Source organism: Carcharhinus amblyrhynchos, chromosome 26 (assembly GCF_965287045.1).
Source record: "Carcharhinus amblyrhynchos chromosome 26, sCarAmb.v2.hapA, whole genome shotgun sequence".
Taxonomy (NCBI): Eukaryota; Metazoa; Chordata; class Chondrichthyes; order Carcharhiniformes; family Carcharhinidae; genus Carcharhinus; species Carcharhinus amblyrhynchos.
Genome location: NC_137349.1, coordinates 4440956 through 4585134, shown reverse-complemented (window position 1 = coordinate 4585134; position 144179 = coordinate 4440956). Strand labels below are relative to the sequence as shown.

At 41.9% G+C, this 144179-nt stretch overlaps 3 protein-coding genes and 2 non-coding genes across 7 annotated transcripts in view; 3 read left to right on the top strand and 2 right to left on the bottom strand.

Annotated features, from left to right (window-relative positions):
* LOC145358596 (PWWP domain-containing DNA repair factor 3A) overlaps positions 1-64764 on the top strand; it is a 71577-nt gene extending 6813 nt beyond the window's left edge. Inside the window, exons 2-14 of one of the 3 annotated variants that reach the window (XM_080212786.1) lie at positions 7314-7415; positions 33386-33474; positions 34486-34556; positions 38019-39233; positions 45011-45157; positions 49121-49191; positions 50681-50766; positions 53609-53669; positions 55626-55701; positions 57832-57882; positions 58911-59359; positions 61383-61471; positions 63334-64764. In XM_080212786.1, the coding sequence (XP_080068912.1) occupies positions 7356-7415; positions 33386-33474; positions 34486-34556; positions 38019-39233; positions 45011-45157; positions 49121-49191; positions 50681-50766; positions 53609-53669; positions 55626-55701; positions 57832-57882; positions 58911-59359; positions 61383-61471; positions 63334-63418 (2550 nt within the window). In that variant the 5' untranslated portion in view covers positions 7314-7355 and the 3' untranslated portion in view covers positions 63419-64764. Of the gene's footprint in view, positions 1-7313; positions 7416-33385; positions 33475-34485; positions 34557-38018; positions 39234-45010; positions 45158-49120; positions 49192-50680; positions 50767-53608; positions 53670-55625; positions 55702-57831; positions 57883-58910; positions 59360-61382; positions 61472-63333 lie in introns of those variants that run through there. The other 2 variants (XM_080212785.1, XM_080212784.1) reach the window with 2 other exon arrangements.
* Positions 64765-82222: 17458 nt separating this feature from the next.
* Positions 82223-82295, bottom strand: trnaf-gaa (transfer RNA phenylalanine (anticodon GAA)). Its single transcript has one exon. It is a non-coding gene; the product is annotated as a tRNA-Phe (tRNA).
* A 140-nt stretch (positions 82296-82435) lies between these two features.
* On the top strand, positions 82436-100237 carry ndufs7 (NADH:ubiquinone oxidoreductase core subunit S7). Its single transcript, XM_080212634.1, has 8 exons — positions 82436-82823; positions 88519-88555; positions 92903-92971; positions 95964-96081; positions 96400-96579; positions 97262-97308; positions 97398-97486; positions 100005-100237. The coding sequence occupies exons 1-8, from the start codon at positions 82808-82810 to the stop codon at positions 100100-100102; spliced, it is 654 nt and encodes a 217-aa protein (XP_080068760.1). The 5' UTR covers positions 82436-82807; the 3' UTR covers positions 100103-100237.
* On the top strand, positions 82516-82589 carry trnan-guu (transfer RNA asparagine (anticodon GUU)). Its single transcript has one exon. It is a non-coding gene; the product is annotated as a tRNA-Asn (tRNA).
* A 1073-nt stretch (positions 100238-101310) lies between the features above and the next one.
* On the bottom strand, positions 101311-120422 carry gamt (guanidinoacetate N-methyltransferase). The gene is made up of 6 exons (XM_080212632.1): positions 120162-120422; positions 116095-116240; positions 114162-114225; positions 106926-106993; positions 105527-105637; positions 101311-102135 (listed from the first exon to the last, which is right to left on the bottom strand). Exons 1-6 carry the CDS (start codon positions 120340-120342, stop codon positions 101995-101997), a joined length of 711 nt encoding a protein of 236 aa, XP_080068758.1. The 5' UTR covers positions 120343-120422; the 3' UTR covers positions 101311-101994.
* Between the last annotated feature and the right edge of the window lie 23757 nt (positions 120423-144179).

The following is a 144179-nucleotide window of genomic DNA, read 5'->3' as shown; positions in this document are numbered from 1 at the left end:
AAAATCCTATTGCAGAGTATGGTGGATGGTGATAGCCTGTTTCCTCGGATGGAGAAAGCTAGCACGAGGGGGCATGGCTTTAAATTAAGGGGGGGTAGTTATAGGACGGATGTCAGGGGCAGGTTCTTTACCCAGAGGGTGGTGAGGGACTGGAATGCCCTGCCTGCTGCAGTTGTAAATGCGCCTAGTTTGGGGGCGTTTAAGAGATTGGTGGATAGGTTTATGGACGAAAAGGGATTGGTTTAGATTAGTGGGTCAATGTTTTTTTTAGAAAATAAGACTGGTCGGCGCAACATTGTGGGCCGAAGGGCCTGTTCCGCGCTGTAATGTTCTATGTTCTATGTTCTATGCCAACTAATGTGAAGCTCGCTTAGTTTTTCCAATGTAAGAACTAGGAGCAGAAGTAGGCCCCTCAAGACTGCTCCACCACTCAATAAGATCATGGCTGATCTTTTTGTGGACTCAGCTCCAGATACCCACCCGCTCACCATAAGCCTAAATTCCTTTACTGTTCAAAAATTTATCTATCCTTGCCTTTAGAAACATTCAAATGAGGTAGCCTCAACCGCTTCACTAGGCAAGATTCACAACTTTGGGTGAAGAAGTTCCTCCTCAATTCAGTGCTAATTCTGCTCCCCCTTATTTTGAGGCTGTGCCCCCTAACTCTGGATTTCACCTGCCAGTGTATACAACTTTCCTGCTTCTATCTTATCTATTCCCTTCATAATCTTATGTTTCTACAACATCTCCCCTCATTCTTCTGAATTCTGATGAGGGTAGCCCCAGTCTACTCAGTCCCTCCTCATAAGCCAATCCTCTCAACTCTGGAATCAGCCTGGTGAGTCTCCACTGTACCACATCCAGTGCCAATAAATGCTTTCTTAAGTAAGGAGACCAAAACTGTACGTAGTATTCTAAGTGTGGCCTCACCAGCACCTTATACAGCTACAACATAACCTTGCTGTTTTAAATTCCATCCCTCTAGCAATGAAGGACAAAATTCCATTTGCCTCCTTAAGTACTTGCAAACCAACTTTTTGTAATTGTTGCACAAGGACACCCAGGTCCCTCTGCACAGCAGCATACTGCAATTTTTTACCATTTAAATAATAGTCCATTTTGCTGTTATCTCTATCAAAATGGATGATCTTGCATTTACCAACATTGTACTCCATCTGTCAGAGCCTTGCCCACTTACTTAGACTATCTGTGTCCCTTTGCAGATTTTCATTGTCCTCTGCACACTTTGCTCTGCCACTCATCTTAGTGTCATCTGCAAATTTTGACGCACTACACTTGGTCCCCAATTCCAAATCATCTTCGTAAATCGTGAACAATTGCGGTCTCTACACTAATCCTTGAGGTACACCTACTCGTTGATCGCCAACCAAAAAAACACCCATTTACCCCCACTCTTTGCTTTCTGTTAGTTAACCAATCCTCAATCCATGCTAGTACATTACCCATAACACCATTATCTTGTGCAGCAGCCTTTGATTTGGCACCTTGCCAGGTGCCTTCTGGAAATCCAGAAACACCACATCCACAGGTTCCCCATTGTTCAATGCGCATGTAATGTTCTCAAAGAATTCCATCAAATTAGTCAAACATTATCTCCCATGCTGTGTCTTCCCAGTGGGACAATTTATATTCAGAGTCTCGCTATTTCTTCCTTGATAGATTCAAGCATTTTACTTACTACAGAAGTTAAGCTTACCAACCTATAGTTATCCGCCTTTTTTAAACAGTGGCATCACATTTGCTGTTCTCCAATTTGCGGGAGCCATCTCAAAGTCCCGCAAATTTTGGTAAATTACCACCAGTGAATTTGGTATTTTCCCCTGTCATCTTGTCTAGACATGTATCTCACTTAAACTGTTAGGCTGTATATATGGAACTATAGTGGTATAGATGTAACAATACTAGAAGATTTAATGGTGGTTTTATGTCCAGCATTTTTTTTAATTCATTCGTAGGATTTGGGCATGACCAGCAAAGCCAGCATTTTTGCCCACTCAAATTTTTCCTGATGAGGTTACAAGTCTTTCTTGAATGCTGCAGTCCCTACATTGCATATACTCCAGTGCTAATGAGGAATGAGATTTGAGTTTGATTCAGTGATGATGATAGATTGCCGACATATGTCCATGTCAGGACAATGAATGACTTAAGGGGGAACTAGGAAGTGGTGGTTTTCGTGAGGCTGTTAATTTTTTCCATCTAAGAGGTAAGTGTTGCTGGTTTGGGAGGTGCTGATGAAGAAGCCTTGGCAAGTTGCTGGGGTGTGTCTTGCAGATTGTGACTGCAGTATGTTTCAGGTCATCGGGGTATCAATCAAGTTGCTGCATGTTTTGGATGGTGTCAGGCTTCTTGAGTGTTGTTGGAGCTGCATTCATCCAGAAATTGGAGGGTATATCATCACATTTCTTTCTTGTGCTTTGTATACAGTGGACAGTCTTTTGGGAGTCAGAAGATTAATTACTCACTGCTGAATTCCCAATCTTGGACCTATTCTTCTGGCCATGATAGTTATGTTAAATTCCTGCCCATACTACTTAATTTCTGGTAAATGATGAATCCAGGATGTTCATAGGACATTGAACAGTGGTAATGCCATTAAACATCAAGCAGAGGTTACTGAACACTTGGCTATGTGTGGCATGAATATTATTTGCCACCTTTCAGTCCAAGCCTGAATGATGTCCAGGTCTTGTTGAATATGTATGTAGACTTTATTTTCTTAGAAATTTCGAACACCCTCACTTCTGAGCTTAAGATAAGAGAAAGTCATTGAAGCAGCTCCTACAACATTTCCTGGGATGCGTTGATTGAGCTCCAACTACCAAGATGCCAAACAGCAGAAAGTTCCCACCCTGATCCCTGTTGACTTAAGTTTTACTAGGGCTCCTTGATGGTCACATCCACTTGACAATAGCATTAAACTTTTTTTGTCCATATTTGGACAAGGTTTTGATGTAGCTCAGAACTGAATAATCTGGCAAGATCTAAACTGGGCATTAGTGTGCAGGTTATGATGGGTGAATACAGCCTGGTAGCTCTATCATTTTGGTGGCACTGCTGCCTTAGCGCTAGGGACCCAGGATCGATTCCCAGTTTGGGTCACTGTCTGTGTGGAGTTTGCACATTCTCCCCATGTCTGTGTGGGTTTCCTCCAAGTGCTCTGGTTTCTCCCAAAGTCCAAAGATCTGCGTGTTAGGTGGATTGGCCATGCTAAATTCTCCCTTCACGTCGGGGGACTAGCTTGGCTAAATACATGGGGTTATGGGGACAGGAACAGGGCCTGGGTGGGATTGTGGTTGGTGCAGGATCTATGGGCCAAATTGCTTGCTTCTGCACTGTAAGATCCTATGATTGCAAATAGACTAAAGGAGCCACATTTGACAGGACTGGATTTGTCCTAATCATACATAGTAACACAAAATGTTAAGGAACTGTCTCCAAGAAAGCTGCAGGTGCGTAAACCTGTTTTTACAAGATTTAGTTGCTGATTTTTTTTTTAATGTGGTTTCTCACTTTTGAACCCCTACCACAGCATGACTGCATCCACTAAACTGAGCTTACAGCTATATTAGTCTGCTTGTTTTTATTAATTTAGCAAACATGAATATTCTTTCATTTGAATTTTTTGCTCAGATCTTTACTCTCTTTCACTTTCTTCCCTTGGCCCCTCAATTATGCCATTCTGTATGCCTGAATCTGGCGGGCAATCCAAATGGAACCAAACCCAGTATAGTCCTCATCTGTGTCAATGCACATACTTTAGTCAAAAGCCTTTAGGGACTGGGTTCTGGTGGAATGTATATATTTGGGCAAAATCACCAACAATCTGTTATTTGTTTACTTAAGCATGTGATAAATGTCATTTAGTCCTGTCAATCACTGTACATTGAGTACTAATTAGCAGTTCAGCCATTCAGAACCCAATATTTTAGATTTTGTAAAGTCCAATTGCAGCCTTTCTAAATTTCAAGTGAATCAGAAGAAACCTTCAGCATGGATGTGTAACTTTCTGAATTTCTGATTCTTTTTCATTTTCCAATTATTGTGGATCATAAAACTGGATATGGAGATGATCTATGGTACAGTATACTAGCAGTAGTCTACCTTCGAGAGCGTGGCTTAAAGGGGAATATTTGTAAACTAAAATGGTATCTTCTCATTGGTGGGGAGGAGTAAAATGCTGGGTATGCAAGTTAGTCAACATGTGCAGAAGTCAAGGTCAGGTTATGATGTCAGGTTTGTGCACAGTACTGAATCTATTTCCATGCACTCTACAGAATCTGAACAATGACTTCCAGTTAGTCTTGCATTGTTTTGAAAAGTTTTTCTTTATTTACTTCATTAAAACCATGTGGGCGTAAAGAATTGGAAACCAAAGAACACAAATTTAAGGTATTTGTTAAAGAAATTCAGTGGGCAAATTAGATTTTTTTTTTAACTATAATTTGAAATGCACTACCTGGTAGAGTGGTAGAATGATACTTTTCAAAAATTAGATATGTACCTAAGAAATGACAGGGTTATGAGAAAGTAGTAGATGAATGGAATAGCTAATGGAACAGCTCCTTGGTACAGACGTAATGGATATAGGGAACAAGTAGGGAGATGGATTTGAGACAGGGAGAGATCAGCCATGATCTGATTGAATGGTGGAGCAAGCTTGAAGGGCTGAATTTGCCTACTTCTCCTAATTCCTATGATGGATAGAATGGTTTTTTCTGTACTATGTGGTTCGATAATTCCTTACCCTATCACCTTGGGAGATAACAGACCATTTGAGACCATATTTACTATTGTGTAAGTGATGCTGTACCCCCAATCAAATAAATCTCTAATCACTACGCTCCTGCACTTTTTCAGTGACATTTTCTACAGGCTGTGGCCTTCTCCCAGGACTGCCTACCCTGAGGTTGTTGCAATTAGATTAATTATTGGAAAACTTTTTAATGTGGATAATTCCCTCAAGGATCCTTGCATTGAAATTGTCTTCCCACCTTCCAATTTGCATCAGCCACAGGATGGATGCACCACTGTTCCTAAAACTTTCTGTCCATCAAATAAAATTGAAATCTGTACCGAAACTAATGATAATTCTAATGTTAACATACGACTTGAACACCCAAAACTTAATTTATTGCTCTTGAATTATTATCCCCTGTAGTGGAAAAAACACTGATTCATCAATTTAATCTACAAGGGGTTGTTGGCAGATTGGAATAAGAATTGTTGGTACATGAATTTATAATACACTCAATGCAGCAGTTTTTTCAGCAATGTATATGTCTCGTTTTACAAGTATCTCTATTACAATCATTATTGCTAGAGTTTTTTGAACTTTTTTTGAAAATCTGTATCATGATAGTTACTTGATTTATTGGAAAGCTCGTGTTTTGTACTGTTTTACCTTGATTTGAATTTAATGGAAAACTAAATATATCATTTCAATTGTATTGAGCCTGTTGCTTGTAGTTTCTGATAAAGATAATGGGCCTAGGTTATTGTGTCAAGTGTGATTCATGACTATTTCTGAATTTTTAATTTGTTTGCTTTAGACTTCATTACTTTTGTTGTACTCTTGCTGTTTCAAACCAAACTTTGAATATAGGACAATGACAAGTGAAATCTTAAGTTACCATTCCTTTTATTTGGCTGAAATGCAATTGTGTATTGTTCAGGAATCCATAGATGTAGATAGGCATAGAATAAAGATATTTGAATTATCCATTCTAATGTAATGTCAATTATAGACTTATTTCATAGAATCCCTACAGTACAGAAGGGGGCCATTTGGCCCATCAAGTCTGCACTGACAACAATCCCACCCACTCCCTATCCCCGTAATCCCCCACTAACCCCTCTAACCTACACATCCTGGGACACTAAGGGGCAATTTACCATGGCTAGTCTACCTAACCTGCACATCTTTGGAGTGTTTTTGCAAAAGAATGGTGTAAAATTTTTACTGTCAAATTTCACTGTTTACAGAATATTCTTCATGCCAGTGTCTCGGATCACAATCCTTTTATATTTGTATAAATACATACAATATATATTTTCTTAGATTGCTGTGAACCAAAATTTTGCTTACTGCCTGTTACTAAACAAGAATGAGGGGCATAAATAGGATAGATGGTAAATAACTTTTTCCTTTTGGAGGTGTCAATAACCAGGAAGCACAGATTTACGGTAAAGGGCAGGAGATTGAGGGGATTTGAGGAATAACTCTTTCACCCAGAGGGTGGTGAGAATCTGGAGCTCAATAAAGAACAAAATCAGCCCGGGAAACAGGCCCTTCGGCCCAACGAGCCCACGCCGCCATCTCAACACCACCAGTCCCCCACGACCCCTGTCTAATGTTTTATGGCCATCCAGATTGAGGAAACTGATTTGGGGACAATTTATTCCTGCCAGTCAGCCTAACAGCACATCTTTGGGGTGTGGGAGGAAACCGGAGCACCCGGAGAAAACCCACGCAAGCATGGGGAGAATGCGCAAACTCCCACAGACACCGGCCCAAATCCATGTGTCTGCACAGCAATCAGCGATAGTCACTGAGCTGTTGTCTTGCCCAGTATCTTGTCCAGTTTAGGCACACACTAACGACATGAAGCACTAGGCCAATCCTGAACAACCAGGAGCAGCCCCAGTACGACCCATCGCGTGTATGCCCCTCGTTGGACACGAGGTGGACCGACTTAAAACCTGTGAATGGAAAGAGAAAAACATTATTATCATACCATACCCATTTACATTACCAGGGACACCCCAATGCTAATGACCCTTATTTAAAACAATCTCCTATATCCACCCATCTCCAACCCAGTCATGTGCCTGTCTAAGTTACTCTTAAATGACTCTAGCGTGTTTGCCTCCTCCACCTTACTTGGCAGAGCATTCCATACCCCCACTACCCGCTGTGTGAAAAACCTCCCTCTGATATCTGTGTTGTACTTCTCCCCCCCTCACCTTAAGTCCATGGCCCCTTGTCCTACGTGTCTCTATCATAGGAAATAGCTTACCTCTGTTTATTCTATCTATACCCTTCATAATCTTATATACCTCTATTAGATCCCCCCTCAGTCGGTATCTGAAAGGGTGATAGAGGCAGGAACCCAAGAAGCATTTAGATGAACACTGAAGTGCTGTAGCGTTCAAGGCTGCAGACCAAGTGGTGGAAAATGGGATTAGAATCGATAGGTGCTTGTACAGACATGATGGCCAGAGGGCTTCTTTTTGTGTTGTAGAATTCTGACTCTATAACCATTTCAATTAAGATTTTCTCTTCTTTTCAGTATATAGATGTTTTGCTGCCTGAGCGTGCACTGCCATAAGCAATGACTGACTTGGATAAATTTATCTTTTGCAATTGGCAAGGGAGGCTGTGGCCTGCAAAAGTAAGTTAACTTGTTCATTTGTCTGTTTCTTAATTTTGTATCTATTTCCTTTACCTGATAACCATGTCATCAGGTTCGTTTCACGTGTGTTCTTTTTGCGTGTGTTTTTTTAATTGAATGTTGACCATATTTAAGCCATATTCTTTGGTTCAATGTCACTTAGCCTAGCTTCATTAAACCCATTTAAACCATTTTTACCAATTTTTTGCCAACTTGTAATTGCATAGTTATCACTCTTGTCTGATACTATCAGCAATTTGTACTCTTAGATTAAACTTGTTTGCTACTAACCATAAACTTCAGATGGTCTATTTTGCTATTAAAGGATTTAGATCTTTTAGTAAGACTCATTTTTAAGCATTCATGATCATTTGTGAATTTTGAAAAATCATGATAAACATGGAAACAATCTCCCTGCTTCGATCTTATCTGTCCCCTTCATAATCTTGTGTTCCTATAAGTTATAGAATTCTTCTGAATTCCAGTGAGCATAGTTCCCAGGTGGCACAGCAGTTAGCACTGTTGCCTTACAGAGCCAGGGACTCGGGTTCAATTCTGGCCCCAGGTGGCTGTCTGTGTGGAGTTTGCACGTTCTCCCCATTACTGCTTGGGTTTTCTCTGGGTGCTCAAGTTTCCTCCCGCAGTCCAAACAAGTGCAGGTTAGGTTGATTGACTATGTTAAATTGCCCCTTAGTGTTTCTAGGTGTGTGGGTTAGGGGGATTACAGGGATAAGGTCTGGGTGGGATTGTTGTTGGTGCAGGCTCAATGGGCCGAATGGCCTCCTTCTGCGCTGCAGATTCTGAGGTAATTTTGATAAATCACATTGAAGGGTGCAGGCTCAGTTCAGGCCACCTTCAAGGTTAAAAATAATAGGAGAGCTGGTGAGACTAGTGACGATAATGCTTAATTTGGGCATTCAAAACCATTAGAATGTAATAACTGTGTAATAGGTTGTGAGGTTAAGACTAATAATACCGTGATATATGAGAACTATTGACAAGAGGTAAAACTAATGTTTCCAAAAGCCTGATAAAACCAAAAGATCTATTATGTTGTAGCTAATAAAATATTATACGAGTGATGCTATTGAAATGTGATATTTTACTGCATTTGGCATTGTGTAATTTTCATAGTTAATCAGATGCTAATTGGGTTATGATAACCTTGAACACAGATGTTTCCTCTCAATCTCAATGTCACTCTGCCCCATTGATCAAGTATTGCAAACTTTGTAACTTTTATACTTGTAATCTGTACTTGATCTTGAAATTTAACATTTAGTGAAGATATCTCATTAAATGCATATGCAAAACTGGAGCTCCTTCTCCAAAAATGTCATTCAATGACCCTCTGCTTGTTGATATTTCTATCATTCGTTGATTTACCTTTAATCTGTCACTCAAGGTTTTTATATTTATTTTCAATCTCAGTCTATCATTATAGATTCTACTTTTCCAATGTCATCTTGCATTAGCTTCAACTAGCCCATACTACTGTCTGACACTGTCCTATTAAACTTCACTCATCCGTCAACCTAATTCTGCTAATCTCTCTTGGCTTTCTTCAGATTCCTCACTCATCTTGACTCTACCAGTTTTTGCCTTTGTAATTTCCTCCAACTCTATGTTCTCCTCCTATTCTGCATTCCCTCTTATTCCATCCATTGTTCCAATTTTGGCTGCTTTTGCATTTTACACAACTCCATCATTAGTTGCAATGCCTTCAACCATCTTGCCTCTGCACTCTAGGTCTTCACACTCATTTTATCACTGCTAAATATTTTTCTCTTAAAATCAGCCTCTTCTGCTTAAGCGTTCCATGCCTCTCCTTTTCTTGGCGAAACTGTGATAGACATTGGAATTAATGGAGTTATGTAAATAGATGTACACTGTTATTGTTATAGCATTTCATTTCCCACCCGCCATTCATGTCCTTGCCTGTGTCATTTTGATAATGTGTTCCCCTTTTCTTTCCACCCAACCCTTACAATCATTCCATGTCCACAGTTATTTCCTTTATTCTCAAGCATTTTATAAGTTTTCTATGATTATGTTAGTTATGAGCACAGTGCCATTCTTGTACAAAAAGCAGATTGCTGATTCAAGGCATGGCAAGTAGTTTGATATTGTTGCCTTGTAACACTAAAAGAAGAGATTAGCATGGGCAGATGTGCCAACAAAAAATGCTTTTTTAAATGATTGTAGAAAAAATTTCTTATGAAAGACGATTCAAACCTTAAATATTAATGGAAATGTGTTCTATAGCGTAAGCACTCGACAGGCAAATGAGTGTTTAAAGCTGTAAAAGCATAAAGCTAAAAGTTAATTGGAAAAAGTCATTTCCGTTTGATGCTTTTCTCCATTTGTCCTCCTGTTCTCTTTTTTTCTACTATAGGAGTTGACTAAAGTAGATTTAATTTTGAAGGCAGATACTGTGAACATTGGAAATTTTCAATTAAGAGCAGAAAATGCTGGAAACGTTCAGCAGATCAGATAGCAGCTTTGTAGAGTAAAATGATCTTTCATCAGAATTGGATGAACAGACTTAATTCTACCCATATATTTTACAACTGAGGTGAGTTTGTTCATTAGCCAAAATAAAGATGAGCTCAAAATCAAACTAAATAGGCATCCTTTTAGAGACCTTTTTGTGTTTTTTCTTCAACCCCACTCGTTTGCAGTTTGAATGAAAGGAGATCGTTCCCCTAATAAGTTCCCATTGTGTTTTCTCCTTGTGTTAGTTTCCTTCACACACTTTCAGATGTCAAGAAGTTTCTCGGGTGTGTAAATTCTTTGCTAGTAATGGATCGATTCAAGTTGGATGCATGTACAGTTGTAAATGTAGAACATGTACAATTCTAGCTTAGGAAACAATTCTATATGTTTGCACATCTCCCAGAATATAAGTTTCATTGTTTTGTGATTTATTAAATTTAATATTTGTGGACTTTACAGTCAAGCATTTAGATTGCTGTGTAGTCCATCCTTTGTAATTCATTTCCTAAATGCTCTGGTAAAATAGAAACCAAGGATTAGAAATTGATTTGTATTGTGCAGATTTTTCAGAAATAAAATGATAGCAAAGCATGTCAGTTTATCAGTGAAACACCCTCTGCAAAATTTGCTCAGGTGATGGCCTTGCAGGTAAATTTGTGGACCTCTTTGTATAAAGCGACAACCCAACGTCAGCACTAAGCCTCGTCACTACGTAAATTAGGTGCATAATGCCGGTTAAAGAGCCCCATCCAGATTCTTAGTCAATCACAAGTCAAAAAGGGCTGTGCAGTAGGGGGCTACCTAGGGAATGGATGCTATTTTATTTTTGTGAAAATGCTCCTGTGGAACCAAAAGAAGCAGGCATGCACAGTCCCCTCCTGGGATTTACTGAGACTCTCTGCCAGTAAATCAAATAGCCTGACACTGATTTCTTTACTCTGGTGAGCTTCCTCTGCAGCTGCCTGAACTGATGCAATTTTCACTGATTCTTGGGCCTCCAAGTTCATGCCCACAGAAGTTGTACAGTATCAAGTACGTGCCTGAGAGCAAGATCAAAATTATTCCTGTAATCTTCTCCCCCTCAATAGTTCTTTTTCCTGAATATATTGACATCTTTCTAGGCATCAATTCATGAAAAATAACAGCTGTGAATCATAGTTGACCATTAAACATCCCAATCCTATTCATGGCCAATGAGTAAACTCTACTTTCAGGATAGGTGGTAATTGGAAAATCCTACCAATTTTGTGAAGAAAATAAACAATCAAAAATATATGCTTAACTGACTTTTGGCTGATCTCAATGCAGTGGTTCCATGTTGCAATAATTTTGTTCATTTTGTCTTCCTAAGTGTTACTGTATGGAGAAATTTCTAAAAATGAAAGGGATAAGGAGGAAAACAAGATCAGGATATTGAATTTGATGATCAATCATGATGATGGAATGGTGGAGCAGGTTCAAAGAGCTGAATGACCTACCCCTGCCTCTATTTTCCATGTTTCATTCCCAAAATATCGTAGATTTCAGTAGACTGCTCTTCTCAAGATGCAAATACAATAAGTCCTGGCTCTTGCAGCTTTTCATTGTTTCCTTCTGATCCCTGCTCTCATGGTTCTTAAGCCTTGATGGCTGTACATTCTGGAGGAATTTGATTACCATGTCTGCTGTAATCATTGTGTTGTAGAACAGGTAGTTTCATTTATTTGATGTCTCACCTCAAAGTTTGAAGACTAACAATGTAAAGGCTAATAAGAGATGGGGTCTTTCATGCTCCATGATGGGGACATGTTGGTTTGACCTTGCATCTGTATGCGTGCACACATGTTAGTTGTCATATTGAAGTCTATTAGAAATGCAGCCAGACATGAAGACACTGCACATTGTCACCACATCCTCATAATATCTTTTACATTAGGAAGGAAGTAACTGGTGACCAATATGCTTATTGCATGTCAACATCCTCATCCGAAGACTTTGCATGTGGCAATTACTCTCCTTGTCATACAAAACCTCCCCACCTGGCTATACATTAATTCACTTACCCTGCTCCAACTTACTGCCAAACTAAATCTTGGCTTCTCCCCTTGCTTTCAACTTAAAGTGCCTTTAATATTTTTCCCTCTTCTGCTTCTTACTCTTTTTAGTATTCTGTAGTATATTTCAACATTAGAGCAGTAAGTATATCCATCTTTATTAATGAGATACTGTTTGTAATTTTTTTTATGACCTGCATGTGTGAAAATGATCTGTTGTATATCGTTGGTCATGGTAACTGAGGTAGTAGTCTTAAATATCACTATTTGGTTTTAGTTCTCCACAGGTTATGCTTTGCCAAATGCTAAGTGATTGTTAGGTGACTTTGCCATCTATGTGGCTTGCCTGTCTTACATTTGTCATGTGACACTGGTGGATGTTCTAATTTTGAAGTTTCTATATTCTATATATTAAGATGTTGAGAGGTATAGATAGGGTGGATTCTCGGAGGCTATTTCCCAGGGCTGAAATGGTCGCTACAAGAGGACACAGGTTTAAGGTACTGAGGAGTAGGAACAGAGGAGATGTTAAGGGTAAGTTTTTCACTCAGAGGGTGGTGAGTGAGTGGAATCGGCTGCTGTCGGTGGTGGTGGAGGTGAACTCATTGGGGTCTTTTAAGAGACTTCTGGATGAGTACATGGGATTTAATGAGATTGAGGGATGTCGATAGGCCTGGTAGGTGGGGATATGATTGGCACAACTTGTGGGCTAAAGGGCCTGTTTGTGCTAGTATTCTATGTTCTAAGATTGGGCTTATTGGTGCATATTTCAGTTTCAGTTTAGCTCAAGCACCGCAAAATGTTTTTGTGTTTTAAAGCCTGGACAAAACTAAAAGTGTGTATGTGTGTGTGTGTTATCCCATGTGTATCCCACCCCAGTTCTGTTTTTGTTGTCAAAATCAATAACCTGCATAGCACCTGTAACACAAAACATCTCCAGAGATGTCACACGTGTATAATGTGTTAAAAATGACAGCAAGCTGCAGATCAGCAAAAGCTTGGTCAAAGTGGCAGATTTTAAGGAGCATCTTAAGGGAGAAAAGTGAAGCAAGGAGGTTTAGGGAGGGGATTTTGGAGCTTACAACCTAGGTAGCTGACAGCATGACCATCCGTGATAGTGATTTAAAATTGGGATGGTCAAGATACCAGAATTGAAGGGTTTTGGAGCTAGAGGAGATTATAAAGGTATGTGGAGATCTGAAAATATGAATATTGAGATTGTGCAGTGCAAGCAGTGTTGATGGGTGATCTAGATTTGGAGCGTGTTAAGATGTGGGTATCAAAGTTTTGGCTGAGTTCCAAATTTGTAGAAGGGGAGCCTGGGAGGCTGATTAGGAGCACATTGGAATTGCCATGCATTGAAGTAACAAAAATATGAATGAGGATTTTAGCAGCAGGTGAGTTAAGATAGGGATGGTGTCAGGTGATTCATGGAGGTGGAAATAGGCAGTCTTAAAAGCATAGATATGTATTCGAAAGCTCATCTCGGGGTCAGATATGATATGAAGGTTAGGGTTCAGCTTCAGACAAATCTCAGAGAGAGAGGATTGATGTGGGTGGCTAAGAGAATCAATTTTGTAACACATGCCCATGATGATGGCTCTGGTTTCCTCCAATATTTAATTGGAGGAAATTTCTGCTCATTAATACTGGATGTTATATACGCAGTCTGATTATTTCAATATGGTGGAATCGCCAAAAGAAACGGTAGCATGGTAGAGTTAACTCTTATTTAAAAAGTGCTGAAAACATACATGTAAAAACTGGATGTCACTGAGGGGCTTCATGTAAATGAGAAATAAAAGGGGACCAAGATAGATCTTCGGGTGACGGCAGAGGTACCTACAGGAGCAGGAAGAGAAGCCATTGCAGCTGGCTCATTGGCTATGAACTGATGGATAATACAACCAGGGAAGTGCAATCCCACCCAGCTGGATAACAGTAGTGAGGCACTGGAGGAGGATGTTGTGATCAACATGTCACAGGCTGCAGGGAGGTTTAGAAGGATGAGGAGGAATAGTTCTGCTTTGTCACAGCTGTAAGGATACTATTAGTGATTTTGCTAAGAGCTGTTTCAGTACAGTGGTCAAGTCAGAAACCTAATGGGAGGAATGTAAATATGGAATTTCTAGGAGAAATGACCAAGAAATTGGAAGGTGACAACACGTTCAAAGACATTGGAGGTGATTAGGGTAGTTTACAAAGATTAGGAGAAACGTTTTTTTAAGAAGTATTGACAGATTTGAATATTGGAGTATAGGACCCAAGGAGAGAAAGCTGTTTCAAAAAAAAATCAGCCAGCGTGGAGTCAAAAGTTTGTACGTGTGGGACAGAGGGGAAGTGTGTGGCTCCTCCCAACCCCCACCACCTAATTTACCATTCAGCTGCAGACAATGTTAAATCAAAAGAAAAGACCCTAAAGAGTGAATGACGTTAAGCAATGATTTGTCGCACCTTGAAAAATGGTTACATGAGATTTTGCATTACATCTTTACCTGACCTTTCCTATATTTGCTGTTCAATTTATTGATTGACTCAAATTGATTTTTAATTGAGTCATTTTGTTTTGGTCTTTGGTTTTGTACATTTGGAGAACAAAACCATTTACCCAACAACATTTAATGGGTAATTAGCAATGTCACTGGCAATACCAGCCCTAAGTGTCAAACTGTTTACTAACAATGAATGGTTCCTCTTGAGTTGAGCTCCCAAATCTGATTATCCTATTTTGTAGTGGGTTCTTTTATTTCCTGAAGACTGCAATAACTTCTCTGTGGCCAATGGGTCACACGTAATCCAAAAAAAGTGCCAACAGTATTTGGGTCCATCACCTTAAAACCTAAAACAATTCATTTTTTATGGAAGCTTTTTATTGTATTGTTTTATAATTTCAGTTACCGGCATTTGATGCTTTTTAAAATCCTTTTGTTTTAAAGAACATTGCCTTAAACTTTCTTTTTGTATTTTTAACATTCTGGTGCTAAAGGATTACATTCTTGATGCGGAAGTTAAATACATGAAAGGTAAGATTCATATTGTAGAACGTGTAATTGCTGCTTTCAACGTTTGTGCAATTCGTTAACCTTGCACTTCTAACAAATAATCCACAAATGCAAAGATTATTTCTTGTTCGTAATGTTCTTTGTAATGTAACACTTCCTACATTACAAAATGGGCCAGAGATAAACAGCTTTGCAGTAGCAAGCAGTTAGCCACTGGGAGAACCTTTGATATAACTCAGACGCAATTGCTTTTGTAACCCAATAAAGCTTTTATTCTCTACTGAAGAATTTTCTCAATTAAGTATTATTTTTGTACCTAATTAGAAACATTCTTATTTTTTCAGATATAGGTCATTAATTTTTAGTATCTCTTTTCCTTTTTATATGAACATTAGAATTAGGAGTATTGGGTGTCTTGAGTCTGCTGCTGTACCATTCAATAATCTGATTGTAACCTCAGCACCACAAACCTGCCGACCTCCAGTATACTTTGATTCCCTCATTAGTCAACAATTTATCTACCACTACCAAAAATATTTAATGACTCTGGGGAACACAATGCCACAGACCCGTAATCATCAGAAGAAGAAAAATTCCCCTTTTTTGTCTTTAATAGAAGACTCCTTATTTTTAAACATTACCCCCTAATTTGGTCTCTCCCACAAGGGGAAAGCATCATTTTAGTGTGTCCACTCTGTCAAACTCCCTCAATCTCATATTTTTCAGTGAGATTACTCCTAGGGTGGTGAATCTCTGGAATTCTCTGCCCGTTGAAGTGGTGGAGGCTGCCTCGCTAAATATTTTTAAGAAGCGGGTTGATGGGTTTTTGATAAGAGAGGGGATTAAGGGTTATGGGGAGAGGGCGGGAAAGTGGAACTGAGCCACGACAGATCAGCCATGATCTTATTGAATGGCGGGGCAGGCTCGAAGGGCCAGATGGCCTACTCCTGCTCCTATTTCTTATGTTCTTATGTTCTTATGTTCTCCTTCTAAATTCCAATGATACAGCCCAGTGTATCCAATATTTCCACATAGTATAACCCCCCCGCCCCCCTTATCCCAGTAATCAGTCAAATGAACCTTCTCCAAATTGCTTCTATACAGTTATTCCCTTCCTTAAATAAGACCAAAATTATGCACAGGTCTCCAGATGTACTCTTTCCAGTGCCCTGTACAGCTGCAGCAAATAATTCCTACTTTCATATCTATGACAGCATTCCATTTGCCTTCCTAATTACTTGCTGTACCCACAAACAAACTTCTTGTGATTTGTGCACTAAGACACTGATCCCTCAGAGTTCTGCAGTTACTCTCCATTTAGATAATGTATAATATCTTCCTGTCAAAGTGGACAAGACCACATTTTTACACATTGTATTCCATCTGCCAGATTTTTTTGTCCACACGCAACACATTTTGCAGACGCCTTGTGTGCTCTTTGCAGCTTTCCAACCTCTCTTTGTGTCATTAGGAAAAATAGGAATTGTACATTTGGTCCCTTCATCCAAATCATTGATATAGATTGTAAGTAGTTGATGCCCCAGCACTGATCCTGTGGCTCTCCACGTGTTGCATCTTGCCAATCTGACTCATTTGTGCTTACTGTTCCCTGCTAGCTAACCAATCCCCTATCCATGTTAATATCCTCTCCACCCATGCCATAATGTATAATAATTTGATGTCACCATGTCAAATGCCTTCTGGAAATCTACTTACACCACATCTACATTTCCCTCTATTCATATTACTAGTTACTTTCTCAAACAACTGTAGTAAATCAGCCCAACCTTTCCCAAAACTATGTTGACTCTTATCTTCTTCTTTCCTCTTAATCTTCCCACGTAGTAAATGCCTGATTTTTAATGCTCACTTCCCATGGCTTCATAATTACATGAGGAACTTGCTTCAGGACAAATCAGCATCCATCTTGCGCAGCTTGACTTCATATTCCTCAGATTTTCTATTTTCGCTGTATATGGAATGAACAAATCATTCTAAAGGCATTGACATAAATAACCTCATCACAATTGGGGAGAGGGAGGGATTAAACCCTTATTTTTATTTAAAAAAAAGGGCTTGTGCCCCCAGTCCACCACGCATTGTAATTACTATTTTTCCTGCAATGGCTAACAAGGTGTGCAAGTGTGTCCCTTTTGGAGAGTTGGGATATTGCATTTCATATTAAACCATGTTTTCATGGTCCATTGAGAGTTAATTTAACTTAAACTGTTCCCAGGCAGGTTTCCCAGTGTTTGGGAAACCCAGCATCGAGATGGAGGAGGGAACTGCCAGATCCAAAAGTATGTGCTTATTATTGGTCGGGCAAAGAAAACCATTTCCCCCAACCCCTTGAGAAGACGTTTGCTTCCCGCCTGCCAGTTGCAGCCTCTTTTGTTCATTCAGGCACACCTGACCGACCCCATCAACATCATCTGCAATCTGCCTCACAATCATGGTTGCCAGGGAATGTCCCAAAGGTCCCTGCTGCAGCCAGCTCATCAATTTAGCCAGGTGCTAAAAATGAAGTCCTGCAATTGTATTCAGCAGGACTGGCCTCACCAGTTTTCGACAGTGCCTCTTTTCCTCTCCCCAAATATTGGGATTATTGTGGCATTGAAAGCAGTCCCTCTCAGCTAAAAGATTGAGGTGTTGTTTTCAACAACGACAGGGGAAAAGGGTAGTACCACTTTCAATAATTGTAATGGAAGAGATGAACTTGAAATCAACAGAATCAAGATTCTACCTCAAGATAGCAATAAGGTGGGGGAGGGAATAAAGGCTAAGAGGAGCATTTGTAGATAATAAGTCTCTGTTTGAGCACTGTTCTCTTGGCAATCTTTAGATTGCCAGGAGAACTTCTTAGATGTGTGAATCGAGTGCCAGTGTAGTATTTTCCTCAGTAATGTGAGTTATTACTACATAATCTTCAACATAATATATTCTCACAGAAATTAGAATAGGTTTGTGGGAATGTCATTGAGAGATTTTGTCAAATAAAGTAGCAAATGGAACTTAAATTCCAATGGAGAAAGATTCAACATAACTTTTATAATCCAATATGAATCTGTTCCTTTGAGAGCCTTCACTTGGTTTGTGCTGCAGGGTATATTGTCAGTGAACCTTTAGAGCATGCATGGCTTCTGTATGTGCATTTATGAAAAGGTCACATTTGGCAATTTCACCGTTCTCGCTGTAGATTTTGTTCTATCAAGCTGCAAGTGAGGGGTGAAGAGACCTGTACAAGCCAGTGATTTGGATATTGTGTTCAGGCTTGTAAAGGGGCTAAGAAGTCAATCTGGCTGCAATCTAAGTAAAATAACAGACCCGATATCAAGTGCTGTCAACAGTAGTTGTTTTGCCATTGTTTGCACGTTAACTTCTTGGGGGCAAAAAAAAAATTCCTGAGATTCCAGAGGAACCAAAATTAGAAAGTAGAATAACATTATGCTATGGCATTGTGTTAACACCCTAGACTGTGGTTACATATTGGCATTACTTCACTTGAGCAGTGATAACATTGTGCTTTGAGTTAATCCTCTGTTTTGTACTTTGCAAAAATTCATAGTTTCATGTTGTTATAGTGCATCTGCTACTGTTTGCATTTCCTTTTTCATTTGTTCTCTTTTTTTGAGATTTTTCTCGAATATGCAAGTATGTAATTCTACATTGAGATTCTGTGTAAATTGCATAAAACTGTTAGAAATTATTCATCTAACAAGGGTGTGTTGTATTGGACAAAACTGACAACTGCTGGTAAATATTTAATATAGTAATTTGTAATTGTTTTAAAAGCCATTTTTATACTGTGCTCATTTTGTTTTTAATTCAGTAAAAATTTTTATGGCTAACATTTTTATTATGACTTGTCATTATATTTGTGACCCAATGCCCAATTTTTTAGAAATTATTTATTAGTCACAAGGCTTACAGTAACACTGCAATGAAGTTACTGTGAAATTTCCCTAGTTGCCACAGTCCAACGCCTGTTTGGGTCAATTTACCTGACCAGAGTGTGAGAGGAAACCCACACAGACATGGGGAGAATGTGTGAACTCCACACAGGCAGTGACCCAAGCTGGGATTTGAACCTGGGTCCCTGGCACTGAAGTAGCAGTGTCACCCCTGTCACTGTGCCACTATAGCTGTCGCTGCATTAAATTCCTATTATCCTGAATGTTAAGTGAACTGTGCTGATAGGTGTGTTTGGAGGCTGTCGTGATATCAGAATTAAGTTTAGCCTTCTGCAATTGAAAATTCTACCAACATTTGCTATCTACGTTTTCATATGGCCAAGGTCCATTTAAGTAAGGGAGTCTATGAAACTAGGCCTTACCAAGTATTTAGCAGGTCAGTTGTTGAGGAATAGAAAAATAATAAATGATAATAGAACTTGAAACCAATTTGGTAGAGGAGGGGGAACTATGGTTAAAAATCAGAGGACAACCAAGGTCCGTAGAGAATTTGTAATCTTCTAAGGATCAGATGAGAGAGAACTTCAGGAGAAACAGTGCTGGATCCAGTTCCAGAATGACATGGGTAACGCTACAGTGGAAGCGTTATCCCATGAGCGGAGAGAGAAACAGATTTAGCATTTCAGGTTGATAACCTTTTGTTCTGACATTGCGTGAAGAAAGGCCACTAACCTGGTATAGCATCCCTGTTTTTCTTTGCACCAGTTACCTGACCTGAGTATTTCTCGCATGTTCTGTTTTTATTTCAGATTTTCAGAATTTGCAATATTTTGCTTTTGTGTTAAGTTTAGAGCAGTTACAGAAAAGGACATAGAGAAGTCAACGATGAAGATGCTCAGGTGGAAGAGAGCTAATTTCAGTCAGCTGAAAAAGAATCTGATCCCCAGATGGCTTGGAAATGAAGATTGACAGATAAAACATTACATGAGCAATAGTTAGCCTACAAAAATGAGATACTTATAGTACAGACTAGATACATTCCTCTGAGGGGACAAGAAAGGGCACTCAAGCTATGGCCCAAATCTTCTAGTCATGATATGGAGATGCTGGCGTTGGACTGGGGTAAACGCAGTAAGAAGTCTCACAACACCAGGCTAAAGTCCAATAGGTTTATTTGGTAGTAAATGCCACTAGCATTTGCGGCTCTGCCCCTTCGTCAAGTGAGTGGGGAGTTCTGATCACAAACAGGGCATATAAAGACACACACTCAGTTCACAGAATACTGATTAGAATGCGATTGAGCTAATCAAGTCTTAAAGGTGCAGACAATGTGAGTGGAGATAACATTAAGCATAGGTTCAAGAGATGTGTATTGTCTCCAGATAGGACAGTAAGTGAGATATTGCAAGTCATGGGGGTTACAAATAGTGTATCATGAATCCAAGATCCCGGTGGAGGCCGTCCTCATGTGTGCAGAACTTGGCTGTCAGTCTCTGCTCAGCGACTCTGCGCTGTCTTGTGTCGTGAAGGCTGCCATGGAGAACGCTTACCCGAAGATCAGAGGCCAAATGCCCGTGACTGCTGAAATGTTCGCCAACAGGAAGAAAACAGTCCGTGACCATGCAAACACTATGACAACGGATGAATGAACATCGCTCGACAATCACCAGGCAAGATTGTTCTCTTCCTGATTGACCCCTTCTGTGCTGAGAAAATGTGTGTGGGGATGTAGATGGATAGGTAAGCAGGGGCATGGTCTGATTGCCAGCTGGAAAAATACTTGTGCAAAATTCTACAACTTTTGAGGGGCTGAAGGGTGGGCTAGTAAATTTGTCGATAACACCAAGATTGGTGGAGTAGTGGATGAGGTGGAGGGCTCTTGTAGGCTGCAAAGAGACATTGGTAGGATGCAGAGCTGGGCAGAAAAGTGGCAGATGGAATTTAACCCTGGTAAGTGTGAGGTGATTCATTTTGGTAGGACAAACTGGAATGTGGATTACAGAGTCAATGGCAAGGTCCTGAGGAATGTGGAGGAGCAGAGAGATCTTGGGGTTCATATCCACAGATCTCTGAAGGTTGCCACTCAAGCTGTGAGAAGGCTTGTAGTGTGTTAGTGTTTTTTAATAGGGGGTTTGAGTTTAAGAGCTGTGGGGTTATGCTGCAACTATACCTGACCTTGGTGAGACCACATTTGGAATATTGTGTGTAGTTCTGGTCACCTCACTACAAGGAGGATGTGGAAGCATTGGAGAGAGTGCAGAGGAGATTTACCAGGATGCTGCCTGGTTTGGAGGGTAGGTCTTATGAGGAAAGGTTGAGGGAGCTGGGGCTTTTCTCTTTGGAGCGGAGGATGAGAGGCGAATTAATAGAGGTTTATAAGATGATGAGAGGGATAGATAGAGTGGACGTGCAGAGACTATTTCCTCGGGTGGATGTAGCTGTTACTAGGGAGCATAACTATAAGGTTCATGGTGGGAGATATAGGAGGGATGTCCAAGGTAGGTTCTTTTACTCAGCGTGGTTGGGGTGTGGAATGCACTGCCTGCTGTGATAGTGGAGTAGGACACTTTAGGAACTTTCAAATGGTTATTGGATAGGCACATGGAGCACACCAGAATGATGGGGAGTGGGATAGCTTGATCTTGGGTTTGGACATAGCTCAGCACAGCATTGAGGGCCAAAGGGCCTGTACTGTATTGTATTATTCTATCTATGTTCTAAATATGAGATCTTGGAAAGTGAGTATTTCCCAAAGCTGTGTTTTCATTTCACTGGAACAATACCTTAGTTGCAAATAGCATAGAACATTACAGCTCAGTACAGGCCGTTTGGCCCTCTGTTGCACCGACCAGTAGAACGAATCTAATGACCCTCTAACCCAAACTATTCCAATGTTTTCCATATGCCTATCCACTGACCATTTGAACACCCTTATAGTTGGCACGCCCACAACTGCTGCAGGCAGGGCATTCCACGCCCTGACTACCATCTGAGTAAAGAACCTACCTCTGACATCCGTCCTATAATTACCACCCCTTAATTTATGTCCCCCCGTATTAGCCATCACCATCTGAGGAAAAAGGCTCTCACTGTCCACACTATTTAACCCTCTGATCATCTTGTATGCCTCAATTAGGTCACCTCTTAACCTTCTTCTCTCTAACGAAAATAACCAAGTCCCTCAGCCTTTCCTTATGAGACCTTCCCACCATACCAGGCAACATCCTGGTAAACCACCTCTGCAGCCTTTCCAATGCTTCCACATCTTGTAATGCAGTGACCAGAACTGTACGCAATACTCCAAGTGCAGCCGCACCAGAGTTTTGTACAGTTGCAACATGATCTCACGGCTCCGAAATTCAATTCCTCTACCAATAAAAGCTAACACACCGTACACCTTCTTAACAACCTTATCAACCTGGGTGCCAACTTTCAGGGATCTATGCACATGTACACCGAGATCTCTCTGCTCATCGACACCCATATCAAATATTTTGTCGTAGGCAGCTTCTAACCTCAAAAATTTAAAGGGTCTGACTGAAACATTTAGTTTGTATTAGTAAAATGGATTGGTAGAATATACTTTGGTTTTAATGAATACCTCAGGAAAAAAACGAAGAGTTTTTGTACTTCTGCATGTGTGACAAAAATTCTAACTATAGTTTAAAGAAATCTGGCACAGCAAGTGTTAATGTGGGACCAGGAAACTATACTGCCCACTGTGTGATGCAAAGGGATACATGACCAGAGATGAGAGTCAGTTGTGGACTGGAATGAGACCTGTGTAGAAGCAAACATAAAGTTAGCTCATAACTTGGGTTGTAGCCTGCATGTACCAATAAATACAATGTTCAACCATACAAAACCCAGGACCTCTGAGATCTATTGAACATACAACCTGGTGGCAGTGAATGGAAAACCCAGGACTTCAGAGCAGAAATTTGAAAGTTGGCAAATTGAGTGAGCAACAGTCTGACTTGACTGAAAGCACCTGAAGGTACAGAGGAAGATCCCCTGAAAGAAACTCCATTGCAGAATTGGCAGTAAAAAGACAAATGAAAAAACTCCAATATGCAGCTGAGGACTCTACAAGATCTCCTGGAGATCTACTGTGAATGCCTACAGAGTGCAGAGTCAAGGTATCTAGAGGGGGGAACAGAATTTTTTGATTTGATTTATTATTGTCACATGTACTGGGATACATGAAAAGTATTGTTTCTTGCATGCTATACAGACAAAGTGTACCATTCATAGAGAAGGAAAGGAGACAGTGCAGAATGTAGTGTTACAATCATAGCTAGGGTGCAGAGAAAGATCAACTTAATGCACAGTAGGTCCATTCAGAAGTCTGATAGCAGCAGGGAAGAAACTGTTCTTGAGTCAGTTGGTATGTGACCTCAAATTTTTGTATCTTTTTTCCAAAGGAAGAAGTTAGAAGAGAGTATGTTTGGATGCATGGCATCCTTATTACGCTGACTGCTTTGCCAAGGCAGTGGGAAGTATAGACCGAGTCAATGGATAGGAGGCTTTTTTGCGTGATGGACCGGGCTACATTCACGATCTTTTGTAGCTTCTTGTGGTCTTGGGCAGAGCAGGAGCCATACCAGTCTGAGATATAACCAGAAAGAATGCTTTCAATGGTGCATCTGTAAAAATTGAGTCATAGCTAACATACTAACTTTTTTAGTCTTGTAAGAAAGTAGAGGCATAGGTAAGCTTTCTTAACTATGGTGTCAGCATGGGATGGGGGGGAACCAGGACAGGTTGTTAGTGATCTGGACACCTAAAAATTTGAAACTTTCGACCATTTTCTATTTTGTCCCCATTGATTAAAAACAGGGGCATGTTCTCCAAGCTTCCTGAAGTCGATGACAATCTCCTTCATTTTGTAGGCATTGAGGGAGAGATTATTGTCGTCGCACTAGTTCACCAGATTCTCTGTCTTATTCCTGTACTCTGTCTCATCATTGTTTGAGATCCAACCCACTACAGTAGTGTCGTCAGCAAACTTGAAAATCAAGTTGGAGGGGAATTTGGCCACACAATCATAGGTGTATAAGTAGGGGACTGAAAACACAGCCTTGTGGGGCACCAGTGTTGAGGATGATCATGGAGGAGGTGTTGCCTATCCTTACTGAATGTGGTCTGTGAGTTAAGAAGTTCAGGATCCAGTCGCAGAGGGAGGAACCAAGGCCCAGGCCACAGTGCTTGGAGATGAGTTTCATATGAATAATGGTGTTCTCAAACAGGACCTGTTTTTAAAACAAAAACTTCAGTGCTGTTTTTCTTTTAAAGTTAGAGCAGCCTGTTTCTGTAGGTAACACGGCCAATCCAGATTCAGAATCCACGAGGTGGCTGAACGTCGTAATGTTTAAAAACCTCAGCCAAATCTGAGGATTGATTGTAAAAACCCAGAAAATTCTCCAAGGATGTCCCAAATCCATTAATTTAGCAAATCACTGCAATAAACAAACACCAAAGGGAACCCGTCAAAATGTTACAAGTGCAGGAAGACTTTTTTTGGAACAAGCAGTTACTGTAGTGCCATCCTTAAAACCTGCACAAGATTTAAAGCTGTACTCACCTCAACTTTAAAGCATCAACATTACCAAATCTAGAACTGATCCAGAGGCCAGACTGAACACAAAAGCGGGGACGTTGGTGGAAAAGCTTCTTCAGACACACAATAGTTTTCGGATTAGATAAAATGTCAGAAGTTGAACAAATATTCACACCACTTTATTCCATAGATGTGATGGCCGATATTGTGAGGCAAGGAATAAACAAATCCTCAGATAAACTTTGAGGTTGTAAAGTCATTCAATAACATTTTAATCTAAGAGGCAACAGAATTTTAGATTCAACGAATGTGGCCAGGAGAACGTTAATATTTTTATGAATGATTGATTGGCTAGAGACTGTGACTATGGTGACCTCAAGTCAGAATATGTAAGGGATAGAATTGTTCTCCGGCTGATGGTGCCTCTGCAGACCGACAACAGTCAAAGGAAGATCCTGCTCTAGAAAAGGCCATCCAAATAGTCTGAAAACCACCAACAGTACCAACCTATTTTACAGGGCTAAAGTAAACCATGGTCCAATGCAATTCTAACTGTCCAACTAGTAAAGCAATACTCGGGTAAAAAGACTCCAAGCCAAGGAAGGTAATTCTGAAACCAACCATAAGAAGGTGAGCAACCATGTGAGCACTGTAGAGTCAAATGATATCCCAGGCAACAGCAATGTCCAATGATCTCCAGTGCACTAGTTCATTTGCCTAAAACACTTTAGAAATCTATGCAAAGCTAAGACACCCAAGATAATCCATGAAATTTGAGGTATCTTGATAAGAAAAAGTCCAGCCATCCTCCTTGGGTGAGGTGAAAGATCCTGAATTATTTTTTGGAATGAGGATATCTCAGTAAATGGTCACCTCACCAACTTTTGGACATCGGAGCCAGTGTTACTCTCCTTTTGGGCAAGGAACCATGGCTGGTGACACACTGCCTGATGCCACCCACAGCACAACTGAATGGGGCAGGTGGCATCAAGCTTCCAATTAAAGGTAAAAGGGTACAAAAATAAAGGAATACGGGAGACATTATTTGTCATCCACATTCAGTTATTTTCTGTTTTACACTGAAAAGATTGGGTTGACCTCTTTCAAAATATTGGCTCGGTCAACTGGCAATGGTCTGGTTGTAAATTTAAAGGTTCCCAAACTCTTCCCTGGGCTGGGGTAACTGCAGGCGGCTTGTAATATTTTATTGAGAGAGGATGCAAAAGTCCTTGTATTTGTTCTACCACAGAAAATACCACACCCATTCACAGTACAGTAACAACTGGACAAGGTGACCAAAATGGGGGTCCTCTCCCCCAGGTAGTTCCTTTTCTAATCATTCCAGTGAGTGGGATGTTCCAGTCCTGCCAATGATGGAGGTTACAAACAAAGGGGAAGCAACCATTGACGGCATCAGGACCAGAAGATCTTGCCATCAGCTAATGATGTGCTGCCTCTGCTGTCACAAGACACACTGCAAGACATCTCTCGAGTCAAACCTCCCACTATACACTTGAGCAAATCAGAAAGACAACGAAATGGCAAAAACACTACGGCCAGAATTTTATGACCCCATCACAGTAGGGGCAGAGCCACAAAATGCAGCAAGCCATTCAAAAGTCTATTGACTTACATGAGACCAGCATGATCTCGCCAGTTGGAGAGGCCATGAAATTCCATCCTACAGCTCAAAATCAAAATCCGCTAAAAGTTTGTACTTATCAGCTGAACCTACCATTCCTAACTGTCACCAGAACGAGATCTGTCAGAATTGTCAAGCCTTCAGAACGTCTGAATTTATAAACTTAGAGACTTGATGGGTGGAACTAGGAATATAAATACATTGAGTAAAGACTTGAGGTGTAGTATAACGGCTATCTGGCATAGTACAGGTTAATGTGGGACTGGGAAACAATATTGCCTGTAGCATGACGTAAAGAGCTTCATGCTAGAGTTATTTGTAGACTGAACAGAGACCTGCGTAGAAGCAAGCATATAGTCGGCTCAGTGTATGGGGAATACACACGACAAACAGACATGGTTACCAATCATCAATAAACACTTAATATCCAACTGTACAAGACTCGGAAACTCATGAGATCAACCAAAGTGGAGTTGTATGTAGGCTAGACGTGGTAGGGATGGCAAATTTCCTTCCCTAAGGGCATTAGTGAACAAGAAGGGTTTTTACACCAGTTGCTGTGATTGGATTTGCACCTGCATCCCCAAAATGTTAGCCTGCTTCTGAATTTTAGGTCCAGTGACATTACTGCCGTGCTGCCACCTCCCACTAAGATGCAGAGCAAATTAATCTACTCTGCTCAATGACATTTTTGGCCCTAATCTCTCATGAAGCATCCTGGCTGTGATTCTCCCATCCTGCTGCGCTAATTATTTGTCCAAGGGGCAAAGTTCTAATGCGTCTTGGCATTGCCTATCAGGGGTCTATGGAGGGTGGGATTTGCTGGGTGCCTGGTGGGGTGATTGATGGGGCTGGAGGGTCCTGCTGCCACCCTGCAGTCAGGATCGGTGGAGGAAGGAGGGAGACCAGTGATTGGGGCAGGCTGGATAATGGTTGGGGGGCTCAGAGCCAGCAATGCAGAAGTCGCAGGGCTGGTCAGCACTCAGGAGGCTGGCAGTGCAGAGGCCTCTGCGCATGTGGAAATCCTGGCGCTGACAGATTGGCACATGCACAGTGGCCCACTCAGCACTGTTACCAGCCTGTTCAATGGGAATAAGCGCTGCCCCCAGCTTTATAATGATATACACACTAGTGACCTCTGCAGTGCACAGTGTGGGAGATTCTTCTCAGAACTTCCACTGTTTTAAAAAAAAAGCATGAATTACTCCAGTTTTCATGAAAATTTGACACTTCTTGAATTTTTTTGGGAGAATTCCAGCCCCTGTTTTGCACCAATATATTTTCTCAACACTGAAACCAAATATCCACAGCCCTATCTGAAAATTAGTGTTCCAAATTAACATCAGTTCACTTCTGTAGGTCAAAGCTCACCAAGAACTAGGTCGAGACCCCCAAAGCTCAGCTTGTAGATAATGCTTATTGCATCAAACAGGACTCTTTTAATCTATCAATTTTTCTGAAATTGAACATAGAACACTACAGCACAAACAGGCCCTTCAGCCCACAAGTTGTACCGATCACATCTATACCTATTAAGCCATAGACCTATCTATAAACCCCAATCCCATTAGATCCCATATACTCATCCAGAAGTCTTTTAAAAGACCCCAGCGAGTTCGCCTCCACCACCACCGATGGCAGCCGATTCCACTCACTCACCACCCTCTGAGTGAAAAACTTACCCCTAAAATCTCCTCCGTACTTCCTTCCCTGCACCTTAAATCTGTGTCCTCTCATAGCGACCATTTCAGCCCAGGGCAATAGCCTCTGAGAATCCACCCTATCTGTTCCTCTCAACATCTTATAAACCTCAATCAGGTCGCCTCTCCACCTTTGTCTCTCCAGGGAGAAGAGTCCCAGCTCCCTCAACCTATCTTCATAAGGCATGCCTCCCAATCCAGGCAACATCCTTGTAAATCTCCTCTGCACCCTTTCAATAGCTTCCACGTCTTTCCTATACTGAGGCAACCAGAACTGCGCACAGTACCCCAAGTGGGGTCTGACAAGGGTCTTATAAAGTTGCAGCATTACCTCCCGACTCCTAAACTCAATCCCTCGATTAATGAAGGCCAGTACACCATACGCCTTCTTGACCACACCCTCCACCTGCGAGGCCGATTTAAGCGTCCTATGGACCCGGACCCCAAGATCCTTCTGCTCTTCGACACTGCTAAGACCCTTGATATTGTATTCCTTCATCCCATTGGTCCTGCCAAAATGGACCACAACATATTTATCTGCGTTGAAGTCCATCTGCCACTTCTCCGCCCAGTCTTGCATCCTATATATGTCCCGCTGCAACTTCTGACATCCCTCCAGACCATCCACAACACCACCAACCTTCGTATCATCGGCGAACTTACTAACCCATCCCTCCACTTCCTCATCCAGGTCATTTATGAAAATGGCAAACAGCAAGGGTCCTAGAACAGATCCCTGGGGCACTCCACTGGTGACCGACCTCCAAGCAGAAAAAGACCCATCCACAACCACTCTCTGCCTTCTGCAGGCAAGCCAGTTCTCAATCCACAAGGCCAAAGCCCCTTGGATCCCATGCCCTCTCACCTTCTCAAGAAGTCTTGCATGGGGGTCCTTATCAAACGCCTTGCTGAAGTCCATGTAAACCACATCTACCGCTCTTCCTTCGTCAATGTGTTCAGTCACATTTTCAAAGAACTCAACTAGGCTCGTAAGGCACGACCTGCCCTTGACAAAACCATGTTGACTATTTCTGATCATTCTAAACTTCTCCAAATGCTCATAAATCTTGTCCCTCAGAAGCCTCTCCATCAGCTTACAAACCACTGAGGTCAGACTCACCAGTCGGTAATTTCCCGAGCTATCCCTGTTCCCTTTCTTAAAAATAGGAACCGCATCCGCAATCTGCCAATCCTCCAGAACCTCTCCTGTCTCCATCGACGACGCAAAGATCATCGCCGAGGCTCTGCAATCACTTTCCTCACCTCTCACAGTAACCTGGGGTACATGCCATCCTGTCCCGGCAACTTGTCTATCTTGATAGAGTTCAAAAGTTCTAACACATCCTCTTCCTTAACATCCACATACTCAATCTTTTCAGTCTGCCACAAACCTGCAGTACAACCTCCCAGATCACTTTCCACCGTGAATACCGAGGCAAAGTACTTATTAAGCACCCCTGCCATTTCTTGCGGTTCCACACAGACTTTTCCCCCTTCACCTTTTATAGGTCCTATCCCTTCTCTTCTCATCCTTTTACTTTCACATATTTGTAGAAGGCCTTGGGATTCTCCTTAATCTTACCTGCCAATGCCTTCTCATTACCCCTTCTGGCTCTCCTAATTTCCTTTTTAAGCTCCTTTTCTACAAGCTTTATACTCCTCTAGATCCTTAACATCTCCTAGCTCTCTGAACCTTTTATACACCTTTCTTTTCTTCCTGACTAGGTTCACCACAACCTTTGTGCACCACGGTTTCCGCATAGTACCAAAACCACCTTGTCTCATCGGAACATTATCATGCAGAGCTCCAGTCAAACATTCCTTGAATATCCGCCACCTTCCTTCTGTACTTTTCCCCAAGAACGCCTCCTTCCAGTTTATTCGTCCAGTTGTCTGCCTGATGTCTTCATATTTCCCCTTACTCCAGACAAACACCTTCCTAGCCTGCCTGATCCTATCTCTTTCAAATGCTATCGTGAAGGAGATAGAATTATGATCTCCATCCCTGAGATGCTCTCCTACTGAGAGTTCCCACACCTGTCCTGGTTCATTAGCCAGCACCAGGTCAACTACAGCCTCTCCTCTCGTAGGGTTATCCATGTACTGTGTCAGGAAACCCTCCTGAACACACCTAACAAACTCCTCCCCATACAAATTCCTTACCCTTGGGATATTCCAGTCGATGTTTGGGAAATTAAAGTCTCCCATCACGACAACTCTGTTATTTCTACATCTCTCTAGGATCTGTTTCCCTATCTGCACCTCAACTTCCCTGTCACTATTGGGCGGCCTATAGAAAACACCCAGCAAAGTTTTCGACCCTTTGCTGTTCCTAACTTCCACCCACAGAGACTCTGTAGACAGTCCCTCCACGACATCCTCCTTCTCTGCAGCCATGACACTGTCCCTGGTCAACAGTGCTACTCCACCACCTCTTTTGCCCTCAACCCTGTTCTTCCTGAAGCATCTGAATCCTGGCACCTGAAGTACCCAGTCCTGTCCCTGAGATATCCAAGTCTCTGTAATGGCCACCACATCACATTCTCAAGCAGCAATCCACGCCCGAAGCTCATCTACCTTATTTACTACACTCCTGGCATTAAAATAGACACACCTCAGCCCCTCAGTCTGGACATTTCTCTTCTCCACCACCCATCTAACCTCCCTCTCATACTGTCTACAGTCCTTCCCTACCCGGGAGCTAACCTCCTCGGTCTCAGTCTCCTCATCTCTGTTCCCTCCCCCCAACCTTTTCTAGTTTAAAGTCCCCCCAGTAGCCCTAGCCAGTCTTCCCGCCAAGATATTGGTCCCCTTGGGATTCAAGTGCCACCCGTCTTTACTGTACAGGTCACACCTGCCTCTAAAGAGGTCCCAATGATCCAGGAACCGGAATCCCTGCCCCCTGCTCCAGTCCCTCAGCCACACAGTCACCCTCCACCTCATTCCATTCCTGCTCTCATTCTCCCGTGGCGCAGGCAGCAATCCTGAGATTACTACCTTCGTATTCCTCTTTCTCAGCTGCTTACCCAGTTCCCTATAATCCCTTTTCATGACTGCTTCCCTCTTCCTGCCTATGTCAGCAGAACCTATATGAACCACAACCTGCGGTTCCTCACCCTCCCCTTTCAGGATGTCTGGGACGCGTCCAGAGACGTCCCGGATCCCAGCTCCAGGGAGACAAACCACCATCCGCAACTCCCATCTGCATCTGCAAAAACACCTGTCTGATCCCCTCACTATGGAGTCCCCTATTAGCGCTGCCCTGCTGCTCTCTTTCTTAGTTTTTCGAAGCCCCCCCCCATGGTACTCAGGCGGGAGTACTTCTTTTGAAGGTGGACATCCACCGGTGTGCTCTCCATCACCTGAGGTTTCCCCTTCCTCATAAGAAATAGGAGCAGGAGTAGGCCATCTAGCCCCTTGAGCCTGCCCCGCCATTCAATAAGATCATGGCTGATCTGAAGTGGCTCAGTTCCACTTTCCCGCCTTCTCCCCATAACCCTTAATCCCCTTGCCTATCAAAAACCTATCCACCTGCGTCTTAAATATATTTAGCGAGGCAGCCTCCACCACTTCAACGGGCAGAGAATTCTAGAGATTCACCACCCTTTGAGTGAAGAAGTTCCTCCTCAACTCTGTTCTAAACTGCCCCCCCCCCCCCCCGCCTTTATCTTGAGGCTGTGCCCTCTAGTCCTACTGTCCTTTCTGAGCGGGAAGAGTCTCTCCACCTCAATCCTATCCATCCCATTCATCATCTTGTACGTCTCAATGAGATCTCCTTCTGAACTCTGACGAGTACAAGCCTAGTTTATTCAGCCTCTCCTCATAGCTCAACCCCCTCAACTCCAGTATCACCCTAGTGAACCTCCTCTGCACTCCCTCCAAGGCCAAAATATCCTTGCGTAAGTGCAGCGACCAAAACTGCACACAGTACTCCAGCTGCAGCTTCACCAGTGCCCTGTACAGTTGCAGCAAGACCGCCCTACTTTTATATTCAATCCCCCTCACTATGAAGGCCAGCATCCCATTCGCCTTCCTGACCACCTGCTGCACCTACAGGCTGGGTTTTTGTGACTCATGCACAAGGACCCCGAGGTCCCTCTGCACCGTAGCGTGCTGCAGCTTTTCGCCATTTAAGTAGTAGTCCTTCCTACCATTATTCCTACCAAAGTGGACAACCTCACACTTGCCAACATTAAATTCCATTTTCAAGTTCCTCGCCCATTCACCCAGCCTATCTAGATCCCTCTGCAGACTTTCCACACCCTCCGCACAATTTGCCGTACCACCAATCTTTGTGTCATCAGCAAATTTCGACACCTTACACTCGGTTCCCTCCTCCAGATCATCTATATAAATGGTAAATAGCTGAGGCCCCAGCACCGACCCCTGGGGCACTCCACTAGTCACCAACCGCCAATCCGAATAGCACCCATTGACACTCACTCTCTGCCTCCTATTTAATAGTTACCCACGTGCCTTCTTCCCGTTGTCCTGGTGTGACCACTTGCCGATAGCTCCTATCAGTTATCTCTTCATTCTCTCTAATGAGACGAATGTCCTCAAGCTGCATTTCCAGTTCCTTTACCAGGTCCCGTAGGGACTGCAGCTCCACGCGTGGAGCACAGGTATGGATGTCTGGGAGACCAGGAGCCTCCAAGACCTCCCACATATTGCATCAGCAACAATATACTGGCCTCACACTCATACTTGCCCTTTATAGAAACCCAGAGGAAAAAGAAAATGATAAAAACTTATCTTGCCTCACCCTTTTCGCTTTGGCCCTGTGATCCAAAGCTCTTACAGCTCTCACAAAAACAAACTTACCTGCTCTCAGTCAGAGCCCTTCTCTCTCTCTTTTTTAAGTCAGAGGAGGAGGGAGGGGTGGGATACTCTACCTGTGTAAAGTATCGGGATTCCTCACCGCTCCAATTTATAGTAAGGTTTAAAAAAACTTTGCCCAAGTGTCTTTGCAACACCTTCCGGTTTCCGGTACAAAATTTAAAACAAAAAAACTAGTAAAGTTAGTTTTAAAAATCGCTCTACTCACCCACAAGCTCTCCTCTCGCAAATCGCTGCCTCTTTTCAGTGCTCCCAAGGAACAATGAGCATCACTCTCTTTTTGTTTAGGTTAGAGGAGGGGGTAGGATGGGATACTCTACACGTGTAGAGTATCGGGTTTCTTCACCTTTCCAATTTATGGGGGTCCGGGGGAGGGGGGGGGAAACTACTTCCCAGACCTCCCTATGACCACTTCCTGTATCCGGTTTAAAACTAAAAGCTAGAGACGTGTACTAGAGATGAAAGTATGTCAGTTATTTCTGATGTAATCCCACTCCTGGATGATTTCACATTATGCTCTATTGCAAGTGACTAAAAGCCCTCTCCATAATCCATACAAGGGCATAATTCTATAATCATACTACTGAATATCTATCAGAAATCAAAAGAATGATACAAAAACTTTGTTCACCATCAGACTTGACCAAAACCTTGTTGACTAGCCTTTAAAAGAAACAAGGAAGTTGACTTGGAACTAAAGTGTAAATGCAGCTTGTGTCTAGATCATGTAATATCCACTTAGAAAAAAAGCATGCATGTTGTAACTTTCTTTCCTTGTTTTGAAAAGATACTGCCGGAGTCTAGCATTTCTCCCAATAAGACATCTGAGGCCGTGTCCGATTGTTTAGATGTCCAACTGATATGCTTGGATAAACGGTAAGTATCGCAGCAATGATGTAGCAAATTACATTTCAACTTGCCATGACAAATTTTGCAAAGACCTAGGCTATTTAATTTCTGTTGCAATGTTCTAGAAAATCCAATGTATACTTACTGTATTTATGTGTAAGTATAAGATATGTAGTCATATTTATTTCAGTTTGCAAGACTTTCTGTCTGAGGTCCTCACCTGACATCCAGAAGATCATTATGCAAGAATTAGCCAAGAATCAAATTTCCTTAAGAAATTGCATGAAATAAAAAGATGGGACCAAATTTGTTAACGTTTTTGTTCACTGTTACATATAATGCAGATGTATCATGAATAGCACTCAGAACTGTGAATGAATGTTAGCTTTTGCATGCTGCAAAGGTGATTGCAAAGTAGGATTTTGATTTATTGGTTACTGCACGATATGACAGTTTCATTGAATACTGCTACCTGCTCCTTCAGCGAGCATGACTGCCAATGAGCAATGTGTCTATGGTGATTGGATCCCCACTTGATTTTTGAACAGATTACTTTGACATTTTTAAGTCAGTTGGGATCACAACCAGGCTACTTTAGTGTAATTGTATATGTCACAAAGGAAGCTTTTCATGCAAGCTAGCTAATTTTGTGTACCCCCCATGATTTGTTACCTCAGCTTCATCCATCACTACTAATATTGTTGAGCAAATTGTGATGGCCACTCCAAATGCAATGCAATTTTGAAAAGTTAACATCTGTAACAGTAGTACTAGATATTTTTCACACTTCGAATGGACCTACAGAATGAAATTTCACATGCCCACCATTATACTTTCAAATCCTAGCGACAGCGTTGACAAATGATTAACGTTTTGTACACTTTCACCGCTATACATATACAGTTAGTCTGCCGATCGACAATCTAAATGAATCGCAGAACAGACATCTGGTTGGATGGCCTCCTGTTCCTTTTTATTATTTTACAAAACTGTCAGCTTTATGTAGCTGCACATTATAACATTTGGTTTGTATTTTAGATTAAGAGTTAAGCGCATTGACACCAGACCATTTGAGCAAAAACAAGCTGAAAGTATCAGCTCTGGTTTGGGTGAGTACCTGAATAGGAATTTTTAAGCGATGTTAATATATGGTTGATATTGCTGCATTCCAATAGTCTGAATTAATGGGATGGATACTTGTATAGGTATTTATCCCATGGCTACCCTTGATCTGTAAATTACATTTCATATAGTGATATGTGTTAAGCTGCAGCAACTACTCACCCATGCAAGCTATAGCAAGAAAAAACATGTAAGAGCACAAATTACAGGGATACAATCATGTTCGAACAGAACTGCTAAAAATAGCACAATAAATGTATCAGCATCAGAAAGGATGGTTTAGACCAACCTTAGGGGCCACTGGGAGATTATGTGTTATTCCTCAAGCTCCATTGGAACACAGTGCATTAGGCTATGGACAGAAGTGTCAACATGAGAGCAAGGTGGAGAACTAAAATAAAAGGCGATTGGAAGTTTGCGATCGTGTGTTTGCGGACCAGACAAAGGCATTCCTCAAACCTCCCGATTTATAATTGCTCTTTCAAGTGTAGAGAGCACTATATTGTGAGCAGTGAATAAAGTAGACTAGTTTGAGAAAGACGTGCATGTAAACCACTGCTTCATTTATAAAGTGTGTTTGGGCTCTATTCTGCCCCAATCCTGCTTTTCTCTTTTTTTTATTTCTGATTTTAAGTTACAGACCTAACTCTGTGGCTCTGTTTTTCTCTCTCCACAAATGCTGTTTGACCTGCTGAGTGTTTCCAACATTTTCCATTTTGATTATAGCTCTTTTTAGCTTTCAATTATATACATATGTACAATTTATATTTAGCTAAGTTTCACCAAACTTGGCAATGTCGGGGCATTCCAATAATGTAATCCTTTGTACTTTGCTTTTTTTTAAAAAAAAACTGATTCTCTGTAGGTTGCGCAAGTCATACTGTGGAGCTCAACACTGCAGTGTATGTATAGTTTTTGGTCGTGGTATGACTGTAACATGATCTAGATCAGTTGAAACTGCTGTGGATAATGAAAGATTGCCTGATGAAAATTCTGCTTCTGTATGTCAGAGTTCTTTCCTATTTGAGAGCAAATTTGTGGTACATAATAGAATACATTATTGCCACCCCTTTCAAATCAATAGAAATGATCCTAATCAATGGCAGACTAAACATAGCATGGTGTCTTGAGACTTTATTCAATTCCAGTGTCCTGCTGCACTTTAAGCTGATATGAATAAACCCCTACTCCCAAGCAGGAGCATAAACCTCATTGTAAATTGAAGGATTTACCCTCTAGCAATAAACTGACCAATAGATCTGAGTGACACTTCACAAAAAAAAGGGAAAAGTTTGACTTTTATGAGATTAGTAGCATCCTCTTGAATTCCTTAGGTTTTTTTTAAGCCTCTAAGCCAGTATTTGTCTCAGTTTAGGCTAGGAAATTGATAGCTTTTCATATGTCATCAGAAGGGTTAATTTGGTTTGAAAAACACACTAAATCTTTCCTGCAGCAATAAATAATGGTGAAGGATTGGGGGAGTGGGGGGAGGAGAAGAAGGAGGGGAGACAACAGGGCATTAAAAACTTAAATCTGCTTTTGAATTCTTCTTGTTCTATTTACCCCCACATTATTAGGGGGTGGGCCAAAAAGGAATGGGTTTGTGTAAAGAGTCAGCTGTCAAATTGTACATCAAACTCCGTCCAAGAGGCTGTTCTCTAGGATCAACATGAAAAAATAACTGCTGAAATTATGTCCTTTATATCAGCCTACTTGATTAATACATAAGAACATAAGAAATAGGAGCAGGAGTAGGCCATCTAGCCCTTCGAGCCTGCCCCGCCATTCAATAAGATCATGGCTGATCTGTCGCTGCTCAGTTCCACTTTCCCGCCCTCTCCCCATAACCCTTAATCCCCTCTCTTATCAAAAACCCATCAACCCGCGTCTTAAAAATATTTAGCGAGGCAGCCTCCACCACTTCAACGGGCAGAGAATTCCAGAGATTCACCACCCTTTGAGTGAAGAAGTTCCTCCTCAACTCCGTTCTAAACCGCCCCCCTTTTTATCTTGAGGCTGTGCCCCCTAGTCCTACTGTCTTTTTTGAGCGGGAAGAGTCTCTCCACCTCTATCCTATCCATCCCATTCATCATCTTATACGTCTCAATGAGATCTCCCCTCATTCTTCTAAACTCTAATGAGTACAAGCCCAGTTTATTCAGCCTCTCCTCATAGCTCAACCCCCTCTACTCCGGTATCAGCCTAGTAAACCTCCTCTGCACTCCCTCCAAGGCCAAAATATCTTTGCGCAGGTGCGGCGCCCAAAACTGCACACAGTACTCCAGCTGCGGCCTCACCAATGCCCTATACAGCTGCAGCAAGACCTCCCTACTTTTATATTTAATCCCCCTCGCTATGAAGGCCAGCATCCCATTCGCCTTCCTGACCACCTGCAAGCTGGGTTTTTGCGACTCGTGCACAAGGACCCCGAGGTCCCTCTGCACCGTCGCCTGCTGCAGTTTTTCGCCCCGCAAGTAATAGTCCTTCCTACCATTCTTCCTACCAAAGTGGACCACCTCACACTTGCCACCATTAAATTCCATTTGCCATTTCCTGGCCCATTCACCCAGCCTATCTAGATCCTTCTGCAGACTCTCCACACCCTCCGCACAATTTGCCGTTCCCCCAATCTTGGTGTCATCAGCAAATTTCGACACCCTACACTCGGTTCCCTCCTCCAGATCATCTATATAAATGGTAAAAAGCTGAGGCCCCAGCACCGACCCCTGGGGCACTCCACTAGTCACCATCCGCCAATCCGAATAGCACCCGTTGACCCCCACTCTCTGCCTCCTATTTGACAACCAATCCTCTATCCACGCTAACACCCTACCCCCAACTCCATGTCCCTCGACCTTCTGCAATAACCTCTTGTGAGGTACCTTGTCAAACGCCTTCTGAAAATCTAGAAAGACCACATCCACCGGCTCTCCTCTATCCACCGCCCTAGACATCCTCATAGAACTCCAGTAAATTTGTCAGACACGACTTCCCTTTAATGAAGCCGTGCTGCGTCTGCTCTATCAAGCAATTCCCTTCAAGATGCCTCGCAATTTCCTCCTTAATGACAGATTCTAACATTTTACCTACCACAAACGTTAAACTAACCGGCCTATAATTCCCCGCCTTTTGCCTGGCACCCTTCTTAAACAACGGCGTAACATTAGCCGTTTTCCAATCATCCGGCACTTCCCCGGAATCCAGCGACGTCTGGAAAATAACCACCAAGGCATCCACTATCACCTCCGCCATTTCTTTCAGAAATGGTGCTTAATGCTTAACGTAGGCACATAATGCAAGGAGCTTTCCAGCAACCATGGCAGGGACAAGCTTAAAATTTACCTTCACGCACAACTTGAGTGCATTGTTGATTTTCAGAATACGTTAGAATGTTGTTTTCCCTGCCCTGATTTATGTCAATTTTTGTTTCTCTTTTTTTTAAACAATAGTATACAAGGAAGACTTTACTCATGAAGAAACTCTGGAAGAATTAACTTACAGAAAGGCACTTCGAATTGCCCTGAATATTTTGGCGAGCAATAATTGTCACGCCACTCAAATGACTTTGAAAGAACCCGTAATGGCAAAGACTCGAGCTTTAAGTTCAAAAGAGCATAAAAAGAACTTCTGCGTTCGCAGTTCAAATGGAGCAGGACAAGAGACTGTGTGCACTCAACAAAATAGCAGGAAAACATCTTGTATCAAAAAAGCACCAAAGGTTGAACAAGTGAAAAAGTCAACCAGGGCATGTACGTTAACCCAAAATTCAGATAAAAGGCAAAAGACTGCTGTTAAAGGGGAACAAAATACCATCAGGAAAAGAAGTATGGGAAGACCAAGGAAAAATCTTTTTAAGCCCCAGGCAAACACTTCAAATGACAATCTCTCACAATATGACCAGTCATTACAACTTGTGAAACAGACAATTGCTGAAACACAGGAATATCAGGATAAAGGGAGGTTGGAAGAAGTGAAAAAATCTCCATTCCAAACATGTGATTTGGCAATTTCTGCAAGGAAGAAAGATCAAAATGGAGAAATTAAAAAGATTCACCTGAGGTCAAGGATTATTTGCAAAGAAATGACCAATTCTTCTGACCAAGCCAATTGTAAGTCTCAGGACATTCAGGCACCCAACATTCCTTCTAGCTTTTCAAAATCAACTCCTAAATGTAGGACTAGTGACAACATTGGGTTGCGTAAGCGCTCGCGTCTTTTAAGCAGTCCAAACAATGTTCAGTTAGAAAAGAAAAGTGGTTTGGGCCAAAAAGAAGTAGAAGAACACAGGAGAAGAAAAGGGAAAAAGTGCTCAAAACCTATGGAGTGTCTTCATACCAGTACAACTTCTGATTTAAATGTTAATGTAAAATCAACCAACCAGCCAAATGTAGGTAGTCTTATTGAAACCAGGAGTCCAAGACATGTAAAGAGTTCTGTAGTTAAGTTGCCTCCAGATGAGCAAGTGGGCTCTATTAATGGACATAAAAGAAGTATTTCAGACAACCCTCAAACAGTTTGTCCCACCACTCCACTAAATAAACAAGAGGCATTTCCTCCTTCAAAAATTCGGAAAGAGGAGGGAGCTTCAGAGAGCCAAACTTCATTCACCTCAGAGCCTGAAACTCATCATCTCGAGATACCATCATTTGAAACTGATGAAATAGGTAAGGGTTATCTTTCTTTCTATTGGGATAATTTCCATTAACCATTTCTTCACTGCAATCAATAATATTGAAAAAATATTTGAATATTCTAAAAGGATTTGAGACTGTTTCCATAATAGAAATTTGAATTGCAGGTGTTTCTCAGATTTACTTCCTAAAATAAAAAAGTTTGCTTTTGGAATTGTGGTAATATATATGTGAAGAATATTAAAATTACTATTTTAAGACCTATATAAACCCAGTAGTTAATAATTGCTTGGTCTGTCATAAGGAGTTCTTCAGGTATGAATGCTTATAATGTTACCAAGAATTTCTAGACAGCACTGAACAATTAAAGATTACTTGAGCGCCTTGGAAAGCGTGTGACCTTTTGAAAGTTAGGCATTTTTTATCCATTTGAGGTAGTACTATTTCTTTTTACTTAGACTTGGGTTTACAGCATGGAGAAACATTTAACTTATTATTTTCGTGCTGGGTAATCCAAAACCTAACACTCTCTCCTGAACATTTCTCAGCCTCAAATATTGATTAATCTTTCCTTTTTAAATGATGTTATGCTTCGAAATTCAACCATTCCCTATGATAAAGTATTCCATGATCTGACATGAAGAGAAGTCTTATATTCCCCCCCCTCCCTTAATAACAGGCTTAAATTGATGACCCTTTGCCACTTATTCACCAAACAATAGAAGTAGATTTCCCCCATTAAAAATTTTAATATTTAAAAAAAACTCTTTAAATGCTCTGGCCTACTCTTCACTTCTGGATATAGTTCACTGTCTTCAAGTACAGTTTCTCATTCCTGGCTTTATCTTGATAAGTTACAAATTTACTGTACTGTAACTGTCATTTATTGTTTTCATGTGTAGATTTTGTTTTTCTTGGTCCTTGTGTTCCATGCCTCTACTTGCACTTGATTCCTGGAATTAACTTTTTTCATCCAAGGTATTTCTATTCGTCTGCACCTTCCCATTGACTATGTACTCCCATTTCTTGTTTACCCTCCCAAAATGCATCATTTCTTGCCTGTATAATCCCAGTGTCTTTTGTCCTTCAGGAATCTTTTTTGCAGTCTTCCTTGTGCTTTGTCAAAACCTTTACACTTGTATCTTTAGCAAAATTTGGTTGTTTTGCTTCCTATCTCAAAGTCTAAATCACATGTTTTGGAAAGCACTGAGCCTAGGCCATGCCATTTGCATCATTTCTTCAACCTAAGCAACACCTATGAATATTAACCCTTGCTTTCCTAGCCAACAGTCCATTTTCTACACTTTTTACTGCATCTTCTTTTCTATCATGTGCCTGAATTTTCATAGCCAGATTCCTATGAACTACTTAATCAAATGCCTTATGAAAATCCATGTGTACTTTTTCTACTGTATGCATTTGTCTACCCAGTCCATTATTTCATCAAAAAAATCCAATAAATTTTAATTTGCAAACTTGACTTTCCTTTAATAAATCCATGGTGCCTTCAGTTATCTAAGACAACTCACTCTTTGACTCTCCTCAAGCATTGCAAGAGTTTGCCCACATTTTGTCAAATTACTGGTCTGTAGTTATCTGATTTATTGTAAACACATTATTACTTGCGTCCAGTTCCTAGCACAACTGGCATATTTGAGAATTAGAAAAAACTTCAATATATTCTGTCTGACTTCATTCAGTAGTTCTGACTACATTCCACTGGGGACAGCATCTTGCCCACTGAGTTCTGCTTTTTAAAAATTAATTTGTTTTCTACAGTTACCTCAAACAACTTTTTCAGTTCTACTTTAATGCATGTATATTTCCACCATCTTGCTGAAATACTGGCACAAAAGAGTATCTTTTTATTCTCCAGATCTGAAGCTCTTGGAATCATACAGTACAGAATAGGCCTTTTGGCCATCAAGTCTGCACTGATAATACCTCACTAAATCTACAATAATCCAACTTGATCCATAGCCTTGAATATTATTTCAAGTGCTCTTTTTAAAGACTGAGGTTTTCAGCCGCTATTACCCTCCCACCAGTGTATTCCAACTCCCACCACTCTCTGGTGAAAAATGTTTCCCCAAATCCCCTCTAAACCTCCTGCTCCTTGCCTTAAAATTGCACCCCCTCGTTATTGTTCCTTCAACTCCCCAAAGCCTTCTCTGCTCTAAAGAAAACAATCTGAGCCTATTCAGTCTCTCGTCATAGCTCAAATGTGCCATCCCTGGCAACATCCTGGTGAATCTCCTGTGCACCCTCTTCAGTACAATCACATCCTTCCTAAAATTAGGTGACCAAAATGGCATGCATTATTCCAGCTGTAGTCAAATCAAAGTTTTGTACAGCTCCAACATAACCTCCCTGCTCTCATAATCTATGCCACAACTGATAAAGGCAAGTATCCCATGTCTTTTCACCTATCCTATTTTTGCCTGTTCTGCCACCTTCTGGGATCTATGGACAAGTACCCCATATCCCCCTCTTCCTCTGAGCTTCCTAGTGTTCTGCAATTTGCATACTTTCAACCCAAGCATCACATCTGAATATTAGCCCTTGGTTTCCTTACCATCTATATTTGTATATCACGAATGCTATGGGACCCTAGCACTGATCCCTGTGATGCACCATTGGACACTAGCCTCCAGTCACACACACGTTCTCCTACCACCTAAGTCAGTTTGGATCCAACATGCCAAGTTACTGTGGATTCCATGTGCTTTTATCTTTTCCCATGTGGAACCTTGCCACAGACTTTGCTGAAATTCATATAAACTATATCAACTGCACTATCCTCATCCACACATCCAATCACTCCCTCAAAAGACCTTTCTCTGACAAAGCCAGGCTGACTATTCCTGATTAAGTCTTGCCTATCCAAGTGGAGATTAATTCTGTCTTTCAGAATTTTCTCTAACGGTTTCCCTACCACTGACGTGATACTCACTGGTCTATAATTCTCTGGTTCACCTCCATCATTTCTTAAAAGTTATCCTCCAAACCTCTGGCACCTCCCCCTTTGGCCAGAGAGGAATTAAAGATTTGGGTCAGAGCCCCTGTGATTTCCTCCCTTCCCTTGTATAGCAGCCTGATATAACTTTTCTGGACCTACGGATTTGCCAACTTTTGACCCCACCAAAACCTTCAATGCATCTTCACTCCCTATGTCAAACTGTTCAAGAAGTTCATAGTACCTCTCCCTGAATTCTATCTATATTCTCATTCTCCCGAGTGAAGACAGATGTGAAATACTTACGTACCAATGTCCTTTGGTTCCATGAACAAATTGCACCACCACCACCACCACCCCCATGTCCCTAATGAGTTCTTCTCTTTCCCTTTGTATATTTAGAATATCTTGGGATTCTCCCAATCTTTGCATTGATACTTTTCCGTGCCTCCTCTTTACTTTTATTTGCTTCTTGAGCACATCCCCCACCACGCCACGCCCCCCCCGCCCCTCCCCAGCTCCCCACCACACTTTCTGTAATCAGGTAATACCTCCTTCTGATTTGCTCCCTTTGTACCTGTTAAAATCCTCTTTTCTGTTCTCCAGTCCTGAATATTTCTCAACATCCAGAATTCTGAGCTTGTTGCTCCTACGTTTCACCCTAAAGGGAAATCGTTGAGCCTGTGCTCTCTCCATGTCCTTTCTGAATGCCCTCCACTGCTGTGCTGTAGATTTTCCCATATGAAGCTGTTCCCAATCTACTTTGACCAGATCCTGTCTTATTTTAATAAAACCAGCCTTTCCCCAATCCAAAACCATATTTTACAGCCCATCTTTTTCCTTTTCCATAGTTAACTTAAATTTTAAATATTTCCATAACAAACTTAAATCTCTCTTAAGCAAAGTAGACTCTCATTTTTCCCATTGGAGGGTTCTTGAGGAGCTTCCTCTTGTTTTAGAGCACATATTTGCTAGTGTACAGAAAATTTTACTTGAAAGAAATTGGCAACTTTGATCTTCTTGTACTGAATAGAGTCACAACACTCTTTTGATAGATTTAAGTAAAGTTGACGTACCTGTCATTAACATTTTTATTTCAGGGTTCTTGATTGAGTCAAAGTATATTGGTGTTCTAGAAAAGATTGAATAGATGGATGAAGGAATTATAGTAACAGGGTGGTTAAATATTTATGTTTGCCCATGGAGGAATAATGTCAGCACTAACTGGGTTGAATGGCCTGTTTTCCAGGTCTTATGTTGTCACTTCCAGGTGAAAAGCAGCTCTGAAAGAAACTATTAAATTTTATTTTGGCCGCAATTGAGGGTGAGGTGTGTGGTGAGGGAGCCTACTGCTAGACCAGAATTCTGTGGTTCTGGTAATTTCTGTCTTGGTACAACTTTTGCCAGCTTATTACCAACTCTTCATTAGATCTGGCTATTTCAATAAAACACTTTGATATTTCAGGTGAAAGCTACAACAAAACTACTTAAACTTTTGGCAAGTTAACTTTGTGTTGCTTGTGATTAGATACAATTAATGAACTAGTTATAAGCACCTAAATGAATGCAGTTCTGCTCATGCCAGTAATGTGTATATCCCCATAGGTGTGTATATCCTGGATGTCAGGTGATACTAAAAATATTCTGCAGTGTATAGAATATGTTTTTCATTTTCCATCTAAATTGACTTGTGACCAGCATACTTGGGGGAATGAGGCAGCTATAAAAGAAACAATTTTTGAATTTGCTTCTTTGATTAATGAAATGTTTTCACCATTACTATTGCTTCTCATAAAGTTGTTCTAACTTCCAAATTTTGACATGTGAAGCTGAAACTGCTTGGGATAGAAATTAAATCTGTACCATAGTGGTTCTCTTGGACAATAGAAAAATGAAATATCAAAGGGCTGGAGAGCCCACCAAGGAGTAGAATTGGTGGACAAAGCATCTAGTGTAAAGGAAAATATTTTGAGTTTAATAGTTGTATTTGTGCTGAAATATTTTGATTCCAATCCCATTCTGTTATTGCTTCTAATTGTATTAATTTTCCCTGTTAATATTAATCTGTAATATTTATTCTGTTAAAAACTAGTTGGCTTGCAGAACTTCCAAGTCTTCATCAATGCGATGTTGCTGTTTCCCAAATTCCAAACTACATGGCTCCCATTATCAGGTCTCTCTCCAATTTATAAATTGTAGCTTCCACCCACAACATTGCCCCAGGATCCATGCCAGCCCTTCAATCCCAAACTTGCTTCCCACTTTCAATTAGTAATCAAGATTAATCAATATTAATAATCCAGCTTAGTGCTACTGGATGTTGGGAATGAGACAATAAAGTGACCATGTGAGTTTTCTATTAAAGGCCAGCAAAACAGCTTCTATTTAGTTGATTTCTTTGGTAATCATCGTTTACAGTGCAGTTGTTTAGAAAAACCACTTCTGCTCTTTGTTCTATAAGTGAATTAAAATTGGGATGGCAGAGATGTTCAGAAATCAGTGAGGATTTCATATCAAGTTTGTATTTTCTCTGCTTGTTTATTCCCAATGCAATCCAAACATAAGATTCCAGCATCTGCAGTTTCCCACATCACTCCCTTTGAGCTCTCCACCAGCTCCAGATTCATCTCAACTTCAACAGGAAACCAATCCAGCTGGTGTAAGTATATCCCTGTGCCAGATATTCTGGAGTTTAGCTCAAATGCAGAACATACCTTCAGGAGGCTAACTAGATAAAACTAGTGTGTAGCATAGGTAGATTGTATTACGTTCAAAGAGAATTAGCTTGATGGCCTAAACCTGTAGTCCATTGCCAGTGTTATCTATAAAAATGTAAATATCTGTACTTCTGCAGGATTGCAATCATCCTCTTTGTCAGTAGAGTTCAGTTCAGTAGACTCCCTTTCAACAAACAAACACACAGAAGATGAGGAAGGGGAGGAGGTGAATGAAGAGAATGAAGATGATGATGAAAACCTTCCAAGTATACTGTTGAATCAAGGTGAGGCACCTATTCTTCAGTTGTCTGGGGTACATTCATGAAAAGTAATGGCTCCATGTTTTATGGATTTGCCTATCTTTGTTCTTCAAGCACATCCATATACTTCCTCCCATACTGCATTAAAGGATTAACAAGTTGGTTGTTTCTCTTAACTTTTCCACATATTGCTATGATTATCATTGAATTCTTACACTGCAGAAGGAGCCATTCAGCCCATTGAGTCTGCCCCATGCTTTTATGCTCACTCAATATGTTTGATTTTATTTGATTTATTATTGTCACATGTATTAGAGTACAGTGAAAAGTATTGTTTCTTGCACGCCATGCAGACAAAGTATACCATTCATAGAGAAGGAAACAAAAAAGTGGAAAATGTAGTGCTACAGTCATAGCTAGGGTGTAGAGAAAGTTCAATTTAATGCAAGGTAGGTCCATTCAAAAGTCTGATGCCAGCAGAGAAGAAGCTTCTCTTGAGTCAGTTGGTATGTGACCTCAGACTTTTGTATCACCTTCCTGACGGAAGGAGGTGAAAGAGATTATGTCCAGGGTGCATGGGATCCTTAATTATGCTGGCTGCTTCGCTGAGGCAGTGGGAAGTGTAGATAGTTAGTGGATGGGAGGCTGGTTTGCATGGTGGATTGGGCTACGTTGATCTTTCGTAGTTTCACACGGTTATGGGCAACTGGCTTCCCTTCTTGATCTTACATACTTGTAGATAATCTGACCGGCTATATTTTTGATAGTGTCAAAGACAGGAGGACAAGAAAATCGAGTTTAGAACAGAAGTGATTTCCTGACAACTTTGAATGGATCCACTAGGTTTACTTTGCTGTCTTTGTTGTGAACAATTGTGCATGTGCATGTCGTGAGGGGGATTGAATATAAAAGTAGGGAGGTCTTGCTGCGGCTGTATAGGGCATTGGTGAGGCCGCAGCTCGAGTACTGTGTGCAGTTTTGGGCGCCGTACTTACGCAAGGATATTTTGGCCTTGGAGGGAGTGCAGAGGAGGTTTACTAGGCTGTTGCCGGAGTTGAGGGGGTTCAGCTATGAGGAGAGGCTGAATAGATTAGGCTTGTACTCATTAGAGTTTAGAAGAATGAGGGGAGATCTCATTGAGACGTATAAGATGATGAATGGGATGGATAGGATAGAGGTGAAGAGACTCTTCCCACTCAAAAAAGACAGTAGGACTAGGGGGCACAGCCTCAAGATAAAAGGGGGGCGGTTTAGAACGGAGTTGAGGAGGAACTTCTTCACTCAAAGGGTGGTGAATCTCTGGAATTCTCTGCCCGTTGAAGTGGTGGAGGCTGCCTCGCTAAATATTTTTAAGACGTGGGTTGATGGGTTTTTGATAAGAGAGGGGATTAAGGGTTATGGGGAGAGGGCGGGAAAGTGGAACTGAGCAGCGACAGATCAGCCATGATCTTATTGAATGGCGGGGCAGGCTCGAAGGGCTAGATGACCTACTCCTGCTCCTATTTCTTATGTTCTTATGTGAAGAGTTGGCAGCACCAAACCAATATAAGCATGGTTTTTAAAATGTTACATGTCTGTTATTTGACTGAACACATTTAATGGGAATGTGTCTGTAGTTATTCTTTGCTGGGCTTGTTCCAATACATTAAGAATCTGTGTGAACATATTTCATTTAGAAAATGAATAAGGCAAAATGACATTTGTTTAAAATACTGTCCCAAGCTTCCTGTTTGAAATATAGTGTATGGGACATTTATGTTCGTCACTTAAATCTTCCCCATTTCAGCAGTAGCAGGCAATGGAAGGTTATGAATTTGTTAGTTGGTATATTTAGAGTTGGAATTGCAGCAGGTAAATTTTAAAAGAAATAAAATTGCCAAGTGTCTTTGCTGGTAGCAAGCTTGTGTTAAGACCTATTCACAAAGAACTGGGAATTAAATGGGTTTTGTGCTTCTCCCTAATTCCAGTCTGAGAAATTGAATTAGACTCCAAGGCACGAGGGCCAATAAGATCTTATCGACCACTTCAACTAAATATAATAAACAAAGTCAAAAGTGAACAATACCCACTGTAGTAACTGTCAGATTCACATTTTTTATTCATTCTTGGGACATGGGCATTGTTGGCTGGCTGGCATTTATTGCCCATCCCTAGTTGCCCTTGATGCATCTGAGTGGCTTGCTAGGCTATTTCAAAGGGCAGTTGGAAGTCAACCACATTGATGTGGCTCTGGAGTGAACATGTAGGCCAAACCAGGTAAGGAAGGCATATTTCCTTCACTAAAGGACATTAATGAACTAGATGTGTTTTTCAATAATCGACAATAGTTTTGTGGTCATCAATAGACCCTTAATTCCTGACACTTTTTTATTGAATTCAGATTCCACCATCTGCAGTGGTGGGATTCAAACCCGGGTCCCCAGAACATTAGCTGATTTCTGAATTAATAGTCTAGCAGTAGATACTACCACTAGGCCATCGTCTCCCTGTATGAATACCACAGTATTTAGTACAAGTATAGCTGATGTATAGAAGAGTGGAAAAGACCTGCCTCCTAAACTTTAATTTAACTCAATTTTCAAAATAACCAGTTGGGATTAATAGTTCCAAGCAGATTTCAAAGTTGGTCATTCCAAATGTTTAGCATACTGGGCTATAAAGATGGTTGCCGTGTGATTTGTGGTGACCTTGGAAAACATGCATGTTCACCAAGTTGCTTTTCAGTCATTGATTTAGTCTAGAGGCCAGTTTGCAATAAAATACTTTGTCAATCCTGAATTAAGATGAAAGAGTGACAAATGCAGATTGGTTGCTTTCTCAAAGTGTTAATTACTTTTGGATTTTTTTTTAGAAGATTGACTGTGGAAATCAACTACTTTTTTTAAAAAAACTTTTCATGGAATGTGGGTGTCACTGACAAGGCCAGCATGTGTTACCCATCCCTAATTGCCCTTAAGCAGACCGTGATGAGCCATCTTGAATTACTATGGTGCATGTGGTAGGGATATACCCAAAGTGCTGCTGGGAAGAAAATTCCAGGGCTTTGATCCTATGATAGTGAAGGAATAACAATATAGTTCCAAGTTAAGATAATATGTGACTTGGAGGGGAAGTTACAGGTGGTGGTGTTCCCCTTGTTATTAGCCTATTTCCTTCTAGGTGGTAGAGGTCACAGGTTTGGAAGCTGCATTGAAGGGTCCTTGATGAGTTGCTGCAATGCATCTTATACACAATGCACACTGTTGCTGCTTTATATCGGTGGTGGAGGGAGTGAATGTTGAAGGTCTGAAAGAGGTCTGCTTTATCTTGGATGGTGCTGAGCTTCTTATGTGTGTTGGAGCCACATTCATCCAGGCAAATGGTGAATATCTTCCATCACTGGTCTGACTTGGGTCTTGTAGATGGTGGAGAGACTTGAGGAATTGGTGGGAGAGAGAAAGAGTCAGAATGTAAGTTAACCATCAATATTGACAGAAGACAGTCTGAGTAATCCTCGATAAGTACAAGGGGTGCTCATCATCAGAAAGCTTCCGAGTGTAAACTTGATCATCTTTCTCGACCTATTCAAACAGGGCGAATTTGCGGGGATTATCCACCACCATGAATTGGTTAAGGAGTGCTTTGATCACCTCACTGGCCTTCGTGTGGCTGCTGATGTGCAAATGCTGCACAAAGCTCTAGCATTGTTCCTGTTCATTCCAAGAAATGTTGTGCAACATTTCTCTTGTACTGTCATCCTTCTGGTGGTAAAGTTAAATAAACTAATTTAAGTGTTCTGAACATTGTAGCCTCATGATTATCTGAAAATGGCAGTTAGAGCCTATGTAAATCTTGAGATTTCAAAGAATAATCAAACATGGATTGAAATACTTGGCTTATATAAAAATAAATAAAGGTTAATAAACTTGGGAGGGAATTTTGTTATGGCAGAGTGAATCATTGTTGACTGGAGGATGAATTAATTTCTATTGTCTATTTGTTTTACAGAGCAACGGTCAGTAGCTGAAGGAATGCTGGTATGGTGTAAATTCCAAAAATACCCACATTGGCCAGCAGTGGTAAGGGAAAAATGGACTAAAAGTACAAGATATATTAATCAAATTTTGCTGAAAAGTAAAATGTGTTGTTGAAACTTTTCATCTTGCACTCATCAGGACAGAATACCAATTGTAAAAGATACAACAATTTATACTGCATGAGAAGACAGTGCTGATTGGTTGGCAAATAGACTCTGGTAGAGGAGATGCCACAGAGAATGCACTTGCGAAACAGTCCTGATTGTGTTAAGAATTTAAGGTTTATCAATTTAAGATTATTGGTTGGGCTCACACTGTGGCTTACTTGTGAGCTAAAAGCTACAAGTATTCACACACGTGGCCCTGCCCTTTGCAAACAGGAGGGGCATGTCCATGCATTTTACTTTTTCCAACCAAACAAAAGCTTAGGAGATAGTTGTTTCCCCATGGCAATCCCTTAACCCATCAGAGTTGGCCTGTCTGGTTTGAACTTAAACAAAAGCTTAACAATTAATTATCCCTGGTGCATTTTCCACAGCAATGCTCCTACCAAATAGAGTCTGTTGGCCAACAAATTAGCACTTTATTCATGCATGTAAATTGTTATTTCTTTCTTGCAAATCTGTCCTGATGTGTGCAAGACAAAAAGATTTGATAACAAGACTTTTCAGCGATACTTAGTATCTGTGCTACCAAATGACTGTTTAAGGTGGCGCAGTGGTTGTCACTGCTGCTTCACAGCACCACGGACTTGGATTCGATTCCCGACTTGGGTCACTGAATATGCAGGTTCTCCCCACGTTTGCACGGGTTTCCTCCCACAGTCCAAAAGATGTGTTGATTAGATGTGTTAGCCATGCTAAATTCTCCCTCAGTGTACCCAAACAGGCACCGGAGTGTGGTGACTAGGAAATTTTCACAGTAACTTCATTGCAGTGTTAATGTAAGCCTACTTATGACACTAATAAGTAAACTTTAATCCAATCTTGTAAACTTGTGTTTGAAATATTTTTACACTGGCATTTTAGGGGAAAAAAAAATAGATTTGCAGTTCTATGATGCCTTTAACAACCACATTCCAAATCAATTTGGAGCCAATTTCAGTACTTAAATATAGTCATTGAAGTAATGTAGAATACATGGCAGCCAACCTGCGCACACAAGTTCCTACAAATAACCATATGATGACCAGACATTATGTTCTGTGATATTGATTGATGAGGGAACAGTGGGATTTTTTTTTGTCTACCTGAGAGGGCAGATTAGGCTTTGGTTTACATCTCAGCTGAAAGATGGCACCTAGGATGTTACTTTCAATTTTTGCATGGACTGGGATTTGAACCTATAAATGTCAATTCAGGCAAGAATGCTACTGACTGAGCCACAGCTGACACAATCGTTGAAAGATTAACCACTTCTACAAATCGCTGTGTGTTAACATCATCAAACCATGTTAGTGCTTCAGATACTTTTAAGTTGTCACTAAAATTTGAATTTATCTACCTTGGGCACTAAACCCTTCTTTCAATAGGTAAGAAATGTAAGATCCAGGATGAAAAAGGCCAGCATATTGTTTGTTGATGAACATATAATAGATGCAGAAAAGAATAAAAAAGGGTATGTGACATTTTCAAAAAATTCTCATTATTGTAGTTGGTTTCAATAACATTTCTATACAACTGATACACCACAACTTTTCTCTGAGCCTTGCATTATGAAATTGAATATTAAATTTCTAAACCAATTTTGTACTGATGTGTGTAGCATTCACCTTTTGATTGCATTTTTGTATGACTTTGCAGCTGCCCACTGTCCACTTGTGTTTTTCTCTTTATTGCTGACCTCACCTCTGAGTTCTCTGTATCACAACCTCCTGGGCATTCTGACTTTGGCTGTGGTTTTGTTACATTGATGTGGATGGTTTTGTTATATCCCCCGATAATGCACTCAAGTAAAGATTGTGTACATGTTGTCATAGCTGAGTCTATCCCCTTCGTGCCTTGGTGGTGTCATAGAACATAGAACACTACAGCACAAACAGGCCCTTCGGCCCACGAGTTGCGCTGATCACATCAACACCTACCAACCTACAGACCTATCTATAACCCTCAATCTCATTAAACCCCATATACTCATCCAGAAGTCTTTTAAAAGACCCCAGCGAGTTCGCCTCCACCACCACTGACGGCAGCCGATTCCATTCACTCACCACCCTCTGAGTGAAAAACTTACCCCTAACATCACTTCTGAACTTCCCTCCTTGCACCTTAAATCTGTGTCCTCTCGTAGCAACCATTTCAACCCGGGGAAATAGCCTCTAAGAGTCCACCCTATCTATTCCTCTCAACATTTTGTAAACTTCTAACAGGTCGCCTCTCAACCTTCGTCTCTCCAGGGAAAAGAGTCCCAGCTCCCTCAACCTAACTTCATAAGGCATGCCTCCCAGTCCAGGCAACATCCTTGTAAATCTCCTCTGTACCCTCTCAATAGCTTCTACATCTTTCCTATAGTGAGGCGACCAGAACTGTGCACAATACTCTAAATGAGGTCTGACAAGGGTCTTATAAAGTTGCAGCATTACCTCCCGACTCGTAAACTCAAACCCTCGATTAATGAAGGCCAGTACACCATACGCCTTCTTGACCACCACCTCCACCTGCGAGGCCGATTTAAGAGTCCTGTGGACCCGGACCCCTAGATCCTTCTGCTCTTCAACACTACTCAGACTTCTGCCCTTGATAGTGTACTCGTTCATCCCGTTGGTTCTGCCAAAATGGACGACTACACATTTATCCGCGTTGAAGTCCATCTGCCACTTCTCCGCGCAGTCCTGCATCCTACCTATGTCCTGCTGCAACTTTTGCCATCCTTCCAGACCATCCACAACACCACCGACCTTAGTGTCATCAGCGAACTTACTTACCCATCCCTCCACTTCCTCATCCAGGTCATTTATGAAAATGACAAACAACAAGGGTCCCAGAATAGATCCTTGAGGCACTCCGCTGGTGACTGACCTCCATTCAGAAAAAGCCCCATCCACAACCATTCTCTGCCTTCTGCAGGCAAGCCAATTCTGGATCCACAAGGCCAAAGGCCCTTGGATCCCATGCCCTCTCACCTTCTCAAGAAGTCTTGCATGGGGGACCTTATCAAACGCCTTGCTGAAGTCCATGTACACTACGTCCACAGCACTTCCTTCGTCAATGTGTTCAGTCACATTATCGAAGAACTCAACTAGGCTTGTAAGGCACGACCTGCCCTTGACAAATCCATGCTGACTATTCCTGATCATGTCAAACCTCTCCAAATGTTCGTAAATCTTGTCCCTCAGAAGCCTCTCCATCAGCTTACCAACTACTGAGGTCAGACTCACCGGTCGGTAATTTCCTGGGCTATCTCTGTTCCCTTTCTTGAAAATAGGAACTACATCCGCAATCCTCCAATCCTCCGGAACCTCTCCCGTCTCCATTGACGACGCAAAGATCATCGCCAGGGGCTCTGCAATCTCTTCCCTCGCCTCCCACAGTATCCTGGGGTACATCCCATCTGGTCCAGGCGACTTATCTACCTTGATAGAATTCAAAAGTTCCAACACATCCTCCTCCTTAATATTCACGTACTCAATCTTTTCCATCTGCTACAAATCCATAACAAAATCTCCCAGATCAGCTTCCACTGTGAATACTGAGGCGAAGTACTCGTTAAGCACCTCTGCCATTTCTTCTGGTTCCACACAAACCTTTCCCCCCTCACCTTTTATAGGTCCTATCCCTTCTCTTCTTATCCTTTTACCTTTCACATTGAGAAGAAAGTATTGCTGCTTGCCTTTTGCTGACATGTATTGAATCATGATGGCACAGTGGCAATCAGCGCTCTAGGGACTTGGGTTCAATTCCAGCCTTGGGTGACTGTGTATGTCTATGTGTGTGGAGTTTGCACATTTTCCCCGTGTCTGCATGGGTTTTCTCCAGGTCCTCCAGTTTCCTCCTACAGTCCAAAGATATGCAGGTTAGGTGGATTGGCCATGCTAAATTGCCCCTTAGTGTCCCAAGGTGTATAGGTTGGATGATTTAGCTATGGGAAAAGTGTGGGATTACAGGGATAGGGTGGAGGGTTAGGGCCTGTTTTAAGATGCTCTGTCAGAGAGTCATTGCAGACTAGATGGGCCGAATGGCCTCTTCTGCATGGTAGGGATTCTAATCCTATATGTTATATGCCATTCCAAGTTTTTTTAGTATTAATAATGTCCAAGTTAAACTCTTGTTATTTCTCATGTCTAAGAACTCCTGTAAGGGTTATCATGAATGATTGCATGGGTTTTTGAAAAACTTTGTTGCTTAAGTCTGATAATTCATGAATATGTTAATGTATTCCTTTTAAACCTAACACACTGACCAGCATGTGGTTTTAATACAATGTAATGAACTGTACCAATCAATACTTTTGAATGTTATAGCTTTACTGTGTCTGTGAGGACCCTGAAACCATTTGATTGTGAAAACAGGCATCAGTTAACAGTAAGTTTACAAATCTCACTTTGATTTGATTTATTATTGTCCCATGTATTAATATACAGTGAAAAGTATTGTTTCTTGCGTGCTATAAGACAAAACATACCATTAATCGAGAAGGAAACAAGAGAGTGAAGAATGTAGTGTTAGTCATAGCTAGGGTGTAGAGAAAGATCAACTTAATGCAAGGTAGGTCCAGTCAAAAGTCTGACAGCAGCAGGGGAGAAGCTGTCCTCGTCTGGTCTGTGACCTCAGACTTTTGTATCTTTTTCCTGACAGAAGAAGGTAAAGAGAGAATACCTGGCGTCCTAATTATGGTAGCTGCTTTGCCGAGGCTGCAGGAAATGTGGACAGTCAATGGATGGGAGGCGGGTTTGCGTGATGGAATTGAGCTACATTCGTGACCTTTTGTAGTTCCTTGCAGTCTTGGGCAGAGCTGTGATACAACCAGAAAGAATGCTTTCTATGGTGCATCTGTAAAAGGTGGTGACATGCCAAATTTCCTTAGTCTTTTGAGAAAGGCTTTGGTTAACTGCAGGGATATGAAAAAAGCAAGGAATTTAAAGTATTTAGAGCTGCCCTGAGAATGGATAAATGAATTGTTACAATATAGTTCATTGTTCTTTTATTGGGGGAAGGGTAGAGAGAAGCAGCCAGTGCTCTTGCTTTTGATTATTGTTCTAACTGTGCCAGGAAGTGTGGGTATTTGGCACAAGGATTCTGTTTAGCTGTGCGAACACTACAGTTTGACGGGCTGCTAGAGCTTGTTTTCCTAAGTTCACATGGAAATGACCTGCATTCATGAAGTCATATTCCAGCATGATGTATCAGCGTCAGGAGATTCTGGAGGGACAAAGAGTCTTGTGGCTGAATGGACACCACTTGCCACCATGGAATAGAGGATCAAAGAGCCACAATCACATTGAATTGCAGACTCAAGGCCTCCTTTTCATTTCTATGCTTTTAAATGAAAAATAATGGTGCAGCAAATGCATTTTTGTTGCATTGTGACTTGAGATACTATTGTTGACAGATTTGAACTGTTGAGTTCTAACAATTTGCATGAATCAATGTGATATTTGACCATAAGTTATCGGGGAATTTGGAATTGCTTTCTTTTTCATGCAAAGGGGCATTAGAATGTGATGGGCGACTGAAGAAGTCAGTTACCTTATTAAGTAGAAAATTAAACGAATCCTTGAAGATATACAGGTGAAAAGGGCATTTTAAGCACATCCTGTTACTGTAACATTATTGCAGTTACGTAGCTCTTCCTGGAACCCTTTTTCCTTTTCTGATTTTTATTGCTTTGTAACCACAAAGCTAAAAAAGAAACATTTTTATTAAGCGCTCCCATTTCCGGCCGTATCCACCAACCAGCTGTGACAAATTTACCACAGCAGGTAAGACAATCCACAACATTCTTAAAAAAAAGGCAACCTTCTAAATAAAGCATTATTTTTAGAAAGTTAATTTACCCTAACCTAAATTTAAGTGATAATTAGAGGAGAAATTTTAGGATCCAGATCTGCTGCATCACCACAATCTAATCAGTTCTATTTTGGTCCATACCCTATCCATGTACCATATTTCATTGAAATTTATCAATTACTATTTGAGATGTATTGTTTACTGAGTGACAGACTAAAACAATGGTGAAACTATTAGTTCCATGCACTTTTAGTCATTTAGATAAAAAGAGCAAGAACACAGGATTAATGTAGGTAACTCTTAATTTATGAAGGACTCAGCTGCCTCTTGTTATGTTGTGTTTCCATGATTGCATTTGAACGTACAAAGCTTGAGTGTTAACTCCTATAATATTTGACAGCAAAAATTTTATAATGCAGGCTATTAATATGCTATTTAATCTATTAAACAACCATCTGCTCAATTAGAAGTGGCTTTTCAAATTGTCATAATATTTGGAATTTCTTTTTGTAATTGCTGATTTTATTATAGGCTGCAGCACGGCACATTTATAAGACTTCAATTGATTGGTGCGTGGCTCTAATTGATGATTACCGAATCAGACGAGGTCAGTGTGAAAAATTTTTTAATACTTTTGTAGGTTATTGTGTTATTCTGTGAAGCAGGCTTGTGTATGTCTGTGTGTGAACTTAATAGGGTGGCACAGTGGCTAACATGGTGCCTCACAGCACCAGGAATCTGGGTTTGGTTCCTAGTTTGAGTCACTGTCTGTGCAGAGTCTGCATGTTCTCCCTGTGTCTGCATGGGTTTCCTTCGAGTGCTCTGGTTTCCTCCCGTTGTCCAAAAGGCATGCTGTTTAGGTTCATTGGCCATGTTAAGTTCTCCTTCAGTGTACCTGAGCAGGTACTGGAGTGTGGCGACTAGGGGATTTTCATTTTAACTTCACTGCACTGTTAATGTAAGCCGACTTGTGACACTAATAAATAAACTTTTGAAACTTTAAACTTTTAATTAAACTGGGGATTGAGTATCTTAGGTTGAGGGAGCTGGGTCTCTTTTCCCTGGAGAGACGAAGGTTGAGAGGCGACCTGATAGAGGTTTATAAAATGTTGAGAGGAATGGATAGGGTGGATTCTCAGAGGCTATTTCCCCGGGTTGAAATGGTCGCTACGAGAGGACACAGATTTAAGGTGTGGGGAGGAAAGTACAGAAGTGATGTTAGGGTAAGTTTTTCACTCAGAGGGTGGTGAGTGAGTGGAATCGGCTGCCATCAGTGGTGGTGGAGGCGAACTCGCTGGGGTCTTTTAAAAGACTTCTGGATGAGTATATGGGGTTTTATGGGATTGGGGGTTATAGATAGGTGTTGATGTGATCGGCGCAACTCGTGGGCCGAAGGGCCTGTTTGTGCTGTAGTGTTCTATGTTCTATGTTCTATCTACCAAGATGAAGACATCGGTCTATGTGTGAGAGGCATATACTTGAAGTAAATATGGCCAAGTTGAATTTTATGTATATAAGTAAGTCATGGATAGAGATTTGTGTTAGGAAGTTTAAAAAAAGATTTGCTGTGTTCAATTTCAAAGGGATACAAAGAGTGTTTGCATCTTGGAAGGTGATAAATAAATGAGGAAAGATTTTTTTACCCCAGAAGTTGGGGCAATAGTGAGAAAATGAAAGATCTTTATATTCTGGGGAAGTGGCGTTTCAAATGAAAGCTAAAGATATTGAAATCATCTTTATCAGGAGAGGTTGGAAGTGGTGTTTGAGGGTGGCCATGTGGAACTTCCTAGGGTCCTGCCTTGTGCTGGGAAAATAGCTGGGCTGAATCAAAATGAAATCAGCTGCTCAAGTAAGCCAGAAAAATCATGAGGCTGCAAGAAAAGTAGTCTGGTGTTTTGAAGTTTCTTGAATTTTCATAGAGTGGAATTAAGAATGAGACAATCTGAAATACACCTTTCCTGCTGTAACATTGGGTTTATCTTGTAATGCTGTATTTTTTTTAATAGCTAAATAATCTGAGGGATTATTGCTTAAAGGTTTGTTTATTTGTGAATCTAACTTGATAGTCTTTTGGTGGAATGTTCTGTAAGACTAATTTTAACTGTAAATGTAATCGTGCATGTTTAAGTTTACTTTTTGCTGATAAATTCAATTCATTTATTGTTTAAAACTCCAGCAGTGATTGGAATTTGTGACTTCTGAATTTAGTTAACATATCTCCTCCATCAAAATACAGAAAGAAAAGAATTGTGGTATGTAGGCTAAGTTTCCCTTTGGGAATTGGTTTACACAGCAATTAGCATCTGCTGGTTTGAAACATAAATTTGAAAAAGACTTGTTTCGAATGGTTCTAGTGAGTTGAATGCTTTTTCAAAAGCATACAGGGTTTATTCTCTCTTACTTTTTTCTGTTTACTTGCTCCCTCTCCTCTTCCAAACCCTGCCAAAAAATTTCTGTCCTTGTTTATCGCAAGGTTCAAGAATGTAGGCTTGCATTCTATATTCAGTTATGACACTGTTTATTCTTAACTGCTGTTATTTGTACTTGGACATTGTTGTGGGTGAGGAGGAGGAGGAAGTCCTATTGCTGGATGGACAGCAACACCTAGTCTCCTTCCAGGAAGCAAATCACTGAAAATGTTTTGTATGTTCTACGATAAGTTACTTATTTAAATAAGTAAATTAATATCTAAACTAAATTTATCTATTTAACCATCTACATTGAAATATCTTGGCAGGTTGCGGGTCCTTTACTGGTTCCTTTGTCGAGTATTGTACAGCTGAGTTAAGTAAGTAGAATTTATTTTAGGTTATTTTTCCTTCTATTATTTTTCAATCTGCTGTTTTGACCCAGATTTAAAAATTCGGCATTGTATTGCTGAATGAACTAGGGTGAGCAGAATTTGGTTTTTGTTTTGCTACTACAATAGTTATATGACTAGTCTAATTGCGTTTTTGGTCAATGGTAACCCCCACTCCCCAAGCAAGTCTATGGGAAATTCATGGTAATCTCATTGAATGTCAAGCGGCAGTGATTCTCCCTTGTTGGAAATCCACCCCCTGCCAGAAATGCATTGACTCGCTAAGGCTCCATGATTTCACAGTCAAATGCTACCTTGATGTCAAGGAACATTATTCAGCCTACCTCCAAACTGAAGTTGGTGTAATTCTGTTTGATGCTCCATATTAATAACATATCTTTTGCAATCATTGATTTTCAGAAATAATTATTAAGATTTTACTCAACTACTTGTAGCATAACTATAATGCAAAGCCCTAGTAAATGCTATGTAGGAGGTTGCAGCTTCTGTCTTGAAGAAGCGTGTATGTTTGTTCAATCAGTGGAGTTCAGCTACTGATAACACTTGGATCTCCTGCTATCGGTTGCCTTGAAAATATAGCCCAACCTGTCTTATTCTATGGTATCAGCACAGACCCTTTTTTTTGATGTATGTGGGTGCATCTTATGGAGTAACTCTCATTCACCAGTTATGGTTCTGGCCAAGTATTTGGAGGAACACACTTCAGTGAGTCTGACATAATGATATTAACTGCTCAATGAGACTGTTAGGATTGAAACAGACCCATAATGACATCTTTATGCTTTGCATGTGAACTCAAACTAGGGTCTCTGCATAGCCAAGTGGCATTTGATTGTGGGTGTTAGTAGTGTGAAATCCAACAAAGAGAGCAAAGCTGAAAGATCAGGATGATGAGTCTGTCACAGTGCTGGAAAAGAAAGATTAAAATGACAGCCTTAAGTCACACACTATATATTCAGATTTATTCAAATTTCATTTTCTTTGTTCATCTGCAGGTATTCCAGTGCGAAAGTCATTTGCACAAGATTCCTCACTAATGACTTTCCCATACACTTCAATTGCCAATCAAGTCGAAGAAGGGCTTGCTGATTCTGAATGTGAGACTACACCAAGCAGACAACAGCCTACCAAAAAACTGCTCCCTGATAGGAAAAAAGCTGCCAGGGATCGGGCTAATGAAAAACTTGTGCAATTCATTGTCAAGGCAAGGGGTGCAGAAAAGCATCTTCAGGCTGTAATTAAGGGACAGAAGCACTCCAGGTGGCTTGAGGAGTTCCAAACCCGTATACGCAACTCATGTGTCATTGACACATACCTTGAAGATGACTGCCAGGTGGACCAGGTGGTGAACTACTTAAAAACTGTCTGTGAAACAAGTGTGAGCACAAAGCTATTGGAAGACTATGAAAGATCTAGGTTTATCTTGGATGTCCTCTTGCCAGAGGTGAGTTCTGATGGAATATGTAAATGGTTAGTCTTCCATTTTGATGAAGTAAAGCATGTGAATGTAAAGTTGAATTAGATTTCCCATGCCTAGTTAAATATCAAATTATTCCGATTAGAAAATGGAAAAAAAATTCAGTCTCTGCTGAGTTAGCTAAATTTAATTGGAGGTCTCCAGATGATTTCAGTGCTTCAACGGGCTTTGGGTTAAATTGAGGCCACGTTGCATAATCTTGTCTTGTATTTACTTGAGATTAGAAAGTTGGAGGAGAAAACGTAATTGAGGTGATGAAAATAATAAAAGATTCAATAGGATAAATACCAAGAAACTTGCCTCTGTTGGAGGAATCCAAAGATTGAATAGCCTATGGTTCTTGGGGAAGAATAAAACGTTGTTGCCACAATTTGATTCCTGAAGCTTGATCACGTCTTTGTATCTTTTTGCCCTCCAGACTCTCAGACATTAATTGCTCTTACATGTCCACCTTTGTATTATTAAATTATTTACTGTGATAGTATTTTACAGGTGTTAATTATTCAGTTATTGCACCCAAGTGATTGTATATGTGTACTGACTGTGTCAGCAGGATTGTTTAACCTTGGCAGCACTAGTTAACCGTATCTATACATATGTTTCAGAATTCCTACAATGCAGCAGGAAGCCCATCAAGTCTGCACTGACCACATCTCCACCCAGGCCCTGTCTCCACAATCCCATGCATTTACCCTGCTAATCCCCCTGATCCTAATGGGCAACTTAACATGACCAATCAACCCAGCCCACACATCTTTTCGAGTGTGGGAGGAAACCAGAGCACCCGGAGGAAACCCACACAGATAAGGGGAGAAGGTGCAAACTCCATACAGACGGTCACCCAAGCCGAGAATCGAACCTGGGTCCCTGGAGCTATGAGGCAGCAATGCTAACCACTGTGCTACTGTGCCACCAAGAGCAAGAATCCTTGCTGATTCAATTCTCCTTGTCCCTCACCTATGCAATGGTGTAAATACAGAGGCAAAATATTGCAGATACTGGAAATAAAAAGACGTAATGCTGGAAAGCTTTAGCAGGCTGGCAGCATCTGTGGAAAGAGAAGCAGAAATAATGTTTCAGATCAATTTCAGGCCAGTTCTAATGTAAGCTCATCAACCTGAAATGTAAACTCTGCTTCTGTCTCATCAGATCTGCTGAGTATATCCAGAACTTTCTGCACTTTTGTGCAGATTTTGCTTTTGTATTAGTATTTAATTCACTGCCACCACTTTTCCAGGAATGCCCTCATTAAAGATGTTCTGCTCTCCCCCACCCCCAACCCCGCAAAGAATTGTGTAGCTTTCTTACATGTTTACCTTTGTTGCTTTCTGTTTCTCCAAGTATTTAATCAAGTGCCCACACAGGTGTCGACCTGGATTTGATTCCTGGCTTAGGTCACCATCTGTGTGGAGTTTGTACAGTCTCCTTGTAACTGCTGAGTTTCCTCCCACAGTCCAAAAATATGTTGGTTAGGTTGATTGGCCGTGCTAAAATTGCCCCTTAGTGTCCTGAGATGCAAAGGTTAGAGGGATTAGGGGGTAAATGTGTAAGGGTATGGGGGTAGGGCCTGGGTGGGATTGTGGTTGGTGCAGACTCGATGGGCCAAATGGCTCTTTCTGCACTGTAGGGTTTCTGAGGTTTCTGTGATTTCTATGATTTTGTTTCCCTCTGATCCCATCAAATCTTCTTATAATCCCACAGGCAAACCATTCTGATGAAAGATCATTGGCCTGTCTCCATAGATGCTGCCTGACCTGCTGAGTGTTTATATATTTTTTGTTTTAGTTATAGCCCAAACACAGAGGCCCACTCTAATGCCTGTTCTACCAACTCCCAAGCTTTCTTAAATCAACACACCAAACCTTTGTGTGAATTCAATACTCGGGCTTCTTGTGCACCAAAATCTTGATGCTTTTGACCATGCGGTTGGTTGCATTCTTGCACTGTACTTAATACAACTAAAGAAACTTTGATCTGTCTTGCACCGTAGGCCGTTATCTATGCAATTGCTGAGGTTGAACAAATGAGCGTCAAGAAAGCAGAAGAAAAGTACATGAAAGGCCCACTTCACAGTGAAAGGTGGGGATTGTGTGTACTTTCCAAACACATGTTGAGTTGTTGTACATGAATTATTATAAGAAGGTGTAATGGTTATAAATCAATTGGGTTTAGCTGGTAATTTATGCCATGGAATAATGGCATCAAGTTCTGTTAAGTAAGTATGGTGTCTCTGAATTTAATTTTGAACCATAGATTTCCCTGGGTATGACCTTTGACATCTTAATGCAAAGTGTTCTAAAACTTCAGAATGTTACCTCTGTTAAAATCATTCAACAATTTGTACAGAAAACGAAAACAACATGATCAGTTAATAGAATTTTGTGTCTACCATGTTTGCTCATACAAGAGAAACAACAGAGTAAACTACATAATATTTCCTTTATTATAATTAACTAGACGTGCACTATTTTTTCATTTGCGGGACATGCGTATCTCTGGCTCGGCCAACATTTATTGCCCATCCTTAGTTGCCGGAGGGCCATTGAGAGTCAAACCTCGTTGCGGTGGCTCTGGAGCTGCATGTAGGTCAGACCAGGAAAGAACGGCTGATTTCCTTGCCTAAAGGACATTAGCGAACCAGATTGGTTTTTCTGATAATCGGCAATGGTTTTGTGGTCATCAATGGATTTTTAATTCCAGATATTTTTTCTAGAATTCAGATTTCACCATCTGCCAGGGCAGGATTTGAACAATAGCTGAGTTACTAGATTAATGATCTAGCGATAATACCATTAAGCCATTGCCTCCACCATTTTTGCCTCAATTTTCTCTCTTGATATGCTACCCAGCTGGCACACTTCATGTGAACTCCTGAGCAGTGAGCATTGGCAGGATGTTCTGTTGACTGTTGGGGTCCACACAGCAAAATACTCAGTTCTTTGCCAACATCCGCGTATATGTACATTCCTCCTGGTTTCACAGGAGTGCCTCCTTTCCAGTATTGCACGTCCATAAATGGAACAAGGGCCATCTCTGATCTGCATGGCTGTTACTGGATGTTCATTATCTAGTATTGCTTCTAATATTTGGGCAAAATATATTTAGCTGCTAAGACTGTGATTCTTCAGTACCATTGTAGTTATCTCTCAAATATAATCTTTTATGCATGTGCAGTATTTCAGTACATCATCTTTAGGAATAACTATATTAGACAATGCTAAAATGAAAGATCATTGTACTCTGTACGTTGATAGATGAACTTTAGCGCGTACAGGCTAATTTTTAAGCTTGAACTATAAGTGGAAAATTAAATGAAAAGGGAAAATTATTATAACTCAAATTCTGGATCAACTGAAAAGGTTTTTTTTCTGAGCCTAAGAGTTCTTCAAAGAGTTGAGCTGTGTAACTTGGGGGTGAAACACTGGTGCTTAAATGTCTGGCATTGATGATGGTGGTAGCAATACGAGGTATTTCCATTTAACAAGAAACTGAGCTGGACAACTGTTCCATTTACTGAGTCCCCTTTCTTTGTTGGCTATGACATGTTGATTTTTTTATATTCATTCATGAGACATGGCTGGCCAGCATTTATTGCCCATCCCTGGTTGCTCAAGGGCAGTTCAGAGTTAACAACATTACTCTGGAGTCACCATGTAGGCCAGAATGGGTAAGGATGACAGATTTCCTTCCCAAAAGGACACTAGTGAACTAGATGGATTTTTTTCTGACAATCGACAATGGTTTCATGGTCATCATTAGATTTTTAGTTCCAGATTTTTTTATTGAATTCAAATTCCACCACCTGCCAGTGAGATTTGAATCCGGGTCCCCCAGAACATTAAAAACTAGCGATAACATTTTTGTGTAATGCATTTCCAAGTTTCCCCAAATGGATAATTTCAAATAAAAGTTAACATTGTGCGCCTGAAAATATTTTGCAGGGAAGTTGAACATTTTAACAAGGAGATTGAGAAAGAGATGAAGCTAAAACAGAAGCTCTTGAAAAAGGAGGAATCCACAGACTAATGCGTTCATTTGTGAAATGAAGAACATATGTAAATACAATTGAATCCATATTTTTGTGCAACAATGTAATATCATTTTTGATAGAATTTAAATGTTTCTTATGAAATGTTGAAACCAGGGGTGTACAGGTAACTTGGGAGTTAAAAGCATGTACATATCCCATCCGGGGAAACTTAATAACTTCATAGGGCTCAGGTGCTTGAGCTTGGCTATTTTTTTTACTTTAGGGTGATGAACCATATCATTTCACAAAGACTTGGCATTTTGTCAAGCCAAATTAAAACTAATATCCCGTTTATTGTGCCCTATTCTCAGATGCAGAGTATTTGTGTTTTTTTTTCTTGAATTTTGTTTTAATGGTAACTGCTTTTGTGATAGGACATCAACATTTCTCACCAGGTGCAGGGAATAATGGCATCTGACTTCACTGATACCACCAGATTGCACGGTATATTGCAGGAGAATGTGACACCCATGAAAATTATACACATTTGGAAGCATTTGCCCACTTCTGTTGCTCCAGGTCCAGATTGTGATTTAACTTGCATATGTTCTTGATAGCAGAGCTGATGTAATATTTAAGGTGTCATAACATTATCAAAACTAAAGCATTGTTGCATGTGAGTAACTTTTCAAACAAAAAAGGCCCCCATTTTTTTCTTTCATGTAGTGTTGATTACTATCCAATGTGAAGTTTGGTATGGCTTCAGCTTAAGACTGCAAGTTCAGACTGAGCTGGTAAATTTAGTAACATTTAATTGGCATTTAGTGGTGGTTATAATAGTGGCTGTGTTATTCTCTTGCATTAGCTGCAGGAAACGTTCAGAACTCTTTCTGTAGGCTGCTGAGGAATTCCACTGAGTGGCTTCTGAAATGTAGATACTTTGATTTCACCATACCACAGCAGCTGGTCTGGTCCCTGCAGCCTTAACTTGAAGCTGTGACCAACTTTTTAAAATCCTTGTAAAGAAGTTCTGGAGCTATTGTTTGTTTTGTTTTTGAAAGCCCAGCAAGATTTTTTTTTAACAATTCATACCAATGCCTAGATCAGTCAAGGGGGGGAATGTGTTTCAAAGAAAACCGCGAGCTTGCTTTTTGAGTTGACCAGATTCTGCATTTGGTTTGATGTAAATTTGGATTTATAAGGAAATGCAATTTGGACAATATTTTATCTGCTTGTGAAATGAGTAAGTCTGTTTCATGCTTGACTAATATTGTAAATTACTTGCCTTCATTTAGTGAGTAAATGCATGAACTTCTTGTGGAATGTATAAATTCAGAATGTTGACAAACCCTTATTTAATCCTTCTGCCCCACACCGTATATTAAAAGAGAATTTCACTCTATGCAGAACCCGTGTGAACTCATTACTGCTTTTTAAAAAATACTTAAATGGTTTCTTATATAAAAATCTTCATCTTAACTAACAGTTTGTATTGATGTGACACTTTAATCCAAATTACCATTGGGTGTCATGTATCAGTGGTCAGGTGAGGAAGAGAGATATATAAAATAGCAAGGTACGGTAAGGGAGTCTAAAACTAGACGGCACAGGTTTAAGGTGAGAGGGAAGAGACATAAAAGAGGGGCAATTTTTCCAAAGGGTGGTGAGTGTCAAAAACAAGCTGCCAGAGGTAGTACTAGAGGCAGGTACAATTTTGTTTCTTGAGAACTAGGAGCAGGAGTAGGCCATCTGGTCCTCCTGAGCCTGCTCTGCCATTTAATAAGATCGTGGCTAATCTTTTTGTGGACTCAGCTCCACTTATCCATCTGATCACCATAACCCTTAATTCCTTTACTGTTCAAAAATTTATCTATCCTTGCCTTAAAAACATTCAATGAGGTAGCCTCAACTGCTTCACTGGGCAGGGAATTCCACAGATTCACAACTTTGTGTGAAGAAGTTCTTCCTCAACTCAGTCCTAAATCTGCTCCCCCTTATTTTAAGAAACATTTAGACAGTTAGATGGGTAAAATGGGTACGGAGGGATTTGGACTGAATGTGGGCAACTGGGACAAGCTTTGGGCTTTAAAAAGGGCAGCATGGATAAGTTGGGCCAAAGAGCCTATTTCCATGCTGTAACCTCTATGACTCTGATTAACTAATGAGTAGGAAGAGTGAGATTGAGAACTGACTGCAAGTTTGTTCAGGCAGATGATTTTAACATGATTTTTAAAGGCATATAAATAGTGGAAGGGTGTTAAGAGCAGTGGGGCCTATAGAAACCAAAAAGGGGATTCACACATGGAGGCTGAGGTACCAAGTAAATACGTTGTATCTGTCTTTCCAAAGGCTATCCAAGCAATGGCAAGTAAAGACTTAACTGCAAGAATAGATGGGTTTAAAAGTGAAAAGGAAATGGTATTGGATAGGTTACCTGTACTTAAAAGTTGGCACCAGGATTGGATGAGATGCACCCAAGTATACGGAAGGAATTGAGAGTGGAAATTGTAGCAACAATGACCATAATTTTTGAGTATTCCTTAGATTCAGGGATGGTCCCAGAAGATTGGAGAAATACAAACATTCTTGAACACGCTTGTTCAACAAAAGTATCACAATAAGCCCAGCAACTACAGGTCCGTCAGTTTGAACTCATTTTTTTCATATTTTACGGGATGTGAGCGTTGCTGGCTGGATCAGAATTTATTGCTCATCCCTAACTGCCCTTCCGTTTCAGAAGACATTTGCAAGTCAACCACATTGCTGTGGGCCTGGAGTCACATATTGGCCAGACCAAATTAGGACAGCAAACTTCCTTCCCTAAAGGACATTAACGAACCAGATGGGTTCTTATGACAATCGGCAAAGGTTCATGGTCATCATTAGACTTTTAATTCCAGATTTTTGTTACATTCAAATTTCACCTTCTGCCTTAGCAGGACTTGAACCTGTTTTTGCTCTCGGTCTCTGGATTACTAGAGCAGTGACAATAGCACTGTGTCACTCCTTCCCCTTCAGGGAAGGGAAAATTCTAGAAACAATGGTTAGGGAAAAAATTAATAGTCACATGGACAAATGTAGGTTAAGAAAAACCAGCATGGATTTCTTGAGGAGACTAACTTGGAGTCTTTTTGAAGAGGTAACAGAGGCTTGATGAGCGTAATACTGTTGACATGGTGTACATGAACTTCCAAAAAGATGTTTGATACAGTGTCTCACAACAGACTTATGAGCAACTTTATAGCTCATGGAATAAAAGAGACAGTGGTAACATAGATATGGTATTGGCTGAACGACAGGAAATGGGGCAGTGGTTAATGGATGTATTTTCTTTTGGGAAAAGGTTTGTAGTGGAATTCCCCAGGGATCAGTGTTGAGATTTGCTTTTCCTAATGACATAGACTTTGGTGGTCATGATGTGGAGATGCCAGTGTTGGACTGGGGTAAACATAGTAAGAAGTCTTACAACATCAGGTTGAAGTCCAACAGGTTTATTTGGTAGCAAATGCCACTAGCTTTTGGAGCGCTTGCTACTTGTTCGTCAGGTGAGTGGGATAGCCACTGCTTCCGCTGCTGTCCAATTCTGATTGCTCCCCTGCCTCGCACACCAACAACAGCAACAAACCCACTCACCTGACGAAGGAGCACCAAGTGCTCTGAAAGCTAGTGGTTTTTGCTACCAAATTAACCTGTTGGACTTTTACCTGGTGTTGTAAGACTTCTTACTAGACTTTGGTGTATGGGGCACAATTTCAATGTTTGTAATTGATACAAAACTTGAAAGTATTTTGTGAACTGAGAGTAGGGTGATGTAGAATTTCAAAAAGACATGTTGGTGTAATGGGCAAACAGATAACAGATAGTGTTCAATGCAAAGAAGTGTGAGGCAGGAAGAACATGGGTGGACAAGTGATCAGAGGAGCCCTATGTCCATAAATCTTTGACGGTGATGGGACTGGTTGAAAGAACAGTTGACAAAGGTATACAGTATCCTGGGTTTTATGAATTGGGTCATAGTATCTAGGAGCAGGGAAGTTACATTGAACTTAAAACACTAGTTTGGCCTCAGCTAGGATATTGCATCCAGTTCTGGGCACCACATTTTAGGAAGAATATGAAAACATTAGAGTGCAGAAGAGGTTCATGAGAAGAATTCTGGGGATGAGGAACTTCCAGTTATGAAGATAGATTAGAGATGTTGCAACTTTTCCTTGGAGAATCATAGAATCCTACAGTGCAGAAGAAGGCCATTCGTCCCATAGTGTCTGCACCGAATACAATCCCATTGAGATGCCCTCCCTGTAATCTGTAGCTAGTCCTCCTGACACTAAGGGGCAATTTAGCATTGCCAACCCACCAAGCCTGCATATCCTTGGACTGTGGAAGGAAACTCACGCAGACATGGGGCGAACATGCAGACTCCACACAGACAGTGACCCAAGCCAGGAATCGAACCTGGCTTCCTGGCGCTGCAAGGCAACAGTGCTAAAAGAATGCTGAGATGAGATTTGATTGAGGTATTCAAAATCATGTGAGTTTGGACAGAGTAGATAGGGAGAAACAAATCCCACTTATGAAAGGATTGAGAATGAGGGTATAGATTTAAAGTATTTAATAAAAGAAGCAAAAGTGCTGAGGAGAAAAGTTGTTGCAGTGAGTCATTAGGGTTTGGAATGCACTTTGACTGTGTGGAGACAAATTCTATTGAAGCACTGAAGGGAGAATGTGAGGGAATGTTACTAGGCCAGTTGCTCATTCAAAGAACAATGCAGAGACAATGAACCCAGTGGCTACCTCCACATTTGTGATAATTGCGCAGAGAGCAAAGGAAAGGCAGGGCTTAGAGACCGAGCTCTTGAGACGATGTAGCCAATGTGGCTCAAGGTTCTTTTAAGATGGTGAGTAATAGAAACAAAATGTATATACAAAGTGTAAATTTACATAGATAATTTGGAGTTGGAGACCAAGTGTAGTGTGTCAAAATTCGCAGATGACACTAAGATGGGTGGCAGAGCAAAGTGTGCAGAGGATGCTGAAAGTCTGCAAAGGGATATAGATAGCCTGAGAGTGGGTAAGGGTCTGGCAGACGGAGTACAATGTTGGTAAATGTGAGATCATCCATTTTGGTGGGAATAACAGCAAAATGGACTATTATTTAAATGGTAAAAAAATTGCAGCATGCTGCTGTGCAAAGGGACCTGGGTGCCCTTGTGCAGGAATCTGAGTTGGTTTGCAGATGCAGCAGGTAATTAAGAAGACAAATGGAATTTTGTCCTTCATTGCTAGAGGGATGGAGTTTAAAAATAGAGAGATTATGTTGCAGCTGTACAAGGTACTGGTGAGGCCACACCTGGAGTACTGTGTACAGTTTTGGTCTCCTTACTTAGGATATATTGACACTGGAGGGGGTAGAGAGGAGATTCACTCGGTTGATTCTGAAGTTGAGAAGGTTAGCTTATGAGGAGAGACTGAGTAGACTGGGGCTATACTCATGGGAATTCAGAAGAATGAGGAGAGATCTTATAGGAATATATATAAGATTATGAAGGGAATAGATAAGATAGAAGCAGGGAAGTTGTTTCCACTGGTGGGTGAAACTAGAGCTAGAGGGCATAGCCTCAAAATAAGGAGAAGCAGATTTAGAACAGAGTTGAGGAAGAACTTCTTCACACAAAGGGTTGTGAGTCTGTGGAATTCCCTGCCCAGTGAAGCAGTTGAGGCTACCTCATTGAATGTTTTTAAGACAATGGTAGATAAATCTTTGAACAGTAAAGGAATTAAGGGAAGCAGGTGGGTAAGTGGAGCTGAGTCCACAAAAAGATCAGCCATGATATTATTGAATGTTGGAGCAGGCTTGAGGGGCCAGATGGCCTACTGCTCCTAGTTCTTATGTTCTTAAAATACTTTCTCATCTGTCTGGATTGGATGCACCCAGGATATCAAAGGTTAATATATTACTGCACCCACTCCCAGGAATTTGATTTTAGATACTAAGGAATTTACTATTTCAATCTCACTCCACATTCAAATATTTTTCTTTGCAATACAATGTTCTGTTTATGCTTTGAAGGGAGGAATGTGACAAGCAAATCAAAAAATGGAATTAACCTAATGACAGACTGGAGGAGGAGACTTTAGTCTTGGAACCAGAATCCTTATTCTTAATAGTAAAGTGTATTTTTATGATGTCACAGTAACCACAAACTGTAAAATTATACTTTGTGGATTATGTTTATTGGATGTTTCAGCCTGTAAAGCATTGGGGGGGGGGCATGGAAAAGGAGCAACTAGTATTTAAAGCATGCCTTTACCACCTTTTAAAGCAATTGCTTTACAGCTAATGAAGTGCTTATGAGGTAAAGTCACTTATGTCGTAATGCAATAGTCAGTGTTTGAAGTAAGTTCCCACAAATAGCCATGACGCAACCAGATTTGCTTTTTATGTTGATGGATAAATATTGGCAGGACACCAGGGTGAACTCGCTTTCTGTTCTTTGAATGTTTTACAACCATTTTGAGAGGATGGACTGAGCCCCATTTTTAATGTCTCATCCAAAAGACACCACCTCCAAAGCACAGCATTCCCTTGGTGCTGCACTGGAGTATCAATATTAATTATGTACAAGTCTGTTGGGACCTGTACCCATGGTGGTGTTACCAACTGAGTCAAGAGGTGACATGTTCACTTTCTGCACCACTACAGTTAATTTGAGAACCACACTAGAATATTGTTGTATAAATTTCAAACTTCAATGTTGATGAATATTTTCAGTTTCCAAAAGACCTACATTTAAGTGCAGTTGTACAGTAAGTAAAAGTTTACCTTTTGCATCAGTTGGCATAGTGGTTAGCACTTTTGCCTCACAGCTCCAGGGACCTGAGTTCGATTCCCAGCTTGGGTCACTGTTTTTGCAGAGTTTGCACATTCTCCCCTTGTCTGCGTGGGTTTTCTCCAGGTGCTCCGGTTTTCTCCCACAGTCCAAAGATGTGCAGGCTAGGTGCATTGGCCATGCTAAATTGCCCCTTAGTGTCCTGGGATGCATAGGTTAAAGCGATTAGCAGGGTAAATATGTGGGGTTATGGGGATAGGGGCTGAGTGGGATTGTTTTCGGTGCAGAGTCGACAGGCCGAACAGCCTCCTTATGCACTGTAGGATTCCATGGTTTCTATCTATTTCATATTCAATACAAACACACTTTCTTAACTGGCTAAAGAAAATAAAGAAGTTTCATATATTGGAGTAGAATAGCAAAACAACTTTGTTCTAATCTTGGTGTTAACCAGTTTCAAAGGGCTAGAAAGAATGCTGGCAGTACTGACCTGATTTTCTAGTTAAACTGCTGCTAAGCACTGAAATAGGAATGCTGAGACTTCGGAATGGGATTTAACCTAGTCAAGTTTTCATTGAGGGATTATGTGGCAATCTTGCACGATTGGCATTCAGTTGTCATGTTGAAACCTCACTGAGGAGCCCATTAAAAACAATTACAAAATCTGAGGTTATGTTGGTTTCGAGCATTAGACATTTGACATTACAACAAATTAGTGACTGAAGACCAGAATTAGCCTGCAGTTCCTGCCACGTTAACAATGCACACTGGTTTCAGGCTCAGCAATTCCGTGCACATTCAAATTCAGGAAAACAGCTCACCACCACATTCTCAGGGGCAACTAAGGATAAGCAATAAATGCTGAGCAGCCAGCAACACCCATGTCCCCTGGCGGAATGAACGCCGGTCCTATTTGTCAATGAGGACAATCAAGGCAATTTTTGTTTAAAAGGGCGTTCTGAAGATGGGATCCTCTTGAATTTTTCATCTGTATTTTTATTACTCCTTCTAAATGCTGCACAATAGCACTGAACCCGCCTTGCTCTCACACTGCTCCATTGTCGCTGTGTGATACCGCCCAGTGATAGTGCAAACCATAAACTTTCTACAAGCAGTTGGTTAAACTCGGAGATCAAAGGAAAATTCCATTTACTATTTTGTAAAATAACATCACCTTCAGGCAATGCCTGGAGCAGGTGGCAGTTTGTTTTGGTGCTGCTCAAGTTTGCATGTGAAATGCTGCTGTTTTATTAGAGTAGAAAGTAATTGTATGTTATTTTCTGACAAAATTGTATTTGTGTGGCTGAAGCACTATTTTAACAAGTTATGGGTCAGGAGAGACATAGCTCCTTGGTGTCCAAAAGAGAAAATGCTGGAAAATCTCAGCAGGTCTGGCATCATCTGTAAGGAGAGTAAAGAGCTGACGTTTGGAGTCCAGATGACCCTTTGTCAAAGTGTCTTTTGGACTTGATGTCAGCTCTTTTCTCTGCTTACAGATGCTCCCAGAAGCTGTTCAGATTTTCCATTTTGATTTTAGATTCCACCATCTGCAGTAATTTGCTTTTATCCATCTCTTTTCTATCTTGTCCCATTTGTGTGAGCTTGGTCATACGGCTGCTCTATTAATGCCAAAAACAGATGAAGCAATCTAACTACCAAGTTGGATCCTATTTAAGCAGCTAACTCGCTCTCAACCTGATCTTTCTGGTTGGGGCAATTATAATAATGATCAGGTGTCACCTTGGATCTTATAATTTCTCCCGATAGTGGATCGTAACTTCAAATATTCATATGCACACCACACCTGATATCACCCTATATTAAAGCTGGGTTCAACTGTTGCCTCACACCAATGATGTACTTATCCAGCATTCAAATTCATGGCCATTTCCTTGAATTAGTTTTTTTTTATTGGATTGAATATAAATCCATATGCGCACTCTGCAAGTGTATAAAGGGAAGTGGTGGTGTTTTGGTATTGTCACTAGTCCTCTGGAGACCCAGGGTAGTGTGGTGAGGACCTGGGTTTGAATCCCATCATGGAAGATGGTGAAATTTGAATTCAATAAATAAGTCTGGACGTAAAGGTCTAATAATGACTGTAAAATGTCTGTTGATTGTTGTAGAAGTCCATCTGGTTCACTAATGTCCTTTAGGGCAGGAAATCTGCTGTCCTTATCTGGTCTGACTTGCATGTGACTCTAGACCCACAACAATATGGCTGACTCTTAAATGCCCTCTGAAATTGCCGAGCAAACCATTCAGTTCAAGGGCAATTAGGGATGGGCAATGGCCCACCCACATTCCCCGAACTAATTAAAAAATGCAGTTCTTGGCCAAACAGTTGGCTGTGCGGGTGAACTGTGAACAATCTTTTCACACAGTGGCCATCCCTCCATGTCACAAGTTGCTACTTAAGCAACACTTATTCTTTAACATCCTGTTTTCCTGCTAGCACTTATCTTCATTACACATCCCGCTTTTCCTGCCAGCCTTGTGGTCTTCTAGTTTAAGGCTGCGGTACAGTTCCTATCAACTGGATTTTGCAGTTTTTCACAAACAATGGCAGCTGCTAACAAAAGCTGTGTTACTCTGGTAACTACATTTCTAAAACCATTCAAATCTTTGCATGGTCAAAATACAGACAACAAGAAAAAATATGAGTGAAATAAGTAAAAGGATTATTTTTAAGCGTATTAATTCAAACCAGCTTAGCCAAGACGAAGAGCAGACAGAATAGAGGGATAGTCAGGGGAATTTGCCCAACCCTCCCACTATGGGGATTGGGGAGGTGGGGGGGTTGCTATCGGGCAGGATTTTACCGGTTTTTGGGGTGAGCGCGGCTGAAAATTCCTACCCAGTGTCAACTATTCCAAAGGGGCGGCACAGTGGTTAGCACTGCTACCTCTCAGCACCAGGGACCCAGCTTTGATTCCCAGCTGAAGTCATTGTCTGTGTGGAGTTTGCACGTTCTCCCTGTGTCTGTGTGGGTTTCCTCTGGATGCTCCGGTTTCCTCCCACAGTCCAAAAGACATGCTGGTTAGGTGCAGTGGCCCAAACAGGCACGAGTGCGGCAACTAGAGGAATTTCACGGTAAGTTCATTGCAGTGTTAATGTAAGCCTACTTGTGACAAATAAATAAACTTTAAAAATGAGCTTTTTAAACCTACAGATTTGTTTTTCAGACCAGAGGAAGGTAAATAGTGGGTTCACCCAGGGGCCAATATTAGGGCCAATATTATTTTTCATATGTAGTAAGGACTGGGATATGAGTATACTGGGCATCATTTAAAGCTTGACAATATAGATTTGTATATGCAATCAGATTGCAGATCACTGGAATGGACGGCAGCCAAGTGCTTAAGTTGGAGTTTGGTGACTGAGGGAATTTAAGAGTTAAATTTTGGGTTAACTTCTTTCTAAATCCAAAGCCTAGTCTTTCTTTAACTTAACTAAAATTGCTTTTTTTGGCTTGAAGAAGGTGAGTTTTAGTCCAGCTTTAAAACAGGGCTGATATAGGCTCAACAACTAGTTAATTGGATAACTGGCTTAAACAGGCTGTGATGTAGAAATGCGGTGTTGGACTGGGGTAAGCACAGTACGAAGTCTCAACACCAGGTTAAAATCCAACAGGTTTATTTGATTGTAAACGCCGCTAGCTTTCAGGGCACTGCCTCTCCATGAAGGAGTGAGACTTCATGAAGGGGCAGGGCCCTGAAAGCTACTGGCTTTTGCTGCCATATAAACCTGTTGGACTTTAACCTGGTGTTGTGAGACTTCTTACTGTATTAAACAGGTTATCATAGAGACTAGATGCAGTTGAGTATGAACACAAGAAATAGAAGCAGGACCAGGCCACCAGGCCCTTCAAGCCTGCCCTGCCACTCGATCTGACCTATGTTGGCCTCAACTACTTTCATGTGCCGTTTCCCCATAGCCTTTGATCTATTATATAATTATCCACCTCCATTTCAAATATTTCTACTGATCCAGCCTCCATCACCTTTTCTGGCCTGGAATTCCAGAGACCCACCTCCCTCTCTGAGAAGAAATTTATACACACCTGTTTTTCGAGACTCTCCCACTGGTGAAAACATCTCACCATCTACCCTGTCAAGCTCCCTCAGGATCTTATGTTTGAATGACATATGACATATTATGATTGTGTATTCCTTAGTTTCTAGACTCCCTGCTATTATCTATATCCTGAAAAAAGAAATGTACAGCTGGGATGATCTGGCGTAACCTTATGAGGTGTTGTGACCCCTGCCCTATTGCCCATTGGCTGAAAGCTAGGGAACATTCCAGAAGGGTTTGAAGAGGGGGATTAGAACAATCATTTTAAGACAAACTCCAGCAAAGACTCAACTGATCTATTGTGAACTGGAACGATGGAAGAGGATGTGCGAGATCCACCTCCCTACCAAGGAGGATCTGTCGACGCAAGCTCAGTGGATTGAATTCAACAGCCCAATCTTTCATCAGAATGAGTAGTAACTGCTTCTTAGGCAATAGCCTAGTTTGGGGAAAAGTTAACTTATTGTGCAAGAATTGTTTCTTTAACCTGTAGGTGTTTTTAATAAAGCTAATTTTGAACCACAGTCCTTTGCCTGTCTCATAAAGTTAGAACACCGGGGTAGATGTTTTTGAGTGATGAACTGGTCGAAGTGTCTGTATAGAGTATTTCATACCTTTTAGCTATCTTCGTATCATCAGCAAATTTGGAAACCTTACATTCTGTTCCCTCCTTTAAGTTATTAACGTAGATAGTGAACAATTGTGGGCCAAGAACTGATCTCTGCGGCGCTCCACTAGTTACATCTTTCCATTCTGAAAAGGTCCTATTTATTCCAACTCTGTTTTCAATCCATGATAACACACTTAGTCCAATTCCATGGGCTTTTACTTTATGCTCCAGCCTCTTATAAAACACCTTTTCAAATGTCTTTTGTAAATCTAAATACACTACATCTACAGATTCCCTCTCTATCTACATCCTCAAAACAGTTGAGCAAATTTATCAAACCTGATTTACCTTTCATTAAATCATATTGATTAAGTTTTATTATATTCAGCTTTCTTAAATGATTAGCTCTTTGATTATGAACTCCAGCATCTTGCCAATATTAAATGTCCAACTAATTGGCCCTGTCTTTCTCCCTTCTTAAGCATTGGCTCTTTTCCAATCTTCTGGTATCCTCTTGGAATTTAGCGAGTTACAAAAAGTTTCAACCAATGGGTCCACTATCTATGGAGCCATTTCCATTAAAGCCCAAGTACAAAGTTCATCGGGTCCTGGCGACTTGTCTACCTTTAAATCATAGAATACCCTACAGTGCAGAAGGCCCATTGAGTCTGCACCGATCACAATCCCACCCAAGCTCTAGCATTTATGTGAGGTCCCGGACCTCCTGTGGTCATTCACAACAGTTGATACCTTTGAATAGAATGGTAAGCAACACTTAGTCTGAGCTGAATTGGTGAGCATTGTAGAATTTACAATTCATTTTACCCTAGCTAGTCCCCCTGACACTAAGAGGCAATTTAGCATGGCCAATCCATCTAACCCACACATCTTGGGCTGTGGGAGGACAGCAGAGCACCCAGAGAAAACCCACGCAGACACAGGGGGAACATGCAAACTCCAAACAAGACAGTGACTCAAGTCGGGAATTGAACCCAGGTCGCTAGTGCTATGAGGCAGAATGCTAACCAGTGTGCCACCGTACTGCTCCTGTCTGTCTGTTATGAGTCTCTGGGGATGCTGTGTGTAGCAAAATCTCTTCTGAGCTTGATGATGACTGTGTTACATGTCATGGCAGGTAGTCAAGCTCAAACCATCTGGAATACAAATCAGCTCAGACTAAATGTTGTTTACATTCTATTTGAAGATATCAGCCGCTGTGAACAACTATGGGAGATCCGGGACCTCATGTAAATGCAACGGTTCTTTTGCTTGATGCGGCTTGAGTGCATTGCATGGTGCACATCTGGAAACTTCCCTTTCCACACCTCTATACATGGAGTGCCAGCATAATGATTCTTTGACCTGTACCTGGTTGATTCCAACCCGGGGTTCCCTTGATGATGTGCTCGTGTAAGATTATATTGATTCATCTACTCTTTGGTATGTTGAATTGTGCGTGTCTATTCAGGGATTTTTTTTTAACCAGGCGAGTTTTTTTTAGAATTATTTCATAGCCCTCTTTTTTCCCTCCTCCAAGTGGCACAGTTATTAGCATTACTGCCTCACAGTGCCAGGGTCCCAGGTTCGATTCCTGGCTGGGGTCACTGCCTGTGTAGAGTTTGCACGTTCTCCCCGAGTCTGCATGCGTTTCCTTTGGGTGCTCTGGTTTCCTCCCACAATCTGAAACATATGCTGGTTAGGTACATTGACACGAACATGCACTGGAATGTGGCGACTAGGGGAATTTCACAGTAACTTCATTGCAGTGTTAATATAAGTCTTACTTGTGACTAATAAATTAACTTTAAACTTTTAACCATCTGGAAATCAAATGATTTGAATTTTTTAACTGCCTTGCAGCCCGCTCTGTCCTGACTTGTCAGAGAATGCAACAGTGAAGTAAATATGCCACTCCGTCTTGAACTATCAGCTACTAGTCCCAACTATCAGCAATATTTTCATCAAAGACAAGTAGGTTGATACAGTGAAGTCCCTGTGCCATATTCCAACACCTAATGCCACGTAAATCACTGATAACAAGGACTCATAATGAAGATAGTTTATTCACTAGATCAGCAGCTACTTCAACATGTGTGCTCTGCCCTCTGCCTGTGCCCCTGGGGATAATTCCCACACTCCTGACATAAGACATTTTTTGTAGGCACATCATCACATGACCACTCGGTCTACATAGAACAAGAGGTCACAGTCTAAGGATGCGGAATAAGCCGTTTAGCATTGAGTTTGTGGAAGTTAAGTTACAACTGTTGAGAAAATTTAAGTTCCGTAATTGTCAAAAAAACTCTTGTCAAGTAATGGAAAATGCTTATCAGCATACAAGACCTTCAGTACTCAGGATAAGCAACTTAATCTAAAATCTTGTGTTAGTTCTATAAGCACTGCCTCCAGCCTTGGCCACAGGATGGAAAATAAGACAATTTCATAACAAAATACCAAAGAGCAAGATCTGGGGGCATATTATGCTCATAAAGGATTAGTTTTCTATTGGATAAGAAAGGGCAAACAGCTATGCTATGCTTGGTGGATATGTATGCAAATGTTAGGATTAGAAAGTTGTTCTTTTCTCATTTGTTGTTTAATAACTATAACTAAATTGTTTGTATGTATAAACAGAATACCTTGCAGAACATTCTGCTGCATCGTACTCCCATTTGTACACAAGTTATTGAAGCTTGGAAATTGAGTACTCTGAGTTTAAGTGTTGTTTGTCTGATGACAAGTTGAGGAAAAACTTATTTATTCATGGTGAACCTGGGGAAGTTTCTACAACAGAAGATCATGGAGGTCAAAATACTGAGTTTATTTAAGTGGGAAATAGATAAATTTCTTGACTCTAAAGGCGTCAAGTGGAATGGGGCGAGTGTTGGAGTGCGGCATTGAGATAGAGGATTGGCCGTGATCGTGTTAAATGGCGGAGCAGGTTCAAAGGGCCAAATGGCCTCTTCCTGCTCCTATTTTCTATGTTTCCATCAGTGAAAATCTGGTCTACCCCTGTTCCTTGTGGCACAAAACTGAAATGTAGTAGATAGTGAAGAGAATAGCAACAGGCATCAAAAGGACATAGACTTGACAAAATGGATAGACACATGGCAAATGGAATTTAATGCAGAGAAGTGTAATATGATAGACATTGGTGGGAAAAATGAGGCAAAGCAATGAAAGCTAATTTTAAAATAGTTGTTGGAATAGTATGACGATACTGTGCTATTAACATATTTAACGTGTAGGAGGACTGCTTTAAGATCCAGTGTTTTTCTGCAAGGGACTGGTTTGTCTAGAAGGAATTCAAAAAGGGAGGTAGAAAGCAAAGACCAGTGAGCTTAAATTTGGTACTGGGGAAGTTGCTAGAGTCCATTATCAAGGACTTATAACCCAGCATTTGGAAGGCAGTGGTATAATCAGACAAAGACAGCATGGATTTACAAAAGGGAAATCATGCTTGACAAATCTATTGGAATTTTTTGAGGATGTAACTAGTAGAGTTGACTGAGGAGAAACAGTAGTTTATTTAGAATTTCAGAAGGCTTTCGACAAGGAGTCACATAACAGACTACTATGTAAAGTTAAAGCACATAGGATTGTAGGTAATGTCTTGAAATGGATAGAAAGCTGGTTAGCAGATAGGAAGCAAAGAGTTGGCATAAATGGGTCTTTTTCTGATTGGTAGGCAGTGACTTGTGGCGTTCCGCATGGATCTGTGCTAGGACCCCAACTGTTCACAGTATATATTAATGATTTGGAAGAGGGAACTAAATTTCCAAATTTGATGATACAAAGTTGGGTGGGAAGGTGAACAGTGAGGAGGATGCAGAGATGCTTCAGCATGATTTGGACAGGCTAAGTGTCTGGGTATCTGCATGGCAAGTACAATATCATGTGGATAAATGTGAGGTTTTCCACTTTGGTAGTAATAATAGGAAGACAGATTATTACTTGATGAATGTAAATTGAAAGAGGTGGCGTCCTCGTGAATCAGTCACTGAAAGTAAACGTGTCGGTGTAGCAGGGAATAAAAATGGCAGAATTGACCTTCATAGTGAGATTGTTTGAGTATAGGGATAAGGATAGTTTGCTGCAATTGTATAGGGCTCTAGTGAGGCCACACCTGGAGTATTGTGTGCAGTTTTGGTGTCCTTATTTGAAGAAGGATGTCTTTGATATAGAGGAAGTACAGTTAAGGTTTACCAGACTGATTCCTGGGATGGCAGGTCTGTCATAGGAGGAGAGACGGAATCAGTTGGAATTATATTCATTGGTGCTTAGAAGAGTGAGAGGGGATCTCATTGAAACTTATAACAGGATTAGAGAGGGTAGATTCAAAAAGAGTGTTCCCAATGGTGGGGGAGTCCCGAACTACGGATCATAATTTGGGGATAAGGGATAAACCTTTTAGAGCTGTAGTGAGAAGATTTCTTCATCCAGAGGGTGGTGAATGTGTGGAATTCACTACAACAGAATGTAGCTGAAGCTAAAACGTTGTGTGATTTCAAGAAGAAATTAGGTAAAACTCTTGGGCCTAAAGTGATCAAGGGATGGGGGGAAGAGGGGATCAGGATATTGAATTCAATAATCAGCCATGATCAAAATGAATGGTGGAGCAGGTTCAAAGGGCTGGATGGCGTCCTCCTGCTTCTACTTTCTATGTTTCTAATGATGTAGCAGTTGTTGAGAAAGTGGTATAATTCATTTCAGTGAGGAATGTGTTACTTTGTACAGTAAATGTACCTTTGTTTCCTTAAGTTCCCCTGGGATTTCAGACTAGGTTGACTGAGTCATGAGATAATAGGTTAATGGGAAAAGCTCGGCTTGGAGCAGAAAGAACAGTTTCACTTTCATTTTTAAAAGACTGCAGTTGCTGGAGAGGGCTGGTTAAAGATAGCAGCCTACAAACAGCTCTTCCTCTCTTCAAAATCTCTCAAGAAACTGCAAAGCTGTTAACCGAAGTCAGAACAAGTATATTTGGATTTGCTACCTATATTTTAAAGTGGGGTTTAAGTCTATAAGATAAATAATCTAATTGGAACTGATGAGTGATAAATTAACAGTTGTTTCTTTTCATGTTAAAAGATTGTTCAACAGTTATGAGTCAAACTGTTGCGAGATATACTTAAACTGTGTTATGAATAAAGTTTATTTTGATAAAAAGATCTTTAGTTTGTCAGTGAAATTACTTCTGAGATGAAGCATCCTTTCCTCATATTTATGCCAAATAGAAAAATTGTTAGGGTCTAACCTGGCTTCAAACTAAGAGTTTTTGATCCTGCATCCTCACCATAGAAGGACCTTGGACTGTGTGCAAATAGGTATAGCAGGGCAAATTAGGAACATTATTAAAAGGGCATGTGGGAGTTGTGCATTGTGACCAATTTTGGGCACCACATTTTGAGAAGATTTCAAGGCCATTGAGAATGCAAAATGGGTTTGCTAGGGTTGAAAGACTTCTGGGTTATGAAGCAATTATAGAGGTGGCATGGTGGCTAGCACTACTGCCTCACAGTGCTAGGGATGTGAGTTTGGGTCACTGCCTATGAGGAGTTTGCATGTTGTCTGCATGGGTTTCTTTTGGGTACTCCAGTTTTCTTCCACAGTCTGAAAAGCACACTGCTTAGGTACATTGATCTGAACAGGCACTAGAGTGTGGTGACCAGGGCAATTTCACAGTAACTTCATGTTAATTTAAGCCTTACTTGTGACTAATAAATAAGCTTTCACCTTAAGATTAATGAAACTAAGGTGCATTTCTTTAAGCAGAGAAAGTTGAGGAGAGATTTAAAAGTGTTCAAAATCTTGAAGGATTGAAAAAATTGATTTAAGGTAATTAGCAAAAGAACTCAAGACATGAAATAATATTTTACATAGCATGTTACGTTCTAGAATGTATTACCTGAAAGCATGGTTAAAGCAGATTCAATTATAACTTTCAAAAGGGAATTGGATAAATACTTGAGAATTGTTTAGAAGACAATAGGAGAATGCAGGGGAGTGTGAGTAAATAACAGCTCTTTCAAATAGATGGCTCAGATGCAATGGGCCGAATTTTCCCTAAAAATTCTAATTGTTGTATATTTCTGAAAATAGAAGTCTTCCACACCTTTTATTTGGACGAGTCCAGCAATCTTCCAATACACTTGGGTTTTTGACAGTTGAGAGCTTTGAGGGACGGATGGAAGTTTAAATGTCCCGGGGAGCTGGCTTCAAGTGCTCAGGTGCTCCAACCTCTCCCAATGAACTGGGAGACCACTCTCACCGTCACCAATGGATATCATCCCTCTCCATCATCAGTGGTCTTTCTAACCCTGCCATGCCAACACCAGTTGCCAGCATTGGGCTATCAGGACCCTCCCCATGAGTCCCCTGGTGGACCCTGGATGTGCTATTCCTGCACCCCGGCACAAATTTCTCTGACCCTCCCCCTCATATGCGTTCTCTGCATAGCCACCCCCTGCAGGTCTCCCTTTCTCTCCTTGCATGACTACCTCCCTTGCAGAGTAGCCCCCTGCATAAGCCAGCTGTCATATTCCCATCCATGCAGACCAAACCCCACTCAGGCCACACCTCCTTGGCATTGCCCCAGCACTGCCAGGGTGCCAGGCTGGCGCTGCCTGGCCACACCCCTGGCTGCCCAAGCCTCCGATTTCCCCAAGCACGGCCGTGGCACCATGGTTCTGCAACTGCGAATCAGTAGTGATTCTCACCAGTGTGATGTCTCCTTGGCCAGAGGGAAACAGCCCTGCCAAACGTGCTAATGACATTTAAATTAAGGCATTACCAAATAACTAGGCCTTGCACCCTTTCTGGGCAGGCAGCTGTTCTCGGGTTAGGGCTGGAATTGTGCCAACTCAGTTCCCACCCAGAGCGAATTAGACTTTTGGCCTTGCACGCAATTTTCCCAGCTCGTCACGCTGATCGACCAGTGCAGCGAGCTGATAAGATTGCGCCCAATGCGTCATATCATTGTACAGCTTTGTGTAGCAACATTTACTGTCAGTAACTCCAAAAGATGTGTGGATTAGGTGGATTAGCCATGCTAAATTGACCCTTGTGCCAGGAGGATTAGCAGGGTAAATGAGAGTTAGAGGAATGGGGCCTGGGTGGGATTGTGGTTGGTATGGACTCAATGGGCTGAATGGCCTCCTTCTGCATTGTGGGGATCCAAGGGTAAAGAATTTCTCAAAGCGGAAGGAAAAACTGAGAGGCAAAGGATGAGAGATTGGGTGGCGTGCCTGAAGGGTTTTGTTTTAAATATTTCCGTTGAAATGCAGTGCAGGAAAAATGTTGGAGTTTCTATACCAATATAGTTTTGAATTAATAACAAAAACCTTTGCCGAAACCCGGGATCGAACCAGGGACCTTTAGATCTTCAGTCTAACGCTCTCCCAACTGAGCTATTTCGGCGCCATGTACAGCTCCCCCGATTGAGGGACCAAGTGTGCGGTCAGGAGGCTCAGTCAGGCCGTTCGGCCCGGAATTCTGTAGGGAATTCTAACCTTTTAAACCCCTCCCTGCCGCCGGGCTGCTCTAAAACATTTTGCCCCTTTAACCCCGCGGCTGCAGCCGCCATTGCGCTGCGACCGATCGGTTTTCTAGGCATTTCCCATCGCTTCTTCACCAGTTGGTCTCTGTGGCGCAATCGGTTAGCGCGTTCGGCTGTTAACCGAAAGGTTGGTGGTTCGAGCCCACCCAGGGACGAACACATCTTTTCTTTCCTGCGAGACTTTCTGAGCATTTTATTTTTATTTTTCACTTTGCCGCGGGTGACAAAGACTACAGGACTGAAATGGGCTTATTTGACCATTGCTTTTTGTGAAGGGCGCAGTTTTGTTTTTAATTCGCCCTTCCCCGGAACCTTTGATCAGCTCCCCGGGAGGGGAGGACACATTTCGGCGCTGCACCAGTTTCCGGCTAAGATGGCGACGTTGGGGGGTGAGTGCGTTGATGGGAGGTCGCTTTAGCGGCGGCTTGTCTTGCTCCGAGCGACCGCGGGTGCAGGAGAGAGGGAAGCCGATGATTGTAGTTCAAGGGCTTGATGGAAATGGAGGGGCCGAATTCCTGCTCTCCAGAAAAGACCTTGCCGGTCTCCCCTGACCTTTCCTCCTTGAGAGTGCCGGGCTATCAACTGCTGCAACTATTAAACAGGATGTGGGTATGCCGGCGTTGGACTGGCGTAAACACAGTAAAAAGTCTGACAACACCAGGTTTTAGTCCAACCGATTTATTTGATAATAGACTCACAAGCTTTCGGGGTTAGTCCCTTCGTCAGGTGAACATTTCACCTGAAAGCTTGTGAGTCTATTATCAAATAAATCGGTTGGACTAAAACCTGGTGTTGTCAGACGTTTTACTATTAAACAGCCCAGAGAAAGGGCAAACAGTGCAGGAGCTGGAATCTGAAACCAAAGGAGAAAATGCTGGAAAATCACAGCAGGTCTGACAGCATCTGTGGAAAGACAGTAAATCTAACTGACTCGAAATGTTGGCTCTATTCTCTTTCCACAGATGCTGTCAAACCTGCTGAGATTTTCCAGCATTGTCTGTTTCTGTATTAAACAGTTTACATCGTTTGTACATGTGTGTGCAATATATACATATTCTTTATTAATATAGATTTACTTTCTGAGTGAGATGTACAACAAAATTGGGGCAACCTTTTGCCTGTCTAGAAACGATAATTCAGATCAAAGTTAGTCTGAAACCAATAATTCAGGACCGAAATAAAGTGGAAATAATAATCTGGGACCAAGTTAAACTAGAAACAATTTAGGACAAATGCGAGTTACTTAAGTAAAGCCAGCATGGATTTGTTCAAGGGAAATTGTGTTTTACTGATATGTTGAAGTTTTTGTTTTGAAGAAGTAACAGAGAGGGTTGATGAGGGCAGTGCTGTTGATGGTGGTGTACGTGGACTTCCAAAAGGCATTTGATACACGGTCACACAGCAGACTTACGAGCATCATTGTAGCTTGTGGAATGAGAGAATTGGCTGGGTGAGAGGAAACAGTTTTGGTTAATGGGTGTTTTCTAACTGAAGCAAGGTTTGGAAAGGAGTTCCCCAGGGGTAGATGTTGGAACCTTTGCTTTTCCTGATATATATTAATGAGCTAAACATTGGTGCACAGGGCACAAAGTCTGAGAATGGTACAGAACTCAGAAGCCTTATGAACTGCGAGGGGGGCAGCATAGCACTTAAAAAGGACAAAGACAAGATGGTGGAATGAGTTGGCAGGTGAAATGAAATTCAATGCTAAGAAATGTGAAGTGACTCATTTTGATAGAACGCGGAGAGACAGTATAAAGTAGGGGGTGCACCTCTAAAGGGGGTATAAACACAAGAACCTGGGTGTGTCCGCATAAGCCATTGAAATTGGTAAAACAGATTGAGAAAGTGGTTTTATGAATAGGGGCTTAGATTACAACAGCAGTGAAGCTAAGTTGAATTTGTAAAAGTCAGTAGTTCAGCCTCAGTTTGAACATTGCATTGTGTATTACTTGCATTAAGTTGATCTTTCTTTACACCCTAGCCATGACTGTAACACTACATTCTGCACTCTCTCATTTCCTTCTCTATGAACGCTATGCTCTGTCTGTGTAGCACGCAAGAGGCAATACTTCTCACTGTATGCTAATACATGTGACAATACATCAAATTATTGCATCCACTACTGGGCACCACGCTTTACGAATCAAGTGAAGGAATTGGACAGAGTGCAGAAAAGATTCACGTATGTGACCCATTCTTTCTATGGTGTTGATCATGCCTTGGTGGGGCTGGATAGATCCATTTCATTTCTGTTTTTGTTACATCCAAACTTTGTGGCAGCACACTGGTTAGCACTGCTGCCTTGCACTACCAGGGACATAGGTTCAATTCTGGCAATGGGTCACTGTCTGTGTGGAGTTTGCACGTTCTCCCTGTGTCTATGTGGGTTTCCTCCGGGTGCTCCGGTTTCTTCCCAAGGGTGTGCAGGTCAGGTTGATTGGCCATGCTAAATTGCCACTTCTGGTCGGGAGATTAACAGGGTAAATATATGGGGTACAGCAAAAGCGCCTGGATGAGATTGTTGTTGGTGCATGCTCAATGGGCTGAACAGCTTCCTTCTGCACTGTAAGGATTCTATGATACTCTGTGACTACACAGAAGACTGTCCTGACTGACTTCCCATCTTGCACCCACCAAACTTAAACTCCTTCAGGACTCAATTGACAATATCCTCTTTTGTACATAACCTCTTTCATCCGTTATTGTTGTGCTCGTCAAATCCACACAAACATTGCAATTTTAACATTCTAATGTTTGCATTCAAATCCCTTCATAGTCCCCACCATGAATCTCTGTAACCTTTTATATTCCTCTGAGAACATTGTACTCCATGAATGGCACGGTGGCATAGTGGTTAGCACTGCTGCCACACAGCACCAGGATCCCAGGTTCAATTCTGGCCTTGGGTAACTGTATGGAGTTTGCATGTTCTCCCTGTGTTTGTGTGGGTTTCCTCCGGATTCTCCGGTTTCCCCTCTCAGTTCAAAGAAGTGCAGGTTAGGTTGATTGGCCATACTAAATTGACCCTAGTGTCAGGGGTATTAGCAGGGTAAATGCTTGGGGATGCAGGAATAGGGCCTACATGGCATTGTGGTTGGTACAGACTCAATGGGCCAAATGGCCTCCTACACTGTAGGGATCTTATGATTCTATGACATTTCATACAGTCATGACTTCCTTTGATTAGTAAGTTTGTGGATGACACAAAGGTTGGTGTATTAGTGGAGGCTTTGGAGCAGATACAGAAAAGATTTACCAGGATGTTGCCTAGTACGGAGGGTATTAGTTATGAGGAGAGGTTGGAGAAACTTGGTTTGTTCTCACTGCAACAACGGAGGTTGAGGGACAACCTGATAGAAGTCTACAAGATTATGAGGGGTATGGACAGAGTGGATAGTCAGAAGCTTTTCCCCAGGATGAAGAGTCAGTTACTAGGGGGCATAGGTTTAAGGCGCAAGGGGCAAAGATTGAAGGAGATGTACGAGGCAAGTGTTTTACACAGAGGGTGGTGGGTGCCCGGAACTCGCTGCCATAGTGGAAGCAATTACGATTGTGACTTTTAAGGGGCGTCTTGATAAATATATAAATAGGATGGGAATGGAAGGATACGGTCCCTGGAAGGGTAGGGGGTTTTAGTTCAATGGGGCAGCATGGTCATTTGGAGATTTTGAAGACCAAAGGACCTTTTCTTGTGCTGTAATTTTCTTTGTTCTTTGTGAAAATCCCCCAGTCGCCACATTCCAGCACCTGTTTGGATACACTGAGAGAGAAATTAGCATGGTCAATGCACCTAACCAGCATGTCTTTCGGACTGTGGGAGGAAACCAGAGCACCTGGAGGAAATGGCGACTAGAATTGAACACTATATTCCAAGTGCGGCCTTACTAAGGTTCTATAAAGCTGCAACATGACTTGCCAATTTTTAAATTCAGTGCCCCGGCCAATGAAGCCAAGCATGCCGTATGCCTTCTTGACTGCCTTCTCCACCTGCGTTGCACTTTCAATAACCTGTGTATCTGTACCCCCAATCCCTCTGCCTATCAATACTCTTAAGCGTTCTGCCATTTACTGTATACTTCCTATCCAAAATGCATTACCTCACATTTGTGCGGATTAAACGCGATCTGCCATCTCTCCGCCCCACTGTCCAACTGATCTATATCCTGCTGTATCCTCTGATGGTCCTCATCATTATCCACAATTCCACCAACCTTTGTGACATTCGCAAACTTACTAATCAAACAAGTTACATTTTCCTCCAAATCACATATAACAAACAGCAAAGGTTGCAGCACTGATCCCTGAGGAACGCCACTTGTCACAGCCATCCATTCAGAAACACACCCTCCTACTGCTACCCTCTGTCTTCTATGATGAGCCAGTTCTGTATCCACCTTGCCAGTTCATCTTTGATCCCAAGCGACTTCACCTTCTGCATCAGTCTGCCATGAGGGACTTTGTCAAAGGCCTTACTGAAGTCAATATCCACTGCCTTACCGTCACCAATCATCTTCACCACTTCCTTAAAAAACTCGATCAAGTTCGTGAAACACGACCTCCACTTCACAAAACCATGATGCCTCTCATTAATATGTCCACTTATTTCCAAGTGGGAGTAAATCCTGTCTTGAAGAATCCTCTCCAAAAATTTCCCTACCACTGACGTCAGGCTCACCGGCCTGTAATTACCTGCATTATTCTTGCTACCCGTCTTAAACAAAGGAATAACATTTAGCTTGCATTGCATAGTAACTTCATTGCAGTGTTAACATAAACGTACTTGTGACACTAATAAATTAACTTTAAATTTTAAAAAAAACTTTTATGTCCAATTCTGGGCACCTTAAGGAGGAAGTGATGTTTTAGAGTGGGTGCAGAAAGCATTTATGAGAATGGTTCCAGGGATGAAGAACTCTATTTAAATGAATAGGTTGGAGAAGCTTGATTGTTCTCTTTAGGATAGGAATGGTTGTAAGGAGATTTGACAGAAGTGTTCAAATCCAGTGTTACCAACAGAGAAAAACTGTTCCCGTTAGTGGAAGGCCTGAGGAAATCTGAGAAGACAGATTAAAAGTGAATGGCAGAAGAACCAAAGGCCGGATGTGGGTCGCCTTTTTATGAAACAAGTGGTTAAGATCTGGAGTACATTCCTTCACTGTCACAGGATCAAACTCCTGGAATTTGCTCCCAATAAGCACTGTGGGTGTACCTACACCATACAGACTTCTGTTGTTCAAGAAAGCAGCTCATCACCTTCACAAGGTCTGTTGGGGGTGGACAATAATTACTGACCGAACCAGCAACACTCACATTTTGAGAGAGAATAAATTGTCTGAAGATGTGCGGGAGATAGATTCAATAGTGGCTTTCAAAGGGAAAACATTAAGTACCTGAAAGGAAGAAATTTGCAGGGGTACAGGGAAACGCGAGACAGTGGCACTAACTAAACTCCTCCTGCAGAAAGCTAGCACTGGCTTGAAGAGCCAAGTTACTACCTTCTGTCTTGTCGTAGTTTAAGAATAAGGAGTAAGTCATTCAGGACTGAATTGAGGAAGAACCTTTTCACTCAGAGTTGTGAACTTGTGGAATTCTCTACCACAGAAAGCTGTTTGGGGCCAGTTTGTTAGATGTGTTCAAGAGGAAGATGCACGTGGCCTGTGTGTCTAAAAGGGATCGAGGGGTATGGTGAGAAAACAGGAGTGGGGTACTGAAAGTGCATACTCACATTAAATGGTGGTGCAGGCTTGAATGGCTGAATGGCCGACTCCTACACTTATTTTCAATGTTTCTATGTTTAATTCTATGAATCTATGTAAAGGTGAACTAACAGACTTGTAACTGTTCATATCAGTAGTCCATTTATTGCGGCCAGATTTTGTGTCCTGGCTCTCGTGTTAAACTGGTCAAACTTGTGTTCTCATAGTTCATAAGGACATTTAGGTTTCCTACCAGCTATCTAAACTATATAGTGCAAGATGAATAAATATTAACAATATGCTATGTAATAACAGGATTGAATTGTATTTCTTATTTAGATTCTTATTACTCATTTATTTACTTTTTAAAACTTGTTTTTTGCAGTTCTGCGCCTTGGCAGATTCGCACCTGTTGTCTGCAGGTAAATCCGTAAGCTTAACATTACTTTGTAAAAAGGTAGCTCTAAACTAAAAGGCTGCTCATCTGCTGTCTCTTGCACTGAGAAGACTTGGAAAGTTGTGGGATTAGTTCAACTTTAAGCCACAGGGGATGGAGCATGCTGCACAAAGTTGGAAATTTTAGACTCAAATTAAAAACAGACTCACTAGCTAAATTTATATTTTGATCTAGAGATGAATTGTGGAAATTTGGAATTTTCAGAAAATGCTGGAAATGTGACAGCATTTGAAAGAGAAAGAAAAGGTTAGCATTCCTAGGTCCATATCTTGGTATCCTTTTTTGATTTTGCTTTCTCAGTTGTCAAGGATTTTGTGGGAGGCAGGGTGTTTGTAATGACTGCCCAAGCTCCTTCCATATTTTGTAAGAGTATCATGCTGTCAGCTATTTTCATTTTGCTCTTTACATTTCCTGTGTCAGAGTGGCAAAATTGCAGCTGATTTAATGAAGATGGATGTGGACGAATGGTACTCAAAATGCATGTTTATCTGAGATATTTAAAACTGTTTTAGTATTTACATGATATCAAAATTGTGCTTGAAAGCTGTGAAATTTTGAACTAAGATAATCAGTAAATCAGAGCCAGAAATGTTGACTGTTTCTCTTTCCAAATTTACTGCCAGACCTGTTGAGTATTTCTAGCATTTTCTGCTTTTATTTCCAAAAATAAGCATATTTTGAATGCAAATATTAATATTCTAAAAAGAAGCTGGTGAATGAAATGTTTGGATTCTAAATTCATAAATGATTATCTGCTTGTTATCTTTGTGTCCAACTTTTAAAAGGTTTAAGTATTTAACAAGCACTGGAAGCTCTTCTAAAGTTACTCCTTGCCCTCCTGCTGTCACTGTTTCAATATTAATAGTGTCAAGTGTAGCATTGGAAGCATACTGTAGGGGATGAGGTACATATTTGGAATCCCTGGGAATGTTTGATAGTTATCTAACAACTGGAAGATTAAAAGATGCACCCAGAGTAATTCCAAAAAAATCCATCTGGTTCACTAATGTCCTTTAGGGAAGGAAATCAGCTGTTCCTAGCCAGTCATAGAGGTTTACGGCATGGAAACAGGCCCTTCAGCTCAACTTGTCCATGCTGCCCAGTTTTTACCATAAAATTAGTCCCAATTGCCCACATTTGGCCCATATCCCTATATATCAATTTTACCCATATAACTATCTAAATGCTTTTTAAAAGACAAAATTGTACCTGCCTCTACTACTCCCTCTGACAGCTCATTCCAGACACATAAGAACATAAGAAATAGGAGCAGGAGTAGGCCATCTAGCCCTTCGAGCCTGCCCCGCCATTCAATAAGATCATGGCTGATCTGTTGTGGCTCAGTTCCACTTTCCCGCCCTCTCCCCATAACCCTTAATCCCCTCTCTTATCAAGAACCCATCAACCCGCTTCTTAAAAATATTTAGCGAGGCAGCCTCCACCACTTCAACGGGCAGAGAATTCCAGAGATTCACCACCCTTTGACTCAAACAGTTGTTCTTCTGGACCCTTTTGTATCTCTCCTCTCTCACCTTAAACCTATGCACTCTAGTTTTAGACTCCCCTACCTTTTGGAAAAGATGTTGATGATCTACCTTATCAATGCCACTCATTATCTTATAGGTCTACATGTGACACCAGAGCCACAGCAATGTGGTTGGCTCTCAACTGCCCTCTAAAATGGCCTAGCAAGCCACTCAGTTGAAGGGCAATTAGGGACGGGCAACAAATGTTGGCCAGCCAGTGATACCCATGTCCCAGGAAGGAATTATTAAAAAAAAAATGAGTTGACACTTGCTTGACTCTGCTGCCCCTTTGGATTTGAAAACAAATCTCAAATTTTACTCCCAGGGCATTGGAAAAAAATTAATAAGGTTGTTTTTGGGCAGCACAGTGGTTAACACTGCTGCCTCACAGTGCCGGGACCTGGGTTTGATTCCTGGCTTGGGTCACTGCCTCTGTGTGGAGTTGGCACATTCTCCCCATGTCTGCATGGGTTTCCCCCAGGAACTCTGGTTTCCTCGCACACTCCAAAACAGGCATCGGAGTGTGGTGGCTAGGGGAATTTCACAGTAACTTGGCAGTGTTAATGTAAGCCTTACTTATGACTAATAAATAAACTTTAAAAAAACTTTACTTATTGGTTCAGACCTCATACTATTTCAGCAACCCTTTCTACCTTATATCTAGTTAGAGATTTCACCTAGTGCAGGAATCCTCATAGCATCTTTCTGCTGTGTTTGAACACTTGTGTTTGTACTGTTATTACCACTTGCACCCATCACTGTCGCATGACTTGTTTGAAAACAGAAAATACGATCTCCCAGTGAATTTTTATTAATGAATAAAAATGCCATATTTGTTGAAATTATGGATGAAGTTTAACCTTTTGGAATCTGGTTCTTTTAAAAAAAAAAGTATCAACCTGCATTCACACAGAAACTATCACATCTTCTGGATGTTCTTCACAGCTAATTACTTTTGAAGTGCAGTCTCTTGTTATGGAGGTAAACAGGGCAGCCAGTTTGTGCAAAGATCCCCAAGTAGCAGGTAAATGGCCATGCTTCCTCCTTTCAGTCTCAGTAAAGCCAAAGCAAAATAAGTTTAAGTTTAACTTTATTTATTAGTGTCCCAAGGAGGCTTACATTAACACTGCATTGAAAATCCCCTAGTCTGGAGCCTCTCTGGGTACACTGAGGGAGAAAGAATTTAGCATGGCCAATCCACCTAAGCAGCATTTCTTTTGGACCATGGGAGGAAACCGGAGCACCTGAAGGAAACCACGCAGACACTGGGAGAACGGGCAGACTCTGCATAGCCACTCAAGCCAGGAATCAAACCCAAGTCCCCGGCACTGTGAGGCATTTATGGATGTTGGAAATCTACAATAAAAGCAGACAAGGATGGAAGAACTCAGCAGGTCAGACAGTTTCTATGCAGAAAGAAAGAAAAAGAGTGAGCGTTCCAGGTTCATTAACCTGAAGCATAACTCTGTTTCTCTTGCCACAAATGCTGCCTGACCAGCTCATTATTTCCAGCATTTTCTATTTTTTCCATTGAGCTCACTGTTTCAGAACCTTCCTGTTGCTGCATTCATAAGAACATAAGAAATAGGAGCAGGAGTAGGCCATCTAGCCCTTCGAGCATGCCCCGCCATTCAATAAGATTGTGGCTGATCTGTCGTGGCTCAGATTCCACATTCCCGCCCTCTCCCCATAACCCTTAATCCCCTCGCTTATCAAAAACCCATCAACCCGCGTCTTAAAAATATTTAGCGAGGTAGCCTCCACCACTTCAACGGGCAGAGAATTCCAGAGATTCACCACCCTTTGAGTGAAGAAGTTCCTCCTCAACTCCGTTCTAAACCACCCCCCCTTTATCTTGAGGCTGTGCCCTCTAGTCCTACTGTCCTTTCTGAGCGGGAAGAGTCTCTCCACCTCTATCCTATCCATCCCATTCATCATATGTCTCAATGAGATCTCCCCTCATTCTTCTAAACTCTAACGAGTACAAGCCTAGTTTATTCAGCCTCTCCTCATTGCTCAACTCCGGTATCAGCCTAGTAAACCTCCTCTGCACTCCCTCCAAGGCCAAAATATCCTTGCGTAAGGATTCCAGAATGCCATGGATTGGATCTTTATGCTGTGTAACTTATCTGCCTCCTTTGTTTTTGGAGCATTGCAAATAACAACTTTGGGTAATGGCATATTGTACTTCTGAGAAAGACCTAAAAGTGGCTTCCATGGGATGAATGTTTTGAACTTTTGTGATTTAGAAAATATCAATAAATTAAGGAAGGATATTCTTGCTCTCGAAGGAGTGCAGCGAAGGTTTACCAGGCTAATTCCGGGGATGGTGGGACTTATGAGGAGAGATGCTGGAGTTCAGACAAAGGAGGGGGGAATCTCATAGAGACTTATAAAATTCTAACAGGACTAAACAGAGTAGATGCAGGGAGGATATTCCCGATGGTGGGGGAGTCCAGAACCAGGGGTCACAGTCTGAGGATTTAGGTAGACTATTTAGAACAGAGGTGAGGAGACATTTCTTCACCCAAAGAGTGTTGAGCCTGTGGATTTCATTACCACAGGAAGTAGTTGATGCCAAAACATTGAATATATTCAAGAGACGGCTGGGTATAGCACTTGGGACGAACGGGATCAAAGGTTATGGGGAAAAAGCAGGATGAGGGTATTGAGTTGGATGATCAGCCATAATTGTAATGAATGGCAGATCAGGCTCAAAGGGCCAAATGGCCTCCTGTTCCTATCTTCTATGTAACACTGTTTAATTGCTATCTTTTTATTTTCAGACCCAGTTCACTCCTTGCTAATGAATCACGGTGTCTCCATCAAACCACAGTGACAGAAAGAGCAGACAGGTAAATTCAAACATTCTTGCTAAGACTAATCCATATACATACACATCCATAGGAGCAGGAGTAGGCCACTTGGCCCTGTGAGCCTGCTTGGCCATTCAATTAGATCATGGCTGATCAGATTTTAACCTCAATTCCACATTCCTGCTGACCCCTGAAAACTTCACCCCTTCCACCACCCCCTTGTTAATCAAGAATCTATCCTGCTGTTCCTTAAAGATAGTCAAAGACTCTGCTTCCGCTGTCTTTTGAGGAAAAATGTTCCAAAGATTCAAGACCCTTTGAGAGAGAAAAACTTATCCTCATCTCGGTCTTAAACGAGCATCTCCTTATTTTTATCAGCGACATCTAGTTCTAGATTCTCTCACAAGAGGAAACATCCTTTCCACATCCAACCTGTCAAGACACCTCACAATCTTAAAGATTTTGATTTTTCCTCTTCCTCTTCTAAACTCCAGTGAATTGAAGCCTAACCTGTTGAACCTTTCCTCTTAAGACTACCCACCCATTCCTGGTATTAGGCTAGTAAACTTCTGAACTGCCTCTAAAGCAGTTACATCTGTATGGTGTAGACTATATGTCAGTATGGTCAAATTGTAGTGGAAATGGTATTAAGCTACTCATTGGAGGTATAAATAGTACACAATGTGTTGAGCAGTTGCCATCATTAGCATTATCCATATTCAACACGGACAATATTGGGCAAATTGCACTTATTATTGGGCATTACATAGATGTCAATTATAATATTATAACATATTAAATGCACCAGCTATGTTGAACAGTTTCACTGGTTTGCACCTGTGATAATAATGGAGGAAAACCACCAAATTATGTCCAGAAATATTGAACTTTAACTAAGACTGCGAGTTTTTAAAAAATGGACATACAAGTCAAAGGTGCTGGAGGATGCAAAATCAGTCACTGGCTGAGTTACTGGTGGTTATAAGAACATAAGAACTAGGAGCAGGAGTAAGCCATCTGGCCCCACGAGCCTGCTTCGCCATTCAATAAGATCGTGGCTGATCTTTTTTGGACTCAGCTCCACTTACCCACCCGCTCACCATAATCCTTAATTCCTTTACTGTTCAAAAATTTATCTACCCTTGCCTTAAAAACATTCAGTGAGCTAGCCTCAACTGCTTCACTCGGCAGGTAATTCCATAGATTCACAACCCTTTATGTGAAGAAGTTCCTCTTCAACTCAGTCCTAAATCTGCTTCCCCTTTTTTTTGAGGCTATGTTTCCTAGTTCTAGTTTCATCTGCCAGTGGAAAAAACTTTCCTGCTTCTATCTTGTCTATTCCCTTCATAATCTTATATGTTTCTATAAGATCTCCCCTCATTCTTCTGAATTCCAATGAGTATAGCCCCAGTCTACTCAGTCTCTGTTCATAAGCCAACCCTCTCAACTCCGGAATCAACCTAGTGAATCTTGTCTGCACCCCATCTAGTGCCAGTATATCTTTTCTCCAGTAAGGAGACCAAAACTGTACACAGTACTCCAGGTGTGGCCTCACCAGCATCTTATACAGCTGCAACATAATCTTACTGTTTTAAAACACCATCCCTCCAGCAGTGAAGGACAAAATTCCATTTGCTTTCTTAATTACCTGCTGCACCTGCAAACCAACTCCTTGTGATTCCTGCACAAGGACACCCAGGTCCCTGTGCACAGCAACATGTTGTAATTTTTTACTGAAAGCTTGATAAGCTGTGAGACAATAGAACAGAATCCCTTCCTGTTTCCAGACAATGATTACTTCTAAAGCATACAGAAGTTAATGGGAGATAACAGAAGATGAGCATCATCTATTCAGGAGATATCTTATGCATAACATCCTAGAGAGATTTGTGGCTTTTGCCTTTCAGGAACATGCAAAGGCTGGGATAAAAGCCAGCTGAAAGGCTGGTCCTAATGTGAGTGTGTGTAGTGAGTGCACATATGTAAGTATGCACATATACTCCTGAATTGTTGAAGTAAGCCAAGGCTGCGAAGACCACAGCTGAAAAGAAAACAGGGAAGTGACCTAGAGGAAGTGTAAAATGTAGCCGAGGAAAAGGGAAGCTTGAAAACTTCAGCAAAGAGGTGACCAAGGAATGTGGCAGAAGAACAACAAGTTCTTCTTATGGTATGGACCACTATGATAATAATGGAAGAAAAACACTGAATTATAGGACAGCACAAAGGTTAGCACTGCTGCCTCATAGTGCAAAAGACCTACTGTGGGTCACTGTGTGGAGTCTGCACATTCACCATGTGTTTGAGTGGGTTTCCACTGGGTGCTCTGGTTTTCTCCCACAGTCTGAAAAGATGTGCTGGTTAGGGTGCACTGGCCATGCTAAATTCTCCCTCAATGTACCCGAACAGGCGCCAGAGTGTGGCGACTAGAGGATTTTCACAGTAACTTCATTGCAGTGTTAATGTCAGTCTACTTGTGACACTAATAAATAGACTTAAACACTCCTCAGACTTATCTACCATGAGGGAAACTCACCCCAAGTACCAGCCCATAATTCCACATAATGTATAGCCATCTTCCATTACCAGCACTTTCCCAGGTGAAAATGGCGGCACTGGTTAGGGTTTAATCCCAATAAGATACTTGTTTTTATTAAAAATGTTCAATTTAACAATGTCACATTTTATCAATTTGAATGAATAGAGTGGCGATGGAAATATGCGACGTGTCTGAAAGAAGAATCAGTTTTGTAGTTGGGTCTCGTTTGAAGCATTGCTGTTTCTCTCTAAGATGCTAACTGAGCCAAGGCGTAAACCTGGAAGGAGAAAAACCATTCAGCCCACTCCTTCCGTGGGCCTTGCGAAACTACCTCAATCACCCACATAACCATTCTGTCCATTTTCTTTTTGTGACTTGAACAGATTAACTGAATCTGTTCAAGAATATCTCTGTAACTTCACTGTGAATTTGACATTTTTTTGTTCTGGAGTTTTCATTTTAAATCTAAATGGGACTGGAATTATTTGTTTACAGCTCCACACTGGCAAAACAGACAAGCAGTGCAGTAGCTGCCAAGAAGTCTTCACTTCCCAGCAATAAAGGAGAGTTTGTCATCACAAAACTAGATGAGCTGATAAATTGGGCCCGGCGGGTGAGTGCTGCATACTGCATTGGTCTGTGTATGTCTGTGGATAAGCAAATAATTAAAAATAAATAAATGTCAACTTATGCTAACTAATTGTGTTTGAGAATGCGTTTAGATATTATAAACTGGAGTGGATTTTTGGCGACAGTAAGAACGCCTTTTAATAATCCATTGTGATTCATATTCAACAAATACTGCAGTTATAATTTCTCCCTTTATCCATATTCTGTTTGCTGTACATGTCACAGAGGCACTATGTTAAATTATTGATTGGAAGTGGGAAGCATATGTGTTCACAAGGATTTTCATTTTGAATGCTTTCAGAGCTCTTTGTGGCCCATGACCTTTGGGCTCGCCTGCTGTGCCGTCGAAATGATGCACATGGCAGCACCCAGGTATGACATGGACAGGTTCGGCATAGTCTTCCGCGCCAGTCCTCGGCAGTCGGATGTTATGATCGTGGCTGGCACCCTCACAAACAAAATGGCTCCAGCCCTTCGAAAGGTAACCCAATGGTTTCATGGTTGTGTTTTCTACAGTTACCCCCCTCTTAACACAATTCAATGTTTAAATCTTCCAAAGGCTGCAAAAAAACGAAGCTAAGGTGCAGCAGGTCACCCAGGTAGCATTTGCGATGAGAACAATGGATGTTACAGATCAAGGTGTTTCACCAGAATTGTTCTGATGGGTACAACCCAAAACTATTTTTTTTTAGCCACATAGCTGATTGACCTGCTGTGTTCCCAGCCCTTTTCTGTTTTTGTTCCTTTTAAAACAAGTTGTTTCTGCAATTATTTTTATCGTAGATGAATTTATGTTTAAAAAGTAAAGCATGTCTGAAGATCTGTTATTTCACATGCAGGTTTTTCCAAAATACTAACTCTGGCATTGTGTCGCCCCCAAAGACACCTTCTCTATGTCTATCATTTGAACCTACTCATAACTTTAAAGATCTATATTAAATCATTTTTAAGCCTTTAAGAATAAAACAGCCCCAGCCTATCAATGGTCAGTTAGCTTCCTAACTCCCAGTTTCAATTCAGTCTGATGATTGACCATTTTGCATGTTGCTGCAGACTGCCAGGATTCCAGCAAGGGCCAGCAACATGAGAAATTTATAAAAGAGCAAGCTATTAACACAATGTGAAGATGAACTCTGCTTTACTTTTATTATTGTGCACTGCAGGTTTATGATCAGATGCCTGAACCTCGCTATGTAGTCTCCATGGGCAGGTGAGCACACTACTGAATTTTGTGCCACATTTAGTAGTATGATTACCACACTGAGGGCAAAAATTCTAATGGTGATATTGTTCTTACAGCTGTGCAAATGGTGGTGGTTATTACCATTACTCCTATTCCGTGGTGAGGGGCTGTGACAGAATTGTGCCAGTAGATATTTATGTTCCAGGTGAGTGCAGTTATCCTAGAGAAAGTTGCCAATTTACCAATGATAGAGGGGATACTTTAGCAAAATGTTTATGCTATTGGACTAATAATTCAAAGGCCTAGACATGTGTTCAAATCTTGTAAGGCAGCTATGGAATTTAAATTTAATTGATTAAATATATCTGGAATTTTTAAAAAAGGGTGGCGGCCACAAAGCTATCAGACTGTAATAAAAATCCATTTGATTCACCAATGTCCTTTAAAGAAGGAAATATTCCATTCAGTCACAGCCTGAGTGAGTGGGCAGGTGCAGTATAATGTGGACAAATGTGAGATTATCCACTTCGGTAGCAAAAATGAGGAAGGCAGATTATTATTTAACTGGGTGTGAATTGAAAGAGTTGAATACTCAGCGAGATCTTGGTGTCCTCGTGCATCAGTCACTGAAAGTAAGCACACAGGTACAGCAGGCAGTACAGAAGGCATATGTTGGCTTTCATAGTGAGAAGATTGAGTATAGGAATGTTTTGCTGCTATTCTATAGAGTGTTTGTGAAGCCACACCAGGAGTATTGTTTGCAGTTCTGGTGTCCTTACTAAAGGAAGGATGCTGTTGCTATAGAGGAAGTACAGCGAAGGTTTACCAGGTTGATTCCTGGGATGGCAGGTCTATCAAATGAGAAGCGTCAAAGTCAGTTAGGATTTTATTCATCAGAGTTTAGAAGAGTGAGAGGGATCTCATAAAAATTCTAACAGGATCAGATGGGGTAGGTTCAGAAAGAATGTTCTCAATGGTGGGGAGTCCAGAATTAAGGGTCATAGTTTGAGGATGTGGGGTAAACCTATTAGAACTGAGATGAAGAGAAATTTCTTCAGCCAGAGTGGTGAAGTGTGGAATTCAGTACCACAGAAAGTAGTTGAGGCCAAAAAGTTGTGACTACAAGAAGAAATTAGATATAGCTCTTGGGGCTAAAGGGATCAATGGATATGGGGAAGAAGGTGGGATCAGGATATTGAATATAGATGATCAGCCATGATCAAAATGAATGATGGAGCAGGTTCAAAGGGCCAAATGGTCTACTCCTATTTTCTATGTATGTTTCTTAATCCAGTCTAACCTATATGTGACTCCAGACCCACAGCAATGTGGTTGACTCTGAACTGTCTCCTGAAATGTCATAGCAAGTCAATCAGTTGTATTGAAGAAGGCGGTTCGCTGCCACCACCACCTTCTTGAGGGCAGTTAGGGCTGGGCAATAAATGCTGGCCTTGTAACTAATGCCCACTTGATCTGATTTTCATTAATTGTCCAGTTAAATATTTGGTAGTGTCTCAGTCCTTACACTGTCCCAGTAAGGAAATCAGAAAATTAAGTCATAAGCAGAACTGGTGCCTATTGAATAGATGCAATGAATAACATAGAAGAGCACAGACTTAGTTCTTTACTCGTTTCTACAACCAAGGGCCTGGCTCAATGGTGGAATAAAGTTGAAAGCATGTGACCAGCAGAGAAGACTGTTGGATGGATTGATGAGGGAGAATTAATTTCAATTAGTGGATTACCTCCCTGAAAGCCAGCACCTTTGTTGGCTCAGTTGACGAGGTGATTGTGTAGTTGAGAGCCATGCAGACCATGAGGTTCCAGATTTGATTTGCAATTTCTGTCATGTTGGTTGATCTCAGTTGGGGTTGTGTAGTGTGGTGTGGAGAAAATCATGCAGGGCTCCCGCTGCTAGTCCTGTAAACCCTGCTGGAGAGCACATACTTTCTTGCCAGCTAAAGACTGACTCAACTGTGGTGCTATTTAGATGGAGTAACCTGCCACTGGTGAATTCCTTAAAACCTTTTCATCCACAAATCACTTAAACAGGTCCGAAGATCCCGTGGACCACCCACTTCTTGCCACAGCAAACATACTTCTCAGAACTAATGAGCAGAATGGCTTTGCATAAAATGAGATACAAATTAATACTTGGTTTCAAGCTGGAGGACTTCAGTCTCATCTCAGGCTCCACATTTAGCTGGTTCCATCCCCACAAGTGTAGAAAATCGGATCTTTTTTATTCATTCATGGGTGCTGCTGGCTGGCCAGCATTTATTGCCCATCTTACAACTATATAATGTAACTGTAACATAAATCTTGTTTCTAAAGCTACCTTGTTGTTGATTTCGCCTGTGACAACTCTTGCATACACACGGGAACATGTCTGCCTGTTGGACCTCATAGGGAGCAGTGGGTATTAGAGGTCTGGCCTGTTCTTACGTATGGTCTTGGCGTTGCCCACCAGTAACTTGAATTTTGGACCAGCTTATGGACTGATGGTCCATGGACCACACTGAGAACCATTACTAGATGTTTCTGGTTTCTTTGAAGGTAGGAGGAATCAAGGGAGAGAAAGTCTTATCTGAAACTTAAGGGCCACTTTTGTGTTGCACAGTAACATCTCAGTTCATGTTAAATTTATTCAAAAGTGTTGCCATTCTGTTTGTGATTAGCTAAAATGTTATCTGAACCAATTGACATTGTCCATTTTGCATTAGGCTGCCCACCCACAGCTGAAGCACTTCTCTATGGAATTCTCCAACTGCAGAAGAAAATAAAGAGGGAAAGAAGGTTAAGCATTTGGTATCGGAAATAGATGGATGGTATAATTACAGCTAATATTTATGGAACTTGTGGGCAATGATGTGATGCTTTGATGGAAGAATAGACTCTTTATGTGGTGATGTCATACGTAAAAATGTCCTATAAACTTTCATTTTAAAAAGTTGAAGCATTTCTTCTAGTTTTCATTTGTTTTGAAAGTTACGTTTTTAAGCTGTATGGGATTTTGTCAGACAACATCTCATCTGTCACTGTTTTTCCCCTCTAAACTTTTCAGATGCCTCCATGGATTCCAGCAGATAGATAATGATAAAAATTGGAAAACACAGAACCACAGAATTCCTGCAGTGCAGAAGGAGCCCATTTGGCCTATCGAGCCTGCACCAATCGCAATCTCACCCAAAGCCTATATATCATCTTAACCCCACATATTCACCCTGCTAATCCCCCTGATGCTAAGGGGCAATTTAACATAGCCAATCAGCCTAACCCCACAGACATTTGGTGTGTGGAAGGAAACCCATGCAGACATGTAAAGAACGTGCAAATTCTACACAGTCACCAGAGACTGGAATTAAACACTGGTCCCTGGCGCTGCAGGGCAACTAAACAACTCATAACTTGTTTACAAATCACATTTGGCACAATAAAGCTTCCTGTCCATTTTTTAAAATGACACAATCCGTTCTCTACAACCACCTTTTGAGAATCTGCAATACACATTCTCGAGCATTGTGGGGAGCGGGGGTGGGGTTCATAGAGAAAGTCACCAAGTGCTCTTCCATACTCCTTTTAGGCTGACTGGGGAGTAACATTGAGAAAAGCAAAAAAAAACTTTCTTGTCAGTAGACTCCAGGAATAGTGGAGAGGGAGACTTGTAGTAGTGTTATGGTCAGTTTATGTTTCTCCAAACACAGAGCACAGTGGTTAGCAGTGCTGCCTCGCAGCTCCAGGGACCTGGATTCAATTCTGGTCTCGATTGACTGTCTGTGTGGAGTTTGTACTTTCTTCCCATGTCTAAATAGGTTTCCACTAGGTGTTCCGGTTTCCTCCCACAGTCCGAAAGATTAGGTGGGTTAAGTTGATTGGTCATGTTAAATTGACCCTAGTATCGGGAGGATTAGCAGAGTAAATGTGGGGGGATTGTGGTCACTACAATCCTGATAGGCCGAATGGCGGCCTCCTGTACTGTAGGGATTCTATGAGAAGTAATTTCTATATGAAGAGATGATGAGACAAATATATGACATATGGCCAATTCTTTAATTCTGATGTATACAAGTTTCCTTCAAATATAATGTTTGCAACATCTTGCTCAACAGCTGTTGGATGTTTTGCTTCGTTTTCCCATGGGTGTCAGCAAACCAAATATCTTCTTAGCTTTGCGAAGAACAAAACCTTTACCTCAGTTTTGTTGTCGTTTTCAAATCCATAAACAGCAGTGCAAAGTGGCATAATCCAGAACATTACCAAGTGGATTCTACTTGGGTAGGAGATTCCGGTCAGGTGGGCTGTCTCGCATCATTTTGAGTTGCCCCTAAGTGCAGTATAGCTCCACCGTGGTCTCCTTTAGTGTGTTCCGAGGCATCTCTGCACTGACTGCTACTAAAAACTGTAGAAAATAAGACATTTGGTGAGTGAGAGTTTGGGACTGAGGTAAATGTGGGAATGCACATTTTGAAATTGTGATGCCTATAGTACAAATAGTGAATGGCTTTCCAAAGACTTGACACCGATAATACAGCCTCATCGCATTCAAAATTAATGCATACACGTCAACATCTTAATTGTGTTTGACATTTTTCTTGATATCACAAAGAATCTGGGATGCATTTGATACATTGACTCTAATAAAAAACCATCTCTTAGTAATTAATTTTAAGACCGTAATGCTTCTTCATAACAGTGCTGGTAAAGAGTGGCTGGTTAGTGTTTAATTATCATAGGTGTGATCATCTTATGAAAAGAGTAATATCTGCAGTCTTTGGGAGGAATGAGGTCGATCATGCTGGTATGAATGTTCTCCTTCTTGAAGCCAGCCTCCACCAAATGAGACATTTGGGTTTCCTGGACAGATTAAAAAGGTATAAGTTACATAGGAAATGTGAAACTGATAACACAGCACAGGCTTATCCCAGACATGCAAGATTATTTACACAGCAATATAATCATTTCAACATGTCAAAGCCTTTATATTTTTGAAAAAGCTTTTTTCGATGTTTGAGGTGAGGGATATTGGCACAGGGAAACACACTACAACTTGAGCACTGGCTGTAACCATCAGGTGAATAGAACAGCTTTAATGCAAAGTAAATCTCACTCTCTTCCTGAAAATGCACAAACCTCAACCTCACAGAACCACTGTGCTGCATCATTTTTGCACCTCATCTAAAGACTCTTTGATGTTTAATTGAGTTTGCCAATTGTAAGTTGATTGACAAAGAAAGGTACAGTTCAGGAATAGACCCTTCAGCCCTCCAAGGCCATCCTCATTGTGCCGTAACTAAACTAAGCTGACATGAAATTGGGGCAAGTCTTGTAGGTCCATAGTCACTGAAACCTGGATTCAGGCTGCTCAATTCCAGAATAAAAGGCATGAATAGCTGCCTTCTCCATCTTTTCAAGAATTTGCATGGACTGGAAATTTATCATCACTCTTGAGCTTATATCTTAAAGGCTCTTTAAGTTGTTGATTCGTGTGATGTGCCTTTGAATGCCATTTGCACCTCTGAATCTGAAAATTGTGGGTCGCAGCCTCACTAAAGGTCTTGGGACTTTATTGAGGTTTACATTAGGGAGTGATGCTGTGTTGGAGATGCTGTCCTTTAGATGAGGTATCAGACTGATGTCCCATCTGTCTATCCAGATGGTGTCATTTCCCTGCCCTGGCCAAATGTTATCCTTCAAATATGAACCAAAACATATTAAACTGTCTTTTCATTAATGTTTGTCAAACCTTGCTGTGTGCAAATTGACTGTCATATTTGTTTATAAAATGTTACTGTCTTCCAAAAATATTTTTTAAGTTTATTAGTTACTAGGACATGGTTGTCACTGGCAAAGCCAGCATTTATTGCTCAAACCCAATAACGCTTGAGAAAGTGGCAGTGTGTTGTTGCCGTGAACTCCTGCTGTGTGCGCAGTGTATATACATCCACAGTGCTGCTGGGAAGTGAGTTCCAGGATTTTCATCCAGTGATGTCGAAGGAACCACGATAAATTTCTAAACTAGGATGTTGTATGGTTTGGAGGGGAACTCGCAGGTGTTAGCAACTCCTGGCTTTATTCAATGTGGCAGAGTTCATAGGTTTGGAAAGTGCTATCGAAGAAGCCTTGCTGAGCTGCTGCAGTGCATCTTATAAATTGAACTCACTGCACCCACGGCAGTGGAGGGAGTGAATGTTGAAGGTGGAGAATGGGGTGCCAATCAAATGGGCTGCTTTGTCCTGGATAGTGTTGAGATTCTTGAGTGTTCTTGGAACCACACTCATCTAAGCAAGTGGAGTGTATTCTATTACACTCCTGGGATTTCCCTAGGACACAAAAGCACCAAATCACAGAATTCCACAGTGCAGAAGAGACCCTTCAGCCCATTGAGTCCACACTGACAGACGAAAGGCCCTGACTTGCCCACCTAATTCCACTTGTTAGAACTTGGCCCATAGCCTTGAATGTGATGGCGTGCCAAGTACTCATCCAGGTACTTTTTAAAGGATGTGAGGCATCCCGCCTCCACCACCCTCCCAGTCAGCACATTCCAGATCCTTTTCCTCAATCCCCCCCGAAACATCCCACCCCTCACTTTTAACTTGTCCCCTCGTAACTGACCCTGCAGCTAAGGGGAACAGCTACTCCCTATCCACCCTGTCCATGCCCCTCATAATCTTGAACACTTCAAAGAACAATACAGCACAGGAACAGGCCCTTCGGCCCTCCAAGCCTGCGCCGCTCATGTGCCCAACTAGATCATCCGTTTGTATCCCTCTATTCCCAGTCTGTTCATGTGGCTATCCAGATAAGTCTTAAACAATCCCAGCGTGTCCGCCTCCACCACCTTGCTTGGCAGTGCCTTCCAGGCCCCCACCACCCTCTGTGTAAAATACATCCCCCTGATATCTGTGTTGAACCTTGCCCCCCTCACCTTGAACTTTTGACTTCTTGTGTTCGTCACCTCCGACCTGGGAAAAACTTCCCACTGTTCACCCTATCTATGCCCTTCATAATTTTATACACCTCTATTAGGTCGCCCCTCATCCTCCGTCTTTCCAGGGAGAACAACCCCAGTTTATCCAATCTCTCTTTATAGCTAAGACCCTCCATACCAGGCAACATCCTGGTAAACCTTTTCTGTACTCTCTCCAGAGCGTCCACGTCCTTCTGGTAGTGCAGCAACCAGAACTGGACGCAGTATTCCAAATGTGGACTAACCAATGTTCTGTATAGCTGCAACATCATATGCCAACTTTTATACTCTACGCCCTGTCCAATAAAGGCAAGCATGCCATATGCCTTCTTCACCACCCTCTCCACCTGTGCTGCCACCTTTAAGGATCTGTGGACTTGCACACCCAGGTCCCTCTGTGTGTCTATACTCCTGATGGTTCTGCCATTTATTGGATAGCTCCCGCGAACATTAGATCTACCAAAATGCATCACTTCGCATTTATCTGGATTAAATTCCATCTGCCATTTCTCACCCTATTTTCCAGCCTATCTATATCCTGCTGAATTTTCTGACAATGGTCATCACTATCCGCAACTCCAGTAATCTTTGTGGCGTCCACAAATTTACTGATCACACCAGCTACATCTTCTTCCAAACCATTTATATATATCACAAACAGCAGACGTCCCCAGTACAGAGCTCTGCGGAACACCACTTGTCACGGACCTCCAACCGGAAAAAGACCCCTCCACTGGGTCTTTTTCTAGTTATTTTCTAGAGAATCAATGCTGTTCATAACTCAAGTGTTCCATCCCAGGTAGCATCCTGATAAATCTCCTCTGCACACCCTCCAGTGTGTTCATGTCCTTCCGATAACGTGGCAACCAGAACTGCACACAGTGCTCCAGCTGTGACTTCACCAGAGTTCTATACAACTCCATCATGACCTCTCTGCTTTTGTAATCGATACCCCAATTGATGAAGGCAAGTGTGCCATATGCCCTTTTCACCATCCTATTAATGAGTTATTTAAATTAATCCCTGATTTTTGGTCTATTTATATTCCAAAGGAATTCTGGTTTTAAGTAACAAGATTGCATTCTGAAAGCAGCTATAAGACAACTACAGAATAGCTGGAGCACATCCCAGGTACAAAAGGTTTGGGTTGCATAGCATTGCTCATCAATACTGAACAATGAGATTAATTTTACCATAACTCAATGAAAAATACAAGCGCTATGGAGCTCCCAGATTGCTCAGTAGCTTCGGATAATGGGCGTGTTTCATTTTTACCTGAAACATTTTTTCAATGTCATTATACTTTCCCTTCAACAGCTCTCCCCAGGAGGTGAGGTTGCAATATGTAAGAACACCACCAGGCTTCAGCAATCGCAAGGCATGACCCTGAAAGACAAGGAATTTAATGATTATAACTTGATCTGGCTGCAGTCTGTCCTTGTGTCCTTCTTAGGTTTATTTGATACATTGAACTAACTAACCTCCCATGGCTTTGCACAAGGAGTGTCAATATCAATTGCAATTTTAAGATTGTAGGGAGTTAATTAGATTTAGATGGAAGGCGCAAGGGGATGACTGGAAGAAGTGGCGGAGGAGTGGATGTGGAAAATTATAGGATGACATCGAAACAAGTGGGAGGTGGGTGTTGGTTTTTACATCATACACAAGACAATGAGATGAAGTTTTGAGTAAATAGTTACCCTTAATTAATTGGTTGCTGAACAGACTAAACATTTAATTAAACAGAAATGCAAATCTACATGCACAAAATGCTAGACTTCCTTTCTCCCCACTGTCATACCCAATTTATTTCAGATGTGGACTAGGGTGGGCACAGTAAGAAGTCTCACAACACCAGGTTAAATTCCAACAAGTTTATTTGGAAGCTTTCGGAGCGCTGCTCGCTCACCTGATGAAGGAGCAGTGCTCTGAAAGCTCGTGATTCCAAATAAACCTGTTGGACTTTAACCTGGTGTTGTGAAGCTACTTACTTTATATTCAATATACTAAGGCCACACCTCCTAAAAATCAAGAGCACCATCTACAGAAAAATGCAAAAATCCCAAATATAAAAGAATCACAGAAGTGTGTGTGGAAGGAAAACTGGAAATGCGAGAAATACTAAGCAGGTCTGGCAACATCTGTGGAGAGAGGAACAGAGTTATCGTTTCTGTTCGGTGACACTTCATCAGAACAGGGAAAAGTTAAAAACAGATTTTGAACAGGTGAAGGGGTAATAGTGGGAAAAGCAACAAACATGTCTCCTGCCCTCTGTCCTGTGACAGACTTCTGTTTTGTTCCACTTCCCACCCCTTCCTCAAAACCATTTCCAGCTCTGTCGAGGGAAGGTCCTGAAACATTAACTCTTGTTTTCCTCTCTCTAAAGATGCTGGCTGATCCTCTGCATTATTTCCAACATTTTCTGTCTTTGTTTCAGATTTCCAGTAACGGCACTGTTTTGCTCCTGTGAGTGTAAAGTTGCGGCACTAAGCTCATTGGAAAATGTTGATTGCCCTCTGTGGCCAGGGACCAGATTCCCTGTGGAGTCTGGCACAGTTTCAGATTTCCAGTGCAAAAGCCCACAGAAAGACTGTGAGCAGGAGTTAAATGCAATCAGAAACTAATCATTCACGGCTGACTGCAAAATCTGGAACACTCTCCACACTGCACTTACCTTTATAAATGCAAACTGATGTGTGTGCCAGGTTTCCTCTGACAATGGGTAAGTGTCATAAAGAATTCCTGAAAAGCAAATAAAAAAAGAATTACCATTTGTTTCCACATCCAGAGGTTAAACAACAACTTGCATTTACATAGCGCTTTTGAAAATAGCAATTAACAAAGTTGAATTATTAGTGTCACAGGTAGGCTTACCGTAACACTGCAATGAAGTTAGTGTGAAAATCCCCTCATCGCCACATTCTGGCACCTGTTCAGGTACACTGAGGGAGAATTTAGCAGGCACAGTTTTGGACTGTGGGAGGAAACTGGAGCATCCGGAGGAAACCCACGCAGATGTGGGGAGAATGTGCAGACTCCACCCACAGTGACCCGAGCAAGGATCCCTGGTGCCGTGAGGCAGCAGTGCTAACCACTGTGCCACCATGCTGCCTTCACAAGGTAGAAACAGAGGAGAAATTAAAACCAAGCCAAAGAAGAAAACATTAGGACCAAAGATTGGTCAAAGAGGTAGATTTTAAGGAGGAGAGAGACTATACGATCATAAGAGGAGGAGGAGATATTCAAGGATAAAATGTCAGAGCATTCTGGACTCTACTAGGGGAGGACAGATTAACATTTTGGGCAAGAGAGGCAGGGGAATGTGAGGCTTGTCGTGTGGTGAGTCTAAGTTAAGATTATATTCACTGGAGTTTAGAAGAGAGGGGATCACATAGAAATTTACAAAATTCTAACAGGATTAGACAGGGTAGATTCAGAAAGAATGTTCTCATTGGTGGGGAAATCAGAACTAAGGGTCATAGTTTGAGGATAAGGGGCAAACGTTTTAGAACTGAGGTGAGAAGAAATTCACCCAGAGGATGGTGAATGTGTGGAATTCACTACCACAGAAAGTAGTTGAGGACAAAGTGTTGTGTGGTTTCAAGAAGAAATTAGATATAGCTCTTGGGGCTAAAAGGATCAAGGGGTATGGGAGGAAGGGGAGGTCAAGATTTGGAATTTGATGATCAGCCATGATCAAAATGAATGGTGGAGCAGACTCGAATGGCCTACTCTTGCTTCTAGTTTCTATGGAAAACTTTTTTACACAGTGAGTGATAATGACCTAGAATCTGCAGCCTACGAGGGTGGTGGAAGAAACTATGGAAACTATTTCAAAAAGAAACTGGATGGTCAGTTGAAGTAAATTAACCTGTGAGGTTACAGCGCCCAAGCAGGGGAATGGGATTGCCTAGGTGCCTCTGCAGTGAGCCAGCATGGACTCAGTGGGCCAAATGGTCTCCTTCTGCGCTGTAAGTGACTATCTATGAGGCTCAGACAGCAGAAGGTACAGTTACAGATGATGGGGAAAAGAAAGTCAGAGATGTATAAAGTCAGAACTGGAGGAAGGCAGAGAAAATGGGATTTGAACAGATAGGTGCTTGATGGCTAGTGTGAACACAATGGGCCGAAGGGCCTCTTTCTGTGCTGTAAAATGTTACAACTGCTTTGTTGCAGGGTTGTCAAATTAGAGGAGGTTAAAGAGATAAAGGGGTACAAGGTCAAAGGAGGAAGGATGAGAAATTTCAATTAGCAATAAAAATATCATTCTTCAGTTGCTTAATTAATGGAGACAACTCTGTCCTCAGGCACACGGACTGACACAATTACAGTTTTGATTGTAATTTTATGCCAGGTTTACTGATCCCAGGAGTTGACCTCAGAGCCATTCAACCAAGAAAAACAAGCTGAGAATCCAGTTCCTGATTGCTAGTCAGTGATCCTGGCTGAAATTCTGATGTGTGTGGATTAAAGTGGGGAAAACAGATTAAGGCTTAACTCTCACCAAACTATTTGCTGAGATCTTGTAGGTGGATAAGAGATAACGCTTTAAAAGCAGGGTAAATTGTTGCGCTGGGGGCAAGAAGGAAAAAGAGGAAAGAAGAAAACCTCTGCGCAGCATGGTGGTACTGTGGCACAATGGTTAGCACTACTACCTCACAGCACCTAGGGACCCAGGTTTGATTCCAGCCTCGGGTGACTGTGTGGAATGTGCACATTCTCCCAGTGTCTGCGTGGGTTCCTTCGGGTGCTCCAGTCTCTTCCCACAATCCAAAGATGTGCGGATTAGGCCATGCTAAATTGCTGTTTAGTGTCAGAGGGATTAGTAGGGTAAATATGTGGGTTTACGGGGATGGGGCCTGAGTGAGTCGTTGGTGCAGGCTCGATGGGCCGAATGGCCTCCTTCTGCACTGTTGGGATTCTATGATTATATAAAATTACTAATTTTTACACAACCGAACAAACTCCCAGTTCTACATTTAGCAATGGGCAATAAACCACCTTTTTTTAAAATTTGTTCATGGGATTTGGACTTTGCTGGCCCAGCATTTATTGCCCATCCCAAATTGCCCTCAAAGGCGCATTGCTGTGAGTCTGGAGTCATATGTAGGCCAGACCAGGGTAAAGATAGCAGATTTCCTTCCTTAAGGGACATTAGTGAACCAGATGGGCTTTTATAACAATCAACGATGGTTTCATGGTCATCATTTGATTTTTAGTTCCAGATTTGCCATGGCAGGATTTGAACCCGAGTTCCCAGAAAATTAGCTGGTGTCTTCTGGATTACTAGTCTAGTGACAATACCACTACACCACGGCCATATGCAGCTTCTGGTTGCAAAGCCAACTGGCTTAAACTTCCAGGCTTGAATTTCTAATGTTGGACAGACAGCCAATTCTTGACAGCTACTGTTCCCCAATAGGAATTTCAGTGGCAATCAAATCCTGGAAAGCATGGCTCTGTAACTGTATTAACTTTAGTGACCTCTACTCACTCAGTGACTAATCTGTAAACTCTGTGATAGTGCCATTACAGGTATTTTTTAGCAGATTGTCTACGGTGGCAGTTCTAACTCAAATTTGGAGTTGGGACTTGCTGTCTAATTCTCCAACACATCATACCTCTGCTTTCGAAATGTAGTGGAACCGTAGTGGAGAAAAGCAATCCCAAGAGCAATTCGGGATGAGGAATGTTGGTCATCCAGTGATGCCCTCACCCAGTGAAAGAATGTTTTAAAAAAATTCAGTTCCATCATTCTAAACTAATTACGGCACGGTGGCACAGTGGTTAGCACTGCTGCCTCACAGCAGCAGGGATCTGGGTTCGGTTCACCAGCTTGGGTCACCATCTGTGCGGAGTCTGCACGTTCTCCCTGTGTCTGCATGGGTTTCCTCCCGCAGTACGAAAGACGTGCTGGTTTAGTGCATTGGCCATACTAAGTTCTCCCTCAGCATATCCGAACAGGTGCCAGAGTGTGGCAACTAGGGGATTTTCACAGTAACTTCATTGCAGTGTTCATGTGAGCCTACATATGACAATAATAAATAAACTTTAAACTAAACTGTTAAACAGCATATTGGCCAGAATGCTCCAGCTGTTCATGCCCCGATGCCTCTGCCAGCAAGAAACAGATAATGTGACGCTCAGCCAAATCTCTGTTCACTGCAGCAGGACTGGAGAATCTCAGCTGCGGGTGAGGTTGGAGAATCCAGCCCATAATGTCTAATTGCAACATACATTGCATTCAAATACAGAGCACTTTTCACGATTCAACCTGTCAACACTATTCAAATCTTTGAAGTTTACTCAACCTGTCATTTTGTTATTATTGTTTATCATGTGTAATTAATTGACTCCTTCGATCTGAACCATATGAGCTTTTTCAGTACCTGTGGAGTTCACTGTTATGGTATGATTTAGAATCCAAGGATACATACAAAAAGACGGGGGGCAAACAGCCACTCTAGGTAAACAGCTGTGTTCATGTTGTAGAACAAGCAACATGTCAAAAGTCTGCCAAGAGGTCGAGCAATATTGGGACAGAAATCAGCAATGATAGACTTTGGGAGCAAGATTTTGATTCAGACTTATGAGAAGATAACTGGAAGTCTTTTCTCTCTCAGGTACATTCCTCACCTGTATGTGCAAGACATGGATTGCTCCATTTTAAAATCTTACATTGTACCCACCTATTCAAAGTTGAACTATCTGTGATTTATCCAAATTGTGATTTAATATTTACTGGTTGTGTTCTAAATTGGCTTTGTTTCAGACAAAGGTTTTTATATCACTTTCACATTTTCAGTAGTAACATTGAACCTTCTCCTATTACAGCACTTGTTGGCATGGAACTAAATGGCATCCCTTTGACAAAAGCTCAGGCTGTTGTACTTGCCTTTTCTATATTATTAGCTAGAGTCATTCTATTAAATTGGAAGCAGTTTGCTCTGCCCTCTTTTACTGATTAGAGATGTGATCTTATACAGAACCTGAGAAAATAAATTACACTATAAGAGGCTCTGCTGGTGGCGTTTATGGAGCTTGGCAACCTTTCCTAGATTAGTTTGACAAACTACAGCTCCCTACTTTCATCTAACTGACTCTAATTGGGTTGTATGTATATCACACATGAAAGCAGATCTGACTATTGCTGTTATTGATTTTCGGCGCCTGTGCACACACACTGAGGGAGAATTTAGCACGGACGGTGCATCTAACCAGCATATCTTTCAGACTGTAGGAAGAAACTGGAACACCCGGAGGATACCCATGCAGACATGATTAGGGCATGCAGACTCCACACAGACAGTGACCCAAGCCAGGAATCGAACCCAAGTCCCTGGTGCTGTGAGGCAGCAGTGCTAACCACTGTACCACCTTGGTGGGGTTTCTTCTTTCAACTTTTGTTTTCTTTCCTTTTTCATCTCCTTCCAGCCACAGCTGTTTCCTTCCTCTTTTCTTTCCCTTCCAAATGGAAGTTTATTAAAGTATTGTTGTACTGTAAGCTATTTTCTTAATTACAAAAACATTAGAGAGTGCAAATGGAGGGTAGGACTGAAAAATGTTCTACTTTAATCTGGAACCAAACTCTTCAATTTATTTACTATTTTAAACCTTTATTTCTTCTCACCGCGTGTTCCCATGTTACTATCAAACTTGGATTTGTAAAACAATCTTTACTGACTGCTATCATTGTTGGTGATTTCAATGTTATTCAGCTCCAGCTGGTATCTCAGCTCAATGCTGATCTCAGAATATCTCAAACTAGTACATATCCAACATGGGGGGAAAGTTTCCCACTCTGCCCATCACAGGGATTGTAGCGGGCAGGACACGGACTACGCAAAAGTCGGATTATCCGTTGACCTCGGGTGGGATTTTCTGACCTTTGGGGCGAGCGTGCCAGAAAATCCCGCCTATGGTCTCAGGATAGTTATCAGGGACAATTCTCCCCCCTCTCTCCCACCTAAAGTAGGTGCCTCAGTACAAGCTGTTATTTTTCAAGTTTTTATTCCATCCAAAAATTCAAAATCAAATTGAATCCATTTTGTGGTCCCCACAGGAGGGACAAACAAGATCTAAACTGACAAGATGATGCATCGCAACCCATCTTGAGCTTGATCTGATGCTTGATCTTAGACAAAAGGCTGAGACGGCTTTGAAAAATTGCATCAGGCAACGCATCGGCTACCCTGATCATCTACCCTACCCTAGCCTCGGAGACAAACCTGCCTGATCACTGATTCACCTCTTGGTACAAACTGTCATCCTAACAGAGATTAGCTTACTCAGAATGGGCAGGGGATTGATTCTAGGAATCTGTCCAGTCAGGATGATGCACTGTTTAAGTTTTGTTTGTTTTATTTATTCCTCACAAGTAGGCTTACATTAACACTGCAATAAAGTTACAGTGAAAATCCCCTAGTCGCCACACTCCAGCACCTGTTTGGGTACACTGAGGGAGAATTTAGCATGGCCAATGAACCTAACCAGCCTGACTTTCGGACTATGGGAAGAAACCTACGCAGACATGGAGATAACATGCAGACTTCGCACAGATAGTGACCCAAGCTGGGAATCGAACCCGGTTCCTGGCATTGTGAGGCAGCAGTGCTCACCACTCTGCCACAAGAGCAGGCCATTCAGCCCTTCGAGCCTGCTCCACCATTCAGTAAGGTTATGGCTGATCTGGTTGTGGTCTCAACGTCACTTTCCTATCTGTCCCCCATAAACCCTCAATCCATTGTCTCTCAAAAATCTATCTAACTTTGCCTTGAATCAATTCAATGACCCAGCCTTCACTGCTTTTTGAGGAACATAATTCCACACAATAATAACCCCAGAGAAAATATTTCTCCTAATTCCACTGAGCCATTGGAGGAAATGGCACCTTTCGTCCCATCAGTCAACTATGCTGAAAATATGTTCTTTGGGAATTTTGAACATAACTTTTTCACTGCAATTCCACCGAACTTACTGAATGATTCATTCATATGCCTACCACCTAAGAGGACAAGAGCAGCACATGCATGGGAAAACCATCACCTTCAAATTCCCTAGATGTCCATTTGGTGGATTTTATGATTAGACCCTATTAATAAAACAGTTCAGACTATCTGAAATGGACAGTCAGCATATATAAGATATTGATATAGTAGTAAAGCTCTTAATCATTCAATCTCATCAGTTTCATCATTAAATATTCAAATGTTCCCATGTTCTCGAGCAGCAGAACACGCATACCAATGTTTAAATTATTTGAATTCCTTAAATTTCCCTTTCAGCCCTCTGATATCCTAGCACTCCTCCAATTCTGGCCTCTTCCATATCCCTGATTTAATCTCACTTCCACTGTTGGTAACTTTAGCTTCCTAGATTCAAAGCTTTGGACTTTCGGTTCTAAACCTCTTCCTCTCTCTTTCTCTCTCTCCCCTTCTTTAAGGTGTTCCTCATGGCTTATCTCCTTGATTAAGCTTTTGGCCGTTTGTCCTAATGGGTGGGATTTTACAGCCTCGCTCATCCCAAAACCATAACATTCTGCCTGAGGTCAACAGATCTGTCCATGGGCCACCCCTCACCTCTCCAATTCCTGTGGCAGGTGGGACAGTAAAATTCCAGCCAACATCTTTATTTGCATTCAATGTCAAATTTTGGTTGATAATGCTCCGATATAGCTCCTCGGGTCATTTAACTTTACTTGATAGAATATATAAACACAAGTTTTTAGTTAATTAATATGTTAATAAACATTAGTTTCAGTGTTTTAAATGGATTCTGTCTTCTAAATCTCACCTCTAAATATAATTTCTGTTACTACTGAAGAAAATGTTAAAATTTGTGTACATAGTCAAAACTTTGATAAATAGACTAATAAAGATATCCCAGGATAAAACGCTAATGCCAAACTTACCATCAAAATGTGAATCTGGTAATGTTGCAACCACATCCTCCCAGAGACCCTTGAGAGGAACAATCTGCATTGAAAAATGTACAAGATTGATTTAAATTAACAACAGATTATAAATGTTATTTGGCTGTTCGCAATAATTTTTCCAGGCAGTTCTTGTAAGAAAAAAACACGATAACAACTTGATGAGCCAAACAGCCTGTTACTGTGCTGTAACATTCTATTGAGATTTCCCATATGGAGGAAAGAACATAAGAAATAGGAGCAGGAGTAGGCCATCTAGCCCTTCAAGCCTGCCCTGCCATTCAATAAGATCATGGCTGATCTGAAGTGGATCAGTTCCACTTTCCCACCTTCTCCCCATAACCCTTAATTCCCCTATCAGAAATCTATCTACCCGTGACTTAAATATATTCAACGAGGTAGCCTCCACCACTTCAATGGGCAGTGAATTCCAGAGATTCACCACCCTTTGAGTGAAGAAGTTCCTCCTCAACTCCATTCTAAACTGCACCCCACCGCCCCTTACTTTGAGGCTGTGCCCCCTAGTTCTGGTTTCCTTTCTAAGCGGAAAGAATCTCTCTACCTCTATCCTATCTATCCTCTTCATTATCTTGTGAGTCTCTATAAGATGCCCCTCAGCCTTCTAAACTCCAATGAGTACAGACCCAGGCTATTCAATCTCTCCTCATAAGCTAACCCCCTCATCTCTGGTATCAGCCTGGTGAACCTTCTCTGTACTCCCTCCAAGGCCAATATATCTTTACGTAAATAAGGGGACCAAAACTGCACACAGTACTCCAGTTGCAGCCTAACCAGTGCCTTGTACAGTTGCAGCAAGACCTCCCTGCTTTTATATTCAATCCCCCTCGCTATAAAGGCTAACATTCCATTCGCCTTCTTGATCACCTGCTGCACCTGCAGACTGGATTTTTGCGAAAAACTAGCATTCAAATAGTGCCTTAAATCTCTCCAAAATATCTCAAGCATGTCCCATATTACATTAAAACAGTGAGCAGTGTCATGTAGGTTAGTGATTTTCGCATGCATACAGCAAAGGTCCATGACCATCAATTAGATGATTGATCAGGAATTCTGTTGTTTGCTGAGGGTTGGTCGTGATTCCAGGAAAATTCCATGCCTCTCCTCAAAGCAAGGTCTTTAACATTTACCTGAGCCAACAGAACAGGCTGACGTAGCAGTTTAATGTCTCATAGAAACAGAAGTATGCCTGTCATGAACACCCCCCCACCCTGTGGGGAGTCAACAGGTGAGTTACTCACCAGAGAATTCCCAGCCTCTGACCTGCTCTTGTAGCTACAATATTTATATGGTTAGTCCAGTTCAGTTTCTGGTCAATAGTAACCTCCAGGATGTTGATAGTGGGGGATTCAGCAGTGGTAATGCCAATGAACGGGGAGACAACTAGATTTTCTTTTGTTGGAGATGGTCATTACCTAATACTTGTGTGATGTGAATGTTACTTGCCTCTTATAAGCCCAAGCCTGGATATTATCCGGGTCTTGCTGCAAAGGGACAGAGACTGCTTGTGTATTTAAGGAGTCACAAATGGTGCTGCACATTGTGGAATCATCAGTGAACATCCCTATTTCTGACTTTATTATGGAGGGAAGGTCATTGATGAAGCAGTTGAAGATGGTTTGGTCTGGGACACTAGCCTGAGGAACTCTCCCAATAATGACTCAGCAACAGATGATCGACCTCCAACAACCGTAGCCACATTACTTGGTGCCAGGTATGACTCCAGCCAGCGGACAGTTTCCCCCTGATTCCCAGTGAGTTCAGTTGAGCCGTTTCACTTCCACTCTTACATCTTGCAAGCACAAGGCCTGCAGAGAAATCAATAAACTTGAAGAGATATTTCTTTATTGGAACAACTACAAGACTATCCAATGGCTAGCCATCGGGCACTCACCTTGTGTGGTTGTTCTTTAGCCCACTCCTGCAACCTTTTAAACACACCATCATTACACTCAATAATCCAGTGCTCTTCAATATTTAAGGATTCTATCTTAGTGGCCGCGATTGCCATTCCAAACCCAATTTCCAGAACACGTCCTCCTAAGCCAAGAGAAAGAAACTGATCTTATTATTGTTTTGTCCCACCATCAACTGCTACACAAATTACTATTCAATCAGGTGCACTTATGTTGTTGCAGATAACAGAGTCACCAGATTCTGCTTCGCCAACAGAGAATAGGGTGGCAGCTAACAGCTGTTGGCTTAGCAAGTCTGTCGATGTACTTTGACACATGTTGCTGGTTGTAGAATTCCACGAGATATTTGCACTGGCCCAGTGTTCTCAGGTGACTGACTGTAGGTCACTGCATCGCCTCTATGTCCAAATTCCAAACTGGGATATTTAAAGACAGCTGAAAGATATTGTTACACTGAAGCAACCTAGGGGTTGGCAGCTAACAGACAAAAGGGAAGGGGAGAAAATGTCCTGATGGACAAGGCATAGCGAAGTATTTATGTTGCAGCTTCTAGCGATCTCTATGTTTCGGACAATGTGCAATGGGAAGATTACCTGTAAAACAATGCAATTGGTAAATGCTTTTTAAGAAAATGTATCCTATACCTGTATATTTTTTCAATGAGTGCACCACAGGGGTAAATGGCCACTGTATGGAGCCGTCTGCCAACTGCAGCTGTTTTAGACCTCACTTCAACCTCTGAATGAGTGACAACCTGGCACAAGTGTGCAACAGTTGAGTAAATGCAAGACAAGAAGCAATTGTAGTTTTGACAAATAACTTTACACACAGAAAATGTGGACATAGGGAGGTGGTGACATAGTGGTATTGTCACTGGATAGTAATCCAGAAACTTGGGATAATGATCTGGGGTTCAGGGTTTGAATCCAACCACAATAGATAAAATAAAAATCTGCAATTAATAGTTGAATGGTGACCCCATAAATCAATTGTCATAATAATCCCATTAGGTTCCCTTTATGGAAGGTAATCTGCTGTTGTCATATGGTCTGGTCTACATGTGACTCCAGATCCACAGCAGTCATTTGGCATGTCAGCTGCAACTCTCACCAACTTTTACAGATGCACCACAGAAAACATTATTTCTGGTTGTATCACAATTTATGGCTCCTGCTCTGCTCAAGACAGCAAGAAACTACAAGAGTTTGTGAATGTAGCCCAATCCATCACGCAAACCAACCTCCCATCGATTGACTCCATCTACTCTTCCCACTGCATCGGAAAAGCAGCCAGCATAATTAAAAACCCCACGCACCCCGGACATTCTCTCTTCCACTTTCTTCCGTTGGGAAAAAGATATGAAAGTCTGAGGTCACATACCAACCGACTCGAGAACAGCTTCTTCCCGCTGCTTCAAACTTTTGAACGAGCCTACTTTGTATTAAGTTGACCTTTCTCTATACCCTAGCTATGACTGTAACACTTTATTCTGCATTTCTCCTTTCCTTGTCCATGAACAGTATGCTTTGTCTGTATAGCATGCAAGAACAATATTTTTCACTGTATGTTAATACATATGACAATAATAAATTAAATCAGATCAGTTGTTGATTTAAAAGGTCTAGCAAATCACTCAGTTCAAGGAGAAATTAGGGACGAGCAGTGAATTCTGCAACAGTCAGTGAACCCAAAATCTAATTGTACTGAATTAGTAAACTGACTTTGGCTGGAATTTTACCAGCCCGCCATGAGAATCGGAGCAGGCAAGGGACAGACAAAGGGAAGGTTCATTGACCTCAGGCGGGATTTTATGGTTTTGGAACGAGCGAGGTGTAAAATCCTGCCTTTCATCTTCATATCTGAAATTGGACACCCACATTTATAAGGACACTCACGTCTAAAGCAGTTTCAGACCTTTACCCTGAAACATACGCTCATTATCAGTAATGTATTTCAAAAAGTTCTGTGATAATATTACCTGAGTTAATTAGCAAAACACCAAGACAAATTCAATCTTGGTGCTAAGTTAACACATCAGCTGAACGAGTTAGAATGTGTCTTACAGACCTGTACACAAGTAAATACCATTTTTTCTTTACTGCCTTAACTGTAAAGAATATTTTCAAAATAATTTTCTCAAACATACCTGCTGGTTACTGATACAAAGGAGGTCCCTTTAATACAATCAGTACTCTCGTCCATGACCATTCCCTGAGTGGATAATGATTAATGATTTGTCAAAATGGTTTGTGGATTACTGTTCTGATTCTCAGCAAACATTGGGAGGAATTTTCAGGCCACACTTGTCTCAGTGCCAGAAAATCCTGCCCAAGGTCAAACTGACCTTTGCATGGTCCGTGTCCCTCCCATTACGAGTCCTGTGCTGGGCGGGGTGGGAAAATTCCACTCTTTGCTATTTAACATTGTTCCATTGCATCAGTCCATCAAGCTCTGACACTTCAACTTTCACACAACTGGTGTAAATATTGCATATTCATAGAATCATACAATAGAATCATAGAAAGAGGCCATCCAACCCATCACAGCTGCACCAACTCTCTGAAAGAGCATCCCACCCACATCCTCCCCTCTGTCCTAACCCCATAACCATGGCAAGTCCACCTAACCAATACATCTTTGGACACTAAAAGACAATGTAGCATGGCCACTCCAATTAACCTGCACATCTTTGGAGTGTGGGAGAAATCCAGAACACCCGGAGAAAACCCAGGCAGATATGGGGAGAATATGTAACCTCCACACAAACAGTAACCCGAGGCAGGAATCAAACCCAGGTCCCTGGCGCTGTGAGGCAGCAGTACAAATCACTGTGCCACCGTGCCACCCTCACCACGTGCCACCCTCACTATGTCATCACTCAGCCTTGAGGTTAAGATCCAGCATCAGCTCAATCCCTAGGTAGGATGCAATGCCTTATCTTGTCAGCTTGAATCTTGTTTGTCTCTCTTGGGCAGGGGGTTGGGGGGGGGCGGAGAAAAGGATGGATTTGGGGTTTGCCCAGTCCATTCTGTACATTGGCTTTAAAGTTAAATTTTATTTATGAGTCACAAGTAGATTTACATTTAGTGTGAAAATCCCCTTTGTAACTTTAAGACTGGAATAAAAAATAGAGTGAAAGCCACTTGATGATCATGTTGCAGTAAATCTCTCTTTCCTGCACTTGCCATTTACTCATTTGCAGCCACCAAACTTAAATATGGGACGGACCAACTTGTGGTCAGAACTTTGTAAAGTTCCCAAGAATGAGAGAAAATGATCTGACCCCTGCTACGCTCGTGCTACCAAATAAACCTGTTGGACTTTAACCTGGTGTTGTGAGACTTCTCACTGTGCTTACCCCAGTCCAACACCGGCATCTCCACATAATGAGGATAAACCCAGAGACACGATTTAAATTTGTGTCCATGATAATCTTGACATCTCAGCTGGCTTCAAACTTGAATCTCATTCTCAAATTTGCTTACGTTACGGAAACACTGAAACTTTGCACAAAGTGACAGTGTGTCCTTCAGGAAAAAGATACTAAAGTCTGGGGTCAGGTACCAGCGGACTCAAGAACAGCTTCTTCCCTGCTGCTATCAGACCTTTGAATGGACCTACCTCGCATTAAGTTGATCTTTCTCTACACCCTCGCTATGACTGTAACACTACATTCTGCAGCCTCTCCTTTCCTTCTCGATGAAGGGTATGCTTTGTCTATACAGCGCGCAAGAAACTATACTTTTCACTGTGTGTTAATACATGTGACAATAATAAATCAAATCAAATCATTCCCCTGAACTATAATGAGCTGGGTGCACCAAGAACTGATTTTATATCTTAATCAGCTTGGCGAGGTTTGGTAGCGGTCAGAGGAAGGTTGAGTGCTGCAGTTATAAATGTTTGAAAAGGAGAGTATGCTAAATAAAAATGGTCCACTTCGGGGTGGCCTAGATTTAAAAGACATTCCGTGTGAGCAGGATTGTATAAGTATGTGTGTGTGTGTGGCTTGTCAGATTGATTGAAGAGGGAAATTAAACAGTACCTTTTGAGGCTGCAGCGGTGGCCAGGGAATGCATGTATGGAGTCTCCCAGCGCTCCATGACTGGTTTGCCCAGGATCTCTAAGTGGGTATCGCTGTCATTGTACTCGGCACTCGCTATCCTCCAGTCCGGCTTACAGTCCTCGCCCTGCGAGAAGATCGGGACCTGGCTTTCCAAACTCATTCCTCTGCAGTGAGGGGTCAGTCCACACCTGGGGGCAGGAAAGGGGAGCGAGAGCCGGGGGGGAGGAGGCTGCTTTTATAACAGCCCTCCACTTAACGCTGACACTGCACCCTGCAGCAGCGCCTCGCCCTCAGTGTAAATATGGAAAGATCAGAAATAAACAGCCCCCGCACTCGTTCCTGAATTTTACCGACCTCGACAGCAGAGGGAGAGAGGCACAAAGCACATTACTGTGCCCTCTGAACCAAAACCCCCCACACTGTCAACATAGAGCGGCTTTAATAGAGACCCTTCGGCCCATTTTGTCTGTGCAAGCCACCAAGCATCTACCTATTCTGATCCCATTTTCCAGCACTTGGTCTTAGCCTTCAATGCTACAGTGGTAGGATGGTTAACACTGCTGCCTCACAGCGCCAGGGACCCAGGTTCAATTCCCAACTTGTGTCACTGTCTGTGTGGTGTTTGCACAATAAGAAGTTTCATAACACCAGGTTAAAGTGCAACCGGTTGGATTTTAACCTGGTGTTGTGAGACAGTAAGAAGTCTTCTTACTGTCTTTACCCCAGTCCAACGCTGGCATCTCCACATTATGGGAATAGGGCATGGGGATGGGGTGGGGCCTGGTTAAGATGCTCTTTCAGAGAATTGGCATAGACTCAGTGGGCAGAATGACCTCCTTTTGCCCTGTAGGGATTCTATGGTTTTGAGTCCGTTTGATTCTTCTTCAGGGTTAAAGAGATGGAGCAATGGACACAGGGAGAATCATAGAAACTCAGAAGTTAATTTGCATACAGCGTGAAGATAAGAAGAGTAAAAGGGGAATCTCATAGAAACTTATAAAATTCTAAGAGGATTAGGCAGGGTAGATGCAGAAAGAATGTTCCCAATGGTGAGGGAGTCCAGAACTAAGGGTCATAGTTTGAGGATAAGGGGTATGGGGAGGAAAGGGGATCAGAATATTGAGTTTGATGACTAGCTATGGTCAAAATAAATGGCAGAGTAGGTCTAAGGGGCTGAATGGCCTACTCCTGCTTCTAGTTTCTGTGTTTCCATGATTTTGTAACTCAGAAGATTACTCAAATGGCCTAAAAGGTAAGTGACTCTTGTAGGAAGACAGCCTTGTGTCTTTTTACGTTGTTACCTTGTGCGTAGTGTAGCTCCATCATTGATCTCTTTTAGGGGACTCCAAGGCATTTCTGCATCAACTTTGATGAGAAACTGCTGGGAAATAAGATATCTGGTAAGTGTGAATTTGGGAGTGAACAATCTTCCAGAAATGTGCCACAGATAATTCAGGTTTAATACATTCAGTCATAATGTATGCATGTCACATTGTTCAATGTTTTTTATTGTATCACAAAGAAAATAACACTGAAACTGATAAAGGCATCCCTTAATTATTACTTCTCAATGTTTTTAAGACTATAGAGATAGTTCTTCATGACAGTGCTTGTAAAAGGTGATTTATTGGTGTTTAGTTATCATGGGTATGATTAGCTTATGAAACGCATAGAATCTGCAGTCTTGGGAGGAATGAGGTCGATCACGCTGGTATGAATGTTCTCCTTCTTGAAGCTAGCCTACACCAAATGAGACACTTGTGTTTCCTGGACAGATCGAAGGTGTAAGTTACATAGGAAATGTGAAACTGATCACACAGTACGGGCTTATCCCAGATATTGAGGATGTTATCCTTTGTTATATTTACAAAATCATTTTGAAATGCAAGATTCCAAATATTTTAAAAGACAGCCAGCACGTTGGCACAGTGGTCAGCACTGCTGCCTCACATCTCCAGGGACCTGGGTTAGATTCCTGACTTGGGTCACTGTCTGTGTGGAGTCTGCACGTTCTCCCCGTGTCTGCGTGGGTATCCTCTGGGTGCTCCAGTTTCCTCCCACAGCCCAAAGATGTGCAGGTTAGGTGCATTGGTCATGCTAAATTGCCCCTTTGTGTCCCAGGATACATAGGTTAGAGGGGTTAGTGGGGTATATATGTGGGATTACAGGGATAGGGCCTGGGTGAAATTATTGTCGGTGCAGACTCAATGGACCGAATGGCCTCCTTCTGCACTGTTGGGATTCTATGATTCTATTTTAAAAGACATGGAGGCACTCATCGAGGCAAGGGACAGGGAAACAGAACACTTTTCATCTCAAGTACTGATTGCTACCATTTTCTGAGGTGGAGCAGTTTAAAAGTAAATCTGCCACAACAATGCAGAGTACCTTAACTTTACAGTCCCACTCTCAACTGAATAATTTTTTCACCTCACCTAAAGATCCTCTAATCTCTACATTTGTTTGTCAAATTGATATTGATGGATATGAAATTAAGATGAGTTGTGTAGGCCCTCAGTGTTTGGCAACTGGATGCAGGCTGCTCAATTCAACTAGAATAAAATGGATGAATAGCTTCCTTCTCCACCTTTGCAAGATTTTAAATGGCCTAGAAATGATCACCACTCTTAAGTTTAAATCTTAAAGGGGGTCTGAATTATTGATTTGTGTTGTGCATTGTAAAATGCCTTTGAATATAAAAGTTGTGAGTTACAGCCTCGCTAGAGGACTTGAGCACATAGTCTATGCTGACACTAGGGACAGCTGCATTGTCGGAGATGCTGTCTTATGGGTAAAGTACCAAACCAATGCCCCATCTGCCAAGTGGAGCTCTCCCCTTGCCCTACCCAACACATATCCTTCATCCATCACCCAAGCATATAACCAATCTTTCCATTGCTGTTTGTCAAACCTTACTGTGTGCAAATTAACAGCAGTTTTTTATTCATATAACACCATTTTCTGCCTTCTAGACAGTAATTTATTAGCAGCTGAGCACTCATGGGGCACACTGTGGACATAGTTATAGAGGTTTACAGCATGGAAACCAGCCCTTTGGCCTAACTTGTCCATGCCACCCTTTTTCTAATCACTAAGCTAGTCATGAAAGTTGCTATATAAATGTAAGTTCTTTAAATTCTTTCTCCCTGGATTTCTACTCTATTCACATTCCAAACAAATTCTCCCATCCCGCCTTGCCACTGAAGTTTTAGCGGGTGCGTTGCGGACAACACGAAACCCCATTGACAGTTGACGGGAATTTCTGACTTTTAGACCAGCACAGCTGGACAAATCTGCCCACACTCTTTCTAAATAACAAAACTGAATTTTCGAAGCAGTAATAAGACTGAACAACTCTGGCCATAGCATGTTCCTGGCACTAGAACTTTGGTTGTAAAACAGTTCTCATTAATACTTAACAATAAAATTACTTTTGCAGTAACTGAAAAATACAAGCACTAGGGAGCACATGGCAAGTGTCAGCAGCTTCCAAATGGACCAGATAGATCTCTCCCACACTGCCTGGTAGACTTCAGATAACGGACGTGTTTCATTTTTACCTGGAACAATTTTTCAATGTCATTCTTCTTCCTCTTAGCTCTCTCCAGGAGGTGAGGTTGCAATATGTAAAAACACCACCAGGCTTCAGCAATCGCAAGGCATGGCCCTGAAAGAGAAGCAATTTAACAATTGCAGCTTGATCTAGCTGAAATTTCTCCTTGTGTCCTTCCAGACTCATCTGATACATTAAACTAGCCAAACCTCCCCACAGCTGAGCACAAAGTGAGTCCACATCAATTGCAATATTAAGATTGTAAGGAGTTAACTGTATCCAGATGGAGGGAACGAGGAGAAAACGGGATGAAGCATGGCCGAGAGTAATTAATACAGGGTGGGGAGGACAGGATGGAAAAGAATGAGGAGAATCGGAATGTGGAGAGTGGTGGGATGATCACGGAGACAAGAACATTCGTAGATATCCACTTAAATGATCTGGGAGGGAACAATATGGACATTGGCTGCTCAAGTAGCAAAGGGGGGACAATTGCAACAGGTGGGGGAATATTTTCTTGTGGAGAGGGGGCGCTTAAGAACATATCTTAGTTGGGGAATGGGGAAGGAACTGTACGTTTGGTGGGGATTCAGGAAGGCAACCAAAGACAGGATGAGGCACGGATCAAAATATGACTCCCTGGGCTGAGATAAATAATTATCCAGGGTGGTGAAAGAGAACTGCTGGTTAGGCTGGGAGAAAGGAGTAACCAGTTTTTAGTCTATTTTACAGTTACATTTAATTAAAGTTGGGACAGTTGCTGAATAGGCTGAACATTTGATTAAACAGAAATGCAAATATGTACACAGAAAATATTAGGGTTCCCTTCCTCCAATGCCCGATCCTGAAGGTTAAATAAATAAGCCCAGAAATACACCCAGAAAGCAGGAACACCATCCACAATAAAATGCGAGACCCCATAAATAAAACATTAATTTTTAAAAATGGCATCACTGGCTGACCAGTTTTTATCGCCCAAACCTAGTTGCCCTTGGAGGCCAGTTAGGAGTCAACCACATTGCTGTGGCTCTGGAGTCAGGTATAGGCCAGACCAGGTAAGGACGGCAAATTTCCTTCCCTAAATGACATTAGTGAACCAGATGGTTTTTTCAACAATCGATAATGATTTCATGGTCATCATTAGATTCTTAGAATCATAGAATCCTACAGTGCAGAAAGAGGCCTATCTAATCTGCACCAACCACAATCCCACCTAGGCCATATCCCCAAATCCCTATATATTTGCCCATTAATTCCTCTAACCTATGCATCCCGGGACACTAAGGGGCAATTTAGAATGACCAATCAACCTAGCCCGCACATCTTTGGACTGTGGGAGGAAACCGGAGCACCCGGAGGAAACTGACGCAAACACAGGGAGAACATGCAAACTCCACACAGACAGTGACCAGAGCCAGGATTCGAACCCAGGTCCCTGGAGCTGTGAAGCAGCAGTGCTAACCACTGTGCTACTGTGCTGCCCAGATTTTTTAATTCCAGATTTAAAAAAAATTGAATTCAAACTCTACTGTATGCCGTGGCGGTGTAAGATGTGGTAAATCCACCTTCTTATGGACATTAAGACAATGTGTGGAATACATCTGGCTGAAATACGGACAAACAGAAAATTCTGTGTTTCAAAACACACGGACTTAAAATGACTGCAAACGAGACATCAACAGACAGAGATACACAGCCTTATCAAACCCAACTGGGAGCTGCTTGAGCTAACAAAGGACAATGTGTCATGATCAAAACTAGCCTGTTAGTTATGCAAAAACAGGCCCTCCTAGATCTGGCTCAAAACCAAAAAACAATACTATGCATAACAACATCTATGGACAGTACATATTATAGACTTCAAGTTGTCTGCAAAGTCCAACAGGTTTGGGCCCAGGCTGTGTCATGCATGAATTTTGCACTGCTATGACCTTTGGCCCAACTAGTCCATGCCAACCAGTTTCCTAAACTGAACCAGTCCCATTTGTCTGCAGTTGGCCTATATCCCTCTAAACCTTTCCCATCCATGTACCTCTCCAAATGTCTTTTAAATGTTGTAATCGTACCCACCTCTACCATCTCCTTTGACAGCTCATTCCATACACGCACCACCCTCTGTGTGAAAAAGTTGCCCCTCAGGTCCCTTTCTAAATCTTTCCCTTCTCACCTTAAATCTATGCCCTCTAGTTTTGGGACTCCCCTATCGAGGGGAAAGATTTTGACCATTCATCTTATCTATGCCCCTCATGATTTTATGAATCTCTGTATGGTCATCCCTCATCCTCTTACCTCTATGACTCTATGGCTGGAATCTTACCACCTGATCTGCCACGGAATTGGAGTGGGCGAGCGGCGGACAATGGAAATGTCCATTCCCTTGGGTGGGGTTTCTCGGTTTCAGGATGAACGAGGCCATAAAGCCTTGCTCGATGGAGTGAATGTTCCCGTTCCGCCCACCATGGAAACCGTAGCTGGCAATGGGTGGACCATGGAAAGGTCCGGGATTTTCTGTTTTCAGGGTGAGTGCGGCCAGAAAACTCCGCCCTATAACTTTGACCTTACCCTTCCTGGTACATCAGCGAGAATTCTTCATTTTGATTGGTTAATAAAATACACATTTGATTGTTCACACAGGTTCCAGCTCCCCTGTGGAGGGCAGCTCACTGATTCAAATTTCTAATCACTAAGTTCCAGTGCAAAAGCCTCAAGAAACCATGTGAGTAAACACGAGAGGCTTAGAGTCATAGAGGTTTACAGCATGGAAACAGGCCCTTCGGCCCAACTTGTCCACGCCGCCCTGTTTTTTAACCACCAAGCTAGTCCCATTTGGCATTCATTCATCACCGACTGCAAAATCTGGGCTACTCTCTGCATTTATTTTCATAAAAGCAAATTGGTGTGTGGGCCAAGTTGCTTCTGACAATGGGTCATAAAGAACTTCTGCAAAGCAAAGTGAGAATGAAAAAAAAGGCTCATTGGCTTTCACATTCAGAGTTCAAACATACATCAATAAGTTGCATTTACGTAACACCTTTAATATAGCAAAATACCCGAGACACTACATAAGAACATAAGAACATAAGAAATAGGAGCAGGAGTAGGCCATCTGGCCCTTCGAGCCTGCCCCGCCATTCAATAAGATCATGGCTGATCTGTCGTGGCTCAGTTCCACTTTCCCGCCCTCTCCCCATAACCCTTAATCCCCTCTCTTATCAAGAACCCATCAACCCGCTTCTTAAAAATATTTAGCGAGGCAGCCTCCACCACTTCAACGGGCAGAGAATTCCAGAGATTCACCACCCTTTGAGTGAAGAAGTTCCTCCTCAACTCCGTTCTGAACCGCCCCCCCTTTATCTTGAGGCTGTGCCCCCTAGTCCTACTGTCTTTTTTGAGCGGGAAGAGTCTTTCCACCTCTATCCTATCCATCCCATTCATCATCTTATACGTCTCAATGAGATCTCCCCTCATTCTTCTAAACTCTAACGAGTACAAGCCTAGTTTATTCAGCCTCTCCTCATAGCTCAACCCCCTCAACTCCGGTATCAGCCTAGTAAACCTCCTCTGCACTCCCTCCAAGGCCAAAATATCCTTGCGCAGGTGCGGCGCCCAAAACTGCACACAGTACTCCAGCTGCGGCCTCACCAATGCCCTATACAGCTGCAGCAAGACCTCCCTACTTTTATATTCAATCCCCCTCGCTATGAAGGCCAGCATCCCATTCGCCTTCCTGACCACCTGCTGCACCTGCAGGCTGGGTTTTTGCGACTCATGCACAAGGACCCCGAGGTCCCTCTGCACCGCAAGCAGACAAACATAACTGAAACCAATTTATAGAAGACATTAAGATTAAGATTGAACTAAGAGATAGATTTTAAACTGTGTCGTAAAGAAGGAGAGAGAGGCAAAGTTGTCAAGGGTGGGAACTCCAGACATTAGGAGCTAGATAGCTGAATGTACAGCTGTAGATTGGTCAAAGCATTAACTCTGCTTCTCACTCCACAGATGCTGCCAGATCTGCTGTGTTTATTCAGCGCTTTCCGTTTTTAATTCTGGTTTCCAGCATCTGCAGTATTTTACTTTTGTGACGGGTCAGAGGAAATCACAAACAGATGAAGCCTGAATTGGAGTAACACAGAGACCTGGGAGTGTTATCGGGCTGCAGGAGGTTTTTTTTAAAAGTTAATTTATTAATCACAAGTAAGCTTACATTAACACTGCAATGAACTTCCTGTGAAAATCCCCCCCCGTCACCACACTCAAGTGCTGTTCAGGTACACCGAGGGAGAATTTTGCATGGCCAATTTACCTTCCCTGCACACCTTTGTGAGTGTCAAAGGAAACTGGAGCACCCAGAGGAAACCCACACAGACACAGAAAGAGTGTGCAAACTCCACACAGACAGTGACCCAAACTGGGAATCAAACCCGGGTCCCTGGTCACTGTGAGTTAGCAGTGCTAACCATTGTGTCACTGTGCCGGTTACAAAGATGGGGAAGGATTGACCAAGTTAACGAGAATTTTACATTTGCAATAAAACAGATATAACATCCCAATAGCTTAATGGAGACAATCCTGTGCTCTGCTGAGCCTGACGGACTTACAAGGTCCAAGTTTTGATTGCTAATTTATGCTGATCTCAGTTGCTCAGTGTTGTAGTGATACCTCACTGGTGACTAGAGTCAAGGTTCCAGATTCTGGTCAGTACCCCACGACCCTTGTCGGAAGATGAGTTCCCTATGGATGGGCAAGAGTTACTGCGTCAAGTGGAAAGATTGATGGGTTTGTTGGGAGGGGGGACAGGAGAAGCTGCACACCTGAAATAAAATTGCAAATATCTATATGGCCAATCAAAATACCAGTTCTATATTTTGCATTAGGTGCGAGTCATCTGTCATCATACAGCTCCAGTTTACAAAGCCAACTTCTTAGATTTGAATTTAAGAGAGCCAAGAGCCACGCAAGTTTCTAAGGTTGGAACGACAGTAAGCTGTCTTGGCAGCCCATTTCCAATGCCAATTTCACTGGCAGAGTAAGTAACTCTGCACATGCATTAACTCTGCGTGGCCTTGGCTCTCCCAATGACTGATCTGTGCACCTTGTGTCTGTCCCACTGAAGGTGATTCTTGGCTCATCTTTACTTCCGACTAGGAGTTACAGTTGACATTTGGAACACAACTTTAGCTCAAAGCCCGTTCAATAAAACAGAGCTAAAATAGGGCACTTGTTCTCCAATGACCTGACACATAACCCTTGTGTTCTAAATGCTAGGGACAAGAGCAATTCAGTTCCACCACACTGTACATAGATACAATTTTTAAACACTGCATAATTTCCAACTGCAGGACATGTCGCAATCCTATAAGTAGCATTTGAAAAAAAATGCAAGCTGATTCTGAATTCAAAATTCTGAATTTTTCTTAACTGATCCTTTGGTAATTGTTATGTGTAATTAAGATTCACTTGATCTGAACCACGTGGGCTTGTGCAGATTACTGTTACTGTGTTATTTAGAACACAGGGGTATATGTATTGTATACAGAAAGGCTGGAAGGCAAAAGGGCCACTATAAGCAAACAGTTCTGCTTGTGTTGCAATCAAACAACTTATCAAGAGTTTGCCAAGAAGGAATCATGTGATGTGAGCTTGGGAATGGCTGCGTTTCTGAGAGCTCTAGCGTTACTTATCTTTTAATCCCTTTATTTATCCTGATGTGCAACCCATAATTATCCAATCCTGGAGTGTAAGCTCCATGCTTTGTTCCTGGAAGATCCTCATTAAGTTGGGGTGATGGGGAGCTGAGTAAATTCAAGAAAGTCCTTGTTGACCAAGGTGGGCACAAGACAGCTGGGGTGAGGCCCTGTTTGCGGTGGTGGTTTAGCTGGTGAGAGGACTCACACTCTGTTGTATAAAATCAGATTATGGCTGCCATAGTGAGTGAAGTTGTGGATGATCGTCTTGGCTTCCTGACACAAATCATCAGTGCTCACATTGATGAACTGCGAGATATCTGAGAGAAAATGGATGAAGTAGAGGAAAGAATCCTGTCATGTTCCTCGGTGGATTCTCACCTACAGTCCTTGGGAATCCTGCTGCATGGTATGTTGGACATCCTGGCTAATTTGGGGAGATGGGGCCGGAAAAAGAATGTCCATGCATCTGATCTCCTGAGGGGAGATGAGGATAAATTCCCAGCTGAATTTGCGAACTTGCTGCTATGCTGTCATAACCTCAATTTGAAGCTTGGGTGTATGATGTTAGTGTATCTTTAAGAATTTTTTTTATCATGTTCTCTGCAGTTCTCCCAGCCTCAGTCATTGTTGCCGCGTTGGCTGGAGAAGTCCTTTTATTATTCCTTAAGCAGCTTGAATGGGGTTTGTTTATTTTTACTCTGGGATGTTTTATGACCCTGCATTATTAGGAAGAAGATCATGTGTTTGGACAGTTTTTTTTCCTTCCTAGTGATTTTTGTGTTTCATTTTCTGTTTTGGCTGGCTGCAGTTTGAGTTTAGAAGGGATATTAAGCTGAAAAAAAAAGGTTTCTTCTCTCCTTGGTTTCTGGAAATTCTGCTCGTTAACTGAAAGCAAGGCTTCTTGCCTGCCTGGACTAGAAAATCTGCTGTTATTAGCTTGTCTAGACAGTCTCTCTCCCTGGTGTTCTGCGAAGCTGTTCTGACTTCAGACTTCTCTGAGTGTATTCAGAGGGCTGCTAGAAGTTGCAAGGCTGAAAGGCCAGAGTTTCAATTCTCCAACCAAAGGACTCAGTTCCAGTATCACATGAACATTAGTCTTTGCTGTGTTAAATCTGTGGAATGGATTTTTTGTCTTTAGGAAGTTTTTGTTTGATTGGAACATTTTTTTAGGTATATTTGTCAAGGGTGATATCTTATTGTGGTTATTTTGTTTTTGTTTGTAATTGATAAACACTATTGCTAATTTTCTTACTATACATGGTAACTATATCCTTAAATAAACTTTGTTTGATAAAAGCTCCCTAGTGGGTCGTTTGAATCATACCTGAGGTAAAACATATCATGCTTATTCCAGCCAAATTTAAAGTGCAAAACTTATGATCCAGGCGGTTCCATAAATCACTTTTCTGACTTTGAATTATAACAGGTATATCAAGTTTAAAAGGGCATTGTGGATTCGGTCTTCGAGATCTGGGGTCAGTTATAGACCCCGATCACTGGTCTTATGTTGGCTTGACCACAGTGTTTATCGAGGGGGCTGGAGGTGGCTGGATGTGGTTGGACCTCACCGTCTGCTGGGGCTTAGATCTGTCTCTGCTGGGGCTTCTGGGCAACGATACAACGGAGGTGCAGACGGTTCGGTGAAACTACAGATGGATCCTTGATGTTACTCAGTAATCCTGTCAAGGCTTTGACCTACTCAAGCTCCATGGACAGCTACATTATCCTGCAGTTCATCATTAACCCTGAACTTCTCCCCTTGTGATTATAATCTTGTTGACTTTTATCCTGACAAGGGTGTCAGATATATGTGCAATGAGTTTCATGTCACCTGTTATTCTTTGAAAGCCAGGGATAAACATTTATTCATAATGGAATTCATCCATTGGTATGCTCTGGTGATGGAACAAGGGAGACCATGGTTTAAGATGTGCTACCGTTTACATTAAATCTTGGTCTTTTTATGTGGCACCACGGGGAGCAGGGCGAGGAAGGGGGTCCATCCACCCTGCTTCTGGCTCTGCAACAAATCCAAACTCCTGGGGCCTGGTGTGTATAATACGGAGATATTATCTTTGCTTGTGGGCTGATAATGTGTTGGGTACGTGGCATCAAAGTTGCACAATATTTATCCTTCTTTTGTATTGTAATTTATAATGGGGGTTTATATTATATGACATCCTTTACTTTGTCTATGGATAATATAAGTAACACCACAGCATGGCAGTGGTTTGCTATAGAGATGGTGGGTATGGCCTTATAAATCCTCATAGTGGGGTGAGGAAAACTCCCTTTAGAATTAATGGTGATGTGTTTTTCTTTTTGTTTTCTTGTTAGTTTGGGGTAAAAGAATGTGAATATTGGAGGTCCACATCCAGCCATGTACAGGCAGATCATGCATTCTGAAAAAGATTGGGTTTTATTGTCATTGGTGCCCCCGGCAAAGCTGTAGTTGGGAGAAATATACGCTGGTGTACATCCGAGTGTGATCAGAGAATCTTTGGTTGTCCTTGGGTTGGTGTCCTACATTTTCCTTGGTTATGCAGCTTGTGACAGCGGCTACTTGGTAGTCCGGCTCCTGAAGTGTACAATGAGCACATCATCTTGTTGGGAAGAGGAGATTCTTATCCTCCCTAAGATATCCTGATTGTGGATATTTGGATGACGCCTTCTCCCGTTGCTGGGGTTTCCTTGATGGGGATAAAATGAGTGGAATTCTGTTGCTAGCAGGGCCTGAATATCATCTTCAGTGTAACTGGAGATCGGGGAAGATTGTTTTGTTTGAAGCCTGGGGTGGTGTGAATAGTTCTGGCCTATTCACCCTTCTTTTAACTGTGTGGTTGTTCTAAGTTTATCTTGGCTGGGCAGGTTAAGGCAGTAATTACTTTGATTATCCATTCTCAGACCCTGTGGAGAATATATCAAATGAGGGAGTAGACTGTCCACCTCTGAGATGTCCCCTTTTGAGGGCTTCTGAACAACACTCCACCTTGAGGTTTATTTTTTCCGTGGGTGGAGGGTCGGGATGGTATCCTGTAATTTGCAAAGTCTGAGTGTGAACCTAGACACTGGGGCTCCGCATTATCTGAGTTTCTCCAATGAGGTTATATACTTCTATTCCTAATATCCTGCATGTGAGAGTGTACACTGTCAAACCGTGTCTTGTGTCTATAGTCTTATCCTGGTGTTTCTTTCTCACCAAGATTTCCTTTCATTATCTGGGTCAGTGGGGTGCTGGCCTAGGCTCCAAAGGTGATGGCCTAGTGGTTTTATCACGGGACTATTCATCCAGAAACTCAGCTAATGTTCTGGGCACCCGCGTTCGAATCCCACCACAGCAGATGGTAGAATTTGAATTCAATAAAAACAGTTTGGAATAAAGAACCTACTGATGACCATGAAACCCTTGCTGATGTCAGAAAAGCCCATCTGATTCACTAATGTTCTTTAGGGAAGGAAATCTGTTGTCCTTACCAGCCACAACAATGTGGTTGACTCTCAACTGCTCTCCAAGGACAACTAAGGGTGAGAAATGAATGCTGGCTGGCCAGCAATGCCCATGTCCCCAAATGAATAAGAAAAAATTTGATCCCATGGGGTTTCCCTCATCTTGTCGGGAAGGGGAGGATTGTATCCTTGCGCAAGATATCCTGAAAGTGACTGTCTTGACAATTCTTTTTCTTTCACTTGGTGGGGTTTCCTTGGTGAGAAATCAGTTAAATTTTCCAGTTGATGGTGGGGTTTTAGCATTACCTCTGGTGTGGCTGGAGATGAATGAGGCTGATTTTGTGATGAGCAAAAGGGATTGTGAGAATTCTTGGCTTACTGGCTCTTCTCTTATCTGATAATATCCCTTACTTTACTTAACTGTGTCAGCAAGGATAGCAGCTATTTGGAAAAAGTTTGATTTGATCTATTATTGTCACATGTATCAGCATACAGTGAAAAGTATTGTTTCTTGCATGCTGTACAGACAAAGCATACCATTCACAGAGAAGGAAAGGAGAGGGTGCAGGATGTAGTGTTACAGTCATAGCTGGGGTGTAGAGAAAGACCAACGTAATGTAAAGTAAGTCATTCAATCATCTGACAGCAGCAGGGAAGAAGCTGTTCTTGAGTCAGTTGGTACATGACCTCAGACTTTTGTACCTTTTTTCTGACAGAAGATGGTGGAAGAGAGAACGTCCGGGGTGCGTGGGGTCCTTAATTATGCTGGCTGCTCTGCCAAGACAGTGGGAAGTGTAGACAGAGTCAATGAATTAGAGGCTAGTTTGCGTGATGGATTGGGCTACGTTCATGACCTTTTAGCTTCGACAAAAGGTCATCTGGATTTGAAACATCAGCTTTTTTCTCTCCTTACAGATGCTGCCAGACCTGCTGAGATTTTCCAGCATTTTCTCTTTTTAAAGGACAATGAGTCATGTCAAAACTAATCTGCCAATTATGCAAAAATTGGGCCCTGTTAGACCTGGCTAACAATCCATTACAACATTTATGGACAGTCCACATTATAGACTCCAAGTTGTCTGCGAAGCCCAACAGTTTGGACTCAGGCTGTGTCTTGCAAAATCATCCCAATGGGAAAGCGATCAACACCTCCTGAGGCCCATCAAGAACCATTTCGCATCTCATCAGCTCCAAGCACTCCCATTAAAATTTAACCAATGGTGTGGGAAACCTGCCAGAATTTCAAAGGCCACATCTTTTAAATCTTGGATCTTGGATCTGGTGCTATGTAATGACAGTAAAAAGTCTGACAACACCAGGTTTTAGTTGGACTAAAACCTGGTGTTGTCAGACTTTTTACTGTGTTTACGCCAGTCCAACGCCGGCATACCCACATCATGGCTATGTAATGAGGCAGGTAGAATTAGGGACCTTGCGGTGAAGGATCCTCTTGGAGAGAGTGATCATTGTATGGTGGAGTTTCTGGTGCAGATGGAGGAGGAGAAAGTGGGTTCCCGGACACGCGTACTTTGTTTGAATAGAGGGGAGTACGGTAGGATGAGAGAAGAATTGGCGAATGTTGACTGGGGGAGCGCGTTGGAGGGAGGGTCTGCTGAGTAGCAGTGGAGGATCTTTAAGGAGATCTTTCTTGGTGCTCAGTGGAAATTTATTCCGATGGTCAAAAAGGATAGTAGGAGGAGAGGTAATAAGCCATGGATAACGAAGGAGGTGAAGGAAAGTGTTAAATTAAAAGCGGAGGAATTTAGAGTAGCTAAGAGTAGTGGGCGAGAAGAGGATTGGGAGAGGTTTAAATGTCAACAAAGATTGACAAGGAAGTTGATAAAGAAGGGTAGGAGAAACTATGAAGCTGGGCTAGCGCTTAATATAAAAAAGGATAGCAAGAGTTTTTATAAATATATAAAAAGGAAGAGGCTGGCTAGGGTGAACGTTGGTCCTTTAGAGGATGAGAAAGGGGACCTAGTGGTAGGGGATGGGGATATGGCTAAGGTATTGAATAACTTTTTTGTTTCTGTCTTCACGGAGGAGGACGTGAATAATTTGCCAGGTGTTAGCGATGGAAAGGTGGTAGGACTGGAGGGTCTTAATGACATTACTGTTACTAGAGAGGCGGTGCTCGACAGACTGGAGGGGCTGATTGTGGACAAGTCCCCAGAACCGGATGGAATGCATCCGAGGGTTCTGAAAGAAATGGCGGAGGTGATAGTGGATGCCTTGGTGGTTATTTTCCAGACGTCGCTGGATTCCAGGGAAGTGCCGGAAGATTGGAAAACGGCTAATGTTATGCCGTTGTTTAAGAAGGGTGCCAGGCAAAAGGCGGGGAATTATAGGCCGGTTAGTTTAACGTCTGTGGTAGGTAAAATGTTAGAATCCGTCATTAAGGAGGAAATTGCGAGGCATCTTGAAGGGAATTGCTTGATAGAGCAGACGCAGCACGGTTTCATTAAAGGGAAGTCGTGTCTGACAAATTTACTGGAGTTCTATGAGGATGTGTCTAGGGCAGTGGATAGAGGAGAGCCAGTGGATGTGGTCTTTCTGGATTTTCAGAAGGCGTTTGACAAAGTACCTCACAAGAGGTTATTGCAGAAGGTCGGGGGACATGGAGTTGGGGGTAGGGTGTTAGCGTGGATAGAGGATTGGTTGTCAAATAGGAGGCAGAGAGTGGGGGTCAATGGGTGCTATTCGGATTGGCGGATGGTGACTAGTGGAGTGCCCCAGGGGTCGGTGCTGGGGCCTCAGCTTTTTACCATTTATATAGATGATCTGGAGGAGGGAACCGAGTGTAGAGTGTCGAAATTTGCTGATGACACCAAGATTGGGGGAACGGCAAATTGTGCGGAGGGTGTGGAGAGTCTGCAGAAGGATCTAGATAGGCTGGGCGAATGGGCCAGGAAATGGCAAATGGAATTTAATGTTGGCAAGTGTGAGGTGGTCCACTTTGGTAGGAATAATGGTAGGAATGACTATTACTTACGTGGCGAAAAACTGCAGCAGGCGACGGTGCAGAGGGACCTCGGGGTCCTTGTGCATGAGTGGCAAAAACCCAGCTTGCAGGTGCAGCAGGTGGTCAGGAAGGCAAATGGGATGCTGGCCTTCATAGCGAGGGGGATTGAATATAAAAGTAGGGAGGTCTTGCTGCAGCTGTATAGGGCATTGGTGAGGCCGCAGCTGAAGTACTGTGTGCAGTTTTGGGCGCCGCACCTCCGCAAAGATATTTTGGCCTTGGAGGGAGTGCAGAGGAGGTTTACTAGGCTGATACCGGAGTTGAGGGGGTTGAGCTATGAGGAGAGGCTGAATAAACTGGGCTTGTACTTGTTAGAGTTTAGAAGAATGAGGGGAGATCTCATTGAGACGTATAAGATGATGAATGGGATGGATAGGATAGAGGTGGAGAGACTCTTCCCGCTCAAAAAAGACAGTAGGACTAGGGGGCACAGCCTCAAGATAAAGGGGGGGGCGGTTTAGAACGGAGTTGAGGAGGAACTTCTTCACTCAAAGGGTGGTGAATCTCTGGAATTCTCTGCCCATTGAAGTGGTGGAGGCTGCCTCGCTAAATATTTTTAAGAAGCGGGTTGATGGGTTTTTGATAAGAGGGGATTAAGGGTTATGGGGAGAGGGCGGGAAAGTAGAACCGAGCCACGACAGATCAGCCATGATCTTATTGAATGGCGGGGCAGGCTCGAAGGGCTGGATGGCCTACTCCTGCTCCTATTTCTTATGTTCTTATGTTCTTATTTTCTCCAACAACTGAAAAGACTCTAAAATTACTCTTTAACCACCAAAGAAAGAAATTCAACAAGTACTTACCAGCAAAGATCCAGGTCACAAAAACCACATTTACGGACACAACCCTAGACTGAGGGCCTGGGTTGCGCGGCAAAAACTTTTATACTTACCTGACCACGCCACCTAGATGCGTGTTTCTTGGAGCCAAGACAGCCTTGATCTTTGCTTAAAGGTCATACTGCCCTTTTGATACCAAGAGTGCTGAGTATAATCTACAGTCCCCAGAAATGCCCAGTTGGCCAAACGTTGAGAAAGGATGGTAGGGAATTGTGTAAAATTCTGTAAACCTAAAAATATCCATTGTGTTGTTATTGTGTATATGTTGACAGGTCTGATAAGTTTCATTCCTTCCTAAATAGAATTTGACGTTTTGTGTCACCCAATTGTGTCTCTCTCTCTCTCTTTTCATTTGATGAATCACAAATCTAAAACATAATTCCAGAATCCAGACTTCTCTAAAGGACATTAGCGAGCCAGATGGGGTTTTCTGACAATCAACAATGGTTTCATGGTCATCAGTAGATTCTTAATTCCAGATATTTTTTATTGAATTCACATTCCACCATCTGCCGTGGTGGATTCAAACCCGGATCCCCAGAACATTAGATGAGTTTCTGGGATTAATAGCCCAGCGCTAATTCCACTAGGCCATCACCCGCCCTTAGTACTGTGAGTTTTATCCAAGGTGTGATGATGTAATACAACTCTCAATTATACCGTGTAATCCACTGCCCAGATACTGTAACATACCAAGTCTTGTTTGTGCTGAATAGATTTGGTTTCAGCATATCAGCCTGAGTAAGTGCCTTCAAGAGGAGGGGGGAAAAAGTTGAGGGAGAGACCACACTGATGGGTGGGAGAAAGGGAGGGGCACAGACTGGATTTATCCAATCAATAGTTCAGTCACACAGATCACATGAAAGAGTTGCTGAAAGACACCTCATAGAACGACTACAGTGCAGGAAGCCATCCAGCCCATCAAACCTGCACCAACTCTCCGACAGAACATCATACTCAGGCCTACCTCCCGTCCTATCCCTGTAACCTTGTACATTTACACCGCTAATCCCCTGAACATACACATCTTGGAACACTAAGGGGCAATTTAGCATGGCCAATCCACCTAGCCTGCACATCTTTGGACTATGGGAAGAAATTGGAGCACCCGGAGGAAACCCAAGCGGATACAGGGAGAAGATGCAAACTCCACACTCATTCAGTCACCCAAGACTGGAATTGAAAATGGGTCCCTGGTGCTGTGAGGTTTTGATTTGATTTGATTTGATTTGTTATTGTTGCATGTATTAAGATACAGTGAAAAGTATTGTTTCTTGCATGCTATACAGACAAAGCGTGCTATTCATAGAGAAGGAAAGGAGAGAGTGCAGAATGTAGTGTTACCGTCGTAGCTAGGGTGTAGAGAAAGATCAGCTGAATGTGAGATAGGTCCATTCAAAAGTTTGACAGCAGCAGGGAAGAAACTGTTCTTGAGTTGGTTGGTACATGACCTCAAGCTTTTATATCTTTCTCCTGATGGAAGAAGATGGAAGAGAGAATGTCCGGAGTGCGTGGAGTCCTTAATTATGCTGGCTGCTTTGTCAAGGCAGCAGGAAGTATAGAAAGAGGCAATGGATGGGAGGCTGGTTTGCGTGATGGATTGGGCTACATTCACAACCTTTTGTAGTTCCTTGCAGTCTTGGGCAGAGCAGGAGCCCATACCAAGCTGTGATATAACCAGGAAGAATGCTTTCTATAGGGCATCTGTAAAAGTTGATTAGCTGACATGCCAAATTTTCTTAGTCTTCTGAGAAAATAGAGGCATTGGTGGGCTTTCTTAACTATAGTGTCGGCATGGGGGGGGACCAGGACAGGTTGTTGGTGATCTGGATATCTAAAAGCTTGAAGCTCTCGATATTTTCTATTTCGTCCCTATTGATGTAGACAGGGGCATATTCTCCTTTTATGCTTTCTGAAGTCAATGACAATCTCCTTCATTTTGTTGACATTGATGCAAGAGTGCTAACCATTGTACTGTCCAATACCTGTGGGCCTATGTCCTTTGTCAGCAATAGGGGTGGAAAGGAAAATGAAGGAAATATCAACCAACCTTTGCACAACATACGAGATGCAAAAGTCCATAGAAAGCAAGCAAAATATTTTCAACAATGGGCAGCTGCCTAAACAGGCTGAGTGACAACAGCAAACTCAATATATAGATCAATAGATTTTCCTGGAAATGTAAGTATCAAGTGTGATGTAATGATAGACATTCACAGATTTCATCAGGAACACAAAAGGTATTTATTAATTAGGAGAAACAGTACAGAGGCCGGTAGCCCACCAGTCGCCCCAGTCCCTACATGTCTTCTCCCCGTGTCTGCGTTGGTTTCCTCCAGGTGCTCCGATTTCTTCCCACACTCCAAAGATTTGTGGGTTAGGTGCATTGCTCATGCTAAATTGCCCCTTAGTGTGACAGGATGCAGCGGTTAGAGGGATTAATGGGTAAATATGTGAGGTTACGGGGATATGGCCTAAGTGGGATTGTTGCCACTGCAGACTCGATGGGCTGAATGGCTTGTTTCTGCGCAGTAAGAGTCTCTGATTTCTTCAGACTGCCTTCTGCCAAAGAGAAAGCTCCATCCCATGGGCTGATTACGCACTCTCATCCTAATTGGTGCCCCAAGCTAGCTGACCCTGTTCTGCTAATGTTGTCCTTATTTTCCTCACCGTATCTACTGGATTGTCATTTGATGGATGCATGACCTCAAATGCATTTGGAAAAAAAAGCACCGGAGACAATAAATCACAAAGCTAGTTGGTCACGTGCAATCAAAGAATACAAGTAGAGAAATCCAAGCAAAGGTAATGTGAGACTTTTTTTTAGACCTGCTAGACCAAGACACATAGACTTGCCAAGTTTCATTTGTTCCCAGTTATAGTTACTTTTTGCTTTTTTATGGGAACAAAATGTACTTTGTGTTCCTCATGAAACATGAACTTCATGCTTCCCTGTCAATCCCCAGTTACCACATCTGCAAGCAAACAAGTCCCTTAAGTTTGAACAGAGATAAAGGAAAATATTTACTGAGGTACATGGATATTTTGGTAATTACAGGAAGCGGTTTCCTGCTCCAGTTGCTTCATCCCAAGAAGCAACTTATGAACAAACAAGGATCTCCCAGACGCTCTTCCTGCGTCTCTCAATTAAGAAGAGCAGCTCTGGCTCTGCTCATTCCAATAGTTCATGAGCTACATTGCTGCTTATATTTCGAGCCAATTACAGCTTTAACAAGTCTGCCAGGTGTGGAACTGCTGGTATCAAAAACTGGCATAAGATAACTTCAATTAAAACCAAAGTGGCTTACGTTGAGGCATTTCCTTGAAAGCACATTGAGACATCCATACATGGTACAATTCGCTCGGACATGAATCATTGAATCCCTAAGTGCAGAAGGAGGCCATTGGCCCATTAAGTCCGCACCGACTCTCCATCAGAGGGTCATACCCAGGCTCACCCCTCTGCCTTATCCCAGTAATCCCACATGTTTACCCCACTAATCCCCGCGAGTTACACATCTTGGGACATTAAAGAACAATTGGGGTAACACAGTGGCCCAGTGGATAGCACTGCTGCCTCACAGCACCAGAGACTTGGGTTCGATTCCCGGCTTGAGTCATTATTTGTGTGGAGTCTGCACGTTCTCCCCGTGTCTGCGTGGGCTTTCTCCAGGTGATCCGGTTTCCTACCACAGTCCAAAAGATGTGCTGCTTAGGTGCATTGGCCGTGCTAAATTCTTCCTCAGTGTATATTAACAGGTGCCGGAGTGTGGTGACTAAGGGATTTCACAGTAACTTCATTGCAATGTTAACGTAAGCCTACTTATGGCACTAATAAATAAATTTTTAAAAAAACAAATCAGTTTGACGTGGCCAATCCATCTAACCAGCACATCTTTGGACTGAGTGTACCATGGGTTCAATTGTGAAGGAGGTTTGGCAGCACCAGAGTCACAGGGAGATGTGGGCTGATACTTGGGAAGGAATCACTTGTCAGTGGGTAGCCCATATCCCTCGGGATCTTTTCTTGCAGCATATTCCCAAGCCAGGTAAGCCAACTGATCTGAGCCTTATTTTCCATTCTTACAAACTGGAAATACTTAATGGGTCAGGCAGCATCGGTGGAGAGAAACAGAGGATAATGTTCCAGGTAGATAACATTTCATCAGGCATGTGTGATATTTGTCTCATTGTCACTTCATTTTGACCTGGACCGACATCACCTTTATAATTTAATCACTTCTGCCTGCCACCACTTTTGCTCCTCTTTCAGACTTTGGATTTGCTTAAAAGCAGCTTGTCTCTACCCTCAGTGCTGATAAAAGATCATTGCACTGAAACATTAGCACTGTTTTATCTCTCCAACTTCTGCCTGACCAGCTGTGGCATTCTCAACATTTTCTGTTTTTACTTCCACCAGTGACATTTGTAGGGGTGACTAGCTGCTATATTTAAACGTCCTAGTTTTCAAACCTATATCTGTAACGCTGTATCAAGAGGGCTTACAAAATTATAAATTCATCTGTCTTTAATCAAACCCCCTTCATGCATTCTTAATAATGCTGCACTTCAATAAGTTTACAGAATATTCCTAAATCCTGTGCTCCTCTTATACATACATATACGTGTCATAGAATTATAGAATCCCTACAGTGCAGAAAGAGGTCATTCGGCCCATCGAGTCTGCACTGACCACAGCCCCACCCAGGCGCTATTCCTGTAACCCCACATATTGACCCTGCTAATCCCCCTGGCACTAGGGTCAATTTAGCATGGCCAATCAACCCAACCCACACACCTTTGAGAGGGTGGGAGGAAACCGGAGCACCCGGAGGAAACCCACGCAACTACAGGGAGAATGTGCAGACTCCACACAGACAGTCACCCGAGGCCAGGAATCGAACCCGGGTCCCAGGAGATAAATTATGGCTAGGACATCAGGAAGAACACCCTCATACTTCTTCAAATACTTCCATGGTATTTTTAAATGAAATAGGCATTATTGATTGTGCAACACTAAAAGTCAATGGCAAAGAAACTAATTCTGCATTGACCTTCACTGGGGACTGATATTAATGGGTCCATTGAGGACTGGGGATTAAGCTTCTTGGTAGCACTTGGCCAATGTTATTGAGGTCATTTGTAGCTGGTCAGAATTGTCACGCACACTCACTTACCTACTCCAATGCCAGTAATTGATCTTGCACAGGTATATGTTTCTGTAAAAAATCCCCTTGCCTCCTCAGCTTCATCGCCAATATCCTTGTATGTAACGCAAAGCATCAGAAGCTACAGCAAGCATTGCCTTGACAATGCAGATTAAACTCAGAAACAGATAGGAGGACTAAATTTCTGGATAGCAGTGTGGTGTTTTAACCGTTATAGGAGGAATAACTCACATACATACCTTCATGATCGCAGCATGTCTCAAAGTGTTTTATCTTCAGTGAAGTATATTTGAATCCACTTTTGCTATTTAGAAAACACAACACCTAATTTACCACAATAACCAGATAATCTGTTTGTTTTTTTCAAGAGATGTTGGTTGAGGGCTAAATTGTAGCTAGGACATCAGGAAGAATACCCTTGCACTTCTTCAAATAGAATCATACAATCCTACAGTGCAGAAGGAGGCCATTTGGCCCATTGAGTCTACACCAACCACAATCCCGCCCAGGCCCTGTCCCCATAAACCCATACCTTTACCCTAGCTAGTCCCCCTGATACTAAGGGGCAATTTTAGCATGGCCAAACCACCTAACCCGCACATTTTTGGACTGTGGGAGGAAACTGGAAATACTTCCATGGTATTTTTAACATCTACCTGAGAGGGCAGATGGGGCTTTAGTTAAATATCTCATCCAAAAGTCAGCTCCTCCCAACAGTGCAGGCACACCCTCAGCACTGCACTTCAGTAGTAGCCTAGATTTTGTAAAGTTTTATGATGAGTTTTGAATCCACAACTTTTTCATGCTGAGGCAAGAGTGTCATGCAGAGCCAGGCCTGAAACCTTATGACCATTGTTGGGATTCTAAATGTTGCTGCAGTACAGGTTTCTGTTCATAGAATCATAAAATCCCTGCAGTGCAGAAAGAGGCCCATTCTACCCATCAAGCCTGCAGCGACAACGATCCCATCCAGGCCCTATTCCTGCAACCCCACATATTTACCCTGCTAATCTCCTGACACTAGGGTCAATTTAGCATGGCCAATCAACCTAACCTGCACATCTTTAAGCTGTGGGAGGAAGTGGGAGCACCTGGAGGAAACCCACGCAGACACGTGGAGGATGTGCAAACTCCAGACAGACAATGACCCGAGGCTGGGAATTGAACCCGGGTCCCTGGCGCTGTGAGGCAGCTAACCACTGTGTCACCATGCCCTCCATGTTCTGTCAGTCACACATTCTGGGGAATGGTCCCCAAAGCACGAAAGTGTTCCAATACTTCATCCAAGCAGCCAATTTTCACAAGAAAGCCTTTACAATGAGTCCTGGTGTCTATGTGATAATGAAGGAGGCCCACGTCCAAATCTAACAGTCCAAAGAGACCATTGATTCGTAATTTGGAACAACAAATATCAGTAACTGGAAATCAAAAAATGTAATGTCACTCCTACAAAAACAAATATAGTGAAAGGTTTGGAAATATTTTTAAAATACTAAGAATTGTTAGGATACAGGAAATCCTATCAGAAACGAAAAACGGAATGTATGATGGTTTTTAAAAAGGAACTGGATAATGATTTTAAAATTAAAAGTTTATTTGAAGGAATAGTGAAATGGAACATAGGGCAATCCCTTCAGGGAGTCTGTACAGGAATAATGGGCAAAATTGCCCCTTTGTGCTGTAGATGCTACAGTTCTATAAATCTACATATTATTATATGTAGCTCAAGGATGCTTTGTCCAATTTTGACAATCCATTGCCACACTTGAGATAAGCTAACAGCAATATTCTTAAGACAGACTAATCTGTAACATGATATTCTACTTCCAAGCTCTAGAATTTAAAACAGGCGCATAAGGGTGTGCAGAAGTCCTACTGGGATGGCAGACCATGTTTTCCATAATTGCTGAACGACGCTTCCTATCATCCTTTAATATATTATCACTGATCTCAAACACATGATCAAGAAGGCGAATGGGATGCTGGCCTTTATAGCGAGGTGGATAGAATGTAAAAGCAGGGAGGTCTTGCTGCGACTGTACAGGGCACTGGTGAGGCCGCAGCTGGAGTACTGTGTGCAGTTTTGGTCGCCGTACTTGCGCAAGGATATTTTGGCCTTGGAGGGAGTGCAGAGGAGGTTCACTAGGCTGATACCGGAGATGAGGGGGTTGGACTATGAAGAGAGGCTGAATAGCCTGGGTCTGTACTCGTTGGAGTTTAGAAGGATGAGGGGGGATCTTATAGAGACATATAAGATAATGAAGGGGATGGATAGGGT

Bases quoted from the DNA above. Each gene is read 5' to 3' on its own strand.
- ndufs7 (XM_080212634.1), top strand. The intron at 88,556-92,902 runs GTAAATCCGTAA...TTTTATTTTCAG, and splicing joins TTCGCACCTGTTGTCTGCAG to ACCCAGTTCACTCCTTGCTA. The intron at 96,580-97,261 runs GTAACCCAATGG...TGTGCACTGCAG, and splicing joins TGGCTCCAGCCCTTCGAAAG to GTTTATGATCAGATGCCTGA.
- gamt (XM_080212632.1), bottom strand. From the start codon at position 120,342: ATGAGTTTGGAAAGCCAGGTCCCGATCTTCTCGCAGGGCGAGGACTGT. The intron at 116,241-120,161 runs GTACTGTTTAAT...CTCTTGGCTTAG, and splicing joins CACCGCTGCAGCCTCAAAAG to GAGGACGTGTTCTGGAAATT. The intron at 105,638-106,925 runs GTAAGTGCAGTG...CTTGTCTTTCAG, and splicing joins ATCAGTTTGCATTTATAAAG to GGTCATGCCTTGCGATTGCT.